The sequence below is a fragment of the Oncorhynchus nerka genome, linkage group LG6 (assembly GCF_034236695.1).
Source record: "Oncorhynchus nerka isolate Pitt River linkage group LG6, Oner_Uvic_2.0, whole genome shotgun sequence".
Classification (NCBI taxonomy): Eukaryota; Metazoa; Chordata; class Actinopteri; order Salmoniformes; family Salmonidae; genus Oncorhynchus; species Oncorhynchus nerka.
In genome coordinates, this window is record NC_088401.1 from 58,243,676 (window position 1) to 58,362,573 (window position 118,898).

At 42.9% G+C, this 118,898-nt stretch overlaps 5 protein-coding genes across 10 annotated transcripts in view; 2 read left to right on the top strand and 3 right to left on the bottom strand.

Annotated features, from left to right (window-relative positions):
• LOC115131172 (zonadhesin-like) overlaps positions 1–2,262 on the bottom strand; it is a 5,321-nt gene extending 3,059 nt beyond the window's left edge. The window contains exons 1-2 of one of the 2 annotated variants that reach the window (XM_065019740.1): positions 2,181–2,262; positions 1,918–1,977 (exon numbers count right to left, since the gene is read on the bottom strand). In XM_065019740.1, coding sequence (XP_064875812.1) covers positions 1,918–1,966 — 49 coding nt within the window. In that variant the 5' untranslated portion in view covers positions 1,967–1,977; positions 2,181–2,262. The remainder of the gene's footprint in view (positions 1–1,917; positions 1,978–2,180) is intronic. The other variant, XM_065019741.1, reaches the window with a different exon arrangement.
• A 36,035-nt stretch (positions 2,263–38,297) lies between these two features.
• On the bottom strand, positions 38,298–80,411 carry LOC115130751 (polycomb group RING finger protein 3). Of its 2 annotated transcripts, XM_065019742.1 has the most exons (11): positions 80,308–80,411; positions 70,398–70,570; positions 61,725–61,828; positions 59,718–59,835; positions 59,118–59,214; positions 55,119–55,174; positions 54,657–54,764; positions 51,904–51,992; positions 46,840–46,977; positions 44,795–44,875; positions 38,298–43,437 (listed from the first exon to the last, which is right to left on the bottom strand). In XM_065019742.1, exons 3-11 carry the CDS (start codon positions 61,737–61,739, stop codon positions 43,390–43,392), a joined length of 750 nt encoding a protein of 249 aa, XP_064875814.1. In that variant the 5' UTR covers positions 61,740–61,828; positions 70,398–70,570; positions 80,308–80,411; the 3' UTR covers positions 38,298–43,389. The 2 variants fall into 2 exon arrangements, with proteins under 2 accessions (XP_064875814.1, XP_029518036.1); XM_029662176.2 differs by lacking the exon at positions 70,398–70,570.
• A 3,088-nt stretch (positions 80,412–83,499) lies between these two features.
• On the top strand, positions 83,500–94,674 carry LOC115130753 (solute carrier family 49 member A3-like). Its single transcript, XM_029662178.2, is given in 12 exon segments — positions 83,500–83,840; positions 89,116–89,274; positions 89,853–90,069; positions 90,528–90,604; positions 90,729–90,793; positions 90,795–90,864; positions 91,156–91,272; positions 91,434–91,586; positions 91,749–91,906; positions 92,008–92,117; positions 92,709–92,825; positions 92,828–94,674. Coding segments are annotated over 12 exon segments (1,473 nt in total). The 5' UTR covers positions 83,500–83,681; the 3' UTR covers positions 92,899–94,674.
• On the bottom strand, positions 94,646–109,331 carry LOC115130754 (nuclear cap-binding protein subunit 1). 3 transcript variants are annotated; one of them, XM_029662182.2, is made up of 22 exons: positions 109,182–109,331; positions 107,819–107,907; positions 107,608–107,708; positions 107,346–107,502; positions 107,119–107,226; positions 103,339–103,460; positions 103,065–103,134; positions 102,598–102,813; positions 102,380–102,477; positions 102,182–102,245; positions 101,984–102,094; positions 101,608–101,735; positions 101,438–101,512; positions 101,199–101,302; positions 100,747–100,869; positions 100,552–100,654; positions 100,274–100,367; positions 96,727–96,830; positions 96,434–96,551; positions 95,873–96,013; positions 95,581–95,694; positions 94,646–95,492 (listed from the first exon to the last, which is right to left on the bottom strand). In XM_029662182.2, exons 1-22 carry the CDS (start codon positions 109,213–109,215, stop codon positions 95,379–95,381), a joined length of 2,388 nt encoding a protein of 795 aa, XP_029518042.1. In that variant the 5' UTR covers positions 109,216–109,331; the 3' UTR covers positions 94,646–95,378. The 3 variants fall into 3 exon arrangements, with proteins under 3 accessions (XP_029518042.1, XP_029518040.1, XP_029518043.1); XM_029662180.2 differs by having other exon boundaries at positions 95,873–96,016; XM_029662183.2 differs by lacking the exons at positions 107,119–107,226; positions 107,346–107,502; positions 107,608–107,708; positions 107,819–107,907; positions 109,182–109,331 and adding an exon at positions 106,216–106,330 and having other exon boundaries at positions 95,873–96,016.
• Positions 109,332–109,434: 103 nt separating this feature from the next.
• Positions 109,435–112,824, top strand: LOC115130755 (thiosulfate sulfurtransferase/rhodanese-like domain-containing protein 2). Of its 2 annotated transcripts, none has more exons than XM_029662184.2 (9): positions 109,435–109,821; positions 109,923–110,215; positions 110,321–110,429; positions 110,527–110,649; positions 111,260–111,365; positions 111,487–111,602; positions 111,717–111,875; positions 111,990–112,128; positions 112,304–112,824. In XM_029662184.2, exons 1-9 carry the CDS (start codon positions 109,684–109,686, stop codon positions 112,528–112,530), a joined length of 1,410 nt encoding a protein of 469 aa, XP_029518044.1. In that variant the 5' UTR covers positions 109,435–109,683; the 3' UTR covers positions 112,531–112,824. The 2 variants fall into 2 exon arrangements, with proteins under 2 accessions (XP_029518044.1, XP_029518045.1); XM_029662185.2 differs by having other exon boundaries at positions 109,721–109,810.
• Positions 112,825–118,898: the final 6,074 nt, after the last annotated feature.

Consider the following 118,898-nt stretch of genomic DNA (forward strand, 5'->3'; position numbering starts at 1 on the left):
TTATTCTAAAATGGATTAAATAAATACAAATCCTCAGCAATCTACACACAATAAACCATAATGACAAAGTGAAAAAGGGGTTTTATAAACTTCAGCAAATGTATAAAATATACAAACCGAATTACCTTATTTACATAAGTATTCAGTCCCTTTGCTATGAGACTCGAAATTGAGCTCAGGTGCATCCTGTTTCCATCTATCATCCATGAGATGGTTCTACAACTTGATTGGAGTCCACCTATGGTAAATTCAATTGATTGGACATGATTTGGAAAGGCACAAAACTGTCTATATAAGGTCCCACAGTTGACAGTGCATGTCAGAGAAAAAACCAAGCCATGAGGTCAAAGGAATTGTTCGTAGAGCTCCGAGACAGGATTGTGTCGAGGCACAGATCTGGAGAAGGGAACCAAAACATTTCTGCAGCATTGAAGGTCCCCAAGAACACAGTGGCCATCATTCTTAAAATGGAATATGTTTGGAACCACCAAGACTCTTCCTAGAGCTGACCGCCCGGCCAAACTGAGCAATTGGGGGAGAAGGGCCTTGTTGGTCAGGGAGGTGACCAAGAACCTGATAGCTCTGTTAGAGTGACTACAGAGTTCCTCTGTGGAGATGGGAGAACCTTCCAGAAGAACAACCATCTCTGCAGCACTCCACCAATCAGGCATTTATGGTAGAGTGGCCAGACGGAAGCCACTGCTCAGTTAAAGGTATGACAGCCCACTTGGACTTTGCCACATGGCACCTAAAGACTCTCTGATCTGATGAAAACAAGATTGAGCTCTTTGGCCTGAATGCCAAGAGTCACGTCAGGAGGAAACATGGCACCATCCCTACGGTGAAGCATGGTGATGGCATCATCATGCTGTCAGGAAGTTTTTCAGCAGCATCTTTCAAGAGACAAATGAATGGACCAAAGTACAGAGAGATCCTTGATGAAAACCTGCTTCAGAGTCCTCAGGATCTCAGACTGGGGCAAAGGTTGACCTTCCAACAGGACAACAACTCTAAGAAGACAGCCAAGACAACGCAAGAGTGGCTCTGGGACAAGTATCTAAATGTCCTTGAGTGGCCCATCCAGAGCCTGGACTTGAACCCTATCGAACATCTCTGGAGAGACCTGAAAATAGCTGTGCAGCAATGCTCCCCATCCAACCTGACAGAGCTTGAGAGGATCTGCAGAGAAGAATGGGAGAAACTCCCCAAATACAGGTGTGCCAAGCTTGTAGTGTCATACCCAAGAAGATTCGAGGCTGTAAGTGCTGCCAAAGATGCTTCAACAAAGTACAGAGTAAAGGGTCTGAATGCTTAAGTAAATGTGATATTTCAGTTTTTTTTATATATATATATACATTTGGGTAAAAAAACATATAAAAAACAGTTTTTGCTTTGTCATTATGGGGTATTGTGTGTAGTTTGATGAGTGAAAAAAACAACATTTTATACATTTTAGAATAAGGCAGTAACTTATCAAAATGTGAAAAAGGTAATGGGCTCTGAACACTTTCTGAATGCACTGTAAATGTAGGCAAACATTTTTAAATGTAGGTTAATTTTGAAGGGTGGCAATGAGGAGATTCTAGATCTATCCCTCACAGGGGGATGCGTGGGAGGTGTTTCCATGGCATTTTCACTGTTTTGGTTGAATTCCATTGACCTGTTTACAGCATGTATCCTGCACTGGGTTAAGGATGAGAATGGAATCTTTCAAATTGAAACCCTTAGAATGAAACTTTCAGAATAGAAAAAGTCTTTACAAAAGGAATATTTAGAACGGTAAAATGGTCAATAGACACTACAAAACACATCTCTATATATCTCTACACTCCAAATCTAAACAGGGATAGAAATGGTGAGGGGTGCAGAACAACTAACAGTAGGGGTGAATTAGTAGTGTGAAGGTGTCTCTCTCACATGCAAAGGCAATGCCGAGTAGGATAAGGACAGTCAACATCGTCGCCATGGGGACAGTCTCTTGAAAAGATTAGATTGTAAAAGATTTTAAAAACACAACTTATCATACAGTGTACAAAGTAAATATCCAAGACTGACACTTGGGATGGTGTAGATGACTTGACTAAATCACAGGTAGATTCTGTAGGTAGTGTTCAGTTGTGTTGTCTGAACAGCCTTCCAGGACCAAACCAAACCACAAAGAAACAACATTAGTCTCTTACCTTCAAGAACAAGATGCTGGAACCTGACTGTGATCAGGAGTCAAGTTAATGTCTTCTCCCCAACAACTCACATTTTTTTATACTATAATTAACACAAGTCATTATGCTTGTGCAACCAAAGGGCATGTATCTTGAGTGACTTCTTGTAATTCTGGTGAAATGTTGATGAAACTGGTGATCGCTTTCACTAGTTCCAATGCGAGGGGTTGCAGAGTGTCATATGGCGAAATATGGTGTTATCGCAAGGAAATGATTTGAACAATTTTAAAAACATTTCTCATGCTGTCCCTTCCCTGGTATGGTTTCAACATGACGATGAGGATGATCATGGTGATTATGATGGTGGTGGTGATGATGGTTTATAAACATTCAATGTTGTTTAGACAAAACGTATGCACTACATCTCTTTCCCCATGTCCACAGTGTCAGTTTTGTGAGCATATAATTGACTAAATCCCTTTAATCGAGGGAGCGGCCTTTTTCAAATGCCCAACTTACTGAGTCTTCCTCATTTTCTCTCTCGAACAACTTCCACAACAGCTTCAAGAAAATACTCCAGTAAACAACTGAACAGCCTTTTATTTCAGTCTCCTCTCTCTCTCTGTTGATATCAAATTTATTGCACATTTTTAAGAGGCGTATATCCTCGTAGACAAGTTTGCAATATAAATAGGGTGGACAGGCCTTTCTGTTTTCATCCCATTGCTAGACATTAGCATTGAATAATGACTCTTTTGCTAAGTGATTGTTGTAGGAAAGAGTAAAAACCATATCAACTCAGCTATTAAACTTCGGAATAAATGATGTGCCAATGCCCATAACAATGCACATTCTTTATCACGCTAACCAGCAGAAATGTGATGCAAACGTGTTTTCTGCAGATCAAAAATAAGATAGTAATTTATTCTCCATTTGTCTGAAATACCAACAGTGTATCAGAAACGCACTTAATACAACATTTGTTTGCTTTGCGTCTCTGGAGCAGTAGAGCCTCAGGGAACACTCATTAAACAGAGGATTTTGCTGAACATGTATACAATGAGTTGAACTATCCTTTGTGCTGCACTTCCCATGATATTGGCTCTGATGAAAACATTCGATTGTATTTGCTATTTCAACACCACTGGAATGTAATGAGAATGGAAAAGCTTGATTGCAACCACCATCAGCAAGCAGCTTTTATTAGGAAGTTTGACAATCTGCAAAGGACATAGCATTATGATTGGTTGTGAACTGAGTAAGATTATCATACTGTTATGACCTCTCACACAGTAAGCACAGTCTGCATCTCAATTCAACAATGTTGAAAAGCAAGCCAATGAGATTTGGTAGAGAGAGGTGTTATCACCAACCCACATCATTAATAAATATAAATCAACACCTGAGGGACTCCTACTTCTTCCAGCAACATGTATTTGGGTGGCTGGGTGCATTTTGTACATGAGAAAGCTATAAACTATGTACTGTATACTTCCAGTAAACTTGTTATGTTCCCTGTCAAAATGAGAAAACATTAAGAGAATTATATTATATTCAGTGACCAGTCTGTTATCTTATCACACCTGAGAAAAAATATCACATTTTGTTGTAATTGCCTCACAAGCCAATGTCTCATCTTTTCTTCCCCATGAAGTACTCTTTTAAAATACGCTAACCCCATAGCATATGAAAACAATAATTTAGCAGGCTAGGTCCCTTAGCGTTTCTCAGGACAGAGGGGAGCTGTCTGCTGACAAATGCGACCTACCTTTTGCCAGTTAGCATTACCTTCAACTTCTACATTCTGTGTTGGTACACACGCCAGGTTATTTGGACTCTACTTGAGATTCAGTATATGTTGTTGATGCAGTCGCTAGCTTTTGGAAATATTATTGAAGTTACGCAAAGGTAGGTTACTTGTGTCACGTACCTTTTATTGAGGTTAAAATTATACATTTTATATTGAATAACATGACTCGCCCCGTAGAACTCATGTCGGGAGCCATCAAGTGCTGGTCATGGCTCACATCAACACCATCATGCTGGATACCCTAGGCCCACTCCAAATTGCATACTGCTCCAACAGATCCACAGATGACGCAATCTCACTCGCACTCCACACTGCCCTTTCCCACCTGGACAAAAATAACACCTATGTGAGAATACTGTTCATTGACTACAGCTCAGCCGGCCAGACCTCCTGTGCTCCTAGCATACTCCTGGGCTACAATACCCGGACTCACGACCGGTCTATCGATGTCACTGCATTAAGAGGAATAAACAGACTCACCCCACCGCGACGTCCTCCAAAGGCTAACTCTCTAGCCCTCGCTATCTCCTTGCTTGCTAATTCGGCATGCTAACTGCTAGCTTGTTTAACCCAGGTCCGCTAACTACTACCTTGTTTACCCCGGCCTGCTAATCTGTTAGCTTGTTAGCACAGGCCTGCTAACCGTCTGCATCGCCGCGTCCCAAACACGCAGTGGCCCATATGTACTTTCTATCTCTTCCCGATTTTTTAAAATTTGTTTATACCTCCCGGAAACCTGCCTCACCCAATGTGATACGGAATCGCTATTATTTTTAATTTTTAGAACACACTCAAGAACCTCCAGAAGCTAACCAGCTAAGTAGCTACAAGCTATTTAGTCATTGTTAGTTTCTTAACCTGGATAACACTCGCCAGTCCAGCCCCCCTGCCCCATCCACCGCTGCCCCTGGACTCTGATCACTTGGCTACATAGCTGATGCACGCTGGACTGTCCATTAATCACGGTACTCCATTCTGCTTGTTTGTTTTATCTGTCGGCCCCGTTGCCTAGTCAATGCCATTTTACCTGCTGTTGTTATGCTAGCTGATTAGCTGTTTTAGCTAGCTTTCCGAATTCAACACCTGTGATTACTGTATGCCTCGCTGTATGTCTCTCTCAAATGTCAATATGCCTTGTATACTGTTGCTCAGCTTAGTTATCATTGTTTTAGTTCACAATGGAGCCCCTAGTCCCACTCCTCATACCCCTGATACCTCCTTTGTCCCACCTCCCACATATGCGGTGACCTCACCCATTACAACCAGCATGTCCAGAGATAAAACCTCTCTCATCATCACCCAGTGCCTGGGCTTACCTCCGCCATACCCGCACCCCACCATACCCCTGTCTGCGCATTATGCCCTGAATATATTCTACCATGCCCAGAAACCTGCTCCTCTTATTCTCTGTCCCCAACGCTCTAGGCGACCAGTTTTGATAGCCTTTAGCCGCACCCTCATACTACTCCTTCTCTGTTCCGCGGGTGACGTGGAGGTAAACCCAGGCCCTGCATGTCCCCAGGCACCCTCATTTGTTGACTTCTGTGATCGAAAAAGCCTTGGTTTCATGCATGTCAACATCAGAAGCCTCCTCCCTAAGTTTGTTTTACTCACTGCTTTAGCACACTCTGCTAACCCTGATGTCCTTGCCGTGTCTGAATCCTGGCTCAGGAAGGCCACCAAAAATTCAGAGATTTCCATACCCAACTATAACATCTTCCGTCAAGATAGAACTGCCAAAGGGGGAGGAGTTGCAGTCTACTGCAGAGATAGCCTGCAAAGTAATGTCATACTTTCCAGGTCCATACCCAAACAGTTCGAACTACTAATTCTGAAAATGACTCTCTCCAGAAATAAGTCTCTCACTGTTGCCGCCTGCTACCGACCCCCCTCAGCTCCCAGCTGTGCCCTGGACACCATTTGTGAACTGATTGCCCCCCATCTAGCTTCAGAGTTTGCTTAACACCCCGGCAGTCCTACAATCTAAGCTAGATGCCCTCAATCTCACACAAATCATCAAGGAACCCACCAGGTACAACCCTAACTCTGTAAGCAAGGGCACCCTCATAGACGTCATCCTGACCAACTGGCCCTCCAAATACACCTCCGCTGTCTTCAACCAGGATCTCAGCGACCACTGCCTCATTGCCTGTATCCGCTACGGTGCCGCAGTCAAACGACCACCCCTCATCACTGTCAAACGCTCCCTAAAACACTTCTGTGAGCAGGCCTTTCTAATCGACCTGGCCCGGGTATCCTGGAAGGACATTGACCTCATCCCGTCAGTTGAGGATGCCTGGTCATTCTTTAAGAGTAACTTCCTCACCATTTTAGATAAGCATGCTCCGTTCAAAAAATGCAGAACTAAGAACAGATACAGCCCTTGGTTCACTCCAGACCTGACTGCCCTCGACCAGCACAAAAACATCCTGTGGCGGACTGCAATAGCATCGAACAGTCCCCGCGATATGCAACTGTTCAGGGAAGTCAGGAACCAATACACGCAGTCAGTCAGGAAAGCTAAGGCCAGCTTCTTCAGGCAGAAGTTTGCATCCTGTAGCTCCAACTCCAAAAAGTTCTGGGACACTGTGAAGTCCATGGAGAACAAGAGCACCTCCTCCCAACTGCCCACTGCACTGAGGCTAGGGAACACGGTCACCACCGACAAATCCATGATTATCGAAAACTTCAACAAGCATTTCTCAACGGCTGGCCATGCCTTCCGCCTGGCTACTCCTACCTCGGCCAACAGCTCCGGCCCCCCCGCAGCTCCTCGCCCAAGCCTCTCCAGGTTCTCCTTTACCCAAATCCAGATAGCAGATGTTCTGAAAGAGCTGCAAAATCTGGACCCTTATAAATCAGCTGGGCTTGACAATCTGGACCCTCTATTTCTGAAACTATCTGCCGCCATTGTCGCAACCCCTATTACCAGCCTGTTCAACCTCTCTTTCATATCGTCTGAGATCCCCAAGGATTGGAAAGCTGCCGCAGTCATCCCCCTCTTCAAAGGGGGAGACACCCTGGACCCAAACTGTTACAGACCTATATCCATTCTGCCCTGCCTATCTAAGGTCTTCGAAAGCCAAGTCAACAAACAGGTCACTGACCATCTCGAATCCCACCGTACCTTCTCCGCTATGCAATCTGGTTTCCGAGCCGGTCACTGGTGCACCTCAGCCACACTCAAGGTACTAAACGACATCATAACCGCCATCGATAAAAGACAGTACTGTGCAGCCGTCTTCATCGACCTTGCCAAGGCTTTCGACTCTGTCAATCACCATATTCTTATCGGCAGACTCAGTAGCCTCGGTTTTTCGGATGACTGCCTTGCCTGGTTCACCAATTACTTTGCAGACAGAGTTCAGTGTGTCAAATCGGAGGGCATGCTGTCCGGTCCTCTGGCAGTCTCTATGGGGGTGCCACAGGGTTCAATTCTCGGGCCGACTCTTTTCTCTGTATATATCAATGATGTTGCTCTTGCTGCGGGCGATTCCCTGATCCACCTCTACGCAGACGACACCATTCTATATACTTTCGGCCCGTCATTGGACACTGTGCTATCTAACCTCCAAACGAGCTTCAATGCCATACAACACTCCTTCCGTGGCCTCCAACTGCTCTTAAACGCTAGTAAAACCAAATGCATGCTTTTCAACCGATCGCTGCCTGCACCCGCATGCCCGACTAGCATCCCCACACTGGATGGTTCCGACCTTGAATATGTGGACACCTATAAGTACCTAGGTGTCTGGCTAGACTGCAAACTCTCCTTCCAGACCCATATCAAACATCTCCAATCGAAAATCAAATCAAGAGTCGGCTTTCTATTCCGCAACAAAGCCTCCTTCACTCACGCTGCCAAGCTTACCCTAGTAAAACTGACTATCCTACCGATCCTCGACTTCGACGATGTCATCTACAAAATTGCTTCCAACACTCTACTCAGCAAACTGGATGCAGTTTTTCACAGTGCCATCCGTTTTGTCACTAAAGCACCTTATACTACCCAACACTGCGACTTGTATGCTCTAGTCAGCTGGCCCTCGCTACATATTCGTCGCCAGACCCACTGGCTCCAGGTCATCTACAAGGCCATGCTAGGTAAAGCTCCGCCTTATCTCAGTTCACTGGTCACGATGGCAACACCCATCCATAGCATGCGCTCCAGCAGGTGTATCTCACTGATCATCCCTAAAGCCAACACCTCATTCGGCCGCCTTTCGTTCCAGTACTCTGCTGCCTGTGACTGGAACGAATTGCAAAAATCGCTGAAGTTGGAGACTTTTATCTCCCTCACCAACTTCAAACATCTGCTATCTGAGCAGCTAACCGATCGCTGCAGCTGTACATAATCTATTGGTAAACAGCCCACCCATTTTCACCTACCTCATCCCCACAGTTTTTATTTACTTTTCTGCTCTTTTGCACACCAATATCTCTACCTGTACATGATCATCTGATCATTTATCACTCCAGTGTTAATCTGCAATATTGTAATTATTCGCCTACCTCCTCATGCCTTTTGCACACATTGTATATAGACTCCCCCTTTTTTTCTACTGTGTTATTGACTTGTTAATTGTTTACTCCATGTGTAACTCTGTGTTGTCTGTTCACACTGCTATGCTTTATCTTGGCCAGGTCGCAGTTGCAAATGAGAACTTGTTCTCAACTAGCCTACCTGGTTAAATAAAGGTGAAATAAAAAAAATAAAAAATGAAATTACGCACAAGGCTCATCACTAAGCTAAGATCCCTGGGGCTAAACACCTCCCTCTGCAACTGGATCCTGGACTTCCTGATGGGCCTCCCCACAGGTGGTAAGGGTGGGCAACAACACATCTTCCACACTGATCCTCAACACTGGGTTCCCTCAGGGCTGTGTGCTTAGTCCCCTCCTGTACTCCATGTTCACCCACAACTGCGTGGCCAAACACGACTCCAACACCATTATTAAGTTTATTGACGACCCATGATCACCCACAACGATGAGATAGCCTATAGGGATGAGGTCAGAGGACAGCAACCTCTATCTCAATATGAGCAAGACAACGAACTCTCATGGTCCAAACACATCAAGACAGTCGTGAAGAGGGCACGACAACACCTTTTCCTCCTCAGGACACTGAAAAGATTTGGCATGGGTCCCCAGAGCCTCAAAGTTCTACAGCTGCACCATCGAGAGCATCCTGACCGGTTGCATCACCACCTGGTATGGCAACTGCTCTGCCTCTGACCATAAGGCCCTACAGAGGGTAGTGCGTACGGCCCAGTACATCACTGGGACCAAGCTTCCTGACATCCAGGACCTATATACTAGGCGGTGCCAGATGGAAGCCCCCCAAAAAATTGTCAAAAAGACGCCAGTCACCCGAGTCATAGACTGTTCTCTCTGGCAAGCGGTACCGGAGCGCCAAGTTTGGAACCAAAAGGCTCCTTAATGGCTTCTAACCTCAAGCTATAAGGCTGCTGAACAATTAATAAAATGGCCTCCTGGATAATTTACATTGACTTCCCCCTTTGTTTTTACACTGCTGCTACTCGCTGTTTATTGTCTATGCATAGTCACTTTACCCCTACCCAACCTGTACCCCCGCTCAGTGACTCGGTACCTGTACACCCTGTATATAGACTCATTAATTGTTACTTTTTTTTTCTTGGACTGCATTGTTGGTTAAGGGCTTGTAAGTGAGCATTTCACAGTAAGGTCTACACTTGTGTTCGGCACATGTGACAAATAAAATTGGATTTGTTACTCCACACACATACCTTGCTACCTTACCATATGAGCTAGCTTGCTAGTACAGATGCTAACCAATACTCCATTTTCCACTAGATAGCACAGCCACACAGTCAAAATTGCCAATATAGTAAAAAATCCTGAAAACAATAAATGTGGGTTCGGCATAAGGTTAGCAGTGTGGTTAAGGTTATCGTAAAGGTTAGGGCTGTTGCAGTGCACTCATTACCACCACACAGGCAGTCATGAGTCAATATGGACTGTGACCATTGAGTGCACTCTGAATATGTGTTAGTTGTACCCAATGCTAATGATTGTCAAGTCGCTAATGGCCTGGTACTCAGTGCTAATGGCCTGGTACTCATAGTCCCCCTAACCACTCTGACATCAATGTAAATGCAACCGGGAAAATAAATCACATCAAACACTTAAAAACAGTACGTACTTTTAAAACTCACCTCACAGTAATTGATCCATTTCAAGAATGTTCAACAGGTTGAAACTGAGTGTAAAACATGGTCATTGTGCATGTTGTTTCGCAACCTAACAACGAAATGGACAGCATTTTCTAAGGTGTTGATTAAATTCAAACTACCCATAGGCATACAGTATTAGAGCTGAAACATACGTATAAACTTATATATGAGCCAAAGCCCCCCAACCAAAAGAAAACTGAAACAAAATAATAATTGTGCTATTATACAGTACATAGCCTACAGCTTACTACACACGGCAGAATCTTTTTTTTTTTAAGATATATTTGGTACATAATTGGTCTAGCCTAAATTAAAACAAATTTGGAGTTAGCCTACAATTATAATGAATTTATATTTGATTATCTATATATATATATATATATATATATATATATATATATATATATATATATATATATATATATATAATATAATTAATAGGCTGACACATTACCTTTATTTACACAATATCTCACCACTGTGCATTCCATCTCCTCCCCTCTCTTCTTCATTCCTTTCTTCAGTGCGCAGAGACAGGGTCTGTCAACAGATTAATGAAATGTTTCCTTGTGAAAACATGTTACTATCCATGTTCCCAAACAAATTTCACTTGGTTTCCCAAATTAAGCATTGCGTAGCTGCAGCAACAGGGTTGGTGAGTCCATGGCATACAGAGTTTGGGCGGAATATCACCTGTACCGCAGCAAAATAACTAGAGTAGCCTACTGTTGTGGTAATTTCCTGTATTTACAAATGAGGAGAGTTACAAACCACACACCAATCAGAGTTATACTTAAACTTCATCTTTAATAATATGAGCTTTACAATAGCCAATTGACTTTCAACAACTCACTATCTATAATGAATTGTTGAGAGTCCCAACATAATGGCAACTGAGATCTTTTATAGAAAAGGAGGACAAGTCTCTGAATGTCCTTGCCAAGCTTGTAACGTAACATGTGGAAAAAGTCAACTCACTATCTATAATGAATTGTTGAGAGTCCCAACATAATGGCAACTGAGATCTTTTATAGCAAAGATACCCCCCTCTCAACTTACATTACAAACCACAGATCTTAGGAACTCTTCACAAAGGGCCTTTGACTTGAGAAAGGAGTATCCCTTCGTCAGATTGCATTCGCTATAAATTATCGCTCAGTTTGGTCTCTAAAACGAGGTTCTAATCTCGTTCCTGGTACTTCATAGTACCAAAACATTACCTCATCCAAGGCATAACTCAATTGTCAACTCTATATACTCCCATCTCAAGTAAACCCCCTCTTCTCCCCACTCCTGGACAAGCTCACTGAGGGGAGTGACTTGCGCACAGACATTGTGGAGTCAATTAATTGGTTCCCCCCTTAACACCTTCACATGGTTTAACAGATACATTCACATATGAAGACAATGTTCCATCCTGTCCTCTTCCCTTTCTGATATTCTGCATAGCACCAAAGACATGGAAAAGACAAGCCTGACCTCTTCCCTCTCTGGGCCCCAAATGACTGAGCCCCAGCTTAGAAAACGTGCAACTGCCAACACTATAGTCCAAAAGGATACATTATAATGACAAGTATCTCACATAAGCATATTAGATAAATAAAACATCTTATTTATCTATGTTACCCAAATAATTCTGATTCCTCTGCCACACCTACCCAACATGAGGGAAATGAACCAGGGGGAAAGTGGCCTCCATTTGCTATTCCAGTGCATACGGATGTCTTTTTTTCTCTTGCACACAGATGTCTTTTTTTCTCTTGCACACAGATGTATTTTTTCTCTTGCACACAGATGTCTTTTTTTCTCTTGCACACAGATGTCTTTTTTTCTCTTGCACACAGATGTCTTTTTTTCTCTTGCACACGGATGTCTTTTTTTCTCTTGCACACGGATGTCTTTTTTTCTCTTGCACACGGATGTCTTTTTTTCTCTTGCACACGGATGTCTTTTTTTCTCTTGCACACGGATGTCTTTTTTTCTCTTGCACACGGATGTCTTTTTTTCTCTTGCACACGGATGTCTTTTTTTCTCTTGCATACAGATGTCTTTTTTTCTCTTGCCCCTGTTCCTGCCCATTTGATAATTTGCCATTCTAAATCTAAAACAAATTAGACATATTAGCAAAGACAAGATTAAATTAATATTCTGATGTGTGAAAATATGATCACTTGATGAGAGAACACTTGATCAAATCACCATTAGCCTATAGATATCCTTTCGATTGTATTTAACTGAGCTCCAGAGCGCTCTGGACCTTAGACTGGGGTGAAGGTTCACCATCCAACAGGACAACGACCCTAAGCACACAGCCAAGACAGGAGTGGCTTGAGGACAAGTCTCTGAATGTCCTTGCCAAGCTTGGAGCATCATACCCAAGAAGAATCAAGGCTGTAATCACTGCCAAAGGTGCTTTAACAAAGTACTGAGTAAAGGGTATGAATATTTAATTTTTGCTGTAACATAATGGGCTATTGTGTGTAGATTGATAAGGGGGGTGGGGACTATTTAGTCCATTTTAGAATACAGCTGTAACGTAACAACATGTGGAAAAAGTCAAGGGTCTGAATTCTTTCCGAAGGTCCCGTATATTCTTCTTACTATAAAATCATATCATTTAAAATAATGGCATGGAACTTAAGTGCATCTTGTCTGCTAAATGAACAAGCCTACGGCAGGGCGCATAGCCAGGTAACATACTGCAGGCCAACTCATATTCTGCTCTTCTGAAATACATTTTCTTCATATCATAATGTTTCTTTAGACCTGCCCAAAATAAATAATGGATTAATTGTGATGGTGTATATTTAATTATTAGACTTTTGCGGCTTGTATGCCTGAAGGCCTGGAAATGCTAAACCTGTTTATGTTAATTGACGGTCAATTACCGTGGGACCGTCAGTCTTTTTGCATGACAATAACCGTCTGACAAAATGTTATGACCCTAGTTAAGGTTAGATTTACAATCACATTATAAGAAGTTAAAATGTAGTACGAGGCAGGGTTTATGACGTGGCTATGGTAACTGTGACAACCCAATGTGCCTTGTCGGCATCTCTGTTTAGGTAGCTAGCTAAATAGGGTGTGATGCGGAACTTGAGGTTGCTGAAGAGCCTTCGTTGTTCGGAGCTGCAGGGCCCGGGCACGCCGCAATGTTTCTCTGTTCTGACGGACACGGGTAAAGTGCTCCTCGTTTCAGAATACTCCGTCACCGAGTTGGACCCACGAGCTGGCCAGGTACTTTACACATAGCAGTGTTCTTCAATCATGGTCCTGGAGACCCACTGGGTAAAGGTTTTTGTACCAGCCCATCACTAACACACTGTATTCAACTTTTCCTCTCCCCATCATGTTCAGGTGATGAATGAGGTGTCGTTGACAGCTTAGAGCTACCTTCCAGAGAATGGCGGTGGGACAGTTGTTGGTATCCAGGACTTACCAGACCAGAAGTCTGTGTGTGTTGCTACAGCCACTGGTGATGTCATCCTCAACACTAACCAGGTATCAACATTGTAAAAGTGGTCAGGGATGAGTTGATGAGGGAAGTGAGGAATGGGAGAGGGTCTCCAGAGATGCCCTAGTGAAGGTAGGAGGGAATGGGTCGAGCAGGCAGATTATCGGGCGGCTGGACCTCGCTAGTTGCAGGATTTCATCTGGAGAGAGAGGGGATAAAGAGGTAAAGGCTGAGAATAGTTCCGTGTGAGCGGGACCAGTGGACTCAATAGGCTGAACCTGTCATCAATTTCTTTTTCAAAGTGGTTGACAATGTCGCCAGCAGAGAGAGAGGAGGGAGGGTGAAGGGCTGGAGGATTAAGGATGGAGGAGAAGGTAGAAAATAGTTTCCTAGGGTTAGAGGCAAAAGCTTGACATTTAAAGTGAAAGAAAGTCACTTTAGCAGTGGATACAGAAGATAAGGTAGAGAGGAGGGAGTGGAAGGATGATAACTTCCCGAGGAGCTTTCCTTTATTTTCTGCCCTGTTCTGTAATCTAACAATGAGTCACTTCAGCCACGGAGCAGGGGGGCAAGCCAGCCGGGAGGAAAGGGGACAGTGCTTGTCATAGGATGTGGACAGGGAGGAGACTAGGGTCAAAGAAGCAGAATCAGGATACAGGTGGGAGAAGGATTTAGGGAGAGATGATAGGATAGAAGAGGAGAGAGTAGTGGGAGAAAGAGAGAGGGAAGATTGTGACAGCGCATGATCATCTGGGTAGTGGAGTGGGTGAGATAAGTAGGAAAACAGCCTCTAGTAAAGATGAGGTTAAGCATATTGCCTGCCTTGTGAGTGGCAGGGGACTGGGAAAGGGTGAGGTTAAGCATATTGCCTGCCTTGTGAGTGGGAGGGGACTGGGAATTGGTGAGGTTAAGCATATTGCCTGCCTTGTGAGTGGGAGGGGACTGGGAAAGGGTGAGGTTAAGCATATTGCTTGTCTTGTGAGTGGGAGGGGACTGGGAAATGGTGAGATTAAGCATGTTGCCTCCATTGTGAGTGGGAGGGGACTGGGAAAGGGTGAGGTTAAGCATATTGCCTGCCTTGTGAGTGGGAGATGACTGGGAAAGGGTGAGGTTAAGCATATTGCCTGCCTTGTGAGTGGGAGGGGACTGGGAATTGGTGAGGTTAAGCATATTGCCTGCCTTGTGAGTGGGAGGGGACTGGGAAAGGGTGAGGTTAAGCATATTGCTTGTCTTGTGAGTGGGAGGGACTGGGAAATGGTGAGATTAAGCATGTTGCCTCCATTGTGAGTGGGAGGGGACTGGGAAAGGGTGAGGTTAAGCATATTGCCTGCCTTGTGAGTGGGAGATGACTGGGAAAGGGTGAGGTTAAGCATATTGCCTGCCTTGTGAGTGGGAGGGGACTGGGAAAGGGTGAGGTTAAGCATATTGCCTGTCTTGTGAGTGGGAGGGGACTGGGAAATGGTGAGGTTAAGTATGTTGCCTCCATTGTGAGTGGGAGGGGACTGGGAAAGGGTGAGGTTAAGCATATTGCCTGCCTTGTGAGTGGGAGGGGACTGGGAAAGGGTGAGGTTAAGCATATTGCCTGCCTTGTGAGTGGGAGGGGACTGGGAAAGGGTGAGGTAAAGCATATTGCCTGCCTTGTGAGTGGGAGGGGACTGGGAAAGGGTGAGGTTAAGCATATTGCCTGCCTTGTGAGTGGGAGGGGACTGGGAAAGGGTGAGGTTAAGCATATTGCCTCCATTGTGAGTGGGAGGGGACTGCGAAAGGGTGAGGTTAAGCATATTGCCTGCCTTGTGAGTGGGAGGGGACTGGGAAAGGGTGAGGTTAAGCATATTGCCTCCATTGTGAGTGGGAGGGGACTGGGAAAGGGTGAGGTTAAGCATATTGCCTCCATTGTGAGTGGGAGGGGACTGGGAAAGGGTGAGGTGAAAAGAGACAAGGAGGGGAAGTTGGAAAGGAATTAATCGATGGCAGACGTCGGGAGGTTGAAGACGCCAGGTACGAAGAGCGGTGAGCCATCGTCAGGAAATTAGCTAATCAAGGTGTCATACTCTTTGAGGAACTCTCCAAAGACACCTGGTGGGCAATAAATTAGAAACATTTTAAGTTTGAGTGTACAAGTGACAGAGACAGCATGGAATTCAAATGAGGAGATGGACGGGTGAGAGAAAATAGAAGAAATGTGTAGACCGACCAGTGCCACCACCACGACGACCAGATCCTCTCTTACTATGAGAGAACACATAGATGAAGAGGGAGCAGCTGGAGTAGCAGTGTTGTCTGGGGTGAATGCATGTCTCCTTCAGGGCCAAAAAGTCCAGAGACTGAAGGCCAGCATAGGCTGAGATGAACGCAACGTTCTTGACCGCAGATTGGAAGTTCCAAACGCTGGACCAGGAATTCCATATGGGTTGTCTAGGCAGAGTACACTAAAATAGAAGAGTTGCAGCCAAGGGGTGGGGAGCGTCTGTAAAGCCTACAGGGAGAGGAGCCAACAGGTATAGAAAACACACACATACAGTGAGCTCCAAATGTATTGGGATAGTGACATCTCTTATTTTTACTCTGTACTCCAGCACTTTGGATTTGAAATGCTTAGTATTTGGTCCCATATTCATAGAACACAATGATTACATCAACAAATGTGTTAGATGCATTTGCTGTTTGTTTTTGTTTGGTTTCAGATTATTTTGTGCCCAATAGAAGTTAATGGGAAATAATGTGTTGTGTCATTTTGGAGTCACTTTTGTAAATAAGAATAGAATATGTTTCTAAACACTTCCACATTAATGTAGATGCTACCATGGTTACAGATAATCCTGAATGAATAGTGATGAGTGAGAAAGTATCATACCCACCAAGACATGCTAGCCTCTCAACATCACGATACATTCAGGATTATCCATATTCAGCTCACCCAACGGTTCACCTGAAAATACCCTCAAATTAAAGCTGACAGTCTGCACTTTAACCCTCAGTCATTGTATCATTTGAAATAGAAAGTGCTGGAGTACATTTCCAAAACAACAACAACAACTGTCCCTGAGCTCGCTGCAGTTGCCAAAGTTACAATAGAGATAAATGAGATCTGAAAATAACTAGGTAAGATACGAGAGAGAGAGAGAGCGAGAGAGAGAGAGAGAGAGAGAGAGAGGAGCCTTTCTCGCTTTCCTTCCTCGAATAACTCCTCAGAACAACTCGGCAGAACCTTCTTTTTTTCGGCAACGAGAGTGCTGCTGACAAAACAGGGGAGACTGAAGTACTAACACTAATTGCTAATTGCCTAGGAGAGGAGATACCACTCCCCCTCCAATATAGCCACCGATTACGAGAACAACATTAGTCACAAATTGCCCTGCCCCTTAATCCGGATTGATGTGTCAACAATTATCTGCAAGTTATGAGCAGTCAGCAGTTCAGACGCTAAGTAGGCCACAGGGAAGACAGGTAGCACATAAAGTAGATGGCTCGAGCTAGCAAAAAGACAGTAATAGAGAACAACAGATTAAAACTAAAATGATACTTGGAGATAGCAGGAGTTCTCTCAGGTTTTACGTGTGGGAGATTCTGCACTCCACCATCCCGTAAAGATGAGCAAATACGTCCAGAAGATTCAGAAACAGCATAAAAAGGTAGGCAGCAGGTGGGTGTCCTAGCAACCACTGCTGTAAACAGAGCCTTTTATAGGCTCTTTATAAGCCAATAATTAACCAACAAAATTCCTCTGAATAGTGTACTGATTGTGCCAGTAATTTTTTCTAAGGTTTGCACAAAGCAAAATGTTCCCTTCTTGATTAGGTATAGTATAATAACAGGAAAGAATGTAAGGATTCAGACACACAGTAAATTACATACTGTACTAGAACTTCATGTCATCTTAAAGAGCAAAGGTCCTCACATTAACAGATACATGATATACTCTATCTCAGTTCGAAACTACAGTCAAACTGAACAAAGAGTTAGCACTTTAATTAAACAAACTCTTTCACACCAGCCAAGAGGAGAGTGGTAGGAGGAAATAGGAAAAGGTATAAGAACGAGTGGGTTTCCTCCATCCTCTATCACCCAAGACATAAACAGGATAAACTGTGTGACTGTTTGACACCAGTCTGTAGATCGTATCCTTGACAACCAACAGGTTAGACATGGACAGGACATTTGCCCAATACCAAAATGAACCAAAAACAACTGAATATATTTTTTTGTTAAGACTGCTGTGTAGTAAATGATATGGAAACTGCTCCCATGGGTCCAATCGTCTCCCGCTGATTATAATGTCAGGGAGTGAGGCGGGGATGTAATGTGCCAAATTGTTGCCCAGAATGTCTTCTTCGCTGCACAAACCTTTAGGTAATTTGTAACTTTAGGAACTGGGCCCAAAGGAGAAAGTAAAGTCTCTTATACCCATGTGATCTGGTGATAGTAAACCTAAAGAAACGTATGCCAACAAGACATTAATGACTCACACAGTGAAGTTGTATCTAGCTGATTTATTGCCCCGCTTTGAGAACACAAAGCCGTGTCAATGCAGACACAAAACGTGAATAAATGTGCTCATTGTAATAAACTTAAAACATATCATGCTTCGGGTTCTTGTATTGCCGTTGCTGGTCATCTGATTAGGTGGAGAGATTATACCTCAGTCTTTCAGATTATCAATATCCATTGTTCAAGATCTGAAGGGAAAGCTACCGACTGCTACGGTAAAGCCCAACCTTTAAGCTACTTTAAAGGTGGTTATCTATGGGTATCCAAACACGTCAAAGTGCATCAACATGCTGCTGCTTGTGTCTGTCGACCGTACATTTACAGAACCCGTTTGTTTTCCATTCAGCATCCCATCGTGGGAACACCTCGTCTTGTGCCCGTGCTAATGTGAAACCAATGGAGTGTGTCTGCACATTGTTTCGAGCCACAGAGGTCAGACTCATTAGCTAGTGTGAGAAGAGATAATGAGAGGTATGGACCCGGTGGTTTACCACCATGTATAACATTCTCCCTGTGTATATACCGGTACCTAGGAATGGTATATATCTTATCCAGCTGCTCTCTAACCAAAGCAACCAGTCTCTAAAGGTCACATCGAGGCCAGAGCTCGATTGAAATCCTGGGTTTTTTCAGACTACCGTGTGACTGTAATACCCATAATCCCCTTTACCTGTGGGGCCTAATTAGTGGCTGGCGACGATAAGGGAAAGACCGACAAAGACCGACCCTGGATGTCTTTATTACACACCACCCGAGAGCCAGACCGATAAGATCATCACCCAGAGTCTGTGCTAATTACAGCGCGGGGACTCCAGGAAATGGGGCTGCAACAGATACTGTACCCCTGGGACAAACAGAGTTCACTTGTATTTATTCATATCATGGTGGGTGTCGTTAACCCTCCTGATACTTGCTCCTCAGGTCTGGACACAGAGCAGGGGCCACCCAGCTACCAGCTACTGTGTAATATGGGTAGACACGTCTTCTTTAACTCAGACACTTTTGTCTTTTACATTCACTTCTGTGCTGAAGTAATGTTATGTAGACTATGAAAAATACTTAAATTGATGTGTCTAATTGAAATTATACATGTATAGTATCTGGTGATATATTATGTTTTATGCATAGTGTTATTTTTCTTTGCCCACAAAGAAAGGAACTGTAAATGATTATCCATAGCTGTTGTGAAGCCTTTCAAACATACGTAGCAGTGATTTGGTATTCTCTAGAAGTAGACTCATTCATCTTTACCTTTGTTTTTAGATGTTCTTGATTCGATCTAAATAACAACAGATACAAAGCATGCACACAATGTTCTGAAAGACTCAGTAATTACCAATCTGCAAATTCTGAAAAATAACTCCCGTGTTATAGAGCACAAAAATGTATCAAGTATTTTGATGTATTTAGCATGACATTCTAAATATATATATATATACATGCAGTGGGGAGAACAAGTATTTAATACAATGCCGATTTTGCAGGTTGTCCTACTTACAAAGCATGTAGAGGTCTGTAATTTTTATCATAGTTACACTTCAACTGTGAGAGACAGAATATAAAACAATAATCCAGAAAATCACATTGTATGATTTTTAAGTAATTAATTAGCATTTTATTGCATGACATAAGTATTTGATACATCAGAAAAACAGAATTTAATATTTGGTACAGAAACCATTGTTTGCAATTACAGAGATCATACGTTTCCTGTAGTTCTTGACCAGGTTTGCACACACTGCAGCAGGGATTTTGGCCCACTCCTCCGTACAGACCTTCTCCAGATCCTTCAGGTTTCGGGGCTGTCGCTGGGCAATACGGACTTTCAGCTCCCTCCAAATATTTTATATTATGTTCAGGTCTGGAGACTGGCTAGGCCACTCCAGGACCTTGAGATGCTTCTTACGGAGCCACTCCTTAGTTGCCCTGGCTGTGTGTTTCGGGTCGTTGTCATGCTGGAAGACCCAGCCAAGACCCATCTTCAATGCTCTTACTGAGGGAAGGAGGTTGTTGGCCAAGATCTTGCGATACATGGCCCCATCCATCCTCCCCTCAATACAGTGCAGTTGTCCTGTCCCCTTTGCAGAAAAGCATCCCAAAGAATGATGTTTCCACCTCCATGCTTCACGGTTGGGATGGTGTTCTTGGGGTTGTACTCATCCTTCTTCTTCCTCCAAACACGGCGAGTGGAGTTTAGACCAAAAAGCTCTATTTTTGTCTCATCAGACCACATGACCTTCTCCCATCCCTCCTCTGGATCATCCAGATGGTCATTGGCAAACCTCAGACGGGCCTGGACATGCGCTGGCTTGAGCAGGGGGACCTTGGGTGCGCTGTAGGATTTTAATCCATGATGGCGTAGTGTGTTACTAATGGTTTTATTTGAGACTGTGGTCCCAGCTCTCTTCAGGTCATTGACCAGGTCCTGCTGTGTAGTTCTAGGCTGATCCCTCACCTTCCTCATGATCATTGATGCCCCACGAGGTGAGATCTTGCATGGAGCCCCAGACCGAGGGTGATTGACCGTCATCTTGAACTTCTTCCATTTTCTAATAATTGTGCCAACAGTTGTTGCCTTCTCACCAAGCTGCTTGCCTATTGTCCTGTATTTGGAGAGTTTCTCCCATTCTTCTCTGCAGATTCTCTCAGGCTCTGTCAGGTTGGATGGGGAGTGTCGCTGCACAGCTATTTTCAGATTTCTCCAGACATGTTCGATCAGGTTCAAGTCCAGGCTCTTGCAGGATCACTCAAGGACATTCAGAGACTTGTCCCGAAACCAATCCTATGTGGTCTTGTCTGTGTGCTTAGGGTCGTTGTCATGTTGGAAGGCGAAACTTCGCCCCAGTCTGAGGTCCTTAGCGCTCTGGAGACGGTTTTCATCAAGGATCTCTCTGTACTTCGCTCCGTTCATCTTTGCCTCAATCCAGACTAGTTTCCCAGTCCCTGCCGCTGAAAAACATCCCCATAGCATGATGCTGCCACCACCATGCTTCACTGTAGGGCTGGTATTGGCCAGGTGATGAGCAGTGCCTGGTTTCCTCCACATGTGACGCTTGGCATTCAGGCCAAAGTGTTCAATCTTGGTTTCATCAGACCAGAGAATCTTGTTTCTCATGGTCTGAGAGTCCTTTAGGTTCCTATTGGCAAACTTCAAGCGAGCTGCCATGTGCCTTTTACTGAGGAGTGGCTTCCGTCTGGCCACACTACCATAAAGGCCTCATTGGTGGAGTGCTGCAAAGATGGTTGCCCTTGTGGAAGGTTCTCCAATCTCCACAGAGGAACTCTGGAGCTCTGTCAGAATGACCATCGGGTTCTTGGTCACCTCCCTGACCAAGGCCCTTCTTCCCTGATTACTCAGTTTGGCCAGGCGGCCAGCTCTAGGAAGAGTCTTGGTGGTTCCATTTAAGAATGATGGAGGCCACTGTGTTCTTGGGGACCTTCAATGCTGCGCACATTTTTTGGCACCCTTCCCCAGATCTGTGCCTCAACACAATCCTGTCTCAGAGCTCTACTGACAATTCCTTCGACCTCATGGCTTGGTTTTTGCTCTGACGTGCACTGTCAACTGTGGGACCTTATATAAACAGGTGTGTGCCTTTCCAAATCATGTCCAATCAATTGAATTTAACACAGGTGGACTTCAATCCAAGTTGTCGAAACATCTCAAGGATGATCAATGGAAACAGGATGCTAGTCAGCAACTTCCTTCAAACTGCATGCAGAGGCATACAAATTGTATGCACGAGTTCATCCCAGTCATGGGAAGTAGATAAAGGGCTTAATTGCCAAAATCCTGTAGTATCTCTTTAATGACTAATCTCATTCCTTACAAATTATAATTTACATATATTAACGACAACTTTGTAATTTTTGTAAAGAATTTATAGACTGTGTACAGTTGGTGTAGCTTGCAAACTGCAGTGCCTTCGTAGTAACTGAAGTGTCTTCATCTGGACTGGAACATATACCAATTACAATCAGTGTGGTTTAATACAGCACTTGACATTTTCATGAGCAGTCAGGATGAATGAGGAGCAATTGACAGAATAGTGGCTGTCATAAGTGATGCTATTCATCCGTGCCACCCAGGGGGCTGACATCAGGGAAGAGTTCTGCTTTCTAACTCAAATGAATTTTCATCCCCTCTTCCAAATACCTCTTCTCAGTAGAAAGCCAGAGAGCCTGCCTTTTCAATACTGTGCTTAATTCAAATTCTAAGTTAATTGAATTATTCTGCTTTCTCATGCTCAGTAACACTTGGGTATATACTTTATAAACTACATATAAGCACTTCGTCATATCCATATAAGGAGCAGTTATTATAAATATACATACTCAATGTTAACAACCACAGAAACGGTATATTACAAGGGATCAGTATCAAAGCACTTCAGTCGGGATGGATATTAGTAATGCAAAAAGGTCAAATGAAAAACTCAAGGGAAGGTTCTTTGCCTCCATATCAGGCATACTGTACGTGGGTTTTTAATTGGCCACAACGACATAAACTACAGAACAAGCAGAGATCAAGGAAAAGTACATTGGGACATGCTGAGATCCCTTCTCATCCGATGCCATCTTGAACCATAGTTCCAGTCCAAGGTGTTGCATTCAGTTTTAAGAAGAGAGTCCAATAACAGAGAAGCTCAGGTCTTTTGAAGCCGTGGGTGGACATTGCACCATGCATCGTCACGTCGATGCTCCCTTTGATCCAGCTGGCACAGGTTGATGGGAATCCAAGGAGGTATTAGACGACAAAGGGAGCTGAGTGGAGACATGGGCATTAATATTTAGTTCTGAGGAGGCCACAGCTGATGGTACCATCTGGCCGCTGAAGCAGTCTAGGCTGGGGGTCTTCGAAAGCCGCCATGATCCACTATGATCCAATTCTGTGCCAAATGTTTTTGATTCCTGGGCTTGATTGGGTTGGTGGGTGTAACGGCCGTTGGTGGAAGAAGGTGAGGACCAAGGTGCAGTGTGGTACGTGTTCATATTATTTATTTGAAACTGAACCCTCGGGCGACTCTGGCAGCGCCAGACAGGAGGGCGACTCTGGCAGCGCCGGACAGGCGGGCGACTCTGGCAGCGCCGGGCTGGAGGGAGACCTGGTTCTGGGAACAGGCACAGGACTCACCAGGCTGGGGAGACATACAGGCGGCCTCTTCCTTGGCCGAGGCATCGGATACACAGGGCCGTGGAGGCGCACTGGCGGTCTCGAACCGCATAGCTGGCCCCACCCGTTCTGGCTGGATGCCAGCTTCCACCCGGCAAATGCGGGACACTGGCACCGAGCACACCGGCCTGTGAATGCTCGGCCGAGACACAGTGCGCATCACCCCATAGCACGGGGCCTGATCAGTCACATGCTCTCCCCGGTAAGCACAGGGAGTGGGCTCAGGTCTCCAACCTGACTCTGCCACACTCCCCGTGTGCCTCCCCCAAAAATGTTTGGGGCTGCCTCTCGGGCTTCCTCGCCAGCCGCGTTCCCTCGTAACGCTGGTTCCCTTCTCCTGCTGCCTCCGCTCTCCTGGCTGCCTCCACCTGTTCCCATGGGAGGTGATCCCTTCCAGCCAGGATCTTCTCCCATGTGTAGGATCCCTTGCTGTTCAGGATGTCCTCCATTGTCCATATATCCTTTTTACCAAGCTGCTTGGTCAGTTGGTGGTGGGTAGTTCTGTAACGGCCGTTGGTGGAAGAAGGTGAGGACCAAGGTGCAGCGTGGTACGTGTTCATATTATTTATTCGAAACTGAACACTAAAATGCAAAACAACAAAGAGAACAACCGAAACAGTTGTCTGGTGCAGACACAAAAACAGAAAGCAACTACCCACAAAACTCAGGTGGGAAAAGGCTACCTAAGTATGGTTCTCAATCAGAGACAATGATAGACAGCTGCCTCTGATTGAGAACCACACCCGGCCAAACAACAAAGAAAAACAAAACATTGAAAATGAACATAGAAAGCCCACCCTAGTCACACCCTGGCCTAAACAAAATAGATAATAAAAGCCTCTCTATGGCCAGGGCGTGACAGTGGGCTGCTGGTGGGCTTACCTGTTGTTGATTATGAAACCAAGATCTTGGACATTAAAAGCTGGGGGTACAGGACCTTGGACATGAAAAGCTGTGGGTGCTGCCTTGTAAATTAAAGCCACACTCTGTAAGATGTGCACGTGATCAAACCGACCAACAACACTATAAACAATTTAGTAAATGTATACAATTAAATGTTTTCATGCAAATATATACCTATAAATATATAAATAGCACTTGATGTATATGATTACAGCACCTGATATAGGCATATTTTAAAACGACACCTATAGCCTGACTAACTTCAAAGTTAGAGATTGTTTGCACAGTCATTTCAACTTGCCAAAGGCACTGAGGCATTTCGCACCAATATTAGTAATAATATGCAACAATATGACAGTAATAATTTTGTCTCGGTCTCTGGTGGTGTATGTGGACTAAGCAGAGAGGGAGCCTGTTGATGTGGTGGAAAGCTTTCTGACAGCCGAGTGAGTGAGGCTTCCACACGTGGGAGTCTGCTGGAGGGGGAGTAATCCAAACACCCCACAAGAAAAGAAAGTGCAATTATAAAGCCTTATTCCAGATCAATTGGAGGCTATCGCCATTACCGCGTCTCAGAGTGTGTTGTCACGCGTGGGCGGGGGACGGTGTCTGTGTGAAAGGGTAAAGGTGATGAGCTATACTGTAGCTGTGGAATACAAACTAGGTTGTATTCCTCATCTAAATAAAAGGACAGATTTCAATGAGTTCTACCGAAAATCACTGGACAATAGTCATTTTCTCACCGTTTATTTATCTCAGTAACGTTTCTCTAAATATATTTTTCCATTGGGACTTCTGTCTACCAGGTGATGAAAGCATGCATTCTGCCACTCAAACAATATGACATTGCAAGACAGGTTAGTCATTCCACTTGTCATTATTGGAATTATCCTCAGCCCAGTGAACGAAGAGGATTAAGTACATAAAGTAGGTCATCCTAGTGCTGTTCACATGCTGAATGAGAAAGTCCATTTTGAAGATAGGACTCATAACATCTTGTGAAATACGTAAGAAGCCAGTCGGGGCGCATGCTGATATTTCAATGAAGAAATGGAACTATAAAGATGCCCCCCCAAAAGAATTATAGGAGAAGAATTTGACATATTCTCACATAAATCCATATTTCACTCTCACACCTGCACTGTAAAAACACCAAAGAAATAATCCACCCACACTCCACTTAGTTAGCTCATGACAAATCATCTTGATGTACCGTAATTTCCACCGTCTAACTCCGAGATAGGCTGTGTTATACTGGTTAACAGAAGTGAACCTATAGTTTGCCATAAGACGTTAGCTTTTCCTCTCTCCAATTTGAAATCAGTGATATCCACACGTATGCACACATTATATCTTGGAAGTATGCCTCGGCTGCAGGAGGAGAACCCGCAGATCAAAGCATCAGCATGATGCAGACCGCCTTATATCTCACAGCAAGAACGTATACAGAGGAAATCTGAGAATACATCCAAGTATGGATGCATATGAAGCATCTCTATGGACAGCATTGAAAGCCTCAGCCCTTGCAGTAAAGGTAATGTGTTTCAAGGTAATGGAACCTCCAGAATCACTGAAGGAGGGGTGTGGTTAGTTTGGAATACGAGGCACTGTGATGATCAAACCTGAAGTAGCAAAAGCAGAGTGTTTTTCTTGACGCTGTTTGGCTATGGAAAGAGGTGATGCAACATCAACAACTTATTGAAGATACCAGATGCACTAGACTTCAGTAGCCTAACTCCCTTACTCACTCGACATTGTGAGATAATGAATGATGTTGTTTTTGTACCATGATGGCAAGTATGTGATTCAAACAGGGTGGGATTGGAATATTTTCATTTGGAGACTTAGAGCTCTACTCAAATCATTATTTCACTGCTTTGATTTTACGACCCTAATACTGAATGTTCTTATGAAAATGTTCATGCATTTTGCCATTGTAACTCTGGTTTTTGTTTTTGTCCAAATTTGTCTTTCAACAAAAGGTAAAACACCTAATGTAAAGCAACTATAATGAGCTATTCAACAATTGGCGGAGAAGAAGAAAGAGAGAACTGCAAATTCCAATAGTGCTCCGTGCTGATGGCTTTTTCTGCTGAGAAATGATTCAGAGGATGATTTATTAAATAATGACCTTTCGTTCGCCTCGCTCTGTGTTAGTTCTTAATGTAAAAGGGTAGTCGTGAAGAAAAGCATTGGAAATACCTTCATTCCGCGTTATGTTAGCATATTTTTCTATTTAGGGACTGTACGTTATTTATAATGAGGGATGCCTGGAGAAAATCCTACCTCTCTTAAATGAAAATGGAAAATATATATTTTACAGCCTTTTACAGCCTATATTTTTACAGCCTAAATGCGAAATGTATAGGCATGTTGTTGAAGTGATGACGTTGATGTGTTGTTGAAATGCTGAGTACCAGCCTGTAGCGTGTCACAAACACTTTACAACGGATTCCTTAAATGACAGGCTATATATAGCCTTGAAATAATAATAATAATATAGCCTAAATAATTCATTTCCGTTCCTTCTTAGTTGGCTTGCTCCTGACTGATTTAGAGATAGTATGATGTTTAAAAGCCTGTTGAAATGTTGAACGTCAATTGATAGTGACAGAATAACATATTAGCCTACTTCTCAAGCAAAGTACATCTTTCTCTCCTCAGCTATAGAAGGTTGTAGCTCAGCCTCAATGTCATAGATGCAAACAAAAGATATCCCATATGCATCGAAGTCACGTCTTTCCCCGGCATTTTACAGCTTGTTTCTAACATAAAGAATCAAAATCTTAAGCTAACAAAGGGTAGTCCTATACTTTTAGCCATGTTCTTTAACAAAAGCCACAATGCCCGCACATACATCTCAATTCAAGCCCTGGTTTTAACTTAACACACCAAGCCCTTCACTGACACTGCAATATTTAAGGAGTGGTGACTGAAGGAAATAGCAGACAAAATCTATGGATAGTAGACTATCATTTTGTCTGTCAAACATGTAGGCCTGCATATCTCATATTTCTTAAATAGGAAGAAATAGGCTCCAACACAAAGCCCTCTTGTTGTTAATAGCCTAAAGTTCAAATGAATGAAGACTGTTCAAATGAATCAGTCCTTCTCGAATTAGTCTACTTTCAGCACCCATGCGCTGTCCATCATTTTTGGCTGCCGCTTCATAGTAATGTAAGTTCTGTAAATTACTCCAATATGGCTTATTCTGAGGTCACTAACACTAACACTAGCGCCATTTTGGGCAACGAAACATATTGTTTTTATGTTAATCAATTATAGCAGTAGCAAGCTTACTTCCGGTCCTCCTCATCTTCACGCTCTTCCTCTCAAACTGAACAGTACATGCGCAGGCCTAGTCCGCGCGCACAGATAATGCTCTTTTTTTTTACCAATAAAATACATTTTTGTTAGAAGCCTTTGACTCGCCTCCTGAAGTGCCACTGTACACAGCACACAACCATTGGTAGGGAGCAACACGGAAGGTTGGAAGGAAGTACATTTTCTTAGAAATACAACTTTTCCCTGTGCTTCTCCAAGCATGCGCTTTGTATAGCCTAGGCCTATAGTATAGGCTATGGATCATTTGATTGGGACTACACAGGCATACTTGATATTGTGCGCCCAGCAGAGAATAAGGGAGTAAAGGCAGCCTTGGGCACACATCGAGACACTACAATAAGTAACTAATTCAAAAACATTTAATCAATCACAAATTACATGACCCTCCCCAGGACCAAATAAAAAAACTACTAAACCCTCCCCATGTCTGAAATTGAACGAGCATGACCGTCCATGTACAAGTCAGAGGTCAGTAAAGTCCTTTTACCAATTTAGCCGAAATGCATTCTATAAACAAACTTACATCATTTTCAGAGGGTGTCGCTGGTGGTTTTATTTAAATGTAAATGAGCTACATATTGAAATACTTATGAGGTTTGCGAGCACTCCCCTTTCTTTAGGCTGTTGAGAAATCAAAGACTTTCATTTTACTTCTTTGAAGAGAGGCGAAGTGCACATTTGAATGATTATTATTATTGAATTCTTCATTTAAATTAACCGATGGGTAAAAAGATGAAGTGACAGTGGCAACATGCTCACCCCCCCCCAAGTCTGCCGTATAAATGTATTGATAAATGCACATTTCCTCTTAATCTCAGTTATTGGAGCACTGATTGTCAACGGATTTACTGGGGCCAGCTCAATGGCTGTTTATCAAACTTATTAAGATAATACATTATGCATCATTTAATGTATATTTAAATAAACACTTTCATTCAAACGAATCCAGTCAATATTTAATTGGACTGTTAATTCATACCATTTCTCGAAAATACATTAAAAGCATAAACTCCCTTCCTCACTGTGGAATATTTTCATTGTATGACTATGTTTGTATATTACCGTGTGATGCATCCCTTGAATACAGGGCAGTGATGTGTTCCCAGATGAGAAGATAACATAATTACAGTAATATGTTACAGTTACACCTAGTCAGTAAAGCGGACAGCAAGGTGGAACGTGTTCCTATCTGTTCACCAAGCCTATTCTGTCAACTTTGAAACATGGGCAGCCTGTCTGGCTGCCACCGTACACATAGCATACAAACACAGGCATCAACATTATTTTTGATGTTGAAGAACGCTGCAACTTTGACGGTGTTCTGGAGACCCTGTGAGCTTTGCATGTGTGCTGAGCTGGATTTGCACACCAGACAAGTAGCACTTCCAAAGGTGTGTGGATCACACGTAGCCTAACGCTTGTCAGGTTGCTCCACTCTTTTTCTGAGACGGTAAACTCAATAGTTTCATGTCGACTTGTCTTCAATGTCATGTTGGAAATGGTCTAAATTACGATTCCTCCCACACCCAATGCAACTGGTCATTAGAATCTACAGAATCTGCATGCTTGGGTTAGAATATGTCCAAACTAGGTACAACCTGCTACATTTCTGTACATTGCATGGCACACAGAGCAGTTTTGTTATACTTAGCCATGGAATTGGGAGAGTTGGCATTAGTTAGTGTTAGCCTTGTGATACCAAGAGGGTATACAGGTCAACACATTTCCCATGGTTGCTATGCAACTACACTGGCAAGCTAAAAGTACTCTATTCAAACAGATCTTACAGTTCATTTGTCATATGTCTATGCTCTGAAAGCATGTGAATGAAAACACACATAGATTAGAAAAATCCAAACAGAGTGTTTAGGGTATGGTATGCAAGTGCATCACACAGTTGATGTGTTTATTGATTCCATTTAAACTCTCCACCTCAGCAACATGGAACAGCATAGGGCACTCCAATAGGGCCAGTCTCTGGTTCACTGGGAGAAGGAACTAAACGGACTGAGGTGAATGAGCCTTCAGCAGGAAAGGTTATAATGGCTGGGGTCATTTTTGCTTGTGTTTGCTGTTTGCAGGGTCTGCTTACGGCCCCGCTAAACACCCAAATCAGAAGGTATCGGTTCCCATAGCTATCTGTGAGATATCAACCATCAAAATAAACACTGAATGGCAGCCAATTGCATCTGCCATGGCTGCTGTATGAAACGTCTGCTAATTACCATTTGTCTAGTGTTGTGAATGCTGCCCTTTTCCCCTTTGCTGAGTTTATCTAGAGACTGCTTATGAAAGAACAGCTGCATACCTTCAAAATAATACATCCCCAAGAGACCTAGCACAACGAGGCAAAGATGGGTCTCGCTGTGGAAAAGTACCTGAGTGATCGGGGGTGATCATTGCTTTTGAAAATTCCTTTCGCTTGTGACTTTTTCCAACAGTGGTTTATGAGCGTATGTCATTTATTGGGCTAAAGCATGCAGAGGGCTTCCGCAATTAGGTCTCACATTTCAGCCAAACTGAAAAATGCCAGTCACCTTTGCTCGACTGTGTTTTAACCTGCAGAAGTATTTTCTAATAGAGATATTCAACGGTGAGCTTGTTCCTCTGATGATACAAAGAAAGCAAGGCAATCTTTGTGTCATTAGAGGAACGTTAGCCATGTTGATTCGTGATACCATGACTGGTCCATTTCCAGTGAAAGGTATTCTAGACATGTCTCCATTGACACAGCATGTACATGCAGTAATCTGAGGCGTTGAGCCTCATCCTTTTGGGAATTCCCATGGATGGCTGCCTCATTGTTGCGCACCTGGTTGGATAAATTCTATTACAATTTGGTGATTTTAATGTGGTGTTGATGCTGACTTTTTTAAAGCAAATAAATGCTTGTCATTATAGTCTCTTGTTTATCTAAGAAAGCAAGGCATTCAGTATGAGATCACAGCAAGACAAAGATAACCCCCATAGAGGTAGGTACATTTTTTCGGTTTTCCACACAACTCCATCTTGGGTTGGTACTACTGCTTGCCCCCATACAACGGAGGAGAAAATAGCCTAGATTGCTTTCCAAGAAAACCTTTTGATCAAAATCTTAAATCAATATGCCACCAGCCACAAAGCTCTAAACAGAAAAGAAAAATGGGTCAGCTGAAAGTACCACCTGAGATCATTCTCAAGGATCTTTTCCGCATGATCATTTTCTCTATCGAAACAGATAGACAATTTATGGACTATGTCCGGCCTTTTTGCTCTGTCTGCATTAGAGATCGGCGAGTACCAAAGTCTCATTGGAGTACAGCCAAAAAGTTGGAAATGAAATGAAGGGATGGCTGAAGATGTAAAGGGAGGACTGACATGTAGCACATTGAAGATAAATACAGATGGTGTTGCAGTTCTGGATCATAGAGATTACCTCCACCTTAAATAGATATGTAGTCCAACAATAAAACTGGCTAGAGACCTCAATTATGGTAGGGTTTGATATTCAGTCACAGGGACAATCAGACACATGTCAGCTTGGATCGAATTTACATTGACGGATGTGATTGGAGATGCAGAAGAATGACTGTCATATGTGATATCTGTCAACATTACCATATAATCTATCTCCATACCGGGAGGCACCTCTGACAGGTCATCAACATTACATCAAACATTACATCATCATCAACACCAAAATACATAGATCCAAATACATAGTTCTGCAACATTTACACTCCTATTTCTATTCTATTCCATTCTTTAGAGACAAAGAGATGTTGGCAACTCTCCAAAACTCTACAGTCGGAGGATTTGATGTTGTCTGATGTCATATAAATAGCCTCCATCATGGTTGATGCTCTTTGACATCACTATATAAAGTACACTAAATCCTTATCGCAGTAGACAAAATTGAGCATTTTATTGTCTGGGTTGGCAGCTTTGGCTTCTCGTGCAATTCGGTCCTGGGCTGTCAAATAAATTGCTTTGGAGCCATCGTCTCTACTGTTGCAGGCAGCAGAAGTAGCCACAGTCTTTTAGAATGGTGCAACAGTGTTAAATTGCTTTAAAAACCAAAGTAAAGAGTTGTTAAGGTCACAGAATCAATAGAAGAAACAAAAAGCTGATTCATTGCATTGATGTCTTTGACACCCAAAAAGGGCTAGCTCTGAGGAAATTATGGAGTTCAAAGGAAATGGCCGACGTCGTTGGTGTGAGATGGAATGGTTCTCCTCCCTTGGGGAAATGAAGCTCATGGATTCAGGCATGCCTAGTTGTTGCTAATTTATCATATACAGCCCATCGTAACTTCAAAACACTAGAACTAAATAATTATAATGCAGGTGTTCATCCACATTAAAGTATGATGCTATTTAGTGCCTGTGTGGAAGTTATCTGAATAGTTACATGACTATCTATAATGGCATACAAACATGCATCCTATACTCATCTGCTAGAGCTGCTCTGGTCAACTGTAAGTCCTGTTATTGTGAAGTGGAAATTTCTAGGAGCTACAACGGCTCAGCTGCGAAGTGGTAGGCCACACAATGTCACAGAAAGTGACCGATGAGTGCTGAAGAGCGTAAAAATGGTCTGTCCTCGTTTGTAACACAGACTACAAAGTTCCAAACTGCCTCTGGAAGCAACGTCAGCACAATAACTATTCGTCTGGAGCATCATGAATGGGTTTCCACGGCTTAGCAGCCACACACGAACCTAAGATCACCATGCGCAATGACCAGCATCGGCTGGAGTGGTGTAAAGCTCGCCGCCATTGGACTGTGCAGCAGTGGAAACGCATTCTCTGGAGTGATGAATCACACTTCACCATCTGGCAATCTGACGGACAAATCTGGTTCGGGCTAGGCCCCTTAGTTCTAGTAAATGGAAATCTTAACGCTACAGCATACAATTATATTCTAGACCATTCTGTGTTTCCAACTTTGTGGCAACAGTTTGGGGAAGGACCTTTCTTGTTTCAGCATGACAATGCCCCTTGCACAAAGCGAGGTTCATACATAAATGGTTTTTGAGATCGGTGTGGAAGAACTTGACTGGCCTGCACAGAGCCCTGACCTTAACTCCATCAAACACCTTTGGGGTGAATTAGAATGCCGATGCGAGCCAGGCCTAATTTCCCAACATCATTGCCTGACTTCACTAATGCTCTTGTGGCTGAATGGAAGCAAGTCCCCGCAGCAATATTCCAACATCTAGTAGAAAGCCTTCCTAGAAGAGTGGAGGCTGTTATAGCAGCAAAGTGGGGACCAACTCCATATTAATGCCCATGATTTTTGAATGAGATGATCGATGAGTTCGTGTCCACATATTTTTGTTCAGTATATAAGCTATAGTTACAGTACATTCGGAAAATATTCAGACCTCTGAACTTTTTCCACATTTTGTTATTATAAAAAAAAATCCTCATCAATCTACACACAATACCCCATATAGACAAAGCAAAAAAATGTTTTTTTAGAAGTGTTAGGACATTTATAAAGTAAAAATAACTGAAATATTTCATTTACATAAGTATTCTCACTCGGTACTTTGTTGAAGAACCTTTGACAGAGATCACAGTCACGAGTCCTCTTGGGTATGACGCTACAAGCTTGGCACACCTGTATTTGGGGAGTTTTTCGCATTCTTCTCTGCAGATCCTCTGAAGCTGTCAGGTTGGTTGGGTAGCATTGCTGCACAGCTATTTTCAGGATGTTCGATCAGGTTCAATTCCAGGCTCTGGCTGGGCCACTCAAAGGCATTCAGAGACTTGTCACGAAGCCACTCCTGCGTTGTCTTGGCTGTGTGCTTCGGGTTGTTGTCCTATTGGAAGGTAAACCTTAGCCCCAGTCCGAGGTCCTGAGCGCTCTGGAGCAGGTTTTCATCATGAATCTTGCTGTACTTTGCTCCGTTCATATTTCCCTCGACCCTGACTAGTTTCCCAGTTCCTGCCTCTGAAAAATATCCCTACAGCGTGATGCTGCCACCACCATGCTTCACCATAGGGATGGTGCCAGGTTTCCTCGAGACGTGACGCTAGGCATTCAGGCCAAAGAGTTAAATCTTGGATTCATCAGACCAGAGAATCTTAGCTTATGTTCTGAGAGTCTTTAGGTTCCTTTTGGCAAACTTCAAGCGAGCTCTACCATAAAGCCCTGATTGGTGGAGTGCTGCAGAGATGGTTGTTCTTCTGGAAGTTTCTCCCATCTCCACAGAAGAACTCTGGAGCTCTGTCAGAGTGACCATCGGGTTCTTGATCACCTCCCTGACCAAGGCCATTCTCTCCCGATTGCTCAGTTTGGCCGGGCAGCCAGCTCTAGGAAGAGTCTTGGTGGTTCCAAACTTCTTCCATTTAAGAATGATGGAGGCCACTGTGTTCTTGGGGACCTTCAATGCTGCAGAAATGTTTTGGGAAACTTCTCCAAATCTGTGCCTCAACACAACCCTGTCCCGGAGCTCTACTGACAATTCCTTCGACCTCATGGCTTGGTTTTTGCTCTGACATGCAAGTGTCAGCTTTGGGACCTTATATAGATAGTTTTGTGCCTTTCCAAATCATGTCCAATCATCAATTGAATTTACCACAGGTGGACTCCAATCCAAGTTGTAGAAACATCTCAAGGATGATCAATGGAAACAGAATGCACCCGGGCTCAATTTCGAGTCTCATAGCAAAGGGTCGAAATACTTATGTAAATACGTATTTTTATAATTTTTATATATATATAAATTCGCACAAATTTCTAAAAACCTGTTTTCACTTTGTCATTGTGGGTATTGTGTTTAGATTGATGAGGAAAACATGTATTCAATACATTTTATAATAAGGCTACCATGTAACAATGTGGAGAAATTCAAGGCGTCTGAATACTTTCCAAATGCACTTGTTTGAACAGTAATTACAGTAGAGAATTGTGCAGTAGGAGATCACTGACGTTTTACGGGCTTCTAACCAATTGTGCTATTTTGTGTGTTTTTTCACATTGTCTGTAACTTATTTTGTACATAACGTTGATGCTACCGTCTCTAATGAACGAACAGTGATTACTCACCTCGAACTGGACAAAGATTTTGTCTTTAATGAGTCTGACGAGAAGGATACAAGTTAGTTCCCGGACAAGGCCCAAATCCCGTCATTCGCATGAAGAAAATAAGGAAATACAGGGGGCGCAGATGAGGGTGCCGTGAGAGAATTGGTCGGCAAGTGGGTAACACACTTCTACCGTCCGTTCTATTGGCCTTTAAACAGGTCAACATTCACAAAGTCACAGGGCCAGATGGATTGCCAGGATGTGTACTCACGGAAGCTCAATCGCACTCCAAACTGCCCTTTCCCACCTGGACAAAAGGAACACCTATGTGAGAATTGACTACAGCTCAGCGTTCAACACCATAGTGGCCACAAAGCTCATCACTAAGCTAAGGACCCTGGGACTAAACACCTCCCTCTGCAACTGGATCCTATCCTATAGTAAGGGTAGGCAACAACACTTCTGCCACTCTGATCCTCAACATGGGATCCCCTCAGGGGTGCGTGCTTAGTCATCTCCTGCACTCCCTGTTCACCCACGACTGCGTGGCCAAGCTCAACTCCAACACCATCATTAAGTTGACTGACAACACAACGGTGGTAGATCTGATCACTGTCAATGATGAGTCGGCATATAGGGAGGAGGTCAGAGACCTGGCAGTGTGGTGCAAAGAAGGTGATCGCGGACTACAGGAAAAGGAGGGCCGAACACCCCCATTCTCATCGACGGGGCTGTAGTAGAGCGGATTGAAAGTTTCAAGTTCCTTAGTGTTCATATCACCAACAAACTATCATCATCCAAACACACCAAGAAAGTTGTGAAGAGGGCACGGCAATGCCTTTTCCCCCTCAGGAGACTGCAAAGTTTTGGCATCGGTCCCCAGATCCTCAAAAAGTTCTACCAAGCGCATCAGCGCTTGGTATACCAGCTGCTCAGCATCCGACCGTAAGGAACTAGATGGTAGTGCATACGGCCCAGTACATTATTGCGGAGTACATTACTGTGGCCAGTTTTTATATTCTCATTTTATTTAACCTTTATTTAACTAGGCAAGTCAGTTAAGGACAAATTGTTATATACAATGACGGCCTACCAAAAGGCAAAAGGCCTCATGCGGGGAAGGGGGCCTGGGATTAAAAATACAAAATTAATACAATATAAATATAGGACAAAATACACATCACAACAAGAGAGACAATACAAATCTACATAAAGAGAGACCGAAGACAACAACATATTAAGGCAGCAACACATGACACAGCATGGTATCAACACAACATGGTAGCAGCACAAAACATGGTACAAACATTATTGGGCACAGGCAAGAACACAAAGGGTAAGAAGCTAGAGACAGTAATACATCACACAAAGCAGCCACAACTGTCAGTAAGAGTGTCCATGATTGAGTCTTTGAATGAAAATATTGAGATAAAACTGTCCAGTTTGAGTGTTTGTTGCAGCTCGTTCCAATCGCTAGCTGTAGCGAACTGAAAAGAGGAGCGACTCAGGGATGTGTGTGCTTTGGGGACCTTTAACAGAATGTGACTGGCAGAACGGATGTTGTATGTGGAGGATGAGGGCTGCAGTAGATATCTCAGATAGGGGGGAGTAAGGCCTAAGAGGGTTTTATAAATAAGCATCAACCAGTGGGTCTTGTGACGGGTATACAGAGATGACCAGTTTACAGAGGATTATAGAGTGCAGTGATGTGTCCTATAAGGAGCATTGGTGGCAAATTGGATGGCTGAAGGGTAATAAACATCTAGCCGCTCGAGACCACCCTTACTTGCCAATATATAAAATATGTCTCCGTAATCTAGCATGGGTAGGATGGTCATCTGAATCAGGGTTAGTTTGGCAACTGGGGTTGAAAGAGGAGTGATTACGATAGAGGAAACCAAGTCTAGATTGAACTTTAGCCTGCAGCTTTGATATGTGCTGAGAGAAGGACAGTGCACCGTCTTCCTGCCATCCAGGATCTATGTACTAGGCGGTGACAGAGGAAGGCCCAAAAAGACTTCAGTTACCCAAGTCAGACTGTTATCTCTGCTACCGCATGGCTATGTCCAAAAGGCTCCTTAACAGCTTCTACCCCCAAGCAATAAGTCTGCTGAACAATTAATAAATTGACCACCCTAACTATTTGCATTGAAGACCCCCTCCCGCCCCTCTTTGTTCTTCCACTGCTGCTACTCGCTGTTTATTATCTTTGCATAGTCACTTCACCCCCCTACCTACATGTACAACTAACCTGACTAACCTGTACCCCCGCACATTGAGTCAGTACCGGTACCCTCTGTAAATAGCCTCATTATTGTTTGTTTTTTAATTACTTTTTTAAAGTTTAGTTTACTTTGTGAATATTTTCTTAACTCTATTTTCTTAAAACGGCATTGTTGGTTAAGAGCTTATAAGTAAGCATTTCACGGTAAGGTCTACACCCGTCGTTGTATTCAGTGACAAATCAAATTTGATTTGATTTTGATACAGTAATTGCAGAGAACAGCAAGTTAAACATGTAACCCAAGTGACCCTCTGTATGTCAAAATAAACACCTACTGACAGCTTGGAATTCAATTGTATTGGAAATCTGTGAGAGTGGAGACCAGCACCCATCACCGTAGCCTCAGGGAAGAAACACAGAAATACAGTGATAACCTGCTGCACGGGATGGTCTCGGAGGGAATAGTAGATATGTTTACTGAGATTTATGAGAGGTGTATGAGACTCTGATAAACTATGTTTCTTCCTGCCAGTCCAGAGGTGTATGAAGTGTTGCTGCCGGTTGGTGTGAGTGTTGACAGCCATTCCCGCAGGGAGACGTACGCCCGGGGCACTGAAGATGATCCACAACTCCCCTTGGTGTTTTTACCCAGAGTTCACCAGGACTGACACTGAACACAGATTTACATCCAGCACATCGTTTTGCACATCTCTTCTGTCACCACCACATAGAACTTAAAGCTTCCTTCACCAATGTGCTATTTTTTATATTGGGTTTGGACACATTACATAATATATACTCAATGTATCTATTATACATTGAGTCATACACAATACATTCCATAAGTTGTGAAGAAGGGGATGAGGATAGGCTGATTGAGGAAGTTGCTTATGGCAACCAGTTACTGTTGGTGGTGAACAATTGCATGACCATATGACAGGGCCAACAGAGACGTGAGAATACTAACTGCACACAGACGCTGTATTCACGTTAGCATTCTAACGTGATTGCGCATGAGGCAAGACAGCATCTCCTTCACATAATAACGGTGAAATGGATATTGTGCAAGAGACTCGTACACATTTGTTCTGTTCCGTTTAATTATTTTAGTCAGTAGTCATTAGCAGTCAAGTAAGGAAACACTCCCCAAATGTTACCAATGGGGAAACACATAAGCCATATGCCCATCCTTAGAACACTAACACTTCCACTTGCAACAAAGTGCTTTGTTTTTTCTTCAGCGGTTCATAAGATCCCAGCGGTTACAGTATGTCTAGATGGGCAGATGTGAAATGAGACGGAGCATAACAATGTTATTGGATCATTAACCAAGTCCACACTGGAAAGACTTGTCTGCAGACTCTGGATTCCCAAGTCTTGGGTGTGAGTGTGATGGGTGTCATCATTTAGTACAGATCTCTAAAACCATAGTATTGGTATTTATTTGGATGGATGGACATCCCTGTGAGCAATCTCTTAGAGATCAGACAGAGCAAAGATACTCACGGTGTTACAGACACTTTTAAAGGCATTTATTGATGAAATACACACTAGTTTTCAACAAAAAAAAGCATCCTTAATATTGTGTGTAGGAAATTCCAGCCCAGTTCTCTACCCAAAACTCCTTTAATGTAGCAATGGAAACCAGTTTATTACATGTGCAATAAAGAATCATAATTCAAAAAAGAGGACAAGCACAAAAGACACCTGAATAAGTGCCTGTGTTTAACCCAGAAACACAACTGTGGAAATGTCTGTCACAGAGACAACGGCAAAACAAGAGAAACAAGACCAAAACTAAATCCAGCCATTTCATATCCGGGTGCATTAGTGTAGTCTGAGATTCCTGGTCACCCCCAAGACCAGGAAGGCATTTTTGTGACCTGAGGAATTGACTGGAAAGCAAAACAAAACAAAGTTAAATTGAGTTTTTACGCTGAAGCCTGGAACCATCTGAGAAACGTATATTGCGTATATAACCACATTGCCAGATTTACATTTGTTTTTCTTTTACCCAAAAAGGAGCACAGCTTGTATTGGTCATTTACAGAGAGCATTGCGCAGAGGTGATCACTTAGAATAATACAAAAGAGGGAGGACAGTTACAAATTCATAATTTAAGCCGTACAATATTATGCATGAGTCTTGTATGTTTTAAACAAACAAAAAGGTCAATCATGAACACGGGGAAGGATATCAAATCTCTTGACATTTTTCAAAAACAAATAAGCTACTGTAAAAGTCATAACTTTACAGTACAAATAAATAATAATAATTATAATACAAAATTCGGACAGATTTATATCGATGACGACCACATTTATGGCTCATGAGGGCCTGCCACTGTGAAGGTTGGTAACTGTGGGCTTACTTCCCTACACGTTGAGGAACAATATGACTGTAACTCCTTAGTCTATATCGAACCAACATTTATCTGGCTAATTAACTCGCGTTGACATCCAGACCACATCCCGTTCCTCTTTCTCAGTCTAGGGTCCTAGTTGCAGGGGATAATTTGACGCCTTTGAAATGGACAATTGAAATGGAAATCTCATGTTGAAGTGAAAGCCCATTCCAGACAGTTGCCCCTCAATTGGCACCACCTGTGAGACTGTGATTCACTCCACTTAGGCATAGCACCGTCAAGAGCCAAGCTGCCTTTCTGAGTTAGTGCAGTGGTGCGGTGCCACCCTGGCCCGACAATCTGTATTTTTTGAGTGTTTCATCCAGACTAGCCGTCTGAGTGACCCCAGTCACACGTACCTGGTCGCCTAGGTGATTACAGAGCTTTACAGGAGAGCTCAGGGGGCCAGAGTAAAAAAGAGCCATCACACTCAGAGTGAAGACTGTTATTACAGGAACAAGCACGGACATTTTGAGACCACCTGGAATACTTTGATGTCTATCCAGGGTATCCGGTCTAAAATGACTGCCACTGTTAAGACTTATCGCTCTTAAAAAAAAACTGTGTTAAAAGCCTCCTCATGTAGCATGTCTAGTTCTGGTCTTCATAAGTGGCATTATGACAACTCAATTCGCTGGTAGTCAATAAGGCAATTAGACTATTTATCAGTTCCTTATAGCTCGCCCCAACCGCAGTGTGGATAATTCGGAGGCCGTGGTTTCCACACTGGCAACGGTTCAGTCTGGATGCAAACCCCAGTCTGCAGTGAACACTGTGGGGAAGCCTGTAAGCCTCTTAGCCTGGCTGTCAAGTGAAGCAGCACTGATGTCTCAATGTTGGGCTGATAAAAGCATGAAGATCGATCCAATCCACTGCTTCGGAGGTGGAACCTGCCCGCACGTTACTCCACACACCTCTCAGGCATACTATTATGGTCTCCTGGGTATGAGTTCACTTTGGAAACATTCAAACAACAATACCTCTGCCCACTTTCCTGGCACTGAATGCACCCGACCAATGCCTAAAAACTGCTACAAGTCATAAAAGTCTAGTGAGTGATAAAGAAAACCAACTGTGGAATGAGATTTCTGTACCAATTACATAGAGAAGAATGAACAACTACAGCTAGGACTGGAATCCCCATGCTTTTAACTGAGGTTACTGTGGCTCGCATGAAAATACCCCAAAATAAATACACTCTCTCTCTCTCTGAAGCTGAATGATTTGGGTTTATAGCTACCCCAGCTTTTCTGTATTTTCAATAACACTCCTTCACGGTCCACAACTTTATTGACCATTCTCTCTGTTCCATTTCCAGAGCAAGCCTGGACCGTGGGGAAAAGCAAACAAACAAATCAACAAGAAAAAGCCAGCACATTTTTCCTCTGCACAGAGAGAGCGAGAGAGACAGTTGTGACAAGAAAAGACAGGGCTCCGGCACGTAGGCACTAGGCAGGTCGTCACGAAGCCCGACTAGTGAGTGACTGAACTACTATCAGCACTCGGGATCCACTGCACTCATTTGAACCCTCTGAAGATGATCTGCACAAGATTGAGTTAGAGAAAAGAGGTTAGCACCATACTCAGCTCCAAGAAGAGAGAAAAGAAACGCAAGCACCAGCCTTGACGGTGGCAAAGCCCCCAAAACAAGACCCCCTCGCCGCCCCCATTCTGTCCCAGAGATCACATCACAGGGATCCTGAACAGTACTCACGTGCATACAAAACAAGTTGAGAAAAGAAGATCTGAGACTCATAACAACACCATGTAACATGCCTTTGTTCCAATTATACCAGTTCTTAAAGGAAAACTCAACCCGAAAACTCTGCAAAATGCATCACACGGGGGATGATTTATGTCATTTTTAAGTTACATATCTTGAAAACTTGAGTGCCGACAAGCAAAGCATTTTTGGGACTATATCAACAATGGACTAATGAAACAAACACCAAAGGACGATATTGGGGTGGAATTGTTCTTTAAGAAGCCATAGATAATGCTGCGAAATAGTGACTACATCGTTTTTCTCTGGTAGCTTTTTTGCAATACGTAATGATTCCATGGCTATTTTGAGGGCGTACCGGCTAATATGCTGTTCAAACAAAGCTAATGTACATGTATGGGGCCTGTAACACAAAATGCATATGTCATTCACACTACAGACAAGGGGTCAATAATGACAAATAATACATGATTAATACATGATTCGGCTCTTGGATGGGGTAAGCTAAGGTCAAAGGCTGAAGGTAGTGATAAAAACAAGAAATGAGTCAGACAGAACTTATGCATATTGTGTTGCCATATGCATACCAAAAATATTTCACACCATAAGACATCACAACAAATACCAAGGTGACCTGTGTATAGTCAAAGTATGGAAATGATTTTTAAAAAACAAAATACTTATATCAATATATTTATGCATTTACTGGGGGGGGGGGGGGGGGGGGACTGTTAACCAAATACAAATACATTTTGGTTAAGCTGGATTCCGTAGAGACCTGTATGAAAGTCTTTTTGACATAGTATGCACCTGTAGAAACGTATTTGGACTGTGTACAAGACCGACAGCTTTCCTTGCATAAACACAAGGAGGGGAACGAACAATTATTGACAGAAATATTGACAGTGCAGTGAGGTAATGCTATGTGAGGTCTGAAATGTTATTTTAGGGTCCAGTTCAAGGAAAGGATATTTCAGTTGCACTGACGAAAAAGGTGGCCGTGACTATGAATTAAGACTGTTCCGGTCCCTCCGTGCCTTGGTTCCCGTAATACACAGTTAAGCCATTCAGCTCTGAGGTACTTTCTCCCCCAACTCTCATTAGATACACTCAAATAAGCACTCAAATTAGAGCCACCTCCCAAAGGTCAAAAAGTAGATTTTGATAATATCATATAAAAAAATGATTTTATTTCATATGCTCAAAAGAGTATTACTCTTCAATATCTGAGTGTGCTTCTTTAACATAATGAAGAAACTCGAAGCTCTTGTGATATTAATAACATCTCAATTTCATATTTGACTATCTGTTTCAAACAGCTCTCTATCTCAGGTCACATACTGCTGTGAAATAGATGATATCTCAGGGACTTTCATATAGCTCACCACGTGGAAATACAAGGGGAAGTCAAGGGGTTTTTCAAGCCTTTGGCACTAAAGGTAGCGATGAGATAGGGACAGAAGAAGGGATGCCCTGCTGCGCTGTACATGAAGATCACCCAGTGGAATACATTCTACTAAGGAGTAGGACGCTATAATGCTATCAGAAGCTGGCTGCTTTTGTAGACGGTCTCAAATTCATATATTGCTCATACGGCAATGCAACGTAATTTCAGACCCTTTTCTTCTTCTTTTTTTTTTACACGGCAGAAGATTTGATATATTTATTTTATTTCTCTCTCAGACAACTATCGGATGCCTTTCTATATACCGACAAGAAGTCTTCTCTGCATTAAAACTCTAACGTACCCTCCAATGCTACATTCAAGTAGCCCAACAATATAGCACTTCTGGAACTTTTCCTAACAGTCTAAAGTCTCTCTCCTACTCCTTTCAATCTCTCTCATAATGACATTTTATGTACAATATTGTTATATAGAACATAAATTACTACACACTTGTTTTTGCCTATTCACAATCAATGTTCAGCAAATCCCCGAAGCAAATTAAAAATCAAATAAAAAAAATCAGAGGACAATTCAACAACTCAATAAACAGCTTAGAAACAGTCTTATTATGTAACTTTATATACTTTCTGTGCTCCCAAGACTCACTGACTTTAACCTGAAAAAGAAAACGAATGGTTAAAAATCCTCGTCCTCCCCTTTTTTATCAGTTAATGAATGTCCGAGGAGTGAAGTCTGTAGAAAACAAAAAAGACGGTAGAACGATCACCCGACATCTTGTTCATGTGTAAACAGAGCACCAGTAGTGTCTTGGTTCCATGTCTCTCACCTGTACAAAAGTATAAATATATGCTTTTTCTCTCTAATTTTTCACATATCTAGGACGTATAGTGGACAAAAAAAAGGTTGTTTTTGATCCAAACCCGCCAGTGGTGCAGTATCTGTGCTGGGGTTCGTTGTTTGCTGGCTTGTGTGTACTTTTGCTCTGGTGTGTTGGTGTTGATCGTCTCTGCATAAATAGTACGTTGCACAGTCCTGGGCCACTGGGCCAAAACAACCATTCTGTCCGACTACAGCAAATCCATTTTGGGCCTGTAATGCAGCAGGAGGGGGGATTTCTGGAATACAAACAAAACAAATGACAGAGAAAGACTGACTGAAAACCATGCAGCTGGCATAATGTACTTCTAAACAAATTGATAGGCTACTACTTTGTTTCTATCCTTTCTTAGCCTCTAGTATACGTCACCTGGATTTAAAATTACCAGCTTGGATTGTAACATACACTTCACTTTATCTTGGGGTTTTATGTCATCGTAGCAATTCGTGAGAGAAAGGGTCTCAAAATAGTTTCAGGAGAACAAGCTGTTTTCTTAACTGAGACCCCTGTGTGTAGTGATGGGAAAAGTGAGGCTTTCTCGGTCTTTGCGAGGCTTTCTCTGTCTTTGGGGCTTTCCCCAAATTGTGCCGGAAAATGGTTAATGACTCGGAGCTATTAACACGATGCACATTAGTGACATCACCTGGTTAGCAATGACAAAGCAGCATGTGACGTTCATATGGAAGTCTTTTCCAGAACATTAATCAAACCTCCGTGGCGCAGCGGTTAGTTGTGGGTGTTAACACCCTACACTTTTAGAGAAAAACTCAAATGGATCTTCTGCTGTCCCCATAGGAGAACCCTTTTGGGGTTCTACTGGAAACCAAGAAGGGTTATCCTATGGGGACAACCGAAGAACCATTTTGCAACCATTTTCCCTAAGAGTGTACAATCAGCTACCATTACAAGTTCGCACCTTCCATCATGGGTCCCTTTTTTGCTGTGAATCCCTTTTTATGCTGTCAAAAATTGTGAATATATGGCATTATTTCGGATGCTATAGACAGAAGCTTATTCTACACTAAATAAAACAAATTGTTTGAACAACAATGTGCAAAAAGCGTGGTGTTGCATAATTTTTTTTGTAAATAATATGTCTTCGCTGGGGTTCGACCCCATTCCCTGTCATCAGTGAGTGTTCTGGTCGCCGAGACCATGACTCTACATGCTGAGCTGTTCAGGTGACTCGACAAGAAGAAAATCCTAACTACATTGTAGGCCTAAGTACGGTGTCCAGAAGAGGTCGGTGTTTTAAAGCAACTTGGAATCGAAGATAGCACTGGAACCACAGCAAAATCTGTGGCATTTTGTAACACACGGTTTAAAAAACCACGTGATCAAACAAAGCTTCGGGTGCCATTGATCATGTGACAATGTTACTTTGAAACGGGTGCCGGTACATTGTGTCAGATCAGTAGTGCTTTGAAAAACGGAATCGGAGCACCGGTGCTCCGGGATCAAATGTTCCATCACTACCTGTCTGCACAGCTTTTCAGCATGCATATCTGTGGATGATCTATGCAGAGTACATACATTCAACAGAACCTGAAAAGCAATATTAAAATGTCAGGAGACTTATATTAAGAAAGTATTACCTTAAATCTCCATCTCGTCACGACAACGAATTTCAAAGTGTGGTCCTTCCCCAAGATTTCTTCATTGCATAAAATGTCCAGCTGTGTGAATGGGAGATATAAGAACGCCACATGTATTACCATTTTACTGGAAGGAAAATCCCCTGCAGGGCATGCAGAGAGTAAATCCCTCTTAAGCTAGGGGTGTTTAATGCTGTGACAACAACCCGCATGACCAGAAACATGCTCTGCTATGATAACAGTTCATACGTTGTCCTTCTGAATCGGGCTTGTGTCTCCCATTGCCGTGGAATTCTAAAATGAACCCTCCAAACACCGCAGCTTTCCTTTTCCTCTCACTTTCACTCAGCGTCAAACCATCTCCGTTTCTTGGAGAGGAAAGAAAGATGGCACCGTATATTTGACGGTGGGCCCGTAGCACCTTGCGCATGGAGGGCTTTTGGAAAAGCACAAAAAGCGTATTTGTAGACAACACGAATCAAATGCCGCCTTGCCAATCCACTCCTCCTCCTTGGATTAAAGTTTGATATTCTGTGAGGCGGCTGGCCGCATTTGCATTCGGCCAATCAATACTCTCCCTAACACAGACGCTGGGGGGCTAAGGGGAAAGGGAGAGAGGAGAGGAAGCCACTGCCATAGCAGCACCTACTGGTAGCTGGCTGTTCCTTCTTTTTATGTTTTTTTTCTCCTTTTTGTCCCCAATTTCAAGGTATCCAATTGGTAGTTAAAGTCTTGTCTCATCGCTGCAACTCCCATACGGACTCGGGAGAGACAAAGTTCGAGAGCCGTGCATCCTCCGAAACACAACCCAACCAAGCCGCACTGCTTCTTGACACAATGCCCATTTAACCTGGAAGCCAGCCACATCAATGTGTCGGAGGAAACACTGTACACCTGGCAACCATGTCAGCGTGCACTGCGGCCGGCCCGCCACAGGAGTCGCTGGTGCGCGATGGGACAAGGACATCCCTGCCGGCCAAACCCTCCCTAACCCGGATGACGCTGGGCCAATTGTGCACCGCCTCGTGGGTCTCCCGGTCCCAGCCGGCTGCGATAGAGCCTGGGCGGCTGGATGTTCCTTCCAACAGAGAAACAATGTTTCTTCCTTGCTGTTTTTGCCTTGGTGCCAGTTTAAAACCGTCTTGCCACATCAAGACATACAGAAATAATAGACAGCGTGTATTCGAGTAGTGATTCAATTATTGATATTATCATAATATGAAAGAATGGACACAATATCCAAAGATGTGTTTGGGGGCTGGGAGACATGGCAACAAGTTCGAAAACTTATAAGAAAAAATAAATAAATTATAAGACACATGGTGTGAATGACACAACGCATTCAGCTCATGTGGGCTGCTGAAATATCAAGATGGATGCCACAATTATCTTACAGCTATACCAATATAACCCATGGGAAAGTGATGCGCTGTGCTTTGACACAGCGGGGGCTGTTGACGCACACTTCCGCTGTGTGTTTGCCGTTGAAAATAGATTTGGTTGGAACAATGACTCTTAATATTCAATAGACAACAATAGAGCAGCCGACAGCTGTATTGCGCTACGGACGCTGGTGATGGAAGCGTATGCGGTGAAGACCACCCACACACATCTTCATGACAGACAGATACCAGAGAGAAAAGGCTAATTGAACACCCAGGATCTCCCCCATACAGTTATGACAGGCAACTCACAACGACATGACAGAAAGCAAATTATATTACAAGAGCTTATTTCCCCCAGAACATATGGTGGATGGTAAACGCTTTGTGAAAAATAATGACAGAAGAGAGTGTTTGTGATGGTGCATACAGATTCACTGCCTTCAGAAGAACAAGAATGCCTTGTTAAAAGTGATCACCTTTCAGTTTAAAGTGCATGGGAAGGGCTTAAAGAGACAGCTAGTCAAAACCACATCTTGGGGCCTCCTTAAAAATAGGTCCTTTATCACTGAACAAATGTTACAGAGTCCAGGTCAGTATCAGCAGGTAAACCAGGAAAAATCCCCCCCCTCCCACCCTTGCCATAAAGTGTGTTCGACGTACCTCATTAAACGATGTCAGGTTAAGCTTTTTGGCGATGAATTTCTTGAGGTGAAGGACCGTGGCTTGAGCCGAGCAGCGGATCCACTTGCGCTTCAGGTCGCGGAGCTTGCTGCTGTTGCACTCCAAACAGATGCTGACCTGCAGGAGGGAAGACAAACTACAAAATGACTGAGGTGGAACTTGAATTTTCCTTTCAGGCGTCTCAGTACAGTCATGAAGGCAGACCAGATGACTTATCTTAACTCTCCTGTGCTGAAAATACAGTGCATCAACCACTTTCCATCCTACGTTTAAAATACCATTCCACATGAGACTTGCCATCCAAATGGAATAGGTATCGTTCGTGGTGACTCTGTGCCATGTCATTGTCTCAGTACGCCAGGAGATGGAGAGTGGCACACTTTTGGAGCATGGCAAAACGAAGTTGGAGCCGCAGGTGGCTTGGCAAGGCTGTGCCTGAAAGAGTCATGTTGCATTACCAGCAACAGGCCTCTTCCTCAGATTGCCATACAGGCACAGGCAAAGTGCCCTGGTAAAGTGGCTTTCTCGTGCCATTTTCAGGTGAATTCTTGGGATCCGGGGATGGAGTAATAGAAACAGGGTACGCCACCATCTTTCTCCCTCAAACATCAAGAGATCCAGAAACAAATAAGGCTCTCCAGAGTTATGCTTTAACATGGAAATCATCTCAACTTGTAAATAAATACTCCTCAGCCATGTAACGTATCGAAAGCAAAGACTGCTGTAAAGTGTAAAGACTGCTGTAAAGTGTAAAGACTGCTGTAAAGTGTAAAGATGGCTGTAAAGTGTAAATGGCTGGTTTTCAATGGAACAAGCAAATGAAGGAAACGTTATGATGCAAATGAAGGCTTTGCATTGAGAGAGTGGGAGACAGAGTTAATGGTAGTTCAGCAGCAGTCTTCGGGGCCATTACATTAGTGGAATCATTAGGGAACTGCCAAGCTGGTATGACTCGCAGCAAATTCACAGATATGACTGATGCAATAGCCCAGCATATTGAGTAAAGGAAGGTCTTTGGAGCAGCAGAGCACACCTTTTCTCTCTTCTTTTGAGCTGTTTAAGGAGAAAACGTGAAATGACTTTATAGATTCAATGACTAGAGATTTAAATATTTTACATTTCAGTCAATAGTTATGTCCATATTCAGCAGCCCAAAATCACCATCCTGGAGTTAGATAGCATGGTGTCAGTCATTATAGTTTTTCTAAAAAAATGTTTTTTGATCACATAACAGATCAGAGTCCTTGTATCTTTTTTTATCGGGAGCTCATTTCCCTTGAAAAGAACTGACACCAAATACACTCTCTCCATGGTCTGGAAATCCTGGATGTGCAAATTCAATTGTTTGTGCCTCGGCCAGATGTGAGCAGACATGGCTCTGATTCATTTTTCTTTCGTGGTTTTTCTTCCTTTCAGTTTCAGTATTGTGCTGCTCTCATTAGCCTGCCTTGGCTTCCCTTCACACCCCAAGGTCAACCTTTAGAAGGTCAGCCAGCAGACATGGCGGGAGAAGTCCAAACCCAGCCATGCATGACCCTCTCCTGCTGTTATTACTACTACCAACTAGAGTTGAGCTGCTGTTGTAAAACCTCACTTAAAAGAAAAGGTAGTTATCGTCCTCTCTGTCCTCTTTCCTTCTGTTCTCTTTTCTGTTATCAACCCTTTCTGTACGACCTCTCTCCTCTCTGTCCTCTTTCCTTCTGTTCTCTTTTCTGTTATCAACCCTTTCTGTACGACCTCTCTCCTCTCTGTCCTCTTTCCTTCTGTTCTCTTTTCTGTTATCAACCCTTTCTGTACGACCTCTCTCCTCTCTGTCCTCTTTCCTTCTGTTCTCTTTTCTGTTATCAACCCTTTCTGTACGACCTCTCTCCTCTCTGTCCTCTTTCCTTCTGTTCTCTTTTCTGTTATCAACCCTTTCTGTACGACCTCTCTCCCTCTCTGTCCTCTTTCCTTCTGTTCTCTTTTCTGTTATCAACCCTTTCTGTACGACCTCTCTCCTCTCTGTCCTCTTTCCTTCTGTTCTCTTTTCTGTTATCAACCCTTTCTGTACGACCTCTCTCCTCTCTGTCCTCTTTCCTTCTGTTCTCTTTTCTGTTATCAACCCTTTCTGTACGACTCTCTCCTCTCTGTCCTCTTTCCTTCTGTTCTCTTTTCTGTTATCAACCCTTTCTGTCGACCTCTCTCCTCTCTGTCCTCTTTCCTTCTGTTCTCTTTTCTGTTATCAACCCTTTCTGTACGACCTCTCTCCTCTCTGTCCTCTTTCCTTCTGTTCTCTTTTCTGTTATCAACCCTTTCTGTACGACCTCTCTCCTCTCTGTCCTCTTTCCTTCTGTTCTCTTTTCTGTTATCAACCCTTTCTGTACGACCTCTCTCCTCTCTGTCCTCTTTCCTTCTCTTTTCTGTTATCAACCCTTTCTGTACGACCTCTCTCCTCTCTGTCCTCTTTCCTTCTCTTTTATGTTATCAACCCTTTCTGTACGACCTCCCTCCTCTCTGTCCTCTTTCCTTCTCTTTTCTGTTATCAACCCTTTCTGTACGACCTCTCTCCTCTCTGTCCTCTTTCCTTCTCTTTTCTGTTATCAACCCTTTCTGTACGACCTCCTCTCTGTCCTCTTTCCTTCTCTTTTCTGTTATCAACCCTTTCTGTACAACCTCTCTCCTCTCTGTCCTCTTTCCATCTCTTTTCTGTTATCAACCCTTTCTGTACGACCTCCCTCCTCTCTGTCCTCTTTCCTTCTCTTTTCTGTTATCAACCCTTTCTGTACGACCTCTCTCCTCTCTGTCCTCTTTCCTTCTCTTTTATGTTATCAACCCTTTCTGTACGACCTCTCTCCTCTCTGTCCTCTTTCCTTCTCTTTTCTGTTATCAACCCTTTCTGTACGACATCCCTCCTCTGTGTCCTCTTTCCTTCTGTTCTCTTTTCTGTTATCAACCCTTTCTGTACGACCTCTCTCCTCTCTGTCCTCTTTCCTTCTGTTCTCTTTTCTGTTATCAACCCTTTCTGTACGACCTCCCTCCTCTGTGTCCTCTTTCCTTCTCTTTTCTGTTATCAACCCTTTCTGTACGACCTCTCTCCTCTCTGTCCTCTTTCCTTCTCTTTTCTGTTATCAACCCTTTCTGTACGACCTCTCTCCTCTCTGTCCTCTTTCCTTCTGTTCTCTTTTCTGTTATCAACCCTTTCTGTACGACCTCCCTCCTCTGTGTCCTCTTTCCTTCTCTTTTCTGTTATCAACCCTTTCTGTACGACCTCTCTCCTCTCTGTCCTCTTTCCTTCTCTTTTCTGTTATCAACCCTTTCTGTACGACCTCCCTCCTCTGTGTCCTCTTTCCTTCTCTTTTATGTTATCAACCCTTTCTGTACGACCTCTCTCCTCTCTGTCCTCTTTCCTTCTCTTTTCTGTTATCAACCCTTTCTGTACGACCTCTCTCCTCTCTGTCCTCTTTCCTTCTCTTTTCTGTTATCAACCCTTTCTGTACGACCTCCCTCCTCTCTGTCCTCTTTCCTTCTCTTTTCTGTTATCAACCCTTTCTGTACGACCTCTCTCCTCTCTGTCCTCTTTCCTTCTGTTCTCTTTTCTGTTATCAACCCTTTCTGTACGACCTCTCTCCTCTGTGTCCTCTTTCCTTCTGTTCTCTTTTCTGTTATCAACCCTTTCTGTACGACCTCCCTCCTCTCTGTCCTCTTTCCTTCTCTTTTCTGTTATCAACCCTTTCTGTACGACCTCCCTCCTCTCTGTCCTCTTTCCTTCTCTTTTCTGTTATCAACCCTTTCTGTACGACCTCTCTCCTCTGTGTCCTCTTTCCTTCTCTTTTCTGTTATCAACCCTTTCTGTACGACCTCTCTCCTCTGTGTCCTCTTTCCTTCTCTTTTCTGTTATCAACCCTTTCTGTACGACCTCTCTCCTCTCTGTCCTCTTTCCTTCTCTTTTCTGTTATCAACCCTTTCTGTACGACCTCTCTCCTCTGTGTCCTCTTTCCTTCTCTTTTCTGTTATCAACCCTTTCTGTACGACCTCCCTCCTCTGTGTCCTCTTTCCTTCTCTTTTCTGTTATCAACCCTTTCTGTACGACCTCTCTCCTCTGTGTCCTCTCTTTCACTCTCCATTAACCTACTCTCCTGTCTCTCATTCCTCTCTTCACCTCCTTCCTTCCATCCTCTCTTTTTCACTCACACCGTCTTTTCCCTCTCCTCCACAATTTCATAGCAGACTCTCTCATCCACAGTGACTTATAGACCTTCTATCTACCCTCCAAATATTTGTTTTCTTTTATCTCTTTTTCACATCCTCCCCTCAACTGTCTCCATTTCACCCTCTCCATCTCTCCTGTGTCTCACCTGACACTTGACAGCAGTTCACCCCTCCCTGTATTCTATCCACAGAGCCTAGCTACAGCTGCCCTATTAGCTATTCTTTCCACACTCCATTCCTCTGCTGAATACCAAAAGAGCGGGACCTTGGACCCCTGGTTCAATCTCCCAGCCAAGCGTAGACGACGTGCCGCTTGGCTGGGTGTGGACGGGCATATTTTCAAAAACTGACATGTTGCTCATTGCTCTGTAGGGACAATGGCTAAATGGTAAACAGCCAATCTCCTAAAGCTATACAGTCGTGACGAGTGTGCGACGGCTCCTTTATTGAAATGACTGTTTGTGGATACGACGGCGACATGCAGCTACAATAAAAGCCCTCTATGCATTATTGATATCCTCCACAGGGCTGAGAAGTTACCTGAATACAAAATGACATCAAGATGGAATTCATGTAAAACCGTCGCCCATTTTGAATGGGTTATCTGTATGTGTGTCATGCTGGGTTGTCTACTTGTAGATTTACGACTCAAAACAACCATAGGCCTAGCATGTTGTGAACTGATAATTACAAAAGATTACCTATTACCCAGGGGAATGTTGATTAGATTACACTTTACATTACGAGGCTCGTAATTTCATGCCATCCAGACATAGGAAATGAAAGATGAGCTTGGAGATGACTCCATCCTGTCCTGCAGGAAATGAAGGGGGCATGTGGTGGAAGGGCACCTACCTGCTCGTCGCTGCGGTGATAATCGTTATCCTCCTCCGGTTTCTCCTCCGCCGTTTCCTTTTTGTCTGCGTTCTCTGTTTTCACCTCGCCTGTTGTCAACCAATGAGGGAAGTAACAGTTAGTGGTAATAGAGACTATTAAGCCAAAGTTCTTTCGTTTCTATTAAATTCATCATTTGGATGTTTCAACAAATTAACAAATGTAACTTCATCAAGCCATTGCGTTCTACAAAATGACCACAGACAGTTACGAGTGACCGATCTGTGTTACCTTTAATCTTGTGGACAAGACATAATTGACTTTCATGCCTGCTCTCTTTGTTGGCTAAACACAAGCAAACGCTCATTTGATGCCAGAAAACAGGGCATGCTTCTTTCTAATTAACTAAATGGCCTGTATTCAACTGTAGTCTCCATTCATGCAGAAGCACATTTATTAGACAATTACGTGGCCCAAAGTGTCAAGCAGTTTACTTGACTTGTCCACCGTCGAAGCATATCCCTCCATTACAGGACACCTATTAATCAAGGCAAACTGATTCATTCATTCACTAATTTGCTATTGTGCCAGGGGAGGGGAGCTAACATCAGACCTTTCTTTGGTTTAAATCGGCCTCAGGGAACCATTTGACCCTCTCCTCAAAAAGATGGAAGGAGATGGAGAGTTGGAGCTGGAGAAAGGTTATTAGAGAGTAAGGGCTGATGGTCACTGGCAAGAGGAGGAGAGAAAAGAGTCTTCTCCACACACCGGGGTAGCTAAACTGGGGAACATAGTCTTAGAACGGTGAGGCCAGCTCTTGTTCAACAAAACATACTATTGTTGGCTAAAGCGATTTGGGTCACTGTGATGGAGAACACCTTGGTAGAAAGGGCCATGACAATCTCCCAATCGGGGTCAATTGAGTCAGTTTCGTGACGGCAAAACGAGGGACGTTATCTGAGCTCAGTTGATTAGGTAGCCCCTTGTTTGTGGACAGCCATTTTCTCCCTCTCTCTGATTGGCGATGGGACTGGGGCCCATCTTCTATTGTTCTCCCTTCGCTCTTCACAGCCCATCCCAAAGGGGATTGGCGGTAAAGGCTTGAGATAATCCCAAGTGTAAACAGAGTGATTGCCGTTCAAGTGAGGAAAAATTGGATACGATTCACCTTCAGCCAATCTGAAAATAACTCAATGACACTAAGTATAAAGTGGACATGGTTTCCATTTTGGGAATAATTCTAGGAATAAGGCGATTGGACAGTGCTCTGATTGTAAATGCTGATATTATCGAGTCTTAAAGACAATAAACTAGTGGGCTAATATGAATCCTACATGTGACAGAGAAACTGGTGGGCTAATCTGAGTACTACATGTCACAGAGAAACTGGTGGGCTAATCTGAGTACTACATGTCACAGAGAAACTGGTGGGTGGGACATGTCACAGAGAAACTGGTGGGCTAATCTGAGTACTACATGTCACAGAGAAACTGGTGGGCTAATCTGAGTACTACATGTCACAGAGAAACTAGTGGGCTAATCTGAGTACGACATGTCACAGAGAAACTGGTGGGCTAATCTGAGTACTACATGTCACAGAGAAACTGGTGGGCTAATCTGAGTACTACATGTCACAGTGAAACTAGTATGCTAATCTGAGTATGACATGTCACAGAGAAACTGGTGGGCTAATCTAAGTACTACATGTCACAGAGAAACTGGTGGGCTAATCTGAGTACTACATGTCACAGAGAAACTAGTGGGCTAATCTGAGTACTACATGTCACAGAGAAACTGGTGGGCTAATCTGAGTACTACATGTCACAGAGAAACTGGTGGGCTAATCTGAGTACTGCATGTCACAGAGAAACTGGTGGGCTAATCTGAGTATGACATGTCACAGAGAAACGGGTGGGCTAATCTGAGTACTACATGTCACAGCGAAACTGGTGGGCTAATCTGAGTACTACATGTCACAGAGAAACTAGTGGGCTAATCTGAGTACGATTCACAGAAAATGTATTTTTCTCAGTGAATTAGCTTTTACATAACTTGTTGACCATCTAAAAAACATATTTGTCTTCACGGAGGATATTGTCGTAAAGAGTCGGCATGTGAAAGAGAAAGAGCGAGAGAGGAAGAAAGAAAGACGAAACGAGAGATAACAAGTAAGAGAAAGAGAACACAACAGTCAGAGAAATAGACAGAACAAAAATATGACAGTGAAAGCCATTTTGAGCCCTTGAAGTGAAGGTGCCATTATAGATGCATCCATTAGCACGCTCATGTCATTCCCCGCTTCGGGGTTTGGCTCTCAGGAAATCTGGGAGCAGGAGCTGCCGTCTGTCATTAGCCCACGAGCTCCACACTATCTCTGTTTTGCTGGGCAGTGAGTGCAGACAAGGGTTTAATTTCTGCTAGGATTCTGTCAATGTAAGTGTGTTAGCCATGGCTCAGCCCAACCTACAGCGACAGCGGGGGGTAGCACGAGAGCAGTTCCACTTCCATTTGAGCGTTAATTACAAGAAATCAGAAAGGTTATTAAGCAAGCGATTAGGTCTGCTCTGTGACGACCCTCTGGGCACGCGTTTACAAAAACCCTCAGTGTCGGGCTGGGATGGAATGCGGCCGTGCATTACAGCCGCCGCCACTTTCTCACACTGATTGGGTTGGGCTGAATCAAGAAACAAGGTGATACTAAGTGGTAGGAAAATAGAGGGCGGATATGATGAGATGTGTGTGCCTGGGTTCCGGCACGGTGAGCTGGGCTGTACCATTGCGTTGAGGATCTAGATGTTTCATGCTGCACAGCTCTCCTTTGATGTCCCCGGGCACTTCCATTCCCAGCTTCTGATAGAAGTCTCTTTGTTTTTTTATCTCCGCTGCAGGAGTGGGGATGAGGGAATGAGAGAGAGAGACACAAGGAAGAATTAAGGCCTTGCTTTGGCTGAAGGTGCCTGTCACTAGGGATTCTTTAAGTCTGATATGGAGCAGTATTTTTCTCATTACAGTCCCTCAGATACGTCAGTGAATGCACATGTCAAATCCTTGATAGATATTCCAGGGCTATGTGCTTTGGGATGTTAGTTATTCAGTAACTCCGCCTCAATCTCACGGTACAAACAGATTGTAAGGAAACAGGGTTGAGAGATGTGTGTGGGCAGAGAATAATAGTGAAAGTTTAATGTTATTGGTGAAGGGACAAGGAAGAAGATAAGCCAATATGAGATAATTACCCTCTTGTAACCCCGGCACCAACTTGTAGACAATGTCTTGCATTGTCCGGTCATGGCTAGAGGAAAAGAGATGAAATCTAGAAATGAGAAATCTAACAATTTATACTGACAGTTTAAGATATGTTATACCCTGCTTACTCGGTCTTGTTCGGAAGCTTTTATTTGACTGTAACTGACGTTGGCGAGACAGTTAAGATCATTCGATTTGTAAAAAGATGAAATACATAAATGCTGATCATACACACCTCCTAAATGTCAGCAGCATATGCTTGATGTGTGAACACCCTTTACCATGAAACAGCGAGAGTGACAGCTAAACGCAGCGCCTCAACCACTGCCCAGCACAGCAGTGACCATACTCTATTTCAACAGCTGAAAAGCATTGTGACTAACAGGACCCAGTGGGGTGTGTTGTGATGGCACGAGGACCCTGGAAATATATGTGGTGTTCCTGCAATCTGGAGTGAAGGTCATTCCATCTATTTGCTGCTCAGGACCACAATTAGCTGATTCTCTCCCCAAGGCCTGCGAGACCCGACCCCTTACCACGGCGGTAGCCAAACTTTGACTCGCCTAAACACATCAAGGTGCGACAACTTTTTGACAGAACCTTTGAATGCACAGGGGCGTGGGGGTGGATGGAGCTTCAATTACTTTTTTTCGCTTAAATATGCAATGTGCATGATTTCCTAATGCTCGATGATGACACATACCCTTCATTTTTGGGACAATATGACATATCAGGAATGTTATATGTATATATATATATATATATGTATATATATACAGTAACAGTCAAAAGTGTGGACACACCTACTCATTCAAGGGTTTTTCCTTGGGTTTTTCCTTATTTTACTATTTTCTACATTGCAGAATAATAGTGAAGACATCTAAACTATGAAATAACACATATGGAATCATGTAGTAACCAAAAAAGTGTTAAAAAAATCTAAATATATTTTATATTTGAGATTCTTCAAAGTAGCCACCCTTCGCCTTGATGACAGCTTTGCACACTCTTGGCATTCTCTCAACCAGCTTCATGAGGTAGTCACCTGGAATGCATTTCAATTAACAGGTGTGCCTTGTTTAAAGTTCATTTGGGGGATTTCTTTCCTTCTTAACTCTTAATACTACCCATCCTGGGTCCGGGAGCATAATCATCAACTGACATTAATTAGCATAACGCAACGGACATAAATATTAGTAGAAAATATTCCTAGTCATGAAATCACAAGTGAAATATATTGAAACACAGCTTAGCCTTTTGTTAAATCACCCTGTCATCTCAGATTTTGAAAATATGCTTTACAGCCAAAGCAAGACAAGCATTTGTGTAAGTTTATCGATAGCCTAGCATAGCATTATGACTAGCTAGCAGCAGGCAACCTGGTCACGAAAATCATAAAAGCAATCAAATTAAATAGTTTACCTTTGATGAGCTTCGGATGTTTTCACTCACGAGACTCCCAGTTAGATAGCAAATGTTCCATTTTTCCAAAAATATTATTTTTGTAGGCGAAATAGCCCCGTTTGTTCTTCACGTTTGGCTGAGAAATCGACAACGCCAAAAAATATTGCAAATTAGCTCCATAATATTGACAGAAACATGGCAAACGTTGTTTATAATCAATCCTCAAGGTGTTTTTCAAATATCTATTCGATAATATATCAACCGGGACTGGTGGCTTCTTGGTAGGAGAGAGAAACAATGGCCGCATTTGTCCTTTACGCACCAAACACTCTGAGAGACTTCAGCTGACCACTGACGCAAAGTTGACGTTTAGGCTCATTTTTCAAAATAAAAGCCTGAAACTATGTATTGTGACACTAGACACATTAAGGAAGCCATAGAAAAAGGAATCTGGTTGATATCTCATTCACTGCTCAATAGGGACGCATAGGAACGCAGAACTTTCTAAATAAGAGTCCCTTCCTGATTGGATTTTTCTCAGGCTTTCGCCTGCAATATCAGTTCTGTTATACTCATAGACAATATTTTTACAGTTTTGGAAACTTTAGAGTGTTTATCCTAAGCTGTCAATTATATGCATATTCTAGCATCATGTCCTGACAAAATAGTAGTTTACTTTGGGGACGTTATTTTTCCAAAAATGAAAATAGTGCCCCCTAGATTCAAGAGGTTAATGCGGTTGAGCCAACCAGTTGTGTTGAGACAAGGTAGGGGGAATATACAGAAGATAGCCCTATTTGGTAAAAAACAAAGTCCATATTATGGAAAGAACAGCTCAAATATGCAAAGAGAAACAACTGTCAATCATTAATTTAAGACATGAAGGTCAGTGAATGCAGAAAATGTCTAGAACTTTGAAAGTTTCTTCAAGTGCAGTCGCAAAAACCATCAGGCGCTATGATGAAACTGGCTCTCATGAGGACCGCCACAGGAAAGAAAGACCCAGAGTTACCTCTGCTGCAGAAGATAAGTTCATTAGAGTTAACTCAGAATGCAGCCCAAATAAATGCTTCACAGAGTTCAAGTAACAGACACATCTCAACATCAACTGTTCAGAGGAGACTTCGTGAAACAGGCCTTCATGGTCGAATTGCTGCAAAGAAACCACTACTAAAGGACACAAATAAGAAGATACTTACTTGGGCCAAGAAACACGAGCAATGGACATTAGACTGGTGGAAATCTGTCCTTTGGTCTGATGAGTCCAATTTGACATTTTTGGTTCCAACCGCCATGTCTTTGTAAGACGCAGATTAGCTGAACGGATGATGGTGGTTCCCACCATGAAGCATGGAAGAGGAGGTGTGATGGTGTGGGGGTGCTTTGCTGGTGATACTGTCAGTGATTTATTTAGAATTGAAGGTACACTTAACCAGCATGGCTACCACAGCATTCTGCAGCGATACACCATCCAATCTGGTTTGCACTTATCATTTGTTTTTCAACAGGACAATAACCCAAAACACACCTCCAAGCTGTGTAAGGGCTATTTGACCAAGGAGAGTGATGGAGTGCTGCATCAGATGACCTGGCCTCCACAATCACCCAACCTCAACCCAATTGAGATGGTTTGGGATGAGTTGGACCGCAGAATGAAGGAAAAGCAGCCAACAAGTGCTCAGCATATGTGGGAACTCCTTCAAGACTGTTGGTAAAGCATTCCTCATGAAGTTGGTTAAGAGCATGCCAAGAGTGTGCAAAGCTGTCATCAAGGCAAAGGGTGGCTACTTTGAAGAATCTCAAATGTAACATATATTTGGATTTGTTTAACACTTTTTTGGTTACTACATGATTCCATATGTGTTATTTCGTAGTTTTGGTGTCTTCACTATTATTCTACAAGGTGTGTCCAAACCTTTGACTGGTATTATATATATATATACACACACACACACACATATATATTAGCGTAGTACAACTGTATCAGTTCATCATAAGCCCAAAAGTATTTGCATGAAATATGGTTAGATTGCATGGGTTTTCATCCTCTCAGCACCAGTAGTAGTAGACGTTGTTTTGATCTCTGCCTCTCACACCTAGTTTGAACCTGTTCCATGATTTGTGTTTAAAAAAAATAATGCACTGATGTATCTTTCACCTGTTTAAATGTTTGGCATTCATGAGCTTTTTATTTGAAACAAACAACTACTCCGAGATGGGCCTTTCCATTAAAATAGGGGCATATGCCTAATGACTAAATAGCAGGTAGACGTTTAAGCTGGCGAACATCCCAGTGGCCACAATACTAATTAGAACCTACTGCCCCAACACTGGACAACAGATGGACAACAGTCTCTTTAGTGTGTGTGTGTGTGTGTGTGTGTGTGTGTGTGCGTGTGTGCATGTATATATGCATGTATTCTGTTGTTGTGTGTTCCCCCTCCACTCCCCTCTCCTTTGACACTACATTGTTCATTGGACAGTGCTGCTGCCCCCTAGTGGTGGGTATCTGTGCCGCACACTGATGAAACCCAACACTGAGTGGGTAAGGGGAAAGTGATTTAATGTCCAGGCTGCTCACTCACCCAATGTACTGCAGTGGATGGCTCTGGTGAATGACAATCCTGCACGTGGGACAGGTGTTGTTCTCCTCAAGGTACTTCACTAGACAGCTTCTGCAGACTGGAAGACACACAGAGAGACACGCCCCTTCCATGATCAGCATTATGGGTGCCTTGTTCTCCTATCTTTTTAGATTTTAAAAAAGTGAAGCTTTTTGGAGAGAGAGGTTTTTGGACAATGAGAGTCTCGTTTTGCTTCATGTCTGGGGGGGTTGAGAGAAAGTCATTTTCACCGGAGGATTATGATTAAAGCTATCTACTGTACACTCTACATTGACATTTGGTAAACGAAGACTTTCCACGTGTGGTACAATGGCTCCCTCTAGAGCATGACTGACCTACTACATTACTTGCGTTGCCACTGACATTCACGCAAATACATCTCTATCATTCCTACAACTACTTTGTGGGGAGGTTTGCTTGATTGTTGTGATAATTACACTTTATTGTGACAACGAAAATGTATATTCTTGTATGAAACCTTATGCATGAAGCCCTCATAAAGATACAAGAGCAGTGTTACTATCTGAAGACTGTGTATGAGTTCCATCGGCAGGTACTCACAAGTGTGTAAGCACTCCGTGACAGTAGTGGCATCTATCAGGTACCCCTCACACAGGCGACAAGTGATGTGGGCGTTGATGTCCCACAGCTTGATCTTCCTGGTTAGCGTCTCAGGGTTCTGGGGAGAAGAAGGACAAAAAAAACATGCTGAGTCCAAACTCAAGTTGTTCTGTTTTGTTTATTTTGTACATTCTAAGGGTAACCTCCCAACTCAGTTTTGAAAAAAGACTAAAAGATAAAGACCTGTCAACTGTCCAACTCATTTGTTTCAAGGTCATGCAGAGTACTGCTTTGTACAAAGTGCCTTCAGAAAGTATACCCCTTGACTTAATCCCCATTTTGTGGTGTTACAGACTGAATTGTGTGTTCACACCCATCTACACACAATACCCCATAATGACAAAGTGAAAACATGTTTTTAGAAAGCTTTGCAAATGTATTGAAAACTAAATACAGAAATATCTCATTTATATAAGTATTCACACCCCCGAGTCAATTACATCACCTTTGACAACGATTACAGCTGTGAGTCTTTCTGGGTAAGTCTCTAAGAGCTTTCCACACCAGGATTGTGCAACATTTGCACATGATTCTTTTTCCAATTCTTCAAGCTCTGTCAGAATGGTTGTTGATCATTGCCAGACAGGCATTTTCAAGTCTTGCCATAAACTTTCATGACAATTTAAGTCAAAACTGGAACTAGGTCACTCAGGAACATCAATGTAGTATTGGTAATCAACTCTAGTGTATATTTGGCCTTGTGTTTAAGGTTATTGTCCTGTTGAAAGGTGAATTTGTCTCCCAGTATCTGTTGGAAAGCAGACTTAACCAGGTTTTCCTCTAGGATTTTGGATTTTGCCTGCTTAGCTCTATTCGGTTTTCGTTTAATACAAAAAAAACTCCCTAGTCCTTGCCGATGATAAGCAAACCCATAACATGATGCAGCCACCACCATGCTTTTGCACATCTGTCTTATTGCGAACAGGATGCATGTATTGGAATATTTCAATTCTATACAGGCTTCCAACTTTTCACTCTGTCATTTAGCTTAGCATTGTGGAGTAACAACTGAGGTTGGATCAACAAAATTGTATTCTCCTATCACAGCCATTAAACTCTGTAACTATTTTAAGGTCAACATTGGCTCATGGTGAAATCCCTGAGCGGTTTCCTTCCTCTCCGGCAACTGAGTTAGAAAGTACGGCTGTATCTTTGTTGTAACTGGGTGTATTGATACACCATCCAAAGTGTAATTAATAACTTCACCATGCTCAAAGGGATATTCAATATATGCTTTTTACATTTTTACCCATCTACCAATAGGGGCCCTTCTTTGTGAGACACTGGAAATCCTCCTTGTCCTTTGTGGTTGAATGTGGGTTTGAAATTCTGTGCTCGACTGAGGGACCTTACAGACAATTGTATGGGTGGGGTACAGAGATGAGGTAGTCATTAAAAAATCATGTTAAACACTATTATTGCACACAGAGTGAGTCCATGTAATATTACGTGACTTGTTAAGCACATTTTAACTCCTGAACGTATTTAGACTTGCCATAACAAAGGAGTTGAATACTTATTGACTCAAGACATTTCAGCTTTTCATTTATTATTTATTTGTAAAAAATGTCTAAAAACATAATTGTACTTGGATATTATGGGCTATTGTTTGTAGGCCAGCTACAGAAAACCTCAATCTGTTTTAAATTCAGGCTGTAACAACAAAACGTGGAAAAGTCAAGAGGTGTGAACACTTACTCAAGGCACTGTCGAGAGAGAAAAACAGACAGACAGACAGAGACAGGCAGGCAGGCAGGGAAACAAGCAGTCAGTCAGTCAGTCAGTCAGTCAGTCAGTCAGACAGACAGACAGACAGACAGACAGACAGACAGACAGACAGACAGACAGACAGACAGACAGACAGACAGACAGACAGACAGACAGACAGAGGCAGAGTGAGGCCGAGACATGAAACTCCATTCATGGAGGGTGATTGTCTTGGCTTACCCCTAATGCCGCCATGTGTTGACTGGGGATAATTTGGCAGCCACGTCTCTTCCTGCAGGCACGAGGTAGTGTTAGCTCCGCATCATGGATGCCCTTTCATGTGGCTAGGAGAGAACGCAGAAAGACAACAACACGGTTAGAATTCTTTGTGTTCTACAGCATTTACATTACATTTAAGTCATTTAGCAGACGCTCTTATCCAGAGCGACTTACAAATTGGTGCGTTCACCTTATGACATCCAGTGGAACAGCCACTTTACAATAGTGCATCTAAATCTTTTAAGGGGGGGTGAGAAGGATTACTTTATCCTATCCTAGGTATTCCTTAAAGCAGTGGTGGTTCCCCCAAAGTCCAGGGTCCTCCAACTCCTATCCTGGAGAGCAGTGTTGGTTAACCGATGTGTTACCACTGGACGGGAACAAAAGCCTGTACTCACCCAGCAGCTCTCCAGGACAGGAGTTAGAGAGGCTCATTCTAGCCTTATCCCAATCAAGAACTAAACTGAGATCAGACAAATATTGGAGCACAGAATTTATCTGCCTGATATCAGGCTTATCTTGAACCGCAACCGCTTAAGAGTTGGCTGTGACCCACCATCTTTGGGACACTGCTCTACAGACCTGAAATGAACCTGGGAAAGTGCTCAGACTATTGAAACAACATTTACACAATGAGAACATTGTATGAAGTGGAGACGTCCCTGAATTAATTTAACAAAATAAGAACCATATTTAAAGTAACTTCAGATCCAGTAAAGCCTAAAAATAAACATTGGACCTAATATTTCCAGGAGAAAAAGTGGTGTCCCCACATGACACGAGGACTGACGTATTGCAGTACTTAGTCACTCTATTAGACAGAGGCCTAGAGATTCACTACCCATTCTGAGCCAGAACGCTTTGAGTAGTGAGCTCCAAAAACCTCTTTGACTTGGCATGAGATGGACTCCCACCGCTTTTTCTAGCCTATTGATCTTAAATGTGAATTCTCTTTTACTCGGTCTGGGACAATACAAGTCTGCCTGTGTGCTTTTGTCTGCTCACCAGACCATGGCATCAGTCCACTTACTCCATTGAGGTGAGTGAAGGAAGGCTGCTGAGCATCTATTAGGGGTTCTCTATCACCTGGGCTGCGCACCAAACCATGTAACACAGTTGTTGTAACAGTTGCCAGACTGTCAGGGTTGAACAAGTGCATTCAGTTGCAGAGCACTTGCAAGTGCGTTGACAGGACGTGTTTACCTCTTTCCGTATCAAAATGACCCAGGGCGTGTTTACCTCCTGCCATATCAAAATGACCCAGGGCGTGTTTACCTCCTGCCGTATCAAAATGACCCAGGGCGTGTTTACCTCCTGCCGTATCAAAATGACCCAGGATGTGTTTACCCCCTTCCGTATCAAAATGACCCAGGATGTGTTTACCCCCTTCCATATCAAAATGACCCTGGGCGTGTTTACCTCCTGCCGTATCAAAATGATCCAGGGCGTGTTTACCTCCTGCCGTATCAAAATGACCCAGGATGTGTTTACCCCCTTCCGTATCAAAATGACCCAGGATGTGTTTACCCCCTTCCGTATCAAAATGACCCAGGATGTGTTTACCCCCTTCCGTATCAAAATGACCCAGGGGTGTTTACCTCCTGCCGTATCAAAATGACCCAGGACGTGTTTACCTCCTGCCGTATCAAAATGACCCAGGACGTGTTTACCTCCTGCCGTATCAAAATGACCCAGGACGCGTTTACCTCCTGCCGTATCAAAATGACCCAGGACGCGTTTACCTCCTGCCGTATCAAAATGACCCAGGACGCGTTTACCTCCTGCCGTATCAAAATGACCCAGGGCATGTTTACGTATCAAAATCCTGTGTTTACCCCCGTATCAAAATGACCCAGGATGTTTACCTCCTTCCGTATCAAAAATGACCCAGGGCGTGTTTACCCCCTTCCGTATCAAAATGACCCAGGGCGTGTTTACCTCCTTCCGTATCAAAATGACCCAGGGCGTGTTTACCTCCTGCCGTATCAAAATGACCCAGGGCGTGTTTACCTCCTGCCGTATCAAAATGACCCAGGGCGTGTTTACCTCCTGCCGTATCAAAATGACCCAGGGCGTGTTTACCTCCTGCCGTATCAAAATGACCCAGGGCGTGTTTACCTCCTGCCGTATCAAAATGACCCAGGGCGTGTTTACCTCCTGCCGTATCAAAATGACCCAGGGCGTGTTTACCTCCTGCCGTATCAAAATGATCAAAATGACCCAGGGCGTGTTTACCTCCTGCCGTATCAAAATGACCCAGGATGTGTTTACCTCCTGCCGTATCAAAATGACCCAGGGCGTGTTTACCTCCTGCCGTATCAAAATGACCCAGGGCGTGTTTACCTCAAAATGACCCAGGGCGTATCAAAATTACCCAGGATGTGTTTACCTCCTGCCGTATCAAAATGACCCAGGACGTGTTTACCTCCTGCCGTATCAAAATGACCCAGGGTGTGTTTACCTCCTGCCGTATCAAAATGACCCAGGATGTGTTTACCTCCTGCCGTATCAAAATGACCCAGGGCGTGTTTACCTCCTGCCGTATCAAAATGACCCAGGGCGTGTTTACCTCCTGCCGTATCAAAATGACCCAGGGTGTGTTTACCTCCTGCCGTATCAAAATGACCCAGGACGTGTTTACCTCCTGCCGTATCAAAATGACCCAGGACGTGTTTACCTCCTGCCGTATCAAAATGACCCAGTGTTGTAACCCTGTGTTTTGTTTACTACTGGGTTGTATTTACTACTTGCTTTCAATGACATTTTTCTCAAGACCTGTTCGACTCCGGACCAAGCCTCTTACAGAGACAACTGAACGAGAGTGCTTCCAAGTTGATAAGACCATAAGGGCAATTCCACGGTTCCCGGAATTACGCTTTGACTCAGATTTTTCATTTTAAAATGTTCGCCAAACAAAAAACATTGATTTCAAAGTTTAACAAACCATACAATTCTATGCACAAGGACTTTCACAAAAACACATTTACTGGAAGAACTGTGAAAATGCAAAGTTTGGTAACAGAATTACTGCAAAATCTCCCTAAGTGTTTTATGTGACCGAGTTTTCCAGAAACTCTGTTAAATATCTTCTCCCAATTAAGATTCAAAAACATCTGCTGAAAGAAAGACACCTTGAGTTTGCAAAAATAAATATTTTGGTTATTGATCTACAGTAGGTGAAGGGGATTTACACCCGGTAACGGGATTACATCATGGGTCCCTGATCTGTACTGTACACAAATGCATCATTCTGGATATGAATGTCATTCTCTTCATGGTGATGTATCCCGAATAGGTAAACGAACGTAGTAATATGGAATATCCTTATTTTGCATATTTATTTTGCATATTCTAAACACTGGCATTTATTGTAATGGACTCCGCTCCCAAAAAAGACCACATTTGAAACAATCTGAACCAATCATAGACGTCTATGTTTCACAAGTTTGGACATCACTGTAGAGCACAGTAAAGCACTGAACAACACAGCACAGTAGAGTTCAGTACATTATACTGTACTCTGCTCTAGTGTGCTCTACTGTACTGAACTATACTGTACAGTACTATAATGTACTCTACTTTCCTTTACTGTACTGTTCTCTATTGTGATCTACTATAAGTGTAGTGTCCTGTACTGTCCAAACTTGTGAAACATCGACGTCTATGATTGGTTCGGATTTGGTTTGGCCTGGGCAGACTGACCAAATTTCAACCACTTTTCAACATCCACAGATGTCCATTGTCAGCCGGTGCTCAGTGGGTACGGCTGATGGTTACAGTAAATGGAAAGAGGGTAGGTGGTAGGTGTCAGGAAGAGCAGGGAGAGATGGTATTAACTGGAGACAGAGAGAGAGAAGAAAAGTGAGAGGGAGAAGTTGTCCAGACTGTTTTCATAGTCTTGCTTTGACCCCCAGATAACAGAAAGACAAAGAAACCTGTTATGAGCTGAACATAACAGTATGGCAGTGGAAGGGAGGACAGTAAGCAGGTGACCCAACAGTGGTTTGTGACTACTATGATTGTAGCAAATTTCTTTGCAGTAATTCGATTCCAGAGTTTTCTGTAATTCACTTAATAATTCATAAACAAACTTGATATCTTTAAAAACACAAACTAATTGGTAGGTCTACCTTTACTTATAACATAATTACAAGGCAACAATTCTTGAACTTACAGAATGTAAACAATTTCTCTTTCTTATTGATATTATTTGACATGGGGTCTTTATTGTCTTTTGATGTATTTCTGATACATTTTAAGACTTATTCAGGTCGAGGTTTTCTAAGACTCCTTTTCCATCTGTTTGACCAGATAACAAAGCCTTTGCTTTTCCCTAATGGATGGAAAATGGCTGAAAAATTTACATACGCCTTCATTTCTCAAAAATATAGACTCTTAGCTTTTATTTGACACCCAAATTGACATGATCCTATGAACATCCCATGTATAAATGAAGGTACTGAAGGTTTGGTTGAACCTCAACACCTGCAGGTTCCTGATGGAGGCATTCAATTCAGTCATTCAACACGACACTGGATGTCAGAGAACACCACATTGACCCACCATTGACAAGTCAATCTAGCCAATGTAGAGTGAATGCTTGTCCAAACTGCTCCGAGTGACCTGGGCCTATAACTAATGTGGTCCTCAATACACAGGCAATGTGATTGATGCTTCAATAGGTCCCTTATCCAGAAATTAGTGTGGTAGAGATGACTCATGACGGATGTGCTATGGTGTTTCAAGCACACCACAGCTTTTCAATTGCAGATTCAGAAGAAAGGACTGCAGGTTGATTCAGAATGTTCACGCTGTATCTAAGGTGCTAATGCATAAAACAAACAAACTCCGTAAGCGGCTCCTCTAAGGAAGTCACGTCATTGGATCTTGAGGCAAAACCACACAGTGTAAACATTGTTGATTCCTTTGTGTTTTTGTCCTTTATCTGTAATGGATTGAATTTGGGCATTTCTTGGTTGCATCAAAGTCTGTTACAACACTATATACCATCTAATAATAGCCATTCAGCAGACACATTTATCCAATGCAACTGTCATGTATGCATACATTTCCCGTATGAGTGACCGCAGTGGGAATTGAACCCATGGCTCTTGGTGTTGCAAGAGCCATGCTCTAATGAATGAGCTACGCAGGACCAACCATCTCTGGTTGGGTAACAGTAAAACGTCAAGATAGTCAAGGTAAGATAATGGGTTCTTTTGTTTTTTCTCCAGATCATGAATCTGAGAACATTGATATTTTATGACAAAAAATCACTGTACTTTACACAGACTGTGATAACAGTCACAGCAGTCTACTTTATTCTGAGACTGGAGTGTAAAGGAGCATTTATATCTTGTTTTGCTTGGCTACAACATGAGGATCTTTGTTTTTGTAGATCTGTGTCTGGGGTCAAAGGGCCTCAAAGATTCCGCAGCATGAAAGACGGCTGACTTCTAGGAATAGGGGAACGGCACCTCAGTACCTCCAGGCTCTGATCAGGCCCTACACCCAAACAAGGGCACTGCGTTCATCCACCTCTGGCCTGCTCGCCTCCCTACCACTGAGGAAGTACAGTTCCCGCTCAGCCCAGTCAAAACTGTTCGCTGCTCTGGCCCCCCAATGGTGGAACAAACTCCCTCACGACGCCAGGACAGCGGAGTCAATCACCACCTTCCGGAGACACCTGAAACCCCACCTCTTTAAGGAATACCTAGGATAGGATAAAGTAATCCCTCTCACCCCCTCCCTGAAAAGATTTAGATGCACTACTGTTCCACTGGAGGTCATAAGGTGAATGCACCAATTTGTAAGTCGCTCTGGATAAGAGCGTCTGCTAAATGACTTAAATGTTAAATGTAAATGTAGGAATACTAGGATGGGTTGAGTTACAGCATGCCAGATCTGTTATAGTGAGGGAAAGGTATAGCATTGTTGGACATTTTGAATGCACACATTATAGGCCTACTACATTATAGACATTATAGTCACATAAATGTTCCTGATCTATAAGATGAGAACATCCACATATTGCAGTATTGAGTAAAACCACAACAGCTCAATGCCCGCAACTTGCAGCTCGTATCAGTCTTAGATTTCAATTTTGTATCATCTGAATATTCAATGAAAGTGAGTGGCTAAAGTCAAATGCTGTCTCATAAAATAGCCTATATGATACAATGATAGAATACATAAATCAAATAGAAAACTAATTTGAATCTGGGTGAGAGGTTTTACGTAGAGTTAGCCTGGTGAGGACGAGACCACACAGAAATAGGCTAGCAGTGGTGGATGGAGGGTGAATCCATTTGAAATCAATAACTTTTTGACGGCATCACTTTTGATTTAAACAAATCTTTTCATACATGTTTGCCCATGGAAGAAGTGGTCAGAAAGAGACTTGTTGGACCTGAATGCCAAAACATTCAGGAGATAAAGGTGCTCAAGTTGACCCATTTTGCATACCCCACCCTACCATGAGACATCCATGTCTTCATCACTGGGAAAGATCAACGGTTGAGTTTGATATCATTTAGTGTGTGGTCAAACAATTATATTATTTCTTGAATATTTTTTATATTTTTTTATCCAAATTGACAGTTTTTATCTTTAACGACAATTATCTAAAAACACGTCAACTCGATTGTAGCTTAGACCCTATTTCACATCATTTGAGGTTTTTGTGTTGTGCCAACCATCAGTTTAGAGACAACATGTTCTTGAATACAGGTGGGTGTCATTTCAATCATAGAAATGTAATGAATGGAATGGACCTTTCCCTTCAGACCACTGCAATTTGACTGGTACACCATTGAAAGGTACATTTCATTGAAATTTTACCTTCTAATTACTACCACAAAGATGACCGCCGGTCCACCCACCATCGAATGTCAACATAAATGGTCATGTCTGCAGTGATGTAAAGTACTGAAGCAAAAATACTTGAAAGTACTACTTAAGTAGTTTTTGGGAGTATCTGTACTTGACTATTCATATTTTTGACTACTTTTACTTTACTTAACTACATTCCTAAAGAGAATTAAGTACTTTTTACTCCATACATTTTCCCTGACGCATCACTACATTCTTAAAGAAAATGATGTACTTTTTACTCCATACATTTTCCCTGACACCAATAAGTACTCATTATATTTTGAATGCTTAGCAGGACAATAAAATTGTCTAATTCACACACTTATCAAAAGAACATCCCTGGTTATGGCTACCGTTTTTAGATAATTGATGTTAAAAGGTTAAAAAAGTATGGATTGTTTTTTATTTTATTTTAAATCCCAGAAATGATACAATAGTTTGACAGCGCTGTTTGTCACCTTTCAAATGATACCAGTCTCAACCGTCTCATATCTCAATCTCTTCCAGTGATGAAGACATGGATGTCTCATGGTAGGGTGGGGTTTGCAAAACGTTGAGCACCTCTATCTCGTGAATGTTTTGTTCTTTCGGGTCCAAAAAGTCACTTTCTGACCTCTTCTACAATGGGCAAATATGTATGGAAAGTTTCGTTTAAAATCAAACGGGTACAGTCCAAACGTTTTTGAATTCTAATGGATTTACCCTAGAGACAGTTCATTTCAGGGTACAAGAGCTTGAAGATTTCAATCAAAGTGCCCTGACTTGACCCTGAGGAGAGCCGTCAGGGTGGATCATGTGTCATATCTAAGTTAATAGGAACCTCATAAAGCCTTGCCTGGTGCAGACCATGCTCATTCGGAATGACACACACACACACACACACACACACACACACACTACTAGAGATGTATTTCTCAGAAATAAATAAAGGCTAAGCCTGTAGGTCTACAAAACACACGCGCACACACATCCAGTCATTGATGGGTTGTGTGTCAATGCTGATGATGGCATACACACAGAAACAGACACACACACACTTTGGCATCACAAAGAGCCCCTGTTGGCAGCCTGTGGGCAGTGGAGTGTTTGGGTCCAGTGTAGACTGGGTGCCAGCCTGAGAGTCGGACCCTGAGGCCTGTTTCAACAGAGAGAGCCAGGATGCATTGGATTCACTTCAAAAACACACACACCACACACGTGCATTCGCGTGTGTACGTACACACACACACGGGTACGCACACACGCGTACACACACACACACACACACACATACACACACACACACACTGTTTATTCTACCCTTCTAAATACTCTGAAGGTCTTGACTGACGCGTGAATGAGAGTTGGTGGCAGTAGGGACAGACAGACAATACAAGTGATCAAAAGTGAAGCAAGCTGCACTAACGTCATGGGATGCCAGAAGGCCTTCTTTTATGTAGTACAGTTAGGCCCTAGCTGATTCCCTGGTCCGTTTATGTACGGGGTAAGGCAATGGACAGTGATTGCTGTAGTTTGACAAAATGGAACCCATCTCGGGTAGCGCATAGAACACAGACATAATCAAGGAGATACACAGACATTATCATGGAGACGAAACCCTATCATCATCATCATCATGATGATGAACACTTCGTTCTTAGGAAACTATGCAGTATTTTGAATTTTTATTTAATATTTATTACACTGTTACCCCAGGAAATCTTAAGTCTTATTACGTACAGCTGGGAGGAACTATTGGATATAAGAGCAACGTCAACTTACCAACATTACAACCCGGAATACGACTTTCCCGAAGCGGATCCTCTGTTTGGACCACCACCCAGGACAATGGATCGGATCCCAGTAGGTGACCCAAAACAACGGCACCGCAGAAGGGGCAGACGGAGTGGTCTTCTGGTCAGGCTCCGTAGACGGGCACACCGCCCACGAGTATACTAGGTAGACAAAATTCGAGCAAGGGTTGCCTTCCAGAGAGACATCAGAGATTGTAACATTCTCTGTTTCACGGAAACATGGCTCACTCGGGATACGTTATCAGAGTCGGTACAACCACCTGGTTTCTTCACGCATCGCGCCGACAGAAACAAACATCTCTCTGGTAAGAAGGGCGTGGGAGTATTGTATGCCTTATGATTAACGAGTCGTGGTGTGATCATAACAACATACAGGAACTAAAGTCCTTTTGTTCACCTGACCTAGAATTCCTTACAATCAAACACCGACCGCATTATCCACCAAGAGAATTCTCTTAGATTATAATCACAGCCGTGTATATCCCCCCCAAGCAGACACCTCGACGGCCCTAAAAGAACTTCATTGGACTCTATGTAAACTGGAAACCACATATCCTGAGGCTGCATTTTTTGTAGCTGGGAATTTTTAACAAGGCTAATCTTAAAACAAGGCTCCCTAAATTTTATCAGCATATCGAATGCTCGACCCGGGCTGGCAAAATTCTGGATCATTGCTACTCTAACTTCCGTGACACATACAAAGCCCCCCCGCGCCCCCTTTCGGCAAATCTGACCACGACTCCATTTTGTTGGTCCCAGCCTATAGACAGAAACTAAAACAGGAAACGCCCATGCTCAGGTCCTTTCAATGCTGGTCCGACCAATCTGATTCCACGATTCAAGATTGAAGCAATCACGTGGAATGGGATATGTTCCAGATAGCCTCAGACAACAAAATTGGTGTATACGCTGATTCGGTGAGCGAGTTTATTAGCAAGTGCATCGGTGATGTTGTACCCACGGTGACTATTAAAACCTTCCACACCCAGAAACCGTGGATTGATGGGAGCATTCGTGCAAAACTGAAAGCACAAACCACTGCTTTTAATCATGGCAAGGATACCGGAAACATGACCGAATACAAACAGAGTAGCTATTCCCTCCGCAAGGCAATCAAACACGCTAAGCATCTGTATGGAGACAAAGTACAGTAGCAATTCAACGACTCAGACACGAGGCGTATGTGGCTGGGTCTACTGCCAATCACGGATTACAAAAAGAAAACCAGCCCCGTCGCGGACACAGATGTCTTGCTCCCAGACAAACTAAACAACTTCATAACTCACTTTGAGGAAAATACAGTGCCATTGACGAGGCCCGCTACCAAAAACCTGTGTGCTCTCCTTCACCGCAGCTAACGTGTTAACCCTCGCAAGGCTGCAGGCCCAGACGGCATCCCCAGCCGTGTCCTCAGAGCATGCGCATACCAGATGGCTTGTGTGTTTACGGACATATTCAATCAATCCCTATCCCAGTCTGCTATTCCCACATGCTTCAAGATGGACACCATTGTTCCTGTTCCCAAGAAAGCTAAGGTAACTGAACTAAACGACTTCCGTCCTCATGATGTGCTTTGAGAGACTAGTCAAGGATCATATCTACCTGACACCCTAGACCCACTCCAATTTGCTTACCGCCCCAATAGATACACAGACGACGCAAACGCAATCACACTGCACACTGCCCTAACCCATCTGGATAAAAGGAATAACTATGTAAGAATGCTGTTCATCGATTACAGCTCAGTATTCAACACCATAGTACCCTCCAAACTCGTCATTAAGCTCGAGGCCCTGGGACTCGACCCTGCCCTGTGCAACTGGGTCCTGGACTTTCTGACGGGCCGCCCCCAGGTGGTGAGGGTAGGAAACAACATCTCCACCCCGATGGATGATCCTCAACAATGGGGCCCCACAAGGGTGCGTTCTCAGCCCTCTCCTGTACTCCCTGTTCACCCATGACTGCGTGGCCATGCACGCCTCCAACTCAATCATCAAGTTTGCAGACGACACAACAGTGGTAGGCTTGATTACCAACAACGGCGACGAGACGGCCTACAAGGGAGGAGGTGAGGGCCCTCAGAGTGTGGTGTCAGGAAAATAACCTCACACTCAACATCAACAAAACAAAGGAGATGATCGTGGACTTCAGCAAATAGCAGAGGGAGCACCCCCCTATCCACATCAATGGGACAGTAGTGGAGAAGATGTAAAGTTAAGTTCCTCGACATACACATCACGGACAAACTGAAATGGTCCCCCCACACAGACAGCGTGGTGAAGAGCGCCTCTGCAACACCTCCTCTTCAACCTCAGGATTGTCACCAAAAACACTCACAAACTTTTACAGATGCACAATCGAGAGCATCCTGTTGGGCTGTATCACCGCCTGGTATGGAAACTGCACCGCCCACAACCGTAAAACTCTCCAGAGGGAAGTGAGGTCTGCACAACGCATCACCGGGGGCAAACTACCTGCCCTCCAGGACACCTACACCACCAATGTCACAGGAAGGCCAAAGAGATCATCAAGGACAACAACCACCCGAGCCACTGCCTGTTCACCCCGCTATCATCCAGAAGGCGAGGTCAGTACAGGTGCATCAAAGCTCAGACCGAGAGACTGAAAAACAGCTTCTATCTCAAGGCCATTAGACTGTTAAACAGCCATCACTAACATTGAGTGGCTGCTGCCAACATACTGCCTCAAATCTCTAGCCACTTTAATAATTCAAAATTGGATGTAATAAATGTATCACAAGTCACTTTAAACAATGCCACTTTATATCATGTTTACATACCCTACATTACTCATCTCATATGTATATACTGTACTCTATACCATCTGCTGCATCTTGCCTATGTTGTTCGGCCATAGCACATTCATATATTTATATGTACATATTCTTATTCCTTCTTTTACACTTGTGTGTATAAGGTAGTTGTTGTGAAATTGTTAGATTACTTGTTAGATATTACTGCACGGTCAGAACTAGAAGCACAAGCATTTCGCTACACTCGCACTAACATCTGCTAACCATGTGTATGTGACCAATAACATTTGATTTGATCAAACTACTGCAACAGGAGTGATACAGGGGGATGGGATAAGGAACAAACAAGCCATGTTGTTTTCTTTCATTAACTCAGCAGCACAGACCATCAGCTAAAAACTATGTTTAAGAGAACTTTGGGGGCCTCCCGAGTGGCAAAGAGGTCTAAGGAACTGCATTGCAGTGCTAGAGGCGTCACTACAGACCTGGGTTAGATCCCAGGCTGTATCACAACCGGCCTTAATTGGGAGTCCTATAGGTGTTTCCTCCAACACATTGGTGCGGCTGGCTTCCGGGTTAAGCGGACGGTGGTTAAGTAGCGCGGTTTGGCGAGTCATGTTTCAGAGGACGCCTGACTCGACCTTCGCCTCCCGAGACCATAGGGGAGTTGCAGCGATGAGGCAAGACCGAAATTGGGGAGAAAAAGGGGGTAAAGTACAACAACAAATAATATATATATATATACACCTGAAGGATATACATGTATATATATATATATATATATATATATATATACACACACACACACAATGCCTTCGGAAAGTATTCAGACCCCTTGATCTTGGTTTCATCAGACCAGAGAATCCTGTTTCTCATGGTCAAAGAATCTTTAGGTGCCTTTCGGAAAACTTCAAATGGGCTGTCATGTGCCTTTTAATGAGGAGTTGCTTCCGTCTGGCTACTCTACCATATAGGCCTGATTGGGGGAGTTCTGCAGAGATGGTTGTCCTTCTGGAAGGTTCTCCCATCTCCACAGAGGAACTTTCAAGCTCTGTCAGAGTGACCATTGGGTTCTTGGTCACCTACCTGACCAAGGCCCTTCTCCCCCGATTGCTCAGTTTGGCCGGACGGACAGCTCTAGGAAGAGACTTGGTGGTTTCAAACTTCTTCCATTTAAGAATGATGGAGGCCACTGTGTTCTTGGGAACCTTCAATGCTGCAAAAATGTTTTGGTACCCTTCCCCAGATCTGTGCCTCAACACAATCCTGTCTTGGAGCTCTACGAGCAATTCCTTCAACCTCATGGCTTGGTTTTTGCTCTGACATGCACTGTCAGCTGTGGTACCTTATATAGACAGGTGTGTACCTTTCCAAATCAAGTCCAAACAATATATTTTTCCACGGGTGGACTCTGATGAAGTTGTGGAAACATCTCAAGGATGATAAATGGTAACAGGATGCACCTGAGCTCAATTTCAAGTCTCATAGCAAAGGGTCTGAATACTTATGTAAATAAGTATCTGTTTTTATTTAATCAATTCTAGAATAAGGCTGTAATGTAACAAAATGTGGAAAAACTCAAGGGATCTGAATACTTTCTGAAAGCACTGTATATAAATATATAAAAACAAGAGCTTTGATCTAGTGGTTGGGTTTGCCTTGAATCAAATTGCTAGATAGCCAGGGCCCTCTTCTGGGGTACTAGGGCAGGATTCCCCAACTGACGGGCCGCGGGGGTTTTATACGTTTTTTTTTGTTCGAATTTTCATTGTTGGACATGAAAGACTGTAAAAACACCAGGAATACAGCTGCAAGTATTCCGACGCATAATGGAGAGACACGTGATTGTATATAAATGTAAGCTAGGTTTTAAATTATTATGTTTTAGTTCCATATTATAGCTGTTTGTGCTTCTTGTGGTCAATTTGCCCTCCGCTTAAGAAAAAAACATCGGCCTGCAGCTGAATCTAGTTGATGATCCTTGCACTAGGCAATTTTTGTTTAAATGTGTCTTGTAGAGGATGTCGAAGTTGTCAGTATAGTAGAATTCATGCCTAGGCCTACATTTTCAGTCTATAACACAGCTCTCTGTTTTCACTTTTGCGTTAACGAGAAAACAGTGTCAACCTTCGAGTTTTGACCTGAAGTAAAGTTTGTATTTTTAAACTAAAATATATGCTGTGGAATCTGCATGTTGAAAACATGTATGAATGCCCTAGATTCCATGACACAGTGCATGGCAAAGAGGATGGGGGGGGGGGGGTATATTTCCACTTATGAAGTCTATCCTAAACCAATTGTTACTTCAAAGATTGTCTGGCATGACACAAACTAAACCATGGCTAGTGTTCCAGATAAGGCTCTATGTTCAGACACACTTGACGAGGCCAGCTGGTGTATTTTAAGCTAATGGAAGGCTATGGCCCTTCAGCATTAATGTATCCTAAATAAATCATTTTCTTGAAACACATGAATGATGTGTGAGTTAATTTCAAGGTGTGTTTGTTGTGTCTTTTGAACTGGTATAGGCTTGGTTGTAGGTGGACAGTGCATCAACAATCTCCAATTTGGAGATGCAGCCATAAAATAATTTGATAAAGACAACTTTCACTCGCTTTTTAAAAAAAGAAGTCATTTTTGTGACAGTTGTGTTTCTGGCTGCCATGGCCTTCGTTTTAATTAGTAAAGTACATGCCAGGCATGATCCCGCTGAATTCAACCTGTCAGAGTGTCAGTCAGCTTCCTTAGGTCCAAGTGCCCTCTCTACTGACCCACAGGGGAATGACACCACTGACCCACAAGTAAAGTAATAACTTGCTATAGAGTCTGGCACCTGAGAGTTCGCTTTAGGTCACTTCACCCTAAATGGGGGCAGCAGTGCAAGTGTGATGACACAGGGTGCTTGACTGTGGATAAAGAGTTTGAAGCTATGAGAACAATGAGAGAGAGTAGAAAGCAGCCATTTGAAGGTTCTATATAATCCTTCTCGAGAGCAGGAAACAAAGAAATGCGTTGTATGTCAACACTGTAATGATTTTGTGCAGTCCTCTTGCCATTGTTAAAGAAACAGAGCTATGTTAAACGTCAGACTTCAACACCTCCACGAAAAGGCTGTTGTAAACTAACACATCTTAAAACGGAACCTTCAATACAGACATTACACCATTAGAAATTGGAACCCGGCACTATATAAGCAAGTCACAACCTATTCGGTTCATGAACACAGCCGAAACATCCAATTTGAACAATTTAGCCCGCCTGAAAGCTAACACACAGTTGAATCGTCATTGAGTCTGAATTTGGTAGACTAGCCGTTGCCCCACAAGTTTGTCACAGATGTTTCTCAAATAAATCGTATTTGTTACTGAAATGAATGGAGAACTTTACATTGCAACACAGACTAAAGTGGGAATAACATGGCAATAGTGTGGTAACAAGTTAAAGTGACACGCTGAACATGTATTCCTCTCAGACGTCCAGAAGACCATAGGACGTAGGGTTTAGTGTTTGATTTGGGATTGGGTTACTTGAATTGCTTCACACAGCCTTCACATTACCAATCTCAAAATGGCTGAATTGACAAGTGTATCTGGATTCAGTCCAGTGCCCCTCAGTAAGCTAGAATTCAGAGATGTAGCTAAATGCATGAATGATAGTGTTTCCCCAAGCCTTGTAATATGGCCTAACAGGCTATAGGCCCATCTGTCAAACTTAGTAAGTAACAGCCAGTGGATATAAAATCAGTAGTTGTTCCTTTGATCAAGCCATGAGGTTGAAGGTATTGTCCATAGACAGGATTGTGTCGAGGCATAGATTTGGGGAAGGGTACCAAAACATTTCTGCAACATTGAAGGTCCCCAAGAACACAGTGGCCATCATTCTTAAATGGAAGAAGTTTGGAACCACCTAGACTCTTCCTAGAGCTGTCCGTCCAGACCAAACTGAGCAGTCAGGGAGAAGGGCCTTGGTTAGGGAGGTGACCAAGAACCCAATGGTCACTCTGACAGAGCTCCAGAGTTTCTCTGTGGAGGTGGGAGAACCTTCCAGAAGGACAACCATCTCCACACCACTCCATCAATCAGGCTTGTTTGGTAGAGTGGCCAGACGGAAGCCACTCCTCAGTAAAACGCACATGACAGCCCTCTTGGAGTTTTCCGAAAGGCACCTAAAGACTCTCAGACCATGAGAAACAAGATTCCCTGGTCTGATGAAAGATTGAACTCTTTGGCCTGGCACCTTCCCTACAGTGAAGCATGTTGGTGGCAGAATCATGTAGTGGGGATGTTTTTCAGCAGCAGGGACTGGGAAACTAGTCAGGATTGAGGCAAAGATGAACGAAGCAAAGTACTGAGAAATCCTTGATGAAAACCTGCTCCAGAGCACTACGGACTTCAGACTGGGGAGAAGGATCACCTTCCAACAGGACAACGATCCTAAGCACACAGCCAAGACAATGTAGGAGTGGCTTCGTGACAAGTCTCTGAATGTCCTTGAGTGGCCCAGCCAGAGCCCAGACTTGAACCAGATCTAACATCTCTGAAGAGACCTGAAAATAGCTGTGCAGCAACGCTCCCCATCCAACTTGACAGAGCTTGAGAGGATCTGCAGAGAAGAATTTAAGAAACTCCACAAATACAGGTGTGCCAAGCTTGTAGCATCATATCCAAGAAGAATCAAGTCTGTAATCGCTGTCAAAGGTGCTTCAACAAAGTACTGAGTAAAGGGTCTGAAAGCTGATATTTCAATTTTCCCCCAATAAATGAGCTAAATATATTTTTTAACGGTTTTTGCTTTGTCATTATGGGGTATTGTGTGTAGATTGATGAGCAAAAAAACTATTAAACCAGTTTTAGAATAAGGCTGTAATTTAACAAAATGTGGAAAAGGTCAAGGTGTCTGAATACTTTCCAAAGGCACTGTATGTCAAACCATGTGTGTGTGTCAAACCACTGAATTTACTTACATAACCTGTTGTGTGAACCAGTTTTCGATATGTTTCTAAGGCTGTGACAATACCAGTATTGCAATATTTTTTCCATTGCAAAAATGAAAACACAAAGCAGACCTAACTCTTCAGTCCTTTAAAAACCTGCTGGATGTAAAATATTGTGTGCTTTAACTTGGAAAATAAATAAATGTGACTCTGGATGAAAGCACAATGATGTTTGTTTCAAACATTAGGGCTGTTTTCATAAAGAAGTTAAATCTGCTTTGTGTTTTGTTTCCTTGCTACGATACTAACAAGTATCGCGATACTGGTATCGTCCCGGGCCCTAATGTTGACATACAACAGCAACAGTCAGGGAAGTAAACTGTTACAGTTAGGACCTACTTCCCTCTACGGGTGTAATCCTAATCCCCTCTACGGGTGTAATCCTAATCCCCTCACGAGTGTAGAAAAAGTGACAGGCCAACACAGGTCTGGTTTTATTCACAAAATGAATAGGCCTTGTCATTCACCAGGTCTATAACAACACTGTGTGTTACCATTTTCTTGTGTCTGTATATGCTGACATAATTTCAAGAAGGGTTGTAGTGAGATATGGTTCAAGGGGGTGATGTCTGGTTTATGATTCATCTGTTGTTTTGCTCTGCTGGTCACTGATTGGGATTCTCATTAACAACAGTCAACACACCTTGACAAAGAATTTGGTATGGAATAGAACTTTATGGAACGGACCCTAATCCCAAAATGTTGGTGGATTCCCCAAATGATTTGGAATTTGGCATTTCCATCAAATGTATTTAGGTGGTAGACCCTTGTATAATTACCAAAACCCCTCAACCTCATTACAATGTAATAACTACAAAGTAACAACAAGGTTGATGTCATAGTAGGCTAATTACAGTGTTACCACGGGTATAAGAGCAACTTTACACATGGGCTATTCTATACACTGCTGGACATACTAGCCATAACATCATGGACAGAGAGAACAACACGAAGCTGCAGCCTAATGGCCAGTAATTACACCACCGTGGAGGGGCAATCAACACCTTCATGTGGAATGTTTGTATGGCTACTGTGTTTCTTTGTAAAGTGTAAGTGGATTTGTTAGATAAGCCTGTTCATAACAAAGGCTGTTATGAAGAGAAATACAGCTTTCTTTATTGCTCTAATGATACTGTCTCATTGATTGAGTGGACTAGAGATCCTGATCAACAACACTCAACATAGCCAATGAATGGCTCTCTGCAATTCTTCCCTGATTACGACATTTGCATAACCTATGTCAACCAGGAATGAAGAAGCTGTTCATGTTGAGATATATTTATGATTTACGGGTTAAGTAACAGAGAATATTGGCTAGTAATATGCTAAGTAGTTAATTATACAATGAAAGTTGAGGATGTTTGTGCCTGCCTGCCTTTGTGATTTATTGTTGTAACAGTAAAAAAACATTGAATCCCTACATAGGCTGAAGCCAGGAAAACCCACCTAAGTTTAGCTTGTATAGCCACTTGGCTATTGTGGCTTGTCCCTCGGAGCAATTGACATATTGCTGTCCCTTATTACAAGACATCAATCTAGCTACCAAAAGAGAGAGACTTGTTGGCTCGGCCCTTCACCAACATCCCACAATGTCACAGTTCCATACAGTTAGATGGGGGCGAAATAGCCCCTAAAAATCATAAACTCTCTTTTGTCTAGATTTAATCAGGTGGCTACAACTACACCCTCGTGCATTAACACCGAACTTTCGAAGCCCGAAAGGGTTAATGGTGGACCATGGTTTTTCAAGAACATTCCAGGCAATGGGAAAGATTGGTTTGTCGCTCCAAACAACACAAATATTATGGGAGACATGTGAGCGTCTACGAGAGCTCCCGTCGTATAGAACAAAAAGAGAGCTTCACTGCTATCCACACCCTCCCTTCTAATGCACTTTTCCTTGAAAAGGATCCCGGTGTCTAACTGCAGGGCCCGGCGCCGCCATACACTACCACATAGGCACATAAAACAACACGTATAGCATGCCCATACCACCAAGCGGAAAAGGCACAGACAAAAATGAATAAGAACAATACAAATCGCAGCCATAAATCACCAATAGACGCACTAATGCATTAATACGCCTAAATCCTTCAAGTCAAAATAACTAACCTGTTTAGGAACAGTACAGTCCGCTGGACATTGGGTTGAATCCGATTTAAATCCACTATCAGTAAAACAAAGAGGCGAAAATGTCCGGCCAATCCCGAAACAGGCCGAAACACCTCTTGGAGCTTTGCTGAGCATGCGCTGATTAGTCGAGGGGGAGGAGGGTTAGTCGAGGGGGAGGAGGATTGAATGAGAGTAGACGAATAGACAACATTGTATCGAGCTCCCAATTCATTTCGAAAAAACAATTATTGTGATATATTTTTCATATATTTTAGAATTCCGCGAAATTCTGAGTGAAACTCTCAGAAAAAAAACTCAGATATAAGGGTTTAGAAAATTGGGGAATCACAATGAAAATCACAATGAAATAAATGTTGGTTTTTGGGCAAGACATGAGGAGAATCTTGTCAGAATAAGTTTCTTTGCTGTAGGCCTAATGTTAGATTTCTGTAATGCCATTACTGTCAACCTACATTTGAAGCCTGAGATGTAGCACATTGCTTATAGGCTACAGTAGGATCTCAAAAGTCAAAGTGCTTATGTGCTAAAATGTACAATAACGTAGAATGATACTGACAAATAGAGCAATATTTTTGACGTTGGGATTTTTTTATTATTACTGTGAAATAAGGTGCTTATAAATGGCCCTGGGGTCTTTCTTACAAGATCACACTTTCAATATGTTTCAGATGTGTTCAGTGGATTGGGTTGGAGTATATCTCCTGTCAACTGAAATTTACTTCTGAGGTGCTGACCTGTTGCACCCTCAACAACTACTGTGATTATTATTATTTGACCTTGCTGGTCATTTATGAACATTTGAACATCTGGGCCATGTTCTGTTATAATCTCCACCAGGCACAGCCAGAAGAGCACTGGCCACCCCTCATAGCCTGGTTCCTCTCTAGGTTTCTTCCTAGGTTTTGGCCTTTCTAGGGAGTTTTTCCTAGCCACCGTGCTTCTACATGTGCATTGCTTGCTTTTGGGGGTTTTAAGCTGGGTTTCTGTACAGCACTTTGAGATATCAGCTGATGTAAGAAGGGCTATATAAATACATTTGATTTGATTTTGATTTGATTGAATTTCACGAAACATTTGATCACTCTGTTGTTGCTGAGAATTTTTCTGTGCAGCAGGAAATGCAGATGAATGTTGTGATTTACACTACACGACCAAACGTATGTGGACACCTGCTCATCGAATATCTCATTCCAAAATCATGGTCATTAATGTGGAATTGGTTCCCCCTTTGCTGCTATACCAGCCTCCAATCTTCTGGGAATGCTTTCCACTAGATGTTGGAACCTTGCTTAGTGAGGTCGGGCGCTGATGTTGGGCAATTAGGCCTGACTCGCAGTCGGCGTTCCAATTCATCCCAAATGTGTTCAATGAAGTTAAGGTCCAATCGTTAATTAAACGTATTCTGTGCAGGCCAGTCAAGTTCTTCCACACCGATCTCAACAAACCATTTCTGTATGGACCTCGCTTTGTGCATGGGGGCATTGTCAAGCTGAAACAGGAAATCAACTTCCCCAAACTGTTGCCACAAAGTTGGAAGCACAGAATAGTCTAGAATGTAATTGTATGCTGCAGCATTAAGATTTCCCTTCACTGGAACTAACGGGTCTAGCCCAAACCATGAAAAACAGCCCCAGACCATTGTTCCTCCTCCACCAAACATTACAGTTGGCACTATGCATAGGGGAGGTAGTATTCTCCTGGCATCCGCCAAACCCAGATTTGTCTGTCGTACTGCCAGATTATGAAGCGAGATTCATCATCTCAGAGAACGCGTTTCCACTGCTCCAGAGTCCAATGGCGGCGAGCTTTAAACCACTCCAACCGACGCTTGGCTTTGAGCATACTCAGCCATAGCGACCCTTTTCATGAATCTCCCAACGAACAGTTATTGTGCGGACGTTGCTTCCAGACACAATTTGGAACTGAGTGAGTGCTAGTGAGTGTGAGTGTTGCATCCGAGGGCAATTTTTAGATGCTACACGCTTCAACACTCTGCGGTCCCGTTCTGTGAGCTTGTGTGGCCTACCACTTTGTGGATGAGCTGTTGTTGCTCCTTGACGTTTCCACTTCACAATAACAGCACTTAAAATTGACCGGGGCAGCTCTAGCAGGGCAGAAATTTGAGGAACTGACTGACTTGTTGGAAAGGTGGCATTCTATGACGGTGCCACATTTGAAAGTCTCTGAGCTCTTTAGTAAGGTGATTCTACTCCCAATGTTTGTCTATGGAGGTTGCATGGTGGTGTGCTCGATTTGATACACCTGTCAACAACAGGTGTGGCTGAAATATCCAAATCAACTCATTTGAAAGGGTATCCAAATGCTTTTGTATGTATAGAGCACATAAATTCACTCAATAAGACACTCTTACTCAGTAACACACTCTTATAATAACATAATTTCACTTTTCATGTCGACTAATTTCACCCAGTTAATAGCCTAACCACAGATCAAGAAACATTATGGACTAAACATTCAAATCATGTCGCTGCAGAAAATACTGGTTGAATTAAGATCCTAAACCTGTAGGTCAAACTCCAGGTCAAACCTAATCAATGGCACAAGATTAGCTTTTTCATTATCTTTGACTGGGGAAACATGTTGCATCACTGAATTTTGGGTGCACAGTTCACAGGTAGACCTCCACACATCCTTCACATGAGTGAACCAGCACCAACATGAGAAGTCTCAAGTAATCAATTGCATAACCCTGACAAGCCACTTCAAGTGGCCTGCCCTACACATTGACCACAGGAGGTTGGTGGCACCTTAATTGGGCAGGACGGGCTTGTAATAATGGCTGGAGGGGAATGGTATCAAACACATGGTTTCTATGTGTTTGATGCCATTGCATTTGCTCCGTTCCAGACATTATAATGAACCGTCCTCGCCTCAGCAGCCTCCACTGACATTGACATAAATAATCCTCATATCCTTTATCTGATGGTAACTCCTCAAATTCAGCATGAACATAAATTGTGTAGTTTATAATAATTGAACACTTGAATAATAAAATGAGGTGTGTTAGTGCTGAGCTAGAACAAAAACGTGCACATCCCTGTAGGCTCCTAAACCGAATGAGCATTGAACTCGTCTAGCACTAGGACTCCATTTGTGGGGCGAGAAAAAGGGAGCGGATTCTGACTGACTACAGTCTCCTATTGTCCTCACCGAAATATGGGGCGGATTTGTTGACTGTCAAACCGGCCGGTTGGGTTTCTTTCTCCGAAGGACAAGACAATGTATGTTTATCATAAGCGTTTTAATCCACATGACCCTTTAACAATATGATCGTTTGAGATTTATATATTTTTTTAAATAAAAAGTCTATTGCATCTGGCTGGATACTACTCATGGAAAATGAAGATAATCTCTCGGATGAATTTCGGGTGCATGTTGTCATTCCGAGTAAACCCAATCCAATACTTGAAAAACGTATTGTATTCAAAGTATACAAGAGGAGATGGTTCATTTTGTTCGTGCTGTGCTTGCTAAATTGCTCGAACTCTATGGTAAGTAGCCTACTTGTCATGTGCTGTCTCCCATATGAAGTTGGCTGTTATCTGTCAAGTAATGAATTATGTGATTTAAAAAAAACTTTTTGTAGGAATGTAACACCTCTGTAGCTAGGTTTCCATCCAATTGGCAACATGTTTTCATTTGAATATTCTCAAATCCGCATAAAGAAAATATGCAAATTTCCACAAATCCGCATAAAGAAATATGCACATTTCCCCACCATTGTTGTTGCCACCAAACGGACTTGTTGCTGATAAAAAGCAGTCCGAGAGACCAATGCTTTATATATATACACTAGTTGACTGTCAGGGAGCGCTGTTTTGAAGCCACGGTGCCTCCAGCTTGGCACTCCCTCCCAATCGTTATTTAAACGTATTTTGGAAGCTATAGACATGCGTTTAATAATGTCTACATTTATTTTGCCACATTTATTCTATTAGAGACACATTAATACATACTTTTAAATTATATTATGTAGCTATACATAAAAATAAAATACATTAAAACATCTTCCTTAAACTATTTATTTTATAAACTACCTTTGTTACTTTCCCCAATTAAAAAAACAATACTTAAATACATATTATTTTGGCATTAAAACTTTCAATTGAAATACTTTGCTCCACAGAGTTTCTAAACCAAGCGGTGCAACATTGAGAGACTTCCGGGAACGCTTTCGAAACAAGACCAAACAGATCAGGCTGAGGTTTGGGGGTTGGAAAGTTAATGAAATAAGTCAACAATCCTTCTTTAGTTGTTAATTTTCTCGAAATCTAAAGGCACGACGTAGGTTGTAGACAATGTATTGTGTAGCTGAACATATTATTACTCCAACCTCGTGAAAGTGACATACTGACACGTTTTAATTTCTGTGAAAAACAACTGTATATCGAAGGAGTGCCTTTGATTTGACGGCCTGCACATCAAATCAAATATAATTGTATTTGTCACATGCAGCAAATACAGAAGGTATTCGAATACCTTACAGTGAAATGCTTACTTACAAGCCCTTAACCAACAATGCAGTTTTAAGAAAATACATACAAAAAAGTAAGAGATAAGAAAAACAAATACTTAAGGAGCAGCAGTAAATAATAATAGCGGGGCTATATACATGGGGTACCGGTTCAGAATCAATATCAACAGCTGGAGCGAGACAACCGTTACGCCTCGATCACAGCGACAGTGTCATTGCATTTTGGTACACCAGAAGAACATTAATTTCCACTGCATTTGCCTTGCAGCATTGCGTTGCAGTGGCAGTGCGTGCTGTGTACGTTGGATTTATCAAACTGCGTCAAACTATGTGTAGACGGCTTGAGAGAAATGGTAGCAGAAGGTACATGTTGAACTTTTGTTGCAAACATATCCAGATGATGCTGCATAACATTTTGCCCAATAACTACAAGGCAAATTAATGTACATCTGGTGTACCGAAATGCAAATACGCTTTCGCTGTGATCGAGGCAATGAGGTGTTTTTCTACGCATTAGCTTTGCTGGCCAACGTTGCTATGACAAGGAGCATCAAAATCATCATTGTGCACTTTCACCACCACGCTGTGAAGTTCATCGTAACTTATTTTTACCTTTAGCCTAATAAGACTGCATGCTTTCCCAAGTCGTAGTGGGAGGACCACACATTACATCGCGTGACTCCAATTGTACTTTAATATGGTGGTTATTATATCAATATTTGTGCATACATGCATTTCCACCGCCATTTGTTGCATAATTAATTTTGCTGACACGAAAAGATCCCATTTTGTCTAGGGTATTTTGTTTTGTTCCATCAGGCCTGTCGGGACATTATTTTGTATTTTTACTTGCATAAAAAGGTTGGATGGAAACAAGGCTCGTGCTACAATGTTCCAACAATGTAACAATCTCTATAGTACCTGGAAAAGCACCTGGCATATTGGGTTTCTCAGCTGTTGACAGCTAACATGTCCTGAGAAAAATTTGGCTAGTGACATGTATTGTAACCCATAGGTTACTTTCTATCGTTTGTGATCCTGATATAATATGGTATATTATGTAATGCCTTTACCGCCACGTTTTATATGTGATGCCTAGTTGTCCCTGAAAGAGTAGCCACATTTTTGTGCCAAACATACTGCTGCAGACACACACATCCAAAATGTGTGTTCACCTTCACTATGAAATATACTAGCCACAATGAAATACAGTAAACACTATGAAATACAATAGCCACAATGAAATACAGTAGCCTACACTGAAATTACAGGAGTCATCATGCAACATGAGAACTTCAGCATATCACTCATTGAGTCAAAATGCATTTGGTTCAGACTTCTACAGCTTTCTGACATATTATATGGTGCACCCTAATGTGTCAGAGAATGTAGCTAATGGGGCTATTGATTTAGCCCTGGGGCTATTGATTTAATAGGGCATGTGTGCCTTAGGGCAAGTGTGCCTTAGGGCAAATACCCCCTAAAACCATACACACCATACACCCCTCAAATCAATATTCCATCTTATTATCTGTCATGTCAACAGAGTTGTTTCCACACATCATTACAGAAATCTAAAATAATCCTTTAACCGTTGTAAGTAATACCCACACTGTAATTACACGATACATGTATGTACTACCATCTATATACAGTATGTGCATTGAGGACACTTCGAATTCTACATCCATTCATGGAGGTTATATTTAACGACAACGGTGGAAACCTACAGTGGAAGGCTGTGCTCACGTATGCGGCAGACAGTGGTGGCATTGTGTGCAAATGCCAGCTGACCTACTCCTTCATCTCGGCTGCATAAATGAGATTTTCTTGAATGTCAATTAAAGATAGAATTGTACGGAGTCCCTTTGTTGTTGCAGTGTTTCTGCGAACAACTCACTTCCATCCAATTGGTTATGCCTCTTGTCAAGGCACTGTGTATTGTGTACTAAAACACAATCACACAATGGGATGCTTTGGTTTGCCCCAGAAAATCTCAGTTTATTCAAGTTGAAATTCAGGAGAATTTTATTTGGTCCTCTTTAAAGTAAAATAAAAAGTTCATCTTTGAAGGAAACTGCATGGTTAACCTGCTGTGGTTGTATAGGCCTATCACTGTTCATTTGGCTGGGATGGTTGGTCTCACTTCTCAGTATAGGAATTCTCTATGTTCATTTTGACCAGTGAATGCCAATATAAATAGGCCTATGTAAACACTTCATAGTAGCCTCTGATTTGATTAGATCAGCATAAAGCTGGGTCATGTGCTAATGTCTTGTGAGTCATAACTTCTGTTTTCACGTGACTTGGCGTTCCACAAGGCAAGGTTGTGGTTTACTTCCTGCTCAGTGATGTAGCGTTTAATCACATGATCACATACAGTGAGGTCCGAAATCATTGACACCCTTGACAAAGATGGATAAAAATGACTGTATAAATAATTAAATATACTGAGCTATATTGTATGCTCCAAAAATGTGGAAATTATATTATTTTATACTAATAGCATTTCTCAGAGAAAGAGATTTTGTTAAACAAGTAATACTTTTTCTCATCAAAAGGCAGGAGTCAACGTTTTTGACATACCCAAGGTGAGGTATTGAAAGGTATTTCAATGAAGGGGGGTGTCAGTGTAAATAGGCTGGGTGGCCATTTGATTAATTGTTCAGCAGTCTTATGGCTTGGGGGGAAAAGGAGCTTTTTGGACCTAGACTTGGTGCTCCGGTACTGCTTTCCATGCGGTAGCAGAGAGAACAGTCTATGACTTGGGTGACTGGAGTCTGACAATTGTCTGGGCCTTCCTCTGACACCGCCTAGTACATAGGTCCTGGATGGCAGGAAACTTGGCCCCAGTGATGTACTATCTGCCCAAAGTTACAATGCGGAGAGCATACTGTCGGGCTGCACCACAACTCCACCGCCGCTGACCGCAAGGCTCTACAGAGGGTGGTACACTCAGCCGAACGCACCCGTGTGCACCCAATGGTGCGTTCGATTGAGCGTACTGTTGTGACTTTAATTAATTTGATGACTGTTAATTATCTAATCAACTATGTTTATATGTTACCCAATTTTAAACTAATCATGTTTAAAGCGTTACTATCTCCCAAATGAAACTCTTAAGGTCTTTACCTCTCACATCCACAAAACAGTCAATGTATTCATCCTAACCTCGTACCATATCATCATTCTGAACAGTTGTAACCTCATGCATCTGCAAAAAACAACAACCCAGTCTTACTTATGATTCAGTACTACACAAATTGGTTTAATTATGTATTTACAAATTAACTAAATGATAACACAGGATAAACATACACACTTAATACAATAGAAAAGGTCAATAGCGGACTGACACAATATGGCGTCTTTTTACAAAAGATATGGAGAGGGCGAGAGAGAGAGGGACAGAGACATAATACTTGGGTACATTTAGAACTACTCTCGCAGTATTCATATACTTTGCATACGAACCACTTCCCGTTTGGAGTTAGAAATAATGTGTAAATGTCTCAGTTCGCCGCGTATCTATGTCGGAACCAAGCCTTCTTGGAAAGGGTTTGGTTGTGCCTTTCCGCGGCATGCTCGTGGCTCTGATTTGTCCAAAAGGGTCTGGACCCGTCTCTTCTACTGTTGTTCACTCTCGACGATGCTCTTTTGAAGATAGGCTAGCCTGCCATGTCGATGGTTCTCATCAGTTACAGAATTTCCTTTATAAAATGTTTAATGACATCACAAAATAACAACTCATATGACATTATTATTCTTTAGATCGCCTCTGACCATTACCCACATTCTATGTTAGAAATTGTTCCAGTTTTCGCTTTAGGACGTGTTAGAGTTTCAGTGGGAAAACTGTCTCTGTAGACAAAGGAACATTCCTGTGTGAATTTGGAGAGGGATGTTCTCTGGATCTCCTCTCCTTTAATTTACAACGGGGCATGAGGTGTCAACCCCCCCCCCCCCCCATCAGTTCCCTACTCCCCCCTCTGTGAGTGAGAGAGGGTCTGGTTGAAATTATCCATTGCCGAGCTGACCTATTTGGATCCAGTCATGACAGTACCACCCTCTGTAGAGCCTTGCGGTCAGCGGCGGTGGATTGCTGTACCAGGCTGTGATGCAGCACGACAGCATGCTCTCTGCTTGTAACTTTAGGCAGATAGTACATTTGATGAAATGAAGAGCAGATATGTCTGTACAAGTAGCATTAAATAAAGATGTAGATTAGATAATGTAATAACCCATTTATTGTATATAATCAAATGTGTTTGTGCCTGTGCTTCAATCCTCAGTTATGGCTGACCTTTGCTCCAGTGGCGGACCAGTCAGCCCAGTTCATGGGTGTCACCCTGGACCAGATCAACTGGCTGTCCATCATTTATATGGTGGTGGCCATACCTCTCAGCTTTGGGACCACATGGATGCTGGACACTTTAGGGCTCCGAATCACAGTATGTACAGATCAGTCAAGGTAGACCCCATACAAGTCTCCCTTGTAAAAGCGGTCTCCTGACCTCAATGGGACTTTGTGGATAATTTAAGGTCAAATAAATAAAACAGACCGTTAAACCTGCCTTTATCTTTGTTTACAAGCCTGTGCACACACACGTGTCTGTTTCTGAAAACAGAATCTGTCTACTGTGAGAAGTCTATATCCAGTACTTGAAATGAAAGATCGTTGCATTCAAGATCTCCATGAAAGAGGTGTACGTGGGAAATTCAGTGAAGTGTAAATGAGTTTGAAAAATCTCAGATAGTAAGAAAGTGAGCGTGTGTGCTGTCGGTGATCGAGGAAGCCGCCAATGTGGCAGATGGCACTTAGATTTTAAGCGGTTGTACAAGTTTTAGATAAAACATGATAGGAGAACAAACAGTAAAATAAATGTTAAGAGAAATGTATCATAAGATAATGTAAACGAACATCCACACAAGTGTATAGTTTATTTGTGTTTTGAGGAAAAACATATACAAAGTCAACACGAACTTAAATCATGCATTCTGTTCCCTCCCATGCCTGTTTCCCCTGTAGTTGGTGCTGGGTTCATGGCTTAACATGTTGGGAGCTGTGCTGCGTTTCGTGAGCGTCCTGGGGAGCCTTGTCAGTGCGGCCAAATTCCCTGTGGTGATGGGGGGCCAGACCCTGTGTGCCCTGGCTCAGCCCCTGGTCATTTTCACACCCACCAAGCTGGCAGCGCTCTGGTTCCCAGAGCACCAGCGGGCCACTGCCAATATGATAGCCTCCATGTGTGAGTGAGCTATGGTTGCTGTCCTGTACAAGTTACTCTGTTAAAACCACCTGTGTCAAGTCAACATTATTGGTTGAGTTACCACTTTCCATGTATGTTTAGTACAGTGGAGGCTGGTGGGAGGAGCTATAGGAGGACGGGCTCAGTGTAAAAACTGAAATGGAATGGTATCAAACACATCAGACATGGAAACCACATGTATGACTCTGTACCTTCAATTCCACTCCAGCCATTACAATGGGCCGGTCCTCCTATAACTTATCCCACCAGCCTCCACTGGTTTAGTATTGTCAGTTGCTCCTTTAGAGTTTTTAGATTTCATTTACAGGAACCAAGATTCCTGGAAGTAGGAAGAGAATATCAGATGTCTGGTAGTGTTGGCTTCAAATATAGGACAATACCATGCCAGCCTATTTGAATATATTCTTCTGTGGCTTTTTAAAATGTTCTCCTTTCAGCAAATCCCCTTGGGATTCTTGTTGCTAGCATCTTTTCCCCTATGATTGTGGGGACCACCAACAACATCTCTTCATTGGTAAGTTAAGAAAAAGGACAAAGTTTAGCTAGCACCTTATGAAGATAAATTGTCTTCGACTTTAAATTGCCTATACATTTATTAATCTATTACAAACCTTTTCCCCATCCATTGATATTCCCAGCTGTTCATTTATGCTGTACCAGCAACCATCATCTGTTTCCTAGCAACAGTTGGGATCCGTGATAGTTCCCCCAACGCCCCCCTCAGCCAGTGCAGAAAGCTCCACCTCGGAGCCCTTCCTGGAGGGAATCATGCTGGTGAGTAATAATCATATGCACACAAAATGACAATAGTGTACTACTTGATAATCTTTGGTTACCCCTCAACATTTCAACATTCACTCCTCATTATACAGTCATGGCCAAAAGTTTTGAGAATGACACAAATATAAATGTTCAAAGTCTGCTGCCTCAGTTTGTATGATGGCAATTTGCATATACTCCAGAATGTTATGAAGAGTGGCCTATATCTTGCATTGAATGATCCATTACTGCAATCGTATGAAAGGAGCATCTGAAACCCCCCGTTTGCCTCCTGTTCCTTTGTAGTTACTGAGGAACAAGGCTTACATGATTCTCCTGCTGTGCTTCGGCTCGGGGATCGCTGTATTCACCTGCTTCTCTACACTGCTGGAGCAGATCATGTGTGTCCGAGGGTACCCTAATGTAAGCACCCATTTATGATCCCAAGATTCGTTTTTTTCATTACAAAAGAATGAATGAAAGATTATGGCCCATGATTCTGTTTCCTGAACAATATGTTCACCATCTCACCAAAATAATGAATGAAACAATGTGAAACATAACCTCAATGTGTGTTGTGTTAGGACTTTGCAGGACTGTGCGGGGGTCTCTTCATTGTTTTCGGTATTGTCGGGGCTGGTTTCCTTGGACTGTACGTCGACAAAACCAAGAAGTTTATAGAGGCCACCAAGGTTAACATGAGCCTTTCAGCACTGGCCTGCATTGCCTTTTCAGTGGTGAGTACAGGTCAAAGGTCAGGGTTTTCAGTCTTGTACTTCATGAAGCGCTGTGATGATGAAACAGTTTTCTTCTAAGGTGGAAGAAAATAGGATATTTGCAGTTCTGTGTGTATGCGTGGTGTAGACAACACCTCATTCCTGTGCATTTCCCCCTACCAGGTATCTCAGATGCGGAATCAGAGAATAGCCTTGGCCATTGTTTGTTCGCTCTTCGGCTTTTTCGGCTTCTCCATTTACCCGGTTGCCATGGAGTTGTCTGTGGAGTGCTCCTACCCGGTTGGAGAGGCCACCTCAGCTGGCCTCATCTTCATATCAGGGTACTGTCTGATACTGGTTCATACAAGGACAACACACACTGAAGATCAAGACTGTAAATACAGGCTTATGTTAAAAAGCATGTGCTTGTTTTTCCCCCCAGACAGATCCAGTCAGTTATCTATATACTGCTTCTTCAGGGGTTGACCAAACCAATGGCCGACTCGCCCTTCTCTACCTGTTCTGCAGGAGATGCGTCCTTGAGTTGGAGGGGTAAGTTAAGAACTGCCATGTGTATCAGTGGGATAAATTAATTGTATGCTAATTGAGGTACAATTGGTTGCCCAACATTCAAATTCTGCAGGCAATTACAGCTATTAGTTGTTTTGTCAGCAGTTTAGACTTTGCATTTGTATGCAAATAGCACAGATGGTGGACCAAAATTGTGGCTGAAATTGAAACTGTGTTCTAAACCACACATGCTTTGCCACAGCTAAAAATATTCATAGCAGATGCATCATGCCCATTGAAATTGAGGGGACAGGTGCCCCCACAAGCTAGTTTGTGACATAGAATTTTGCTATTACTTCCCCTTCCAAAAATAAATGACGTGCATGATGCCTCTGGTAAAGGAAGCAGATCCACTTTTTAGACATTAAGGCCAAAACACAGTGATTATGGATGTCATGTTGCTGCTCTCAATTCTATTTATGGCATAATGAAATCCTCCCAGGCCTTGATGTCATTGATATGGGGCTTTCCTGTGGCTCTAGCGGTGTGATTCTCTCTAGAACACACACACTGTGATTAGTTGCTGGTGGCAATGGGCTTAACGCGTCATTGACTCTGTGTTTCTCTCCACAGTGCCCATGCTGGTGATGGCAGGTCTGTGCAGTGCCTTTACCTGCTGCTTTGTTATCTTCTTCCACACGGAATACAGGAGACTGGACGCTGAGGCACAGGCTATTGGAAAAAAGCCAACTCTGACAGCATGCCAAACCGTAACAAGCCAAACTCTGACGACTCGCCAGACTCCAACAACAAGCCAAACTGACAACACACAAGACTCTGACCAAAAGGAGGAACAGGCCAGTGGTTAACTGAACTGCTGTTGAGATGACCACCTCACTGGCATCGTTTCAGAAGGAGGCCAAGTGTATTGACTTACTAATACATTCCTTTATATATAGATAATTTAACTTTATAGTACATATATAGTATCTAGACAGGCGGGTTGCCTATCACAATGTATCAATGCTCCAGCTTACATGTCTGAAGAAGTTCTGGCGTCAGCTGGGACAGAGGACAAATTGGATATGGGACGCATAACACCTAGTGCTCTTGCTCCTATGTCCGGGTTTCTAGTAGAAATACCATATAAATGTCTGATTACTATTGTAAGGAAGGCATTTAGAATGTAACAGTAATCATCTGAAGTGAATGATTAGATTTTATGGTGGTGGTAAACTGGGCTTTCCTTTTTAATACAGGTTTGCACCGAATAGCACCTTTGCCCTGAGGCAGAGCAGAGTTGAAGTCATTTCTGCTCTGTAAAAGTGGACATATTTCACATGCAAAAGAAATCCAAAACCTGAATTGACTAGAATGTCAATGGAATTAAACTGATGTATGTGGACATGTATGCGTTTGGGGTGTAAACAAAAAGGTACAGACTGTTTCATAAAAAAAAAAAAACATACCGTAATTTCCGGACTATAAACCGCTACTTTATTCCCACACTTTGAACCTCGCGGTTTATACAATGACGCAGCTAATTTATGGATTTTTCCCGCTTTCACAAGATTCATGCCGCCAAAAAACTGAGCACCGTCACATAATGTGACGTAAATCGAGCGCGCTCAAACTTCCCATCATTCTGATTACGGTAGTAATGTTGTCACCCTCATCATGGCAAAGATACAGAGAAATGCATATGATGCAGCTTTCAAGTTGAAGGTGATAAATCTGGCTGTTGGAATGGAAATAGAGCTGCTGCATGGGAGCTTGGCCTTAATGAGTCGATGATAAGACGTTGGAAACAGCAGCGTGAGGAACTGACTCAGTGCAGAAAGACAACAAAAGCTTTCAGAGGGAAGAAAAACAGATGGCCCGAAGTATTTGTAGCCACTCGACATCAGTGTAAATCGTGCATTTAAGGTGGCGCTTCTTGTTCAGTGGGAGGCTTGGATGACAAGTGGGGAGAAATCCTTCACTAAAACGGGCCGCAGGCGAAGAGCATCTTATGGTCAAGTCTGCCAGTGGGTCCTGACAGCGTGGAGCATTGTCAAAAAATCCACTATCACCAACGGGTTTCGAAAGGCTGGACTGCTGCGTGTTGAAGGGGCAGCATGAGCTCAGCGGGGTATTTGCCTCCGGATGAAAGTGACGAGAGCGACAATGAAAACGATCCAACATCGGATGAAGCAATTCTGAGGCTATTCAACTCCGACACAGAAGGAGATGACTTCAGTGGTTTCAGTGCACAGGAGGAAGATAGTGACCAATGACTTTCTTGGTAGGCTACTGTTTTAATTTTTGTTACAAGCCGTGTTTCGTTTAAAGGCTGTGTAAAGTTAATTTGTTTCAATGTACCGGTAGGCACCTGCGGCTTATAGACATGTGCGGCTTATTTATGTACAAAATACATATTTTTTAATAATTCAGTGGGTGCGGTTTATATTCAGGTGCGCTTAATAGTCCAGCAATTACGGTGCATAAATTGCCACATGTCTGTTCCACTATCTTTTATACATTGTGTTTTAAGTGCCGTTTTAAACTACTCCTGTAAATATACAAAAAAATAAGTTATTAAATCAGCCACTTTATTGAATTCCATGTCAGTCATTGTTTTCTTTCCTTGAAGAGGTGACTAAGAGGAAAGGGATAAGGGCAGGAAATGTAAACGTCACACAGTGGCCAACAGAAGACTACAGTTTTAACTGTTTCCCAATTTCCATTCACATAAAATACATAAAAAAAAAGAGCACGCTCACCTGCTGCTTTTTGCCCATTTGCAACCTCAGGTTTTTAAAAGATCCACTTTAATAGAGCCCCACAGTGGAGGTGTCATAATACCCACAAAACCTAGCGGTCAAACAGGGAAGTGGTTCCAAACGTTTATCCAACATTCATTTTTCCCATAGGGAATTTTAGAAACGCTTAATAAAGGCTGTGTTTCGTGTAGGCTGACCCTGGCGTGGCGTTTTGATAACCATGTACATCTCTCGGACAAGGTGACTTGTCAATAGATATGGCTCTATTTACAGATAAATGCTAACTAGCATCAAAGTAGACAGGTTTTATGGGTATTGTGGTACTCTATAGGACTATAGGACTACTAAACAAAATGGAGGGGGAAAATAGAAAAGGAAACGAAAGGACCCGAAAGAAAGAACTTAAAAATATGGTAATTTTACAGTTAATACCTTGAACGGCACTCACCACACAAAGTCGAAATAACAAAAAAGGTCTAACGAGGAAATCTTGATGCAAGAGCTGGCTATGTGTGTAGTATGGCGTTTGGTGTGTACGGGCTCAGAGCTGCAGGGCACAGAACTGCTGGTACACAGCTAGGATGTGATGGTCGAGCTCGGCGGTGAACAGCAGGTTCTCCAGTGTCCCCATGTACTGCTGGATTGTCACATGGTGCTGCAGAAGGGGAAAACAGAACTAAATTAACATTAATTGAACTTGAATTACATGGAAAATAATTGACTGAAGAAGGAGTAGTAGCTACCATGAGGAAGATTTGCTGCAGCCTCTCAATGCAATTCTTGTACCAGGGCGTGCTGAAGTCCACACTGCCTGTCTCGCAGCGCACCAGGTGCTCCGTCAGCATCATGATGAAGCGCTACGGGGACAGAAGAGAGGAAATAGAAGCGAGAGGAAAAAAACAAGGTTGAAATTGGTCTGTAATCATACAGAATGTCATCACTGAAAGGGCTGAACAGTTGAAAACAATACAGGCAACCATTTTGCTGACAGTCTATTCAAATTCACAAAGCTTTATTGTCCATCCAGACCAATACCTGGAAGATGACCAGGAAAAGGTTCTTCTGCTCACTCTGGGCCGACTCCACCTTTTCTTGCAGACGCTCTATCTGCTCCTCCAGCTGACCGTCCTCATCCTCACTGTTCTTCTCCATGTCTTCCTCGTCTCCACTGTCCTTCTGCTGAGAGATGGAGGGAGAGAAAGAGACACGAGAGTCCTATTTGCTTGTATGTTAGGCTCCTCTAGTTCCTTTAATATGGTAATAATGCTGACATGTACTGATGACTTATCAGGCAACAGACTAAACTGATAAAAATGTTTGAAATGGACAGTGTGTCCATTCAAGGCCATATTCAATTAGTTGGTTTGATAAGATCCTGTGTGACGCAGGTTTAGACAGCAAAACTAGGGCACCATTAAAAAGGTCACTACATAATCAAGGAGGGAACATTCTGCTTTGTGCAAACCTTGGGGCAAAAAAATACTGGCACAATCAGTACAATATTCAGAGTAATATTGTTGGTTAATTCTTGGCTTTAAAAAGTCTAAGAGGCTCCGCTTACAGCAGTGGTTGCTAGGACACCCTCCTGCTGCCTACCTTTTTATGCTGTTGCCTCTCCAGCTTATCCTTGGCCTCTTCCAGCTCTTTCTGAATCTTCTGGACGTGTTTGTTCATCTTACGGATGGTGGAGTGCAGAATCTCCCACACGTAAAACCTGCCCGCCACAAGGCCACGCATGGATTATCCATGAGTTAATTCACTTCAAAATAGTTATACTGTATTAGGATAACTGAGAAAACTACTTGATCGATATTCACATAATTGAATTTACAGCAAGGGAAGACACAGCAAACGTATGCGAGTGCACACGCAGAGGGTTTAAGGCCCACCTGGTAAACTCATGAGCCATGCTAGGGGAGAAGAGCCAGTTGGCTACGGCTGCACAATCCACAATCTGTGTACGGATCAACTTGTCCACCAGCACAGAGACCATCTGCACAGACAGACAGGTCAACCACACAGAGTTACACCAAAGACTTACCTTTCTCCATACAATCTATGGTCACGGCACAATTCACAACATTATATTAAAGGAGAACTTGTTTTTTTTAAACAACCAAATCTCTATTTGTGATGTAAATGGCATGTTTTGTGACGTTAACGTTTGAGAAACTTACCCCAAACCAGTGATAGAAGGAGTGGTTTTAAATATACTTAAGTATCAAAAGTAAATGTAGTTGCTAAAATATACTTAAGTATCAAAAATAATAATTTAAAATTTCTTATATTAAAACCTCCGTGGGACGGTTGAGCTAACGTAGGCTAATGTGATTAGCATGAGGTTGTAAGTAACAAACAAATTTCCCAGGACATAAACACATCAGATATGGGTAGAAAGCTTAAATTCCTGTTAATCTAACCCCACTGTCCAATTTACAGTAGCTATTGCAGTGAAAGAATACCATGCTACTGTTTGAGGAGAGTGCACAATTATGAACTTGAAAATGTATTAATAAAGAGTGCACATTTGGGCTAGCAACATTTTGAACAGATAGTGACAGTCTAAAAAAATCTAGTGACCAAAATCCACATTGTGCCTGGGCTGGAATAATACATTATGGCATTTCTCTTGCATTTCAAAGATGGTACAAAAAAACGCATGTTTTTTTCTTTGTATTATCTTTTACCAGATCTAATGTGTATATTCTCCTACATTAATTTCACATTTCCACAAACTTCAAAGTGTTTCCTTTCAAATGTTATCAAGAACATGCATATCCTTGCTTCAGGTCCTGAGCTACAGGCAGTTAGATTTGGGGATGACATTTTAGGTGAAATTTGGGAAAAAAAGGGTCAGATCCTTAAGAGGTTTTTAAGCAAACTAGACGGCACAATTTTCTTGTTTTTTAAAATGTATTTACGGATAGCCAGGGTCACACTCCAACACTTCAACGTCATTTAAAAACAAAGCATTTGCCAGATCAGAGGTAGTAGTAATGACCATGGATGTTCTCTTGATAAGTATATGAATTGGACCATTTTCTGTCCTGCTAAGCATTCAAAATGTAGCGAGTACTTTTGGGTGTCAAGGAATATGTATGGAGCAAAAAGTAGCTAATTTGCTTTAGGAATGTAATGAAGTAAAAGTTGTCAAATATAAATAGTAAAGTACAGATACACAAAAAACACTACTTAAGTAGTACTTTTAATTAAGTAATATAAATAGTAAAGTACAGATAATTAAAAATACTACTTAAGTAGTATTTTTAATTTAGTAATTTACACCACTGCCCCAAACAGCAAATCACTTCCTCGTCCTCGTTGTTTAGTATGGGGGCCCTGAAAACACTTAAACCGCAACAAAAACATCCTTTTAGAAACGGCAAAGCTCTCAGTATGGTGATGCAGGCCTTTAGATGTTGTATACGTAAAATTGTGTCGTTCCGAACTAAATCCTAAATGTTATATTCCATTATGTGCTCCTCGAGCCGTCTTGAGTGGTTCCATTTTCAGTGGAGCCTGCTGCAACAGGTAACTGCCAAAATAAAGGAAACACCAACGTGGTGTCTTAATCGGAGGTCCTGTTGTCCGGACCTCTGGCAGTCTCTATGGGGGTGCCACAGGGTTCAATTCTCGGGTCGACTCCTTTCTCTGTATATATCAATGATGTCGCTCTTGCTGCGGGTGATTCTTTGATCCACCTACGCAGACGAAACCATTCTGTATACATCTGGCCCTTCTTTGAACACGGTGTTAACAAACCTCCAAACGAGCTTCAATGCCATACAACACTCCTTCCATGGCCTCCAATTGCTCTTAAATGCTAGTAAAACTAAATTAATGCTTTTTAACCGATCACTGCCCGCACCTGCCCGCCCGACTAGTATCACTACTCTGGACGGTTCTGACTTAGAATATGTGGACAACTATAAATACCTAGGTGTCTGGCTAGACTGTAAACTCTCCTTCCAGACTCACATTAAGCATCTCCAATCCAAAGTTAAATCTAGAATCGCTTCCTATTTCACAACAAAGCCTCCTTCACTCATGCTGCCAAACATACCCTCGTAAAACTGACTATCCTACCGATCCTCGACTTCAGCGATGTCATTTACAAAATAGCCTCCAACACTCTACTCGGCAAGTTGGATGCAGTCTACCACAGTGCCATCCGTTTTGTCATCAAAGCCCCATATACTACCCACCACTGCGACCTGTAAGCTCTCGTTGGCTGGCCCTCGCTACATATTCGTTGCCAAACCCACTGGCTCCAGGTCATCTATAAGTCTTTGCTAGGTAAAGCTCTGCATTATCTCAGCTCACTGGTCACCATAGCAACGCCCACCCGTAGCACGGGCTCCAGCAGGTTTATATCACTGGTCATCCCCAAAGCCAACACCTACTTTGGCCGCCTTTCCTTTCAGTTCTCTGCTGCCTATGACTGGAACGAATTGCAAAAAAAACTGAAGTTGGAGACATATCTCCCTCACTAACTTTAAGCGTCAGCTGTCAGAGCAGCTTACCGATCGCTGCAGCTGTACACAGCCCATCCAACCAACTACCTACCTCATCCCCATATGAGTTTTTCTGCTCTTTTGCACCCCTGTATTTCTACTTGCACATCCTCATCTGCACACATATCACTCCAGTGTAAATTGCTAAATTGTAATTACTTCGCCACTATTGGCCTATTTATTGCCTTACCTCCTTAATTTTCACACACCGTATACAGATTTTTCTATTGTGTTATTGACTGTACGTTTGTTTATCCCATGTGTAACTCTGTGTTGTTGTTTTTGTCGCACTGCTTTGCTTTATCTTGGTCAGGTCGCAGTTGTAAATGAGAACTTGTTCTCAACTGGCCTACCTGGTTAAATAAAGGTGGGAAAAGAAATAGGGTGTTTGGCCACCACGAGCCGCCAGAACAGCTTCAATGCTCCTTCTACAAGTGTTTGGAACTTCCTGTATGGAAGCACCCCATGCTTTCAATATGCTTTGTATCCCTAATTTACTCAAGTGTTTCCTTTATTTTGGCAGTAAACTGTAAAATGGACGGAGAGGTGTTACTCGAGCCGCAACAAAATGGAATATAGCATTGCGGATAAAGTTCAGACATAATTTAATGTGTACAACATCTAAAGACCCGCATCACTATACTGAGAGCTTTGCCATTTCTAAAATGATGTATTTTAGGTGTTTTTGGAGACTTTGTTCAGGGTTTTTCATGGCCCACATACTACACAACGAGGATGAGGAAGCGATTTGCTGTTTGGGGTAAGTTTCTCTAAAACGTGAAATTACAAATAAGGTGTCTGGACTCTTCAATAACATGCCATTTAAAAAAAGAAGAGAGATTTGGCTGTAAAAAAATAAACACATTTCTTCTGACTCTAGGGAAATTAGTGTTCTAGTGTAGGTGAATGGGCCGGTTCTAACCTGTGGGTGGTTCTTCCAGACCTCGTAGACCACCCGGAGGATATGCAGCTTGCCCTCGTCACAGTCCGTCAGGGCTTTCAGGATCTCATGGAACCTGAGAGACAGAAACAGGATACTTTAGGTGTTGTACACACAGACAAAACACGTGTGTTCTTTCAACTGCCTAGTAGCATAGCAATGCTACACTCAAGACTGAACAATGCCACCCTTTTCTGTGGCACGCAGCAGAGGGCGGCACAGGAATGGAAGGTGTGGGTTGGAATAACAGGCACACTCACTTGGCCAGGGCACTGAAGGAGTGACTGAAGGACTTGGCAGCCAGATGGAGGAGGGTCTGCAGGAACACCTCTATCTTCAAGGGGTTGAAGCCCTCGCCCTCATCTGGAAACAGACAAAGGAGGAGTGAGTGAGAATGTAGTAGAACATATCCCAATAGGAACACGGAAGATGAGTGTGTTTGGGGGCTAACTGACCGTCGTCATCTTCCTGGTTGGGGTTTGGCACCTCTTTGAGCACGGTGAGGATCTCCTCGTTGGAGGCCCGGTTCTTGATGGCGTTGCCCACCGCTATGGCCACCGCATAGCCTGGCAGCGCACCTGGACAAAGGCAGAGGTGTAGTCATGTTGTATTTCTGATGGTGCTTACGTAAAAGAGTCCAACAGAAAAGGAAGACGGTGCACACCGTATTTAGTTCACTGGGATAACAACACGAATGTGCAGTGGTACCCCTGGGGCTTCTTTGAGGTTGACACTCAAAAGGCAACACATCTACAATACAACAGAAAACCAAATGGCAGACCAATACTTTTCAATAAACCAGGCTCACAAAGACAAGCACATTAGAGTCATCTTAGTCCCCTGGCTATGCTGAACCAACAGACAGCATCTTACAGAAATTAAACCTTTGGAGAGGCGGTGTACTTACTGTTGGCCTCATCTTGGTATTTGTAAAAGAAGATGGGGTCGGCTGGGATGAGTCCTGAGAAAGTGGGAGGGACGATGTCCACTATCCGCTGATGATAGGAGAGCCTGGGGGTGAAGAGCAGAAGCTCATTGGTCACTTTCTAGAGACAGACCAAGGAGAGCCATCTCTATACATATCCATCCCTATGTATGCTCTAAAACAAGGTGCAGCACAGCAGTAGTGGATCTGAATGGAAATACCTCATGCATTTCTCCAGAACCTCCTTGACAAACTTGGGCTTGGGCTTGTCTGCATCCAGGGCCAAACAGTCCACCCTTTGGAGATGAACGTGAACAGATTGCCGTAACCATAATAAGGAGTGATTCCAACTACATCAAATAATTCAGTTGAGGAAGACAGCTGATCTTACCAGTCGTCCCAGCTCCATCGGAACTGAAAGTTGCTCAAATGGTGGGAGAACCAGTTGAGTAGTCGGTCTATGCAAATAGTGTTCATGGTGTCCAACCTCACGTACATCATCTCTGTGGCTTGGGCCAACTGGGAGGAGGCTGTTAAGGGGTTAACAATCACTATTTATGTGATGTAAAACAAGTATCCAAGCCCGACAAAAAAATGATGGTTGAATCATTGGTTTAAAAAACTAGGATCTCTGAAAACTGTATTTCTGAATTTTCCCCGTGGTATTTTGTGTACCTTAGTTCCCCGTATTCAATTTTTAGGCAGAGAAGAAAAATGCATTCCTGAAGTAGTCAAATATTGTGTCCCAGTAGCGGGGTGAAGGATACAACTTGTGGCAGGGAGCCTGGCTGCAGCTTGCAGAGCTCAATGAGCAGCGTGGTGTACATGACGTCGATGTGGGGGGGACAGGGCAGCTGGAAGAGCTCTCCAAAGATCACCTGGCAGAAGACAGAGGAATGGAAGTGAACTACGTTCCTGTTCTCCAGTTGATAAAACTTCTTGGTATGAAGCAGTAATGGACTTACCTCCACAATGTGATAGTTGAGTGGGATCTTGTTTTTCCCTGGATAGCTCAGCAACTGCGCAGCACTGATATATATATATACAAAAAATATATATATATATATATAAAAATGTTCTCTCACATTTGCTCAATCACAAATGACTAACTCGAACAACAAGAGGACACATTAAGAAGTCCATTAGACTGTACAACAGCTCACCAGCTCTTCTTCTCTTTCCAGTGGGACTTGATGATGTTGTGAAGGTTATCCTCAATAACAAACCTCTCCACAGAGTGGCTGCCTGGCATGACAGGGCCCTGTGGTCAGGGAGAGAAAGAAAAGCTAGTTCAGAGCATTCCAAAAGGCAACCCCATTCCCAAACGTTCCTCTTTCTCTGTACTCTTGACTGGTCTGAGAAAGGGAATGGTACACGGTACCTCGGGGGCATCGGTGTAGTCGAACATGCGAAAGATAACGCGGGGCATGGGGTACTGGCAGTCGGGCATGTGGGCTGGTGGGGTGAAAGGTGGCAGGTTGTGCTGCAGGGCCTCGCACAGCACGCTGTCAAAGGCAATGTACGGCCGCAGGATGTGGCGCTCCTGCCAGCGGTCCTTCTTTAGCTTCTGGATCTGAGCGTACAGGCAGTCCAGGTACTGAGGGAGAGAGAGGTGGTGGTGATGGAATATAATACTTATCAACACTGGTATCTCCTACTTCAAATCAAAGTGTATTTGTCTGCTTGCACAGGTTAGAACAGGTGTAAACAGTACAGCAAAATGCTTTTACTTACAAGCTCGTCCTCAACAATGCAGTGTTCAAAGGTAAGAAATAGAAAATCCAGAATAGGGTCTTAAAAAAACAAACACTGAATCAATACTTGGCCAGACAAATAAAAACCACTTACCTCTTCTTGTGGGTGTGGCTTCTCTGCCGTCCAAACCTGAAGCATGGGGACATGAGTCTTCAGTCGCCTCCTGAAAAACAGTAGATCGGTGTCACCACGATCGTCTCATCACTATTTAGTGCAGTTGCATTACGTCATTAAACAGTTCCTCAACAAAAGAGCCAGAAAGACACTACATACTGTAAGTCTCTCTGGATAAGAGCATCTGCTAAATGACTCAAATGTAAAGACATGTAAATACCAAACTATAGTGGAAGACAGAAATAAAGAGTACTTGAGATAACCGTCAATCTGGTTGAGGAGCCGGTCCATCTCCACGTCCTTCTTCTCATCAAGCTCCTTCCCAACCCAGGGGAGACTGGAGAGTACAGCATAGACAAACCAGTCCGAACGCACCTGGGAAGAGAGAAAACAGTCAAAAATGCAATAGTCAAACTAAACTGTATATAAACACACAGTGGCCAGTTTATTAGGTACCACGTTCATGCAGTGGTTCGCTCCTACAGACAGTGAGTCATGTGGCCGTGGCTTGCTGTATAAGGCAGACACAGACAGACATCCAGTTACTGTTTGATTGAACTTTAGAATGGGCATAACGAGTGTCCTAGACCCCTGGACTTTTTCCACATTTTGTTATGTTACAGCCTTATTCTAAAATGGATTAAATTCATGTTTTCCTCATCAACCTGCACACAACACCCTATAATGACAAAGGGAAAACAGGTTAATTTTTCTTTTTGCTATTTGGGGAGAAGGGCCTTGGTCAGGTAGGTGACTAAGAACCCAATGGTCACTCTGACAGAGCTCTAGAGTTCCTCTGTAGAGATGGGAGAACCTTTTAGAAAGACAACCATCTCTGCAGCACTCCACCAATCAGGTCTTTATTGTAGAGTTAGGCAGACAGAAGCGACTCCTCAGTAAAAAGGCACGACAGCCCGCTTGAAGTTAAAGCCTAAAGACTCTCAGACCATGAGAAACAAGATGATTTGGTCTAATGAAACCAATAAGTTATATTGGGGCGGCAGGTAGCCTAGTGGTTAGAGCGTTGGGCCAGTAACCGAAAGGTTGCTGGATCGAATCCCATAGCTGACAAGGTAAAAATCTGTTGTTCTGAAGAAGGCAGTCAACCCACTGTTAGGTAGGCCATCATTGTAAATAAGAATTTCTTAACTGAAATTGCCTAGTTAAATAAAAGGTTACACACATCTCAGTTTTATCTCACTCTTCATTCAAAGACACTCTTACTGACAGCTGTGGCTGCTTTGTGTGATGTATTACTGTCTCTACCTTCTTGCCCTTTGTGCTGTTTTCTGTGCCTGCTGCCATGCTGTTGTCATGTTGTGTTGCTACCATGCTGTGTTGTCATGTGTTGCTGCCTTAGGTCTCTCTTTATGTAGCATTGTGTTGTCTCTTGTCGTGATGTGGGTTGGGATAAAAAACAAAAAACAGCACGTCTCCGCAGGAGGCCATTTGGTAGGCTGTCATTGTAAATAAAGCATGTGTTCTTAACTTGCCTAGTTAAATAAAAGATTGAACTCTTTAGCCTGAATGTCAAGCGTCACATCTGAAGGAAACCTGGCACCATCCCTACGTGAAGCATGGTAGTGGCAGTGTCAGCATCATGCAGTGGGGATGTTTTTCAGCGGCAGGGACCGGGAGACTAGTCAGGATCGAGGGAAAGATGAACGGAGCAAGGTATAGAGAGATCCTTGATGAAAATCTGCTCCAGAACACTCAGGAACTCAGACTGGGGCGAAGGTTCACCTTCCAACAGGACAACATCCCTAAGCACACAACGCAGGAGTGGCTTTGCAACAAGTCTCTGAAAGTCCTTGAAGGGCCCAGGCAGATCCCGAACTTGAACCTGATCTAACATCTCTGGAGAGACCTGAAAATAGCTGTGCAGCAACGCTCCCCGTCCAACCTGACAGAGCTTGAGAGGATCTGCAGAAATACAGGTGTGCCAAGCTTGTAGCTTTATACCCAAGAAGACTCAAGGCTGTAATCGCTGCCAAAGGTGCTTCAACAAAGTACTGAGTAAAGGCTCTGAATACTTAAGTAAATGTGATATTTTCTTTTTTTTTAAGTAGCAAGAATTTCTACAAACCTGTTTTTGCTTTGTCATTATGGGGTATTGTGTGTTGATTGAGGGTGGAAAACAATTTAATCAATTTTAGAATAAAGCTGTAATGTAACAAAATGTGAAAAAAGTCAGGGGGTCTGAATACTTTCCAGAGGCACTATAAGTGACTGAGCGTGGTATGATCGTCGGTACCAGGTGCACCGGTTCCAGTATCTCCAATGGTGCGACAAACAAAAAATATCCAGTCAGTGGCAGTTCTGTGGGCAAAAAAAGCTTGTTGATGAGGTCGGTGCGGCAGGGTAGCCTAGTGGTTAGAGCGTTAGACTAGTAGCCGGAAGGTTGCAAGTTCAAACCCCCGAGCTGACAAGGTACAAATCTGTCGTTCTGCCCCTGAACAGGCAGTTAACCCACTGTTCCTAGGCCGTCATTGAAAATAAGAATTTGTTCTTAACTGACTTGCCTGGTTAAATAAAGGTAAAATAAAAAAAATGGCAAGTATCGTGCAAGCTAACAGGTGCTCAGAAAGGCATCTCGGAATGCACAACTTGTGGGCACACAATCACCAACACTGGACAATTGAGGAGTGGAAAGACATTGCCTGGTGCGACGAATCCCGGTTCCTGTTGTTACGTTCATGTTTTAAGTATCCCTATATTTCTGTTATTACTGGGCTATCACTCTGTCAAGAGTGCGCCTGCATGGAGTCTTGTTGTGGATGGACCTAGCCTTGGGTGTAATGGCTACCTTGTAGTGTGTTCATACGGTATAGTAAACTTTGTTAAACTGGAACCTTGTTGTTGTGTCATTTCGAGTTAACATTTGTAGCAGAGGATGGTTGCAACTTGGCATCTAACACAAAACACGCTACTGTACAAACCATTCATGAGGCAAACAAAGTTGTTCGTAAACTGAAATCACAACAAGTGACTTTAAAGTTTCAGCATGTTGGAAAAGATTACTCTTTGAAACAAGTTTTCTTCAGTGATGCTTCGCTAGGGAACCTTACAGATGGAAGCACACAAGGTGGACATCTAATTGTGTTAATGGGTGAAGGAGGAAGATTCTCACCTATCTGTTGGCAGTCAAAAAGGATCAGAAGGGTTGTCCAAAGCACACTTGCTGGAGAAACACTTGCTCTTGTGGATGGAATTGACAATTGCGATCTTTCTTGCAACTCTGTTCTCAGAGCTTACCACTGGTGAGACAAAACGGCACATTCTACCTGTAGTTTGTCACTGACAACTACTCATTAGTTGATGATGTGAAGTCAACCAAGTCTGTCACAGAGAAAAGACTTCGTCTTGAGATTAGCAGCATCAAGGAACTTATTCAAGCACAGAGAATCCAGCGGATTCTGTGGTCGACCACAAAGGAACAGCTTGCTGACTGTCTGACTAAAAAAGGAGCATCCGGTCTTGTGCTCCTACAGGCTCTCAGTAATGGAAAGTTGAGTAATACAAATGAAAACTGTCACAACCCATTTGTAATGGGGATCTTGAATAATACTTGGACATTTAATTATGTTGTTGATGTTTTATTAGTCTTTAAAGGGGGAGATTGTTAAGTTCATGTTTTAAGTATCCCTATATTTCTGTTATTACTGGGCTATCACTCTGTCAAGAGTGCGCCTGCACATGGAGTCTTGTTGTGGATGGACCGAGCCTTGGGTGTAATGGCTTGTAGTGTGTTCATACGGTATAGTAAACTTTGTTAAACTGGAACTTTGTCGCTGTGTCATTTCGAGTTAACACCTGTTGCGTCATGCTGATGGCAGTCAGGATTTGGCGTAAACAGCATGAGTCCATGGCCCCATCCTGCCTGGTGTCAATGGTACAGGCTGGTGGTGTAATGGTGTGGGGAATGTTTTCCTGGCACACATTAGGTCCCTTGATACCAACTGAGCAAATAAATTGGCCACTGAGTGAACTTGCATACAATTCATGGCTTTAAAATGTATCAATAACATGTTACCTGCGGAACATCCTCCTCCTGAGTGACGCTAACAAAGTTCTCAAACATGGCCACCATGGAGGGGGCAGCGATCACGTGGCAGTTCACCAGGTCACAGAGGAAGCGCACCTGGAGAGAAAAGTGTGTCAAACATTATTGAAATGCACCTGTAATTGTTTTTGAGAGTCACTTGCTAAATTTGCCTGGTGAATCTGTGGACCAATTATTTTATGGCACCAAACACTTACCAGGTAAAGAGCTTCGGTGTATAGGTTGGCCTTCAAGGTCTCTTTAAGTTGTCTGATCATGGCCTCCACAAACTCCCCGCCAAAGTTGTAGTTCCTGGCATTGAGAAGGCCCACTAGTGTTGTGTAGACGGTCAGTTTCTCGGGTAGAAGTCGAGCCCTGTCAAAACAAGACACACAATTAGAATGCGGAAACTTTCTGTACTGTACCTATGACTGCACTAAAAGTATTTCAAATGTATTAGATTAACTTGGAATAGCTTACACAGCACACAAGATGCGCAGGATTTTGTTTTTGTAATTGGGGAGGTCCGCTTCCAATACACCTGCGAGACCTTCCAAGTTGCTTTCCAGGGAAGAGGTACTCTGCAAATGAATTAAGAAGTTGCAAAACAGCATATTTGGTGATTTCAGGGGTCAAATCAGACAACAGTGAGACAGAAAACATACCCACACTTACTGCAAAGCCCTATTACCTTTTCTCCCACCCGACATATCAGTGATTCCAGGCGATCCTCAATCTCAACGGGCTCAGATGTTCTCCTTCTTTTGTGAGACTGGCCACCTAGAATGAGATGGACACATACATGATGGATGACGGTGAGATGGAACAGACCCTTCCTTCAATTGAACCTTTTGTGCTATAACTCACTGACACATGAAATTCTTCTCGCTTTAAAAACATTATCTTATAGTAGTGTAGCTGGCTACTTGTTCATTTCACAAATCATTATTTTGCAGATCCATTATGGGGTAAATGGCAGAGGCTACAAGCCTGCTAGCGAGACAACTATTTGACATCACTAGGTGCAAGCACCCCCAAGATCTGAAATGTGCCCCAAAAACAACATTTAGTTAAAAGGGGCCATCTGCAGTTACTACATCCACTTTTGGACTTATAAATTAATGATATGTACCCATTGATTCTTGACTAATATAACTTATTAACGCCTCATGAGCTTAGTTCAACTGCATACCCCATCAAAACCCAAAATACAAGCTTGTTCAACTCCAATGTTTGTAAACAAACTAGATGAAAAACAATTAAATGCTGGTATCATGGATGGTCCTTGCATCCATAGCTCGGTCTATGAATTTGAAAGTGGTTACATTTCTCCAGCCCCATCCCTCAGCTTTGTATTGAAACAGGGGCTGGGAAACCTCTTATTGTTTCAACTGCTGATTATCACTTTATCACAGTGGTTAACAAGACTATATAAATTATTTGTAGGACAAATATATAATTAAGTGTGTGCATACATTTGTCCCATTTCAAATTGAAAATACATTTTGCATATTCCACTCTACCCGAGACAGTTACCGCCAGGGATCAACAATTATTGACGGCGACACTGAAACAATTAGGTTTAAGTGTGTTGCTCAAGGGCACATGTTTCACCTAATCAGCACGGGGATTTGAACCAGAGACCTCTAGGTTATTGGCTTAACCGCTAGACTACTACTTGCCGCTGGTAGGATAGGGCTGCATACGATGGTAGACGACTAGTAGTTAGGTAGCTAACTAGCTAGACCATTTCTAGTTAACCGGCTAAAAGCAAGGGCTATGTTTAACCCATCAGGCTAGCCAATCATGGGGTGTTGGAAAACTGCCAATGTGACTAACAAAATTGATTGATGTATGAACCGATAGTCAAATAACTTCTCACGTTAGTTAATTGAACTGACTATGGTGATTTAACTAGTACGCAAGGTAGCTAGCTAATTTAGCATGCTGCACATTGACTACAGAGCGAGCAGCATCACCTCACGTTGGCTTCAGCGAACGTTAAGCCAACTAACGTACTTTGGCCTCGAATTAGCTAGCTAACGACCACTTACCATCATCTCCGTCACTGTGCCGTCTTCTAGACATTTTACTATTGACACCGTTGGATTAGTAACTGTATGCTGCTTCTTATTGATTATGGTAACAGTATCTTTCGAGATAATGAGATTAGTTATCAAGCTTTGAGTTTTTCAATAGTGGTCAGATTCAAGTGAAGCACATCCGGAGCGGAGGTTGACCGGACGTACTTGGTTGTGTACTTCATTTGTCTTCCGACATTCTTGTGTTTTGTTCCTTGTTTCTCATCACTAGTGTGGCCTAGCTAGCAACTGTTACTTTTCAGCAAATTTTTGTTGGTAAACTGATTTCTATGGCAATTTGTATTGCTTCGTTAAATGATTGAATTACTGACATAGTTAAAGTAAAATGGGATAGCTAGCTATCCACTGGTGTAGGCTGGCTAACGTTTCCTAGCAAACCGGAAGAAAATGCAGTCTTGACTTGAGTCTAGAAAAAGTCTAGCTGGTTAGTTTCTTGTCTTAGCAAACCATTGACATGACAACCGATGATGTTATGGCTTGCGATGAGTTAATTAACATAGATGTTGACACCATTGCACCCCATGGTTTTAAACAAGAGAAACCCCAACTTTCTGCAACTTTACGAAGGTACTACTCATTATGTAAGAGGAGGGTGAGTGTAACAAACGTAACGTTAGCTATCTTATTAGCTAGCTATATCCACTCCGTTTATTTTCTTAGTATGCCATAATGAAAACATATCTTATCTTGCAGACATTTGGTACATTCGTGGCATCCAAAATAGCTTCATGTCATGAGGCAGAGTCTCCAACAACAGTTTGGAATTGCTGTGGCCAGACCTTTAAGGAAGCTCCTTCTATCCACAAACATGTGGCAAGGACTCATGACACTGACATTCAGAAGCTTACCAAGTCCACATTTGAGATTCTACTGAGCCCGAATGAGAAAGAAGCTGCTTCACAACAACAAGCAACAGAGAAGGAGCCAGTTGACATCTTCTCCTGGATACCTGACACTAGTCACATCACCGGTGACCAACTACACAAGTAGGGCTTCCTCGTGGGCTCTTTCAGTGTTGAGTCATTACAGTGGATTTTATAGTGCTCTGAAATTAATACATTTTCATGCTCTGTTTCTTGTAACATGTAAAGTGGCCCAGGTGAGGTTCTTCTGCTCTACTGCTACTGTCCGCTGGCAGATCCACCGCTCATCTGTGCTTGGCAGAAGGCCCTTTGTGAAAAACTCCAGTTAACTGGCAAGGTAACAGAATGACACAATCCTGGCATATATAAATATGATGGATGATTTTCCTTTTTATAATTTAGTACTCCATTCCGTTATAATACCATTTCTGTAGGTGAGGGTGGCAACAGAGGGGATAAATGGAACAGTTGGAGGCACAAAAGTGGCGACGGACTTGTACATCAAGGCAATGTGCTCCCATCCCATCTTCAAGATAATGGAAAAAGAAGACTTTAAGGTAAAACATCAAATCAAATTATTTGTCAATGTGCCAAATAAAACATGTGTAGACCTTACCATGCAATGCCTACTTGCAAGCCTTTTCCCAACAATGTAGAGTTTTACAAAAAAGTAAATAGTAATACAATAACGAGGCTATATAAGAGGAGTACCGGTGCCACGTCAATGTGCAGCGGTACAAGGTAATAAGTAGGTAGGGGTAAAAGTGACTATGCAATCAGGATGGATAATAAACAGGGTAGAAGCAGCATATGTGAAGAGTGTTGTCAAAGCGTGTGTGTGTGTGTTGGAGTGTCGGTGTAGTATGTGTGGGAAGAGTCCAGTGAGTGCATAGAGCCAGTGCAAAAAAAAAAAAAAAATCAGGGGGTCAATGCTAATAGTCTGGGTAGCCATTTGAATAACTGTTTCGCAGTCTTATGTCTTGGGGGTAGAAGCTATTCAAGAGCCTTTTGGTCCCAGACTTGGCACTCCGGTACTGCTTGCCGTGCGGTAGCAGAGAGAACAGTCTATGACTTGGCTGGAGTCATTGACAACAGAAAAAGGCTTGGGGTAAGGTTTACAAATGTTTCTCTGTGATCCATTCACTATTGTTTTCAATGTCTCCTTAGACCAGTGATGGGGGCGCGGAGTGTTTCTCTAACCTTCGAGTTGGAGTCTACAAGGAAATAGTGCCAATGGGAGTGGACCCAGATGCCCTCTCCTACAGACTAGCAGGTAGGCCTATAACATGTGTCTCGCGTATGTCTGCGTTGGATATGTTATTTGACGTAATGGAACCAGTAACTGGTAATGGTTGAATATGGCCCTGAGTTGAGCCTCTGTTTTTTCCACTTAGGTGCTCACCTGGAACCTGAAGAATTCCACAAAGAAGTGGAGGCTCTTTTGTCTAAAGGTGACTCTTGCAATGATACAATACTGCTGGACTGCCGGAACTTCTATGAGAGTAAAATTGTAAGTATTGGATTTGACTGCATTTGTCCACTGTGTTCTGTAGGTATATTTGTATTTATCATATAGAGTAATAATAATGGCAGTTTAATGTACCAAATATTTTTTTGCTTTCAGGGGCAGTTCAGCCAATGTTTGGCTCCCAACATCCGAAAATTCAGTTACTTCCCAGATTACGTTGACCAGAACCTTGATCTCTTTCGAGACAAGAAGGTCCTGATGTACTGCACCGGCGGCATTCGCTGTGAACGTGGCTCAGCCTATCTCCGCTCAAAAGTAAACTTACCTTTCAGTGACAGTGTCTCATTGAAACATGACAAACATGCTTCATCCAACCCAAAAGCTCAACCTAAACAAATGTTTAAAAGTATGTTTCTCTCCTACTTCCAGGATGTGTGTAAGGATGTTTATCAGCTGAAAGGTGGCATTCATAAGTACATGGAACAATTCCCTGAGGGCTTCTATCGTGGCAAACTGTTTGTGTTTGACGAGCGCTATGCCATCTCCTCCAACAGTGACATCATCTCTGGTCTGTATAAACTGTGAATTGCCCTTAGGACTTTCCGATTATCACAGTGCTTTTTTATGTAAGCAGTAGTCTAGTTTTTGAGCTTATGTGCCAACCCAAAGAAAAAGTTCCTTCCTGTTAGAACGAGAGACCTATTCATCAATAGTCCTCTCCCCTTCCTCCTCTTTGTCTGCAGAGTGCAGATACTGCGGCTCTCCGTGGGACCAGTACCAGCTGTGCTCCACCCACTTCTGCTGCCAGCTGGTCCTTTCCTGCTCTGCCTGCAGACAGGGGGGCCACACCGCCTGCTGTCCCACCTGCCAGACCAAGGGCCAGGGAGAAGAGCCCTCTGCCACACCTACACAGAGAGAGGAGTGTGAGTGCACAGATGGGCGGCCCAGGATCCCCCAGGATGCATTGTGATGTTTTAAAACGTTCAACAGCGCTAAGCAGAGACCTTACCTGGAACTTTACCCTCATGGTTTTGACAATCCTGGTTCAACAGACCCAAATGTGGTTGTGGTGACAAACCGCTAGTGTCTATTTGTATTAAAGGAATCCTCAACATCACAGTTATTTTATGAGCTTGCCTTGAATGGCTGAAGTAAAAAATGCACTAACATTAGACATTACATGTGACATGATCAGAGGTGTCATGTATGTCGCCGATATCATGACCTTGTATATTGTTCAATAAAAACCTATATTTAGAGATTACATATTCAATATTTTGAACATAAAAAAATAGGTGCTGATTTAGCTAGAAGTATACTCTGATTATTCAACACTGATCCATCTCATCTATGGGTGCGTTTGTAAATTCAACCTAGAGTGCCAGTGCACTCTGGGCGTTTGTAAATTCAAAGCGTATCACTCTCTGAGCTTTCAGAGTGTGCACTGGATGCTCAGGACAGGGAGTAGGGTTAATCCGACAGTCAAGCACCCAAGCTAACAGGCCAATGTTGGCTAGCTTGCTAGCTACTTTCAGACACCTGAGAGAACACCTCACTCTGACCATTTCACACTGGTTCTTGGATTGGTCCTGTTGAGCCGTCCGTCGTTCCTCCGGGTCTCGTCCTCAGTCACACAATGTTCGGCTAGAAAGGAGATTAGGTGTGTGCGCTGTCCTCAGTCACACAATGTTCGGCTAGAAAGGAGATTAGGTGTGTGCGCTGGTTCCTGTCTTCCTCCCAATGTGTGGGTGTATGTCTTATCTGTGTGTCCTCGGCAGTTAGTGTGTGTGCTGTGGGTGTGGGAGCTATCCTGTATGGGACCTAACATGTTTTACTGTGAAAATACGTTGTCTCAGTTATAGCAAATGTAATAGCAGTAGGCTGGTCACCTGCATAAGAAATAGCACTTCCTTACAAATCCCTCTCTTCACGTCTCCCCAGAGACATGACACAACATAACTAGATCCAGACACAAAAAAAACTTTTCCTTCTGGGAAAAGTTTTATGATTCCCTCTCTTCACATCTCCTAAGAGATGTGACATAAACTAGGCAAGTCAGGCGGAATGGTCCACATGCCCCCTCTTCCCAATTCAGAAGAGGCACGACATAGAATGGAGAAGCTCAAAAGCCGCACAACACTAAAATGGCTGCAAAAACTGAAAGATGGGTCTTATGCTCCATACCGTTATCTCGCACCTGGCTCCTGTTATCTAACAAAAGACCGCTTGTTCTCGCAACACCACGCTCTGAATGTGCCCTCCCTTCTGTATTTTTCCAGCATGAGAAAGTGCCCTGGCCCTGATACTTTTAACAATGTTTCAAATCAGCTAGGTTGCATAACACATACATACATCCACACAAGGCAACAGCAGATAATATTCAATCATATATATGGTAATGGCTATAATGTAAAATAACCCCAAGGGTGTGAACAAAAATTCAGCAATGAATCATATAACAGTTACAAAGTTTAAAATACCTTCATGTCCTCAATTCGATCCCACTATGTACTAGATTGGCTACCAGCCACCTAGGAACTTACAACCCTCATGTCAAAAGAGAACAACAGCTCATTCAAAAACAGAACAAAAGAAAATGGTGTGAAATTTAAGTCCCCCTTTTGACACCCACTAGGGTGTCACTCATTATCCCTTATTTCAGCAGTCATAGCATTTCATGAAAATAATAAAAAGTTTATTATTAATAAAACAGAAAAACAGAAAAGAAAAATCAACCAAGAAAAATAGAAAAAAATGGACAAGTGATGTATGCTTTTGTTTCCCCCTTTTGTCACCCACAAGGGTGTCACTTATCAAAAACAGGATAAAACTTTATTGTTTATTGACATGTAAGATGTAGGATAAAACTTTGGTCATGGAAAACAGAGTAAAGAATTATTAGAAACCATCTGGTCCTCTCAGCTACTCCTATCCTGTACCAGGTGGGCTCCTTGCCACCCAGGGACTCTAAACCTTCACAACAGGGAGAACAAACATACTGGAAAGAAAACCTATCATAAAAATGTATAACAAGGAACTGTGGTGGTGTAAAATGTATTCTACTACCTCACCCACAGCATACCATGTGTCATCCTCAGTCAGTCCCATCCTCCCCTGAAAGCATGCTTCAGTATCGGCATCTCCAACTGGAGCATCAAGCAAAGGCATCATGCCTGAAGCCTTCACCACATCTGTAACAGATTTCTTAAAACACGGTATGATGCAAGCAGCACATCACATCAATAACAAATAATACAAGAATTAGGGTCAGAAATCCAGTAACCACCATACCAGTGTACTTACCAAACCAGGCCCCCAACTCATTTGAACAGTCAGACTCCTCCACCCCCGCCATGGACCTCATCTTAGCAGATAGTGCATCAAGCCCGCCTTAGATATACTACCATCTGGACTGGTATTATTGTTTACCGAACATCTTGCAGACGTCCCCCTGACTGGCAAGAAGCATATCCAAGGCAAGTCTATTCTGTCTGGAAACCCCAAATGTGGCCTCAAGCTGTTCAGACATACCAGTGAGTGCATCACGGGAGTAATTCACAAAACGCTGTTGATTATAGTAGATATAATTAATCCATGCAGTCTGTCTAGCATCCACTATGGCTGGACCCATAGTAGGTAGTAAGTGCCAGAGTCCATCATTCCTACCCAAGGCCTGAAACTCATGAGGAACCCCCACTGGCACTCCCAACAGGTTAGTGTGTATGTCAACTACATCCTCTGTCCATGGAGCACTACATCTATGTCTCCCATGGGATGGAATGTTTTCAGGTCCCCTGGATACAGAACCCAACAGCTGTTCAGCAGTAACATCAACAATGGTCAGTGGAATTATCAAACTGGTCAGACCACACGTACCTTGCCATTCTCCTCTAAGAATGGGTCTCAGCACTCTTTTGGCTCCACACATCCACCTCACATCAGCCAGACCACTAGTTTGGTTTAGGCCTGTAACTGGCCAAGTGGAATTAATGGTTATGTTACTACTGCAATCAGCTTCAGGCAATCTCCCATAATCAATGCCATTACCTGTACCCGTGATGCACTTGTAATTGCCCCCATATGCCTCAACACCCCAAGAGGCCCGATGAGGAGGTACTGCAGGAAACACAAGGCTCAAAGAGGAACAGAGGGTTGAATTGGGCTTAACCTGGTAAAAACTTCTCAGAATACACAACCACCCCTCTCCTTCTCCTACAGCAAATGGGTGTGTAGCCAGAACAGGTCTAGCATGACTACAAATAATGCAGTCCTTTCTTCTCAGGGTTTTAGCTGTGTACCTCATATAAGACAGCCACAAATTGTCCCTACCATCAAAACCAGTCTCAGTGCCTAATTGATCAATAGCCGAATAGTCTCTAACATTAATTACCTGAATGGTATTTTTAACACAGTGGTGGTAGAGGAGTGTGGTTCGTCTGTGACCTCTGGTTTTGGCAGCACCTTAATAGAAAACACACCCATCATGTCTGTCCTCGTCCTTTGTAGTCCGAGGGTGTGAGTGCCTGCATCAGAGAGCTTAATAGTTTTGATGGTTAGTAGGATTTCATCACCTTTACAAAGTTCAACAGTGCTCCCAGGTTTCCCCATATCATGGAAAACCTATCCACCTTTGTGGAATCCCCCATGCTATAAGGATACCCTCTTCTCCAATCCTAGAACTGTCCGAAGTCGGTTATCATGTAATCTCTACTCTAACTTCCTGTCTACCCAGATCTAGGGATCTCTTATGCTTATTTTGGAACAAAATACACATCACTTAGCCAGAGCCAGACATCTTCACTTCTATGAACAAAAACAGGGGTGACAGGACAGGGAGGATTACTTCATTCGAGAGATGGCCCCCGGAATTCTGTTAATTCCAGTTCTCCTCCCGAACACTGTTTATTGTCCGACAGTGAAAAAGTGTCTTACCCTCCCGCCGTGCGATATGAATCTGGGTAGCTCTTTCAGCTAGCTGTCACCAGGGGTCTTCTATGGTCCCCAAGCCTCTGGGACTGGATTGAGTGACTTCACCTGTAGTTCACCTGTAATGCATAAAATCCTGGACATACAGGCTTGGTTAACAAACAATTTCTCATATGTTTTATCTGATTATATCTTTAACTTCTATGCCCATTTGTTAGCTACATGTTTTAAATTATTAGTTTCTTATCCAATAGTCCCCATCCTATCCTAGACCACAATTTACCCATCCCCCTTTTGATACCTGGCTCTGCCCAGGTAACCACCTTACCTACTCTAAATAATGACTTAGGTAAGATTAGTATATTATCCTTCTGTTCTGACATTATCCTGTAGGAGCGCCCCCATCATTTTCCACATGTCCAACTCTCTCCCCTGTCTCCACTCAGCAACTGCTATCTTTGCCTATCCTGGCCCCCCTTCCAAAACTCTCCTCTCTTCTCTCCAACTTTCAAGGTCTCTGCAGTGCGGGGGAGGGCCCCTCTGCCTGCCTTTTCCCCTATCTGTCTTAACTACCCAGCCATTAGACACACACACAACTGTGATAAACGTGCACTGTCCCTTTAACATAAAAACCTCAGCCTGCAATCCCCTCTGCGGGCCTTTCATTGTTCCCCATAATGAAAACAGATTCTAATGTTAGTCTACCTTAACCTCCTGTTTAATTTCAGTGGTGTTATCTGAACAATCAAACCAAAATCAATAACCGGGAAGTACCTGTGTAAATTAATTAAAAGAACAAAATAAATCTACCTTATTTCTCAGCACTTGGTTAGAACACCACTCCCGTCTTACATCGACCACACCCGTCGCCCCGTACCTAGTGTATATCTTATCTATTACTCAGTGGCTCAATTAATGTTTAACGTAAGTATGTTCAGATGTTGATTATGTAATTCTACAATATTAGTATAGTTCAAACCTCATAATATAAATCTACACACAGAATTTTACGTTAATAGAGTTTAACACCTTTTCCAACAGTCATGCACACCCCCTCAATATTCTATGATATAACTCTCATCAGCAAGCCTGCAACTTTTTTCAACATTCTCACCGGTACCAGCTCCAACTGAAATACCTAATGTACCACACTCGCTTGGTCCCCGACCTCATTCATACCGATATTAGTCCCCGACTGAATATCAAGTGTATTTCATGCACACGATTTGAGTCTCACAAATCTTCATTTACGCCAGTAAACTTCAATTTACATTACACACACAAATCTTCATTCTCCCCAGCAAGCAGACCAGTAGGAGATGCAATGGCCCCGCCTTCTGTCCATTCTCTGTACAGCTTCTCACCCCGTCTCCTCCACTCCTTGCCCTCTCAGCCTTCATTTAATTCTAGAGTGGACTTCAGCGTTCTCAACACCTTTTCCATTTCCAACGACATTCCATGTACACTACAATACTGCCAACAACCCACGCCTTTACTAAAACCCAAGTGGTACCCTTTCCCTACGGCTAAATCGGCCCCCAATTATGTCTAAAGTAAGAACTCAATTATGCACTGTGGGTCCCCTAGGGTATTAAGAAGTCTAGTGTCCCCCGGATTATCCCCTTTACTTCACTACCCAATGTACTTCACACACACCTATGCTTTGTTAGGACCTTAGAGAGACCCTTTCCCGAAGGCTAAATCGGTCTCAAGTCCGAGTAATCAATTTAAATATCCGTCATTCACACTTGGCCCTGCCTAATACATCACGTTCGCATCATATGGCTTTCTATTCGCACTTTGGTGGTCACTCGTTACCCACCACTCATACATGTAGTCCCAGACTATCCATTCAAGCTTTGGTGGTCACCCGTTACCCATCATTCATACATGTAGTAAGTGTTCTCTGTTACCACCTACCAGCCAGGCATACTAGTACATCCCATACACAATGCACCATTAAGTATGGTTGATCAATAATAAAATTGCAGTTGCCAATGGAGATATTACTTTCTCAACTATTTTCCAATCTCACACATCATTGTAGTTTAAATTTAGTAATGTACATCAAACAGGTGTCTCACAAAACTAAATTTTAACTCCAATGTGCAGGTAGTTTTTCACAACAGGTGTCTGCTTACCCTTTTTAGTTGACCGGTCAGGATTTGTGAGACACACCGTCCGACGACAGTACTGGCCAATCGGCTGGCACACCAATGTCCAGCGATGTCCTTTTACCAGATCACGTCGGGGTCACCATTTGTCATGTATTGTATGTTTTAGTAAATATATATGTATATTTTGACCAATTGAAATATATATTCAGACTATCTGAGTATACTTAGCCCGTCACTGGTAAATACCCGTGATGAATTCCTGGAGCCACGTACTCTGCCTTATCTCAGAGCTGCT

Excerpts from the sequence above, each read along its gene's own strand:
- LOC115130751 (XM_029662176.2), bottom strand. Across the intron at positions 51,993-54,656 it reads TCTAGATCCTCAACGCAATG|GCGAGGTGAAAACAGAGAAC; the intron begins GTACAGCCCAGC and ends GGTTGACAACAG. Across the intron at positions 43,438-44,794 it reads TGACGAGATGGAGATTTAAG|AAATCCCCCCTCCTGCTGCA; the intron begins GTAATACTTTCT and ends TTTGTATTCCAG.
- LOC115130754 (XM_029662180.2), bottom strand. The coding sequence starts at position 109,215 with ATGTCTAGAAGACGGCACAGTGACGGAGATGATG. Across the intron at positions 102,478-102,597 it reads ACTACACCGATGCCCCCGAG|GGCCCTGTCATGCCAGGCAG; the intron begins GTACCGTGTACC and ends CCCTGACCACAG. Across the intron at positions 102,095-102,181 it reads TCAACTATCACATTGTGGAG|GTGATCTTTGGAGAGCTCTT; the intron begins GTAAGTCCATTA and ends GTCTTCTGCCAG.
- LOC115130755 (XM_029662184.2), top strand. The coding sequence starts at position 109,684 with ATGACAACCGATGATGTTATGGCTTGCGATGAGTTAATTAACATAGAT. Across the intron at positions 109,822-109,922 it reads ACTCATTATGTAAGAGGAGG|ACATTTGGTACATTCGTGGC; the intron begins GTGAGTGTAACA and ends CTTATCTTGCAG. Across the intron at positions 111,603-111,716 it reads ACTTCTATGAGAGTAAAATT|GGGCAGTTCAGCCAATGTTT; the intron begins GTAAGTATTGGA and ends TTTTGCTTTCAG.